This window comes from Dunckerocampus dactyliophorus, chromosome 7, assembly GCF_027744805.1.
Source record: "Dunckerocampus dactyliophorus isolate RoL2022-P2 chromosome 7, RoL_Ddac_1.1, whole genome shotgun sequence".
In the NCBI taxonomy this organism is placed as follows: domain Eukaryota; kingdom Metazoa; phylum Chordata; class Actinopteri; order Syngnathiformes; family Syngnathidae; genus Dunckerocampus; species Dunckerocampus dactyliophorus.
Window position 1 is genome coordinate 1,968,090 of NC_072825.1, and position 139,411 is coordinate 2,107,500.

Below are 139,411 nucleotides of genomic sequence, written 5' to 3' on the forward strand. Positions count from 1 at the left end.
TCTCACATTTGCTCCCAGATGCTGAGCCTCTGTGGGAAGGCATGAAGGTCAGACCTGATGACCTACTAGAGTGCTAATGTGTACATTTGTGGGACACAAGCTCTCTGGAAAACAAGTCCAGGCTTGTACTGGTGGATGTTGGTTGTATTCATGGTGTTGCTCCTGTCATAGTTTTACACGATACATCAGAAATAAGATCAATTAGAAGGCTATGATGTGTTTTATTGATATCGCTCCAGTCACGGTCACATCATTGACAGAAGACCCCACATAGCTGTCCTCGGCTATGCCTGCCGTTAACTGGAGGCTCGCACCCAAATTTTACCACGCAGTTCAAAGCAAACCCATCAGCCGACTCTCTAGAAATATAAGGACATCACCCCCAGCTAGCTTGTCACCAATAGCGGTCACAAAGACCACAAAGGGCAGTCGTGCAGGCTGACTGAAAATTGCTATCATTCTCCGGTGCGCAAGTTGTTACGTGTTACGTAGGAAGAGAGCGGGATGTGACCAACGTCAGCGCCCCCTAGCCAGCCGCCCAACCCCTGCTGTGGATGGACGGATGGTCGGATGTCGCAGTGCAATCGAACACCACTGCAAACTACGGGAGCAAAGATGACCACTTAAGGCTGCAAGTCAACCCCCCATCTTGAGCTGTCAGTCATGCAGAACTGATTGATAAAGCGATTGATAAACGGTGTCAGGCGAGTGACAGCACGTAAAAGGCTGCGTTCGCGACCTCCAGTAAAGGAGGAAACTTTCTTTATTCTTCCTTTTCTGCCCTCTTCTCCATTATCCCTGCGACCCGTCGCCTTTACACACTCGTGGGAGCCAAAGGTCCTGACTCGGCGCGCCGCCCCCACCATGCTCACCGACCCTCGCCGCTCATGCCAGCGGGGGCTCATACGCCCCGCCCCCTCCACCCCTGGCTGCAGGAGTCAAGTAGGAGGGGAGGAGAGACATTTTTGGATGGAGGAAAGACGCTCCTGCTGGATGCGCCAGCGAGAGGAATCTTCTGGTTCTGGATGAGCTGCCAACAAAACAACTGTATAAAAGCCCCCCCCATCACCCGTGGAGTCCTTTCTCCCACTGACCACTGCTCAAGAATTGCCCCTTCACCCCTGGTGACCCCCTCATTGGGCCCTTTCACTGGGCAACAATGGCCGCCGGGGGCCGTGTTATTTGAGGCACTAAAGAGCCGTAGCCGTGACAATGCCCTCCCCCACGAAGAGCTCTCTTCTCCTCACCTCGCTAATGACAGGTTTCATCCTCTTTGCAAAGATCCCCCTCGCCCCCCACTGCGGGAGGGGTCGCCACTCCCGGCCCGGCCCGCCTCCATGCTACCTGCTGACTCGCTACGCCAACAAGCCCGCCTCCCTCTCGCTAATGGACCCTTTCACTCGCTAGACACCAGCACCACCAGCACCACCACAGGGACTGCGGTGCCTTAATAACTTCATTCATGAAGCACACAGTAAATGAAAATGAACTTAACATGTTGCCACGTGCACGCGTTGTCTGTTTTCCTCCTCTCTCGCCTCCCAACAGGCAGGCGGCGGTTCTCTGACACCAACACCATTACAGTGTGCAGGCATCTCGTCTGTTACAGCCAGGGTGTCCGAAGGCCGGCCCAGTTGCCTTTTTATTGACCCGCTTCAACAACAAAAAAGTAGAAAAGCACTCAGAGAGCGCCGACCTCCGCCAAGCACCATAGGTCCCCCCATATTGTCTTTTACACCATAAAAATTAGTCCTACATTGATTTTATCTACATATTTAGATTGCTAACACATAGCATAACAGTGGTAAGTGTTTATTTAAGTGTCTAGCTATGAAAATGGATAAAAATGCTACTATGCTAATGTTAGCATGCTAGCAATGCTGACATTTTAATGTTAGCATCACACCTAGCATGATAGTGCTCAGTGATTATATATGTCTCCACCCATGAAAACAGCTGAAAATGTTCGTATGCTAATGTTAGCGTGCTAGCAATGCTAACACCTACCACCTCATCTGGCTCCTCTCAATGAGGAGGAGCAGTGGGTCTACTCGGAGTTTCTCCCGGATGACAGCGCTTCTCACCTTATCTCTCAGGGAGAGCCCAGCCACCCGACGGAGAAAACTCATTTTGGCTGCTTGTGTCCCCATCTTTGGCCCTCGGACGTGTTCAGGCGCCGTCTCGTGACGCCTCGCTTCAGCAGCACCTGAAATACTTGACTGGCAGGTGTCCATTAAAAGGGAGGCTCTTCTTTTTTCAAATGTAGTTCATGAACAAAGGAAAGAAAAAAAGAAAAAAACAACAACCCCGACTCCACCCCAGCCCTGCCCCACAACACCCGAAGACACAAAAATCCACACAAAACAATCGAAAAGAGAAGACAAACAAACAAACCACCAACAAAACCAATCATAACAATAATAACAGCAATGATGATGATGATGATGACAATAATAACAACAACAGCAATACTAATAAACAACCATAACAACAATGACAAGGATCACAACAGTAACTTTTTCCCCCTTGGAAGCAAACCAACAGTAACAGGCCCCAAAAAAATAAAAAATCCATAAAAATAAATGGCGGCAGCCCCATGATCCCTGTCATCATCGCTCCCGCCCACAAACGTTAGCACCAGCATCCCCTCCACAGTAGCAGTCCCTCGAGCGCCACACTGCAGCTACCACTCATGAATTTCTATTGGAAAAGGTCCCTGGGGGGTGATCATTGACAATGTAATTTCATAAATTGAACTTTAATCATTAAAAAATTGATAAATAAATAAATACACTCCTCTCTCCTTTATGGCAGACCCAACTGCAATGTGTGAATTTCTGTAAAAGTAGGATTCAGTATTAATAAATGGAACATTTTCATAGTTAGCGCAGAAAACCTGTTAATTACTTTCTAAAGTCAATTTGTTAAACATTTTTGGCGCCCTGTAGATATGAAACGCCACTTTTACACCATCTTAATCTTCAGGCTACGGGATCACTGCAGGGACATAAGAGACAGCCGCCGCTAGCATAGCAAGCTGCCGAGCTAACTAGTTAGCCTCTCCAATTAACTCATTCTAAACTTCGTGTTTTAAATGGAGTGGGGAAGAAGGACAAAGTAAGAGAAAGAAAAAGAAAAGAGAAAGAAAATTACGCATACCGTTCTACATTTATACATAGCGTATATTTTTACATTTTATGACCCAAAAAGGGTCGCATGGTGGTTTAGTGGTTAGCATGCTGGCCACACAGCCAAGGGTTCTGGGTTCCAGTCTCCGTCGGGGCATCTGTGTATGGCACGGGTGCACACGTTAGGTTCATTGTCCGTAGGCATGGCGACCAGTTCAAGGTTCCCCCGCGCTGGGATAGGCTCCAGCATACCCCCACGACCCTCGTGAGGACAAGCGGCATAGAAATGAATGAATGAGCGACCACAATAGGTTTTTTTGTATAAGCTGTTAATTGTATTGATGACAACATACGTCTCATTCAATGTTCAATCAGTCAAACTTTTTTTATTTTTAATTGTTTTTTTTGTTTCATTTGATTATATTTCCTATAAATTATACTTTGCCTATTAAACTGTATTTGAATATTATTAGTAGTAGTGGTAAAATATGTCGTTCTTATTATCGTTCATCCTAGTTTTACAAAACCAACTGACTGATGAAACTGTGAAAGTTTTATCACATCTTTTTTTTTTTTTTACATCAGGGTGCCAATTTATGTTCGCAACAAGGAGGCATGACACCGCTCAGCTTTTTTTTGCCAACTATGCTAACCTACGAGGGGTCACGATATGTCACCAACATACACACAGGCTGGCAAGGCTTTTTATTTATTGGCCTTTTTTTTTAAGTCCTTTGTTGCGCTATTATGTGTTCCTGTCAGAGCGTGAAAGGAAAACGCTGACTCATCACTTACTGGAAGCTGTCACTCACAGCAGTTTAGCACCTGGAAGCCAACTACTGGCGAAAAGCGAAGACTTATCCTGAGTGAATCAGTGACTAAGTTAGTTATCTCATGGCAGCGCCAACCAAGTCAACACAACTGTGGCTGTAGTCAACCCTCCTGATGTCTTTCTTTTCGTTCTTTCACCAGATGCCAGGAGCCCTTTTTGAAGCACGAGTGGTCAGCATTCAGCTGCTTCATCCACCTCTGCATGCGCTTTAAAGCTGTCGGTGTGAAAGTCCCGCGTCTGTTACACTCGTCGTACTTTTCTTCACAATCAACTACTAATGCTGACTCGGCCGTTTGCTCCTCGCCGCTGTGACAACATTCCATACGTTTATTACGCGCAGGTTACAGCGCTCACTGTGGTCTTTTGTGCTCGAGGCCAGGCGTGTCCTAAGTGTCGCCCGGGGGCCTATTGGTGGCTTGTGGCTGTTTTTTATTGGCCCGAGGCACCTTTTAAGAATATAATCCAACAAGAATAAATTAAAAAACAAAAAATGATAACTCTGTTTTGTTTTGTTTGTTTGTTGTTTGTAATATTACGACTTCAAACTTGAACATTTCAACTCTATGCTACTAGAGAGAAATTATTTTTCCATATAATTTTGTAAGTTCATTCTTGTAAAATGACGACTTTATTGCTCGTTAGACTACGACTTCAGTCTCAGAAAATGACAGCTGTTTTTGGAATATCTGCTGCTGCTGCTGTTGTTGTTGCTGTTGTTGGGGGCAGGTTGTTCATTTTCCGAGTATTTCAACATCCTTCTGGTAGATTTTCTTCTTGCAATCGTGGTTTTATTCTGCAATTTGGACTTTATTCTGCAACCTAATTTTCCCCAAATTCCAACTTTGTTAGTTGTTTAGTTTGTTTCTCATGATGCTACCACTTTATTCTTGAACATTTAACCTTATTTTACTAAACCTCATACTATTTCCACTTTTTCTCATTGGATTACAAGTTTTTCTCTTAATATTTTAAATTTATCTTGTAAAATTACTGCAGATTTTTCTATTTTTGCAGGTTTTTCTTTTAGTGCTCTTATTTTGTACTTAGAATGTGCCGCAGGCCAATAAAAAACACCCGCCAAGGTGATTAAAATCATTAATAACACAACATTGTAATATGATCTGGAAAAATAATGTCATTTTAGTAGAAATATTAAAGAAAAAACACAATATTTTTTTATGTCGTAACATTATGAGAAACAAAACAAAAAGTAGTAATTTTTTTGGAAAATTAGGTTTGGGAAAAAGTGGAATATTATGGGAATGAAGTCCTAATATTCCAAAATAAAATAAAGAAGTAGAAATAGCGAAGAAGCAGAAATGGAAAAAACAACTGCAATTTGGCAAAAGTAAAGTCATAATATTAAGAAATAAAAAGCTGCATTCTACCGAGCAAAAAGTTGCAATTTTACCAGAATAAACTTATGAGGACCAAAAATGACATTTTACTAGCATAGAGCTGAAAAATGAAAGAAACACAATTGGTTGGGAAAACGTTATAATATAATATGGGAATGGCCTCAAAACATGCTGGCAATGAAGTCATAATATTAGCAGAAGAAAAATGACGAAAGTTGTTTAAGAAGTAGGTTGAAATATTTGGAAGGTTCCAAAAAACAGCAGCAAAAAGGGGGAAAAGGAGCAAAGAGCAAAATTGATACTAGTAATCGGCTTTTCACTTATATCACAAGGATGACATGCAGTTTTTTCTTGAAATACATTTGGAAGCATTTTTGATGTTGATTGGAATAAAAGAAAACAAAATTAAAAGACAACAAAAATTGGGACTTTTCTGTGCCTTTAATGAAGACAAACATTGAAACTACGCTAAAAATACTTGAAGGTTCATCAAGAACGTGACTTAACGGCACAAAAGGGCCAACGCCTGCCCTCCATCGACACTTAATGAGAGGGTAGAGAAGCATGAGTGACAGTGGGAGTGTCGCCGCCGCCGCCGCCGCCATTGCCGGCCGCTGAGGTGTAGCGAGGGCGAGAAAGGCAGCTACCATGTAGTTGAAACATGAGGGCGATGGCCTGTGACAGGATGAGCCATCAGGCTGCGGGGGCATGCGAGGTTCCCTCTCGCTCACACACACGTGCTACTGTACCGTGTATGCATGGGGAATGGGCACTAATCTCCATAAGCAGAAGTAATACTTGGATATCCTCATATAGCAGCCAGAGGAGTTCATTTTCTCAACCGAAGAGAAGACCAGGCACCTATTTGGGGGAGTCCATTTGTCCAAAAGCATTTAGAACCTTGGCAGGCTGGACGAGACAGACCTGAAGTCCCCGCAAGACAAACACTGAAGACGCACAACACTGCAGAGCAAGCACAGAGGTGCCTGGAAGGCACATGTCCACAGTGCAAAAGGGAATCTTTCACACTGCCAAGGGAACTCTTTCACTTCAATTCGGCTGAGAGTCTGCTGACGAGCCTCGGCGGGTGCTGCTGTTTTGGTTAGCGACAAATTTAGCTGTGATGCACTTCCAAATGTTCTTATTGAGTTGTTTCCTTGTTTGCCTTGTTGTAACACTACTCTTACACATCCCTCCTTGCAATATTATGGGAATAATATGGGAACTTTTTAACATGATTAGAGCACTGGAGACAATAAGCAAGACCCTACAGTCACCTTCACACTCCTGTTACCAAACATAGTTGACACAATAAGACATAGAAAACCTGTTTACCACCTTCTAACCATGAAATAACACCCCTTTAGTGGCCTTTACACTCCTATTACCCAATATAGTAGACATAATAAGAGAAAATAAGACATAGAAAACCTGTTTATGACCTCCTAAATGTTCTGAACATCATTAGAGCCCTGTAGACATGAAATAACACCCCTATAGTCACCTTAACATTCCTATTACGCAATATAGCAGACATAATAAGAGAAAATAAGCCATTTAAGACATAAATAAGACTCATACTCATGTGTTGTAGGGATGTCCCGCCCCGATCTTTAGGATGGGGATCGGCGACCAATCCGCTGTATTTCATAGATCAGATCAAATCGGCTTCCGCAACGAGTTCGGGCCGATCTGGTTGGTTGCCGTATAACGTTTGTAACCTCGGGCCAAACTCCAATGCACCTCAAAGCTGGTTTCCACTTGACTCCCACCGCCCGCAAGGAGAGGAAAAGGCAACACCTCCATGCAGACATGTCCGCAGTGTACCGTGGTGAATTTATTTTCACGTTGGACGTCGGATATTGGGCTCCGTAGCTACAGCGGTAGTTCCCCTCACTGCGCCCAGACTGCTGTGTCATGGTGCGGGGAGCTCGCACGGGAAGTGCCGCTGTAACCGCTGGTTGTTTTTACTCGGGACCGTCAATAAATTACTATTGCGTCAAAGAGAGTTTGTTAAAAAAAAAAATTTAAAAAGTATTTTGCACGCCAATTTGATCTTTTATTGGATGAACTTTTATTGGATTTTTTATTGGGTTAGGGTCCTGACTCACAGAGGTTTGTGACAAAAGCCCAATAATATTGTTGGTCATGCCGTGGAATAAAAAAGCACATTCAGCAATGCTTTGAAGAGCTATTTTCATAACCATATTCACTTCCACAGAGACCCGTGCAGAATGCTACATATCATCACAACGTCTTTGAATGCATCTTCACAATGCCTTATATTTGTACTTTACTTCATTTAGCCATTTTCATGATTGAAAATTCTTCATTTAGGCCAAAAACACGTCACATTTGCTTCAATATGCATATTTTTTTGCCTGCCAATAGAACGTATTCAATCATAAAACAGTACGATGTATTGATTAACATATTGCAGAAAACCAGTGATAGAGTAAAGCCACCAAATTGGAAGCGAACTCGAAGTGGCGATGGACGACTGACGCTATGTGAAATAGGATGTGAGACTGTGGCTGAGCAATGATGCCATGGACTTTTCATCCAATCAGATTGTGCGGCCATAAGAATTGTTGAGGAGCTGGAATACCGCAAACGGAGCTCCTTAACGGCACGGATGTGTATTCATGCCTCGGTGGGTGCTGCTGTTTTGGTTAGCCACATGGATTTCCAATGGGATCGCTGGATGGAAAAAATGAATTTGGGAACGCACCCAGCAGGTGATTGAGACACGGCGTCTATGAGAGTGTTTTTTATGGAAATAGATATCCTTGTTTGGGGTTTGTTGACTTGTTGGTGCCCAAAAAAGCTACTGGATTTCTAGACTTGCACTCCACCTCGACACTCATCCATGCCTCAGTGCGTGTCCACATCCCTTGGGGGGGGGGCGTGAGGGAGGGTGTGACAGTGGCGGTGAGCAAGAAGGGGAAAGATTTCACGCTTGACCTTCCCCTTCGCTTGCTTTGTGCGCCCGTCACTCCCGCCTTGAGTCTCTTGACCTACTTGGTCATCTCGGAGCAAGCCACTTAGAATACCTACATGTCGGCCAGCAGCATCGCTCCCCCTCCCTCCCTCCCTCCATCCCTCCATCCACATCTGTCTGCCACATCTGTCTGTACCCCCGCTCCTCCGACACAGCGGCCTCCATCTGCAAAAAAACAGGGAGATAAGAGATTTAATCCCCCTGCGATGATTGTTGCTTTTTATTGAATTCTGGGACATCCACTGCCAGGGCTCTGCAATCCTTCTGTTTATTTTTGTTTTAATCCAAATCTCCCGAGATGGGCCGTGTGTTTTTGCATCTGCAGAGGACTGCAGCACACACACACACACACACACACACACACACACACACACACTTATATAACAAGCAGTTCCTTTGGAAAAACAAAGCAGGGCGGATGTCATTAGAGCAGGGGTGGCCAAACGTTTCCACCAAGTGGCCACATACAGTAAAAATGGAAGGACATGTTAGTATTCCTCACCTTTGGTCTACTAAAGGCACTAAAAGAGGGGTGTCCAAAGAGCGGCCCGGGGGCCATCTGTGGCTCGTGGCTGTTTTTTTATTCTAAAAATATAATTGAACTACAAAACTACATTTATTTCATTAGGTATGTTCCAATTTTTAGCGTAACTAACACATCACGTGAAGCCACCTTTCAAATGGTGATTAATCGTGATGAATTCATTTGAAAACTGTGATTAATTTGATTAAAATGTTTAATCTTTTGACAGCTCTTATAAGTGTACCATTGAAACATCATTCTAAAGTTTTAATTAGGGCTGTCAATCGATTAAAATAATAAATATCGCATTTTGTCCATAGCGTTATTAATCAATTAATCTTTAATTAATCGCAGATAGAAAGACGTTTTTATCGATAAAAAGTGTACCTTTTGAAAGATCATATTAAAGTTTTTAATACTCTATCCAACATGAGACTGGATAATATGTTTGCCTCATGCAAATTTATGTTTATTTGTTTTTTTTAACAGCTCAACACAAAATGGACCTCAATGTATAAAACCAAAGGTAAATGTACAAGTAGACACCGCTAAGGTAAGCTGCCCATCACGAAGTAGAACTGTGAAAACATTCCAAACTATGATGCCATGCCAGTGGACGCTGCGTGTCAATGCTGAAAAGCTGAAGCAAACTGAAATGCTTTGAAAAGGTACGAAAATCCAAATTTAGAATGAATAAAGCAGCCGTTGGGAAGCTGAAGATGAAATATAGAATGAAAGTAAGAAGAGCTCAACTATGGAATTGAACCCACGATCGCTGGGTCAGGAACCAAGTACCATGCACCTGAGCTATGCGACGTTCCCAAACCCACCATTAGCGGGGTAGTAGTAGGGTACACCAAATCATGCTAGTGCGATCTCCCATCATGCTTTGCGGCGCTGCTCTTGAAATAGTTATCATCGATAAGATACAGTAATATTATGTGTTTAATGTTATGTATTTAGCTTTTTGTCATTCCATGCAGATATTCATCGGACGCCATGACTTGCTCATGCCCGTTCATTTTCAGTGGGAAAATTTGTGTTTGCTTTCAGCATTCACACGATAAAGGTTTGCAAAAACACGCCACAACTAAGTGAAATGAAAACAGGGTGTTAGACAACTTACAAAAAATGGAGTGCTGAAGAAGAGTCAGTCGTGTACTGCGCCCACATACGGGACTGTACTGTAGAGCGGTCATGCTGTGGCTTAGGCTTCACTTCCAAACACTCTTTTACACACACGCACTTTAGCACACTGTTCTTCAACAGCGTGGAAGTATGACACCACATGCGCGCTTTATTCTGTGCTCTTTGACAAACACAACAGTTCAAGCACAAATACTAATAAATAATAACGCAAATAAATTCCCTCACCAGCCTCATTGACAGGTGTGTTCGTGTCGCTCACTTCCGCCCTCGTCCCCAAACACTAAGGTGACACAAGCCCTCCAAATAGCTGTCTTCGGCTATGCCTGCCGCTAACTGGCAGCTCGTAACCCAAGTTTTAGCTCGCAGCCGAGAGACGCAGTGAACTTCCGTTGGCTCGCTATTAACGCGTTAACATTGACAGCCCTGCTTTCTTACCTTTTACAGCTTTGAGCAGTTGACTTGTTCTCACACGTGTGTGACCGTTAGCAATGGTCACATGTGACTTCATCGTCGATCAATTTAATGCATTTTTTACAAACAGAAATTAAATACAAATTAAAAACCTGTCTTCAAACGTTGCCTGTGCAGCTAACAGAGGCTGCATTTATTTATTTATTATTTCAGTTATTGCTCGGAGTCTTTGGAGCACCTAGAAAAGCACTTCATAAACGTTACGTATTATTATTATTACTACTGCTGCCACGATTATTAGAGGTGGATTTTAGACATCCTATTACATACGCCGATGAGGGGCATTGTGAAGACGGTTTTGGATATGGCTATTATTATTATTATTATTATTATTAGAAAAATGACATGTATACAACTACTAGCCAGGCGTGCGTATTACAGTTGAAGGGTTTATGTGAGCGAGGGTTGTTCTGACGACATTGTCACCCCCAGATGGTTGTTTTGTATCCTAAATCATCAAGTGTTTCGCTTGTGATGAGGATTCCATTCCTCTTTGTCATCCTCCCCCAAGAAAAGGAGGATGACGGGGTGAAGGAGACACTTAAGGCCTCAGCGGCGGAGACATTTTCTACCCAGACGAGCGCAAACAATGATGTGCATGTGGGAGAGGAAGAGGAAGAGCTCGTTGGTGTGTTTGGTAAACAGCGTGGAAGGCGAAAGCGAGAAGGCAGGAGGAACTTGAGTAGTTCAGGAGGAGTTTGGAATACAGGAAGTAGCACAAAAGGGAGAGGACACCTCAGCTGCATCACTCTGAAGCAGGGGTGTCCAAAGTGCAGCACGGGGACTGGTCCGCAGTACATTCTTAGAATGTAATTTAACAAGAAAAATGTAAAATAAAAATAAAAAATAGCAAAAATGGAAAAAGTATTGCAGTATTTTTACAAGAATAAAAGCAAAATATTAAGAGGAAAACGTTGTATTCTAAGGAGAAAAAGTTGTAATGTTATGAGAATATGTTGAAATCTGAGGTGAGGTGATGAGGTGATGTTTTTTTAAGTTGTAGTCTTATGAGAAACAACAAATAAAGTTGTAATTTTTGGAAAATTAGGTTGCGGAAAAAGTTGAGAATTAAGTCAAAATATGATAGCAATAAAGTCATAATTACAAGAAGAAAGTTGAAATGGTTGCAAAATAATCATTTTAAACACCAGCTCAACGTTTATGACAATAAAGTCCAAATATTAAAAGACAAAAAGTCATATTCTAACTAGAGAAACGTCACAATTTAACGACAATAGCGTCGTAATATCAGGAACAATAACATCCTTTTTGTGGCATAAAGTTGAAATATTAAATATTATTAGTCCTAATATTACGAGAAGAAAATTTATAAAGATTATTTGAGAAGTAAGTTGAAATATTTGGGAAAAAAAAACTGCGAAAATTGGGGAAAAAAAGACAAGGCCGAAGCTGATAATAATAATAATACACTTTGTCACAAGGCCGAGATGCAGTATTTTCTTGAAATATACATGCAGTATATATGACTTTTTAGCATATCTACATGTTTAGAAAAGTGGAAAAAGACACCCCTTCTTCAGGAAGGATCCCCAACCAGTCGGCCACAAAACCGTTCACACATCAATTGATGAACCTTCTTCATTTAATTTGATTACTCTTGTAAAGAACTACCGTACGTCAAATTACATGTTGTTGTATATCCACTTTGGAAGTAAAATGCCTTCTTTTACTTCATAAAAATATTATACAATTCATTGATTTTGTTTTGCTGACGTCAGCACCTAACTACGTTACGGTCACGTGACCTCTTTCACCGGGGGCAATGACGACAATGGGGAGACGAGAAAGCAAAAGGCAACCCAAATTATGACAGCAGCTTCTTCAAAATGGCGTTGCTGCTTCCAGGCACGCTCATTGTGGATCAAAGTTAAAAGGAACTATCCAGAGACGCTGTTGTGCTGCTTGTGCTCGGGTGTACAGTCCTCAAACTGACGCCATTCCAACCGTGCTGGACTTGGCTGCATGTCGCCCTCCCTCACCTGGCCCCCCCCCACTCACACTGAGCGTGTGCTGTCCCTGACTTTGTAGGGATTTCCATAATTATTTGCAAGAGGAGCAATCCCGTTAATTAAATGTAGTCACTGGTGCCTGGGTTCTGACTTTTGGATGTGTTAGGAATGGAATATGTTCCACTCTGTTTTGGTTAGCACTGCAACATATTTGCGCTTGCTCACCGCAGACACATGAGACGCGATTACAAGGCCTTTCACTTGGAACAAGCACACCCTGTTCTTAGTTGTCTTGCTTGTACACACACAGCTCCATGATGAGTCACCTCCTGTTTCATGCGAGTCACTCGGCCACCTGGCCAACACCGGCTGAAGCCAGATCAGACCAATACACCAACAAACAGTTCACGGGAAGTTTCCCAACCTTTGCGACCACCTCGACAGAAGGCATATGAGGAAGAGCAATTCAGTTTCACTTCAGGCCGTCCACATGGAAACCTACAACCTCTGGAAGAAGAAAGAATGAATGCACCGTCTTCAGTCGGGTGCTTGGGCACGGATCAGTGTGTCACTTGCCCAACATGCCGTGCTTCAGGTACACTTTCATACGCAAAAGCAAAGCACTGTCAGTCAATATATGCTACATTATCTGAACAAAAATTGTTATTCATGTCAAATCTAATAATATATCATTAATAATGAAGTTGTTTAATTTCCAGAATATGCCAAGGGCTGATTAAAAAAAAGGAGCTATGGGTCGTAAGCGGCCCCCAGGCCACACGGTGCCCCCTAAATCCTGCTAAGCTCGTGTTGGAGTGTCACTTGATCTTGAGGTTCCAATGGTTCAAACCTAAAGATGACAAAAGTCTTCATTCCTCGTTGACCCAACTTTTCCCACCCCTGACCCCCATGTTTCATTTGAGGCCTAATAACGCTGCTAATTAAAGGCTCTCTGTTATTTTTTCCCCCTTGTAAAGAAAAAAAGGCTTCTCTGTGCTTGAGAGTGCTAATAAAACAAACTGGAAGGGGTCATTTCTTTATTTGGATGTGTGGGAGAAGCAGGAGGAGCTTTTAGGTTCAGAGAGCGGCTAAAAGAAACAGAGGTCAGCAGAGACAAAGGAGCCTGAGACCCCCGGGGTCAAGCTGCCTGGTGTCCGCAGTCAGAGGGGCCGCCAATGGCCCTTGCTTGTATAATCGCCTCGCTATGTTTTGTCCGCGAGTAAAACCTGGAATATATCACGGCTCCGCTGACACATGAACAATAGATCACGATTTGTGTGAGTGCGCGCCGACTCTTTGCAATCCCTTTTCAGGCAGCGGGTACATCTGGAAGAGGCCAGATTAACCCCGCGTTTACTGGCCCCGCCTTTACTGGCCCCGTGCACAGCCAACCCTTTTGACCCGAATTGAAGCCCGCACAAAATCGCATATGGGTTAATATCGGCCTGAAAGAGGGAGACTCGGAGAATTCATCCACTTACGAGGACAATGACACCACAGATACAAAGGTGGACGACTTGTTAGGGCCGAACAACAACGTGACCTTTTTTCATGTAACATGTAAGGTCATAAAAGTCATTTTTTAATAGTTGCACTTTGTGGCGGTACATCGTACTGACAGCTCATTGTCATACTTTTCCCCTTCGCGGTAGCTAAAAGGTTAACGTCGTTCAGTATCGCGCATTGCGGGTCTACGCGATGACAATCTCCAACCAATATTTGCTTCTCAACAAAGTCAAAAACCGTGAAAACTGAGGACCTTGATATCGTGTACGGCTTAAAATGTGGATGAGTTGTCCATGAGTTGCCAGGTGTAGCAGGCAGGCATGATTACAGTGGTGAGATTTGTCACTCTAAAGTACACAAAAAGGCCTGAGATGAGAAATGTAGTTTAACAGCTGGGGTGGCGTCACTGAGTTGATGGCATCTCATCATGACTCAACTGGCTGGCACAGACGATTGTCTTCTTTGCGTATGATAACGAACTGTGGTTGCGTGAAAAGCTAAAGTTTTGTGTAAGATGGCATTTGAGGACCTGCAATATGTCAGGCAAGTTTCCTCCTATTATAAACTCACTTGTGTTAGGAATGGAATATTTTGCCACTTGATTCTGGATGGGTACTGCTACATGTATGTGACTTTTCACTTGGAACAAAAGACACCCTGTTCTTTTTTATGAACCTCTCACACACCTCATCTCTGCTATTCGAAGATGATGTGGTCCTGACGGCCTCATCGCGCTGTCACCTTCACCGTTTACTGTGCTGGTTTACATCCTGGACGCCTCCCGGGTGAGGTGTTCCTGGCATGCCCAGTCGGGAGAAGGCCCCAGGGCTGACCTAGGACACACTGGAGGAATTATGTCTCACAGCTGACCTGGAAACGCCTTGTTGTCCTCCTGGTGGAACTGGAAGAGGTGGCCGGAGACCGGGAAGTCTGTTCTTCCCTGTCAAGCAGAAAAAAATGGATGGATGGCAAAACAAGAGTTTAGCGGGCTGTTGGTCCACTCTGTAGAGGTGCAGTGATGCGGAAAAGGCTTGGAGGTATGGCCGGACATCTTGCTTGATGGCCACCACTGACCACGAGACAAACTTTATCAACTGTGTGATCAACTCTCCTTTCAGTTTCCGAGTGCCGCCCGGTCTTCGCGGCCTGAGAGCAGCTGCACAGAACGTTCCACAGCCAGCCGTACGCTCGCTGTCACTCAGCTCCCTCCAAATATTCTAAATGCGGCTGCCGGAATAACTCACAACCTCATGACTATAAACATCAGGTAGGATGTAATACCCGGCGGGGGGGGGGAGAACATGATATGCTGATATGATAACAGCTTTGGGCTGTGCAGGAGATATAAACACCAGCATATAAGGTATCGACAGCTCCGGGGGGTTTAAGTGGATGTTATCTGCCTTGAGACTAAAGACAGCGTTTCAAAAAAAGTCATGAGTCAGCCGCTTAAGGATTATGTGCGGAGTTGTTAAAAATGTCAAATAAAGGCCCCTTTCCTGAGGCAAAGGGCCACAAGTGAGCAAAGTGGGTCATAGCCTGCACACAAAAATGATGAGAATGACAGCACGTTTCTTTTTGGGAAGGGGAGGGGGGTGTTAGGATAGGTTCACAGTAGTGTGCAGGATGGGGGGGGGGGTAAATAGGTTGGTCAAAAAGCAAACTGAGGGAGTTTGGAGTCTTATCTGCAACCCATCTGTCTTGACATGTAGGCTCCTCTGGTTAGTGTCCTCCAGGGGAAGCAGAGCGGGGGTAGGGGGCTGCACGGCTTTGTGGCTTCATGCGTGTCACGGCTTACGGCAAAAGTTCTTGGCCTGTGCACTCTGGCCCCAAGACCAGGATGAAACACAAAGATTGGAGAAGATACAACTCCCATGACTTGACCGTGGTGATCATGAGATGGGCCTGCAAAAACAGGCTTCAAGGAAAACGCCGTCACGCATAAGTGGACGTTACTCTCTTTGGAGCCCAAATGTCAGCTGACTTGTCACAAACCTGGTCAAGAGGTGACTCATTTAGGAAAAGCACATCCTAATCGGGGGTGTCCGATGACCCTGCTAATTCAGGAAGAAAAACACCAACACCAACATCAACAGAGCCTCTCTGAAGATAGATGGACGGACGGACAGACGGACGGATGGATGGATGGACGGATGGATGGATGGATGGATGGATGGATGGACGGACGGACGGGCGGACGGATGGGTTTCCAGCAAGGCCAAGAAACAAAGGAGTGGCTCAAGAATGAACACATTAAGATAGAGTGACAAAGGCCTAAAAAAAATGTGTGGAGGAAGCTGAAACTTTGCGTTGTCAATTGGTCCGTCAGGATTCTGAGAGTATCCGTAAGGAGGAGTGGACCGAAGTCCCTGTGCGCAACCCTGGTGACCAACTAGAAGAACAGGGTCTCTGGCAGCTTTCAACAGGTCAAATTTAAGACTTTTTGGGACCATAATGAAGACAATTTAAGACCCCTTTCATATCAGACGGCAGTGGCTCAGGAGGTAGAGCAGAAACCGGAAGGTTGGCGGTTCGATCCTCGCTCCCTCCACCCAGTCACTGCTGTTGTGTCCCTGGGCAAGACACTTCACCCCCCTGGCCTCCAGTGCTGCCCACACTGGTGTATGAATGTGGAGAGGTCGGAGAGGCCGTAAGCGTAGAATGGCTGCCATGTTTCCATCAGACTACCCCAGGTCAGCTGTAGATACGGATATATAGATACTGTATATATTGATATATAGATATATAAAACGTACCACCCCCAGTGTGTGACTGAGGAGTGAATGAATAATGGGTTCACTTCGCTATGAAGCGCTTTGGTTACCATGCAGTATATAAAATCTAATCCATTATATCCATCCCGGCAATAAAGTACAACAAAGGTTTTATTTCATCCAAATGAACTCAGGGGAAAGGTTGGAACCCCGTACAGTGGAACCTTGTTTTTCTGGGCCATGAATTCTTTCCACAGTGGTCCGACAAGAACAAAGCCAGCAGCCATCCCTCCATCTTCTTACGCTTATCCGAGGTCGGGTCGCAGGGCAGCAGCTCCTCCCGGCGGATCCTGAAGTGTTCCCAGGCCAGTTGAGAGACATAGTCTCTCCAACAAGTCCCGGGTCTTCCCCGAGGCCTGCAGGTTGGACGTGCCCTCAACACCTCCCCAGGGGGTCCAGCTCATATCTCTGCAAATGAAAGGAATTTGAAAGAGCAAACAATAACGCTCTTCTACGTAAATAATATGGCGAGGGGGTACACAGTAAGCTTATAGAAGATAAGATGATAAACCGAGCTAACATTTCTCAAAATTTTGCGAAAAATCTTGACAAAAACTGAATCATACAAAAACTTTGCCGCAGAAAAAACAAGGTTTGACTAATGAAAAGTCATCCTTGTGGTTGGTGGAAGTCAGAGTACTTTTTCCAAGTAATCCCCAAAATCTTAAATTACTTTTCCGACCCAACAGCTCCAAATTCTTCTAAGAAAAAAAATTGCCACACGATGATTTGTCTGCGTTTTACCAGATCTATTTCTATTCTATTCTATAGATCTATTCTATTTATAGTCAAATCGAAAAGCGGAAATTGAGAGCTTACGTGGATGCTAACCTGCTAACGTGCGTGGCTTTACAGGCGCGTAGGGCACACCTGGGAGCGTAATGAAGACCCGATGTGGTCCAGAGGTTACTTCTGCCTATAAAATCAAACTCTACCCCCTTTTCACCCTTCCTGGGGGCCCCGGCTGGTGCTCATCAAACGAGGTAACGTCCTGTCATGTGACACCCCCCCATCCCCAAATCTCTCAGCAACCCACCTGTGTGGACTTTTCTCTTAATCCCTCACGAGCAAAGCCCCCCCACCTCCTCCTCTCTTGTGTTGGTGCTTTGAATACTTAGACTAGTGAGTGTAACTAATTCTCCCACACAAGGATATTGTCTTTTCTCCATCTCTGCTTTTGTCCTTCGCTTTCAAGCCGCCTATTCACTCATTTCATTAGTCGGAGGCGTGGGCTTAGAGAGCTCGTATGGATGGGAGGTGGGGGGATCTTTTCCAATTAAAATGCCTTAATAGCCTATTAGCATCCATCTTTAACAGCTGAAAACGGCTCTGAAAGTGGTGTTAATATGTGGCATGGAAGCAAAGTGAAATGTGTTTAACAGGCTGCCCTGCACATGCTGCTCTGCACATGCTGCACGCATCTTGGAAGCCTGCTCCCCTGGGACAGCCGGACCATCCTTTCCCAGACACCCATTTGTCGTACACAGCCCAGCTCCCCCCGCCGATAAATGACCCCGCAACCAGCGAGGGGTCAGCTGTACTCGGAGCTAACCCCCCTACACACACACACACACACACACACACACACACACCATGGTCCTGCAGGTCCGCAGCATTGGCGTAAATCAGTGACTGCTCATTGCGGGAACCCTGACCCGCCTGAGGTCCCAGCCCAGCCTGGCACCATCTGGCCCGTAGCTCTGACGCAGAGCCAGCACTGGCAAGGTGGGTTCCCAGCGACCCGCTGCACCCGGCAGGACGAGCGGAGCCGACCCGAGCCCGCACATAGATCCATCAACACTAGGAGACGTGGCATGTGTGTTTACGAGTGTGAGACTTCTATGCTGTGTGTATTTAAACCAACTGGACGACATATACTCTTACTTCATTGAAATAGTACATAAATACAACATGTGAATTAATACGACTGACAAAAACGGATACATTTGGTTAAACTAAATATGCAATAAAAAAACTGGTGCAAAACGCAATATTAGTGATAATAATAATAATAATAATAATAATAATAACAACAATAGTGCTATAATAGACACACTTATCCAGTATTTGGCAATGTTTTTAAAATATTAAGTCCACAAAAGTGCTGTTGTCATGTAAACAAACTAGGGATATTCCGATCAGCCAGCCACCAATCAGTAAATATTAAAGAAAGACGTTTTCTTTTTAAAGTTGTAATATGAAAGACAATGAAAAACAAATTTGTAATTGTTCGAAAATTAGGTTGGGGAAAAAGTTTTGACAAAATATTATGGGAATTAAGTCAATTTTGACAACAAAATTAGTTGGAAAATTAAAAAAAAACAGCATAAATTAAAAAAAAACAGCTCTAGTTTTATGAGAATAAAGTCAAAATATCCAAAGTTGTATTCTTTGTAATTTTATGAGAATAAACTCGTATTATTATGAGGAAGAATGTCATTTCAGTAGCAAAGAGTTGAAATATTAACAAAAATATATATATTTTTAAGTCATAATATTATGGGAAACAAATCAAACTAAAAGTTGTCGGTTTGGGAAAATTAGGTTGGAGAAAAAGATAGAATATTATGGGAATAAATCAAAATATTAGGACAATAAAATCATTGTATTATGGGAAGAAAATGTACAAAAATTACATAAGAAGGAAGTTGAACTATTTAGAATAAAAATAAAACAGCAAAAATTGGGAGAAAAAAGCAAAGGTCAAAGTTCATTCTAATAGGCTTTTTCACCGAGAGTATATCACAAAGCTGAGATGTGTTTTTTTTCCTTGAATTCTATATAACTTCTGAGGGTTCCAAATATCAGTGTGGCCCTTCCTGCATCCTTCAGTTTTCCAGCATGTGGCCCTCACTGGAAAAGCTTTGGACACCCCAGCTAGAGAATATAAGAGGTTTAGCTTTTAAAGTGAAACTTTAAAGAAAGATGTTCTCATTGACTGAGATGCACCTTTATGTACATGTTGGGCTTTTTACGTCACTGTGGCATCAATGGAAATGTCCACTTTTGGAACATTAACAGCACCGCCTTTTCTACTAAACAGAAAGTAGTCTGTTCGCTAACAAACACACCAACAGTACAACTCTCCGCAATTTGGCCTTGGCAGAGGCCTATGCTCTACCACGGGGTTTTCCAACTTTTTCTACCAAGGGCCACATACTGAAAAATCAGGAGCAGCCCCCGGGCTTCACCTTGGACACCCCCGCTCTACGGCGTCACATTGCAGATATACGCGGTCTGTGTATGTAGCGTAGCTAGAATGGCAAATCCAATAGTAGCATCCTCCTCAACATATGCTACGTCCACACCGGTCAAGGGCCCCTTTTCCACCACAGGAACCTTTTCAGGAACTTTCCGTTTCATTTTAACCCAAAATGACCCGGGTAAAAAAAGTTCTCCAAGCAGTGGGAAAAGTTATAAAGGGACTTTTTAAATAGTTGCTGGAACTATTGGGGCAGAATGCTGACTGGTGGAACAAGCCCACTCATTTGCGCACTTTTACGAGCTTCATGTCAACATGCCAAGCTGCGGGGAGTGGACGGACTCCTTTTGAACGTATTTACAGAATATATGCAGCAGTCCTTTCAGGGGATCAGATCTGGTGGCTGCCAAGATTGGGTCTCTGCTTTTTGCAGATGATGCGGCCCTGCTGGCTTCATCGGGCCGTGATCTTCAACTCTCACTGGCCGAGTCAGCACATACAAGTCCGAGTCCATGGTTCTCGCCCGGAAAAGGGTGGCGTGCCTTCTCCGGGTCGGGGATGAGATCCTGCCCTGAGTGGAGGAGTTTAAGTACCTTGGGGTCTTGTTCACGAGTGAGGGAATGAGAGATCGACGAGGGATGCAGTGATGCTGATTCTGCATCGGTCCGTTGTGCTGAAGAGGGAGCTGAGCTGAAAGGCAAAGCTCTCAATTTAGTGGTCGAGCTCCGTTCCTATCCTCACCTGTGGTCACTTTGGGTAGTGACCAGAAGGACAAGATGGGGACCCAAGAAGCCAACACGAGTTTTCTCCGCAGGGTGGCTGGGCTCGCCGTTAGAGATAAGGTGAGAAGCACTGTCATCACTGAGAAACTCGCAGGAGAACCGCTGCTCCTCCACATTGAGAGGAGCAAGATGAGGTGGCTTTGGCATCTGGCCAGGATGCCTCCCGGACACCTCCCTGGGGAGGTGTTCAGGGCACGTCCGACCGGTAGGAGGCCTCAGGGAAGACCCGGTGCACTTTGAAGACACTATGTCTCTCAACTGGTCTGGGGGTGTCGGGATTCCCCGGGAGGAGCTGGGCGAGTCGCCGGGGAGAGGGAAGTCTGGGCTTCCCTGCTTAGGCTGGCTGCTGCCCCGCGGCCCGACCGTGTACAAGTGGAAGAAGATGGATGGATAGATGGACTTTGAGGCATCTGTGGGCGAACAGGCAACAAGATGGCGGCTCTAAATGTAGGATACACGCCAGAAACAACCGGTAATTGGTGAAGAGCTGAGGGGAAGCTTATAAGAAGATAAGATACAATCGCAGTCTGATTTGAATAAATGACCATAAACTTTGACCACATAGGAACCCTATTACTACCAGGAAGTAAATGTTTCCGGACTTTTGGTGGAAAAGGGGCTAAGAGTGTCGCCGACACTCACAAACATCTGGTCATCACCTGAAGGTTAGCAACCATCTTCTTTTTTCAGCAGCGCCTAATTGCATAACTGCAGGCTACTTCTGCATGACAACGCCAAAGACACTTAATTGTCCTTTTGGGCAGTCAAGGCTTTCAAATTACACGTCTTCGGAGACTGTCACTGCGGGGAGGTAAGAAAGTAAAAGTATGTGAAGAATCACGTGTCATTTGTTAAAATTCCAGCCCCAGATCACAGCGACCCGGCTGACCCAGGTATTTGGCCCAGAGTGATGTGCTCCTCCCGACATGTAAAACAGGACAAGTCCCTGCACTCCACCTCATCACCTCCATCTTAACAGCACCTGGACTTGTGATGCATAAATCTCCCACATGAGAAAGTCTCCTGCAGTCAGCTTACTGCCTCTCTGCTAGCGCTCCTCTCAGCCCTTTGGGCCTGCTTGGCGCTGACAGCCCAGTCGGCTTCAAAGCGGCCGTGTCGCTGCTTTTCCCCCTTAAACTCACCACACCAGTTGTCGACTACCTCAGTGGAGCCTTTTGTGACGCCTGACAGCGGGGATGATTGTCGAGGACGACACGGAAGCACCTCGTGGTGACCTTCCACGCCAGGCCTTCTTTTATGATGAGCATTTTTGGTTTGGAGGGAAGCTTCTGGACTGCTGCTGCAGCATTTCATCTGCACAAACATCCTTGGATATATTTGTGTAGATGATAAAACGTTTCATAAACACACTCCCACCCGCCACTCATGATGTGTTCTCACACTCGCGGTGACTTTTGGCCATCATTTGGGTTGAGGGAAGGACAAGAAGACCTTCAGAGTGACACACACAACCCTGGAGACTAAAATAGCCGCCCACCCATCAACCCACACACACAGCCCGCACAGAATCTAGTTCTGAGAAGAAGAGCAGCACATTTTGTCCTCCACAATCAACAGTACACGAAGACGACATAAAATATATCACTAATTCATCTATAATAAATAATAATATACATTATCACAACCGGCGACCCAGCCTTGGCCAAGCTGAAGATGGATTATCATAATGTATATTTCTAATAATATTTTCCCAAATAATCATATTTTGTATTTTTGTATTCCCCCCCCAAAATCTTAAATTTAAGACTTGACTTGCAATGCAAAAATGTACCTCATATTTTAAGGGCCGTACAAGTAAGCGTTTTTGCGCAATTAAGTAAAAGCTTAAAATAAAAAATACCAATATATGTCTTACATTTATTTATACAATACAAAATAATCTACCATTCATTAGTTTGATGACAAAACGCAATTGAAAAAAGGCTGGACAACTGTTTCAACCGTAATAATGAAGACGTCAACAATTTGACTGCTTCCCTATGACTTATGTGCTTACTGCCCCCATGTGGCCAGACAGTGGCACTACCACTAAGCACAGCCGGCACGTAGAATAGTGCACTTGGTCACTGCAATAAATGAATACATAAAACACAGTATTGTCGTCTTTGTAGAGGTAGAAATTGTGTTGTATATTTAAGACAAGTATGTAAAAACACACACACGCTGCTAATTGTGTGTTTATCATTTTATTAGAATGTCAAAATGCCACAAACAGGTTCCACTTGGCCTATCTTTAAGTTCAAAATATACATGAGAAAATGGGAGCGAGAAGTCCAAGAGCAAGCGCATGATGTCCAACAGGAAGCGTCCTCGTCAACGACCAGCCTTCAGTTTGTCCTCCATAGTGTGGTCTCCCCGGGACCCCCCTAAGCATGGAGGGCTCTTCGCCAGGGCCGGGTCGCTCCCCCACTGCTCCGGCGTCTTAGCCTGAATGGCCAACGCGTGAACGCAACCATTCAGCTCTGCCTTTAATGCCTCGTTGACCAGACGGTGGCGCTGTAGCAGAGCTACACCCTCAAACCGCGAGCTGACCACCAAGACGCGGAAATGGGATTCGGAGCCGGGGGGCACAGCATGCATGTGGCTTTCGTTGTGCACCTCCAGGTGGGCCGGCTGGAAGGCATCTGTCAGTTTGGCCCTGATGGCCCCCTCCACGGGACGCTGGGGGTCCATGCGGGCTGTGAGATGAGACAGAGGACGGGGGAAGGACAGAACGGAGGAGATGGGACGAGCGCAGCGGAGGATGGCGGGAAGCATCAGATGAAGTGGGGAGACCAATTGGAGGGGCCAAATGTGGGCAGATATCAAGGATTCGCTGCAAATTAAGATTCCTGTTTGGAAATATAATGCTATAAATTGTGTGTGTGTACAATACATACAATATACATATTCACACACACACACACACACACACACACACACACGGCTGGCATTATGTTACAAGAATAAAGTTGTATTATGAGGAAAAGGAACTTTAATATGTATCTATGCTACATATACTAATTGTAATATCACACAAGTAAAAAAGAAAAATAGTTATAATTTGCGTACTTTTAAGTCATAATATTACAGCAATAAATATGGCAATTTTGCTAGATTAAATGGTCCACTTTTGGAAGAACAATCTTCATGTGAAAATATTACAAATTCCACATCCAAGAAATTGCACCTTTTTCCTCGTAATTTTACTACTTTGTTTCTTTCCAGTGTCCCCATAATACTCTTTCATAATAAGGCAATACACTGTTACATCATTTATTGTCGACAACGTTTGCTGGCCGACGCAACGTCAATGATGAATAGCTCTAACTTTATTGCATAAATATCGTCTTGCAAATCTGACTAGGCGCATTTGAGACCAAAACAAATAAAAAGCTATCCAAACGCAACAAAAAAAAAACCCGAAAGAAACTATGCAAAAAGCATGGAGTCCCAAACTATTTATTATGCTAGCTAACCAGTCGCTTGTTTGGCCAGCAATAGATGCTAGCTTACGCGTAAACATTGGCTATTTTTGTTTAATGTTAACAAAAGACATGATATTGCGGCACTCCAGCGATCTGTTATGCATTAACGACACCATATTTGCATCGAAAGACTGCAATAAGAAGTATCATTAACGGCTAAATTACAGATACAAATAAAGCATCTCACCTTGCTGTTAGCGTTTGGCTCGGTCGCTTCCGTGACGTCAACCGCGCGCCGGAAGTGCTGCTTAACGCTGTGTCCGGAGTTTTGGGGGATATTGTTTTTAGTTTTTATTTGTTTTACTATTTATGTAATAGTTTCTTGTTGCGTGTACATGAACAACAATTTACACAAATAATATAATTTAGAAAGCAAGGAGAAGACAAAAAGATGCTCGTTTCATCGTAAGTTTTATTTTTTTGTGTTCTTTCATTGTGATCCTAAAGGGTTGATTGCGCCACAAGTGCAAATCCGGTTGAAAAGAGAAAGAAAGAAAATATCACACACCTTTTTGAACAGAAAGTCGCACTTTGGGCTAATTCAGCTGATTCTCCGCTATAATTTAACATTGATGTACAGTATTTACTTAATTTATTCCATCCTCTTTTTTTATATAAAATACACAAAATCAAAAGACAACATACAGAATTTACACATCTTGTTGTTTTTCTTGAATATTTAATGATTCCACACACAGTTTCTATGCTTACAATGGACTACACATTCTACAGCACGGTACACTGACAAAATGTGAGCAATTCTACATTGAATTAATGACAATGCAATTATTGACAGAAGCCTCAAGACTTTTTAGATGTTATCCGTTTAGAGGACAAGGCCATCTTATTGTATTTATCATATCCTTCAAAAAAAGCCTCAAAGGAAAACAAGAAAACACCCAACAACTTATTGCTTTGTTAGCGTTTTTGCTTTTGTGAATGACAGATGCCACGACAACCGGTGAATTGTACAAAACAAACCCTGTAACATAAGCTGGGATATGCTGCATCTACCAGAGAATCTGAGTCACTCAGACAAGTGTTTGCTTTTTTTTGTTTTGTTTTAACAGCATTTAGTATTACGACAGTTACCTTGTTGTAAGTGACGCAGGACAACAAACAGCCTTGCCTTCCATTGTACACTTTTAATGTGCTTTTTTTTTTAAAGAGAAAAAAACCTCTTGATGTCCACTTCCTGTTTGTCAGAGGCCACATGACTCTGAACCTAAAAAGTTGGACGACGGCACTAAAAAGGTCCAAAGAGATATATCTGGTTATTATTACTCTATTGTTACTATTATTTGTATTTACATATTTTCATATCTATAACAGATGCGATGGTGCGTCATGTGTAAACTCAGGCCGTAGAAAATATTTGGCAAGAATTAACGCGAGGAGTCATGGTACACGCATAGAAACATGGGTTTCAGGTGAGGGGGGTCCAAAATGTAACCGGCAAGTCATTATCCTGGAAGAGCTGTTTCACAAGACTGGAAAGGTCCAGTGTTTGAAAATGTTTTGGTAGAGTTTGTGGACTTTTTTTTTCCTTTAAATGCCAGGCAAGGCTGCATCCATCTAGGCATTCATCAGCTGTGCATGTACGCGTGTACATTTAGTGCAATGGGCTACCTCGCTAGTCAACTGTGGCTACTACCTATGGCTGCTATCCTATAAAATGGCAGTTTGGACTTAAAGACATTTTTTTTAATCTGACAACATAGTTTTTTTTTTGTCTGACATTGTGATGATTGTTTTTTCAGGTATGAACATTGAAAATGATGCTTGCCGGCTCATTCAGAGGGAATGCATTTGTTACTTTTTGTTTTTTCCATTTGACCTACCCTGTGCTGTTACTGTCAGCCCTTGGCAGTGAATCTCCTGTTGTGTCCAGCTACATGTACACATAACGATCCCTCGAAATTGTAGCCGCTGTTTGTCGTTAAAAACCCAAAGCAGAGTTTGGGTTTTAGATGAGGGACCAAAACAGACTGTAAAGACGAAAATGGCGAAAAGTGGATATTGCACAGGGGGTTCAATATTGCACTATAAGCACGCTGACATTTACATCAACATTCAGTTCACACAGGTCATTATTATTATTATTATTGTTGTATATATTAGTATCTCTGTCATCTCTTACATACTTTACAACAGCCTGCACAACAACCACCCAAACTATATACTTTTCCACTAAACGGCACCGTTCTACTTGCAGGTACACCCAGGTAGCTATATGGGCGACGTAAACCACCGCTGGATGCGCTCCAAACACAAAAATGATCAGGGCTGCCCCTGGCCAAATTGGGGCCCTAAGTAGATTTTTATTTGCACCCTCTGCCTTAAGAGGCAGCAGCTGTACCATTACACTACCAGATAGGATCCGATATCTAATTTTTCCGCCTGTATGGGTCCTTGTTTTGGATCATTTCTGTGTTTGGACGTTGCTGCAGTCATCGTACAATAGTTGAGCTGATGCAACATTGAAGGATACACGCCTACAAATGCCAACAATGCTAACAAAGCTAGCTTACCCTGTTGCTGTGCTATGACGCTCCAAAGTCTCTACTTTGCTTCAGTATCCTTATGAGAGGACACACCTCGTCCTCGTTGTTAGTGTGTCTCCGTCGGACTGACGCGTTCAAAGTTGTACGAGTAGAGCCGAGCCAGTACCGTGCAGTGGAAAAGGGGTGAAAGAATTGAGGCCTCGCATTAATTTGTACATCTTCTTGATTATCCTGCTCCAAACATTAACGTGTTCTGTTGGCAGAAGCACAGAATAAATGTGCTGTCTGCAATAAAACCAAGAAAAAGTAGTGGACAGGTTCCACGTAGCCGTACACTTACATACATACATAAACTTGCACATGCATAACTCTCCAAAACACAATTGTAGGGGGCAGGGGGTTAGGGGATCTACAATACCATGATTGTGCTTTAAATTGACAATACAAATGAACCATTTTTGAAATAATCAATGCTAAATGAATAAAGGTGAATGAAGGTGGAATTCAGGGGACTCTTAAGCTGTTGTTCCAAAACACTCGCCAGCCCCACCCCACCCCCGGTTCACCTCCCCCCTTCGAGTAGTAGCAGTATGCTAAGGTTATTGCAGCACCTGACCCCGCGTTTCCGGTAGTTTGAGAGCCAGGAAGCTGCCGGCCGCCAGCGCCCCTGAGGCGAACATTATGGGAACAGCCTTGGTGATGCCCACGAAGGAGGTGAAGATGCTGATGCCCAGCACGGCGGCTAGCTTGCACAGCGCATTGAGGAAGCCAAAGGCAGTGGTTCTGAAATGACGCAGAGAGAGCGATTGATTGTTTGGAGCAATTAAACACCCAAATAAGTTGTTTTTCACAGAAAGAAATACAATAGAATAGAACAGAACAAATACAACAACAAAAAATACAATAGCTATTCATGTGCATCTATTTACCTCAATTTAACCACAAGGGGAGCTGAAAAATTTTAAATCAAAGATTTTTCATTTCAGAATAACACAGTTTAACCGTTCCAACAAGTAGTGCGAATGTCTTTGAAATTAAAACTATTGACACATTCAGTTGCGTCATCCAGGCCAAGCACCCAATCAGAGTAGTTGAGCATACATGACATCATGTCACTGGTGTCAAGGAGCATCGTGTTTGTGCTACCTCTTGTCAGACGGGTAGAGCTCTACGGTCAGCACATCCAGGGCGTTCCAGGAGGCGATGCTGATGCCTCCGAACAGGCAGAGAAGCGCAATCATGGCCGACTCGCTGTTGCCAAAGGACAGGAAGAAACAGCTGACGCACGAAATCACGCTGGATCCCGCTGGAGATGAAAAACAGTCACAAATTGAGGACATTTCGACATGTGAGTTCTGGAAAACAACAACTTTTGATAATCTTACCCAGCATCCTGAGTCGTCCAATCTTGTCCATGAGCAGTGCAGAGACGATGTTGCCCGGCAACACAGCCAAGGTGCCCAGGAAGCTGACAAAGTACACCATGTAGGCGTTGTTCTCATCACTGATGTCGCTCAGCAGGCAGCCCTCTTTGTTGTGCAGGAAGGTGCTGTTGATCAGCTTGCAGTTGATCAGCCTGTACTTGAACAGATCTGAGCATGGGGGACATCAGAAAGATGGATATCAGTGATCAGGCTAGCAACACCAAGCGCACGCCGTGGAATCTCTTTGTAGATGTGCTGATTGATCGTCTATGGCAGGACCTCGCAGTGAACGATGCCCCTCACATCCAAGAATGCTATCAACATCAACAGTCCTGGAACTTTTCTGACACACCTTGTGCACACACAGTGTTTCTTTTCCGCGTCTTCAACACCGAGGTCATTACCATTGCAACCCACGCAGTGTGGAGGATGGGATCACTTGCAAATGAAAAGTAGTGCGGACAGCAGGGTTTCAATATCAGCTTTGATGAGCAAAGTCAGTGTGCTTGCTGTGTGAACATAACACCTTAGATGCTATAGACCAGTTCTGGTTGTGTCCAGACAGGACAAAGTATAAAAATAAAACTATGCCAAAGACTGTATAAATGAATGCAGACATCTTTTTATTTTCAACAACCAGTTACATGTTAAGAATATAATTTACTATGATGGTCTAAAAACATTTATACAATTGTCCTTTAGGCGCTTGAGTCCAATAGTGAAAAGAAGAGGCACACTATCCGAATAAATTTTGTTCAGCATCAGTTTGTCAATCATTGGAGTTGAATTCCTTAGTGGGTCCATAGACGGGAGTATCTGTCCCCCTTGTGGTCTGATGAAAAGTATAAATTCTACAATGGCACATCCAGGTCCAGTGATTCTATATCATCTGAAGATGTCTTCTCATCCAGACTCGATCAATGGATAATTTGACTTGTAGAGGAGACAAGACTGAACTCGGGCATCCAGGAGGAAGTCAAGAGTTGCTGCTCAAAAGGAACCACTTGTGGTCGCTCCTACAACTCCTGGTGATGGGTTGGGGTCTGTCCATCCCAGAGGATACCCTAGAGTATACCTAGGACACACTCCATCACAGCTGATATGGGAAAGCTTCACTATCCTCGCAGTGGAACAAGAAGAGGTGGGCGAGGGCAGGAAGTACTGCCCCATTGACATGGATACATTTAATGAATGGATAGATACAGACAAGACCCTCCTGTATTGGGGGCACAATACCTTGGTTTTAGATCAGTAGAATGATTGGTAGAGCCCTGAGAAAGTCTGCCTGGAACTATTCTCCACAGTCTATAGGATGGATTTTTTGCACCACGTTGTAGTGGGCCGCAGCTTTGGTGACCATGTGAGCACCTCAAATCCTGACTGATCAAATGAAACCAATAATCCCAGTAAGTGGTCTTCAAGTGGTGTGATGCTTTTAAGACTGTAGTTGACAGTGGTGAAGTCGTTGGATCAGTTGCAGTGTCCAAAAAAAGCCACATCTGCAGCATAAAGGAAGTATACGGGGTGAAAGGTGTCTGGATTTGAGTATCTCAAGGAAGCGAATAGAACAGAGGCAACATGACAGAAGAGGGGAAGAACAAAAAGACAATCACAAGCTTTTCATGCTTCAACAAAAAGATTCCCATTTCAGATTGGAGGAAAACTCGAGCCACTCTTTGCAGTTGTAAGGAAACAGTCACAGAATGACGGAAGATAATCTGGCATGGAGGCAGAGAGACTTTTTTCAGCCAGTTTGTGAAGTGCATGACTTTAGGTGTAGTCATCAGCCTGCCCCAATACGGACTTGCGGTCCTCCAACAGGTGTTGAAAAGTGTACAAAGAAACATTTCGCCCTTTTTGGACAACTTTTTGAAAATGGGCAGGGGCACAGGTGGCTGATGCGATTCCGTCTTGCCCCAAAACATCTCCTCATCTGAAGTGGGTTCCTGTGGAGCATCTGAGTAAGTGACACAGAGGAACTCCCCCAGGTTGGGGTCGGCTCGAGGGGTCACTGAAGAACAATATCGGTCGACCGATCGGCCTTGTGTGTTCTGATTCTGGAAATTTGCATTGGGAGGGCTCACATGGGTTTTCTCAGAAACTTGAGGGGTCACTGAACGCGGATGTGGATTGGCTGATTGACCTTCCCCTTCCCGATTCTGGAGAGTTGCATTGGGAGGGCTCACTAGGAGTTTCTCAAAATCTTGGGGGTTTACTGAAGAAGCATCTGGGTCGATGGATTGACATTCTGCTTCCCAATTCTGGAGATTTGCATCGGGAGAGCTCACAAAGAGTTTCTCAAAAACTGACACAAAGTGCCCAGATGTAGGAGAACCCCAGTACTGGCCAGCAGCCTTGGTCACCGCAGAACCAACAAGGGCACCCAAAATCAACACTGGCATTTTGGAGCAGCTTCTTGTACCAACAGTGCACTACTTCCACTCTACAACTGTTACAATCGACGATAATTCTAGCAACCATTAAACTCCTCTGGCATCTTTGACCGGTAGCAACATTAGAGCTCTTCGCTCATGTCAAGAGAGTGGGCGTCGTGATGTCATCAACATGATGTCATCACCATGACGTCAGCTGTGATGAGCGGAGGAGAAACAGCCAGATACCCTACCATGGTGGCTGGTGGCTTCTGAACAGAAGGGTACTCATGTAACAGATGGAAGCAAACTTAGCTTTGCCTTGTAAAATTAAGCCGATACAGATACCCCACCAATTTTAGTTGTCAGATCAAACACAATAATTACTTTGTTTATGTCTTTTACCTTTTTAAAAATCCTAGAATTAATCATTCTATTTAGTTACCTGCAGTTTACTATAGTCTACGGCAGGGGTCACCAACGTGGTGCCCACGGGCACCAGGTAGCCCCCCATGACCACATGAGGTGCCCGCAAGCCTGCTTTTCATTCAGGTTTTCAGTTAATGATGAAAGAAGAGTAGAAAGAAATGCATTCTGAAATACAACATGTGAGTTGTGGACACCAGCATTGTGTTCATGTTCTGGTAAAACAAGCTTATTCGCTTTGTTTGGGTTTAAAATAAGCTCTGAAAATAAATGTTACAAAAATGAGTAGCTCTTGGCCATTTTCATTTTGTAAAAGTAGCTCTCACAAGGAAAACGTTGGTGACCACTGGCCTACGGGGTGTTGTGTAAAAAAGCAAATAACCACTGGGATCTCAAATTTAAAACAAATGGAATTAACAGCTGTCGCTGTAGTCATCCACTTGATGTCATTATTTTTTAAATTAACCCTACAAGAGGGCAGTAGCTGCATTTGAAGTTTGATGATCAGCATCCAGCAGCTGCATCTACCTCTGCATGCATATTTAAAATGTAGGTTGCGCCACTCAGCTGGAGGTTTGTTTAGTTTTCAACATTTATTGAACTTGATTTCAAATGTACTATTTCCAAACATGGTCTCCTACCTGTGTTGTAAAAGAGGGTGGCGATGAAGGTGCAGTTTTTGAAGAAGGTGTTACTTGAGGTGATGTCCTCAAAGTAACACTCCTCAAACAAAGAGTCCTCAAACACCATGGATTTCATTTTCAGGTTCATGAACCTGCGAAACAAATAGAAAAAGAGAAAGGAGGAAAATGCAGGAATGCTGAAACTCTTTGGTATTGTGATTGTATTAATGACTCACTTGTCATTGAAGTACTCTCCCTGGCGGTGGACCTGGTTCTCCAGGGTGAAGTTGAAGGTGACATGTTCCACTTTCTCCTTGACGAAGACTTTGGTGCGTGATGAGTACTCCTGCTTCTGAAGATACTTGATCATGTCGGGGAACCACACGGTCAGACCGTAGTAGCTGCACAAGAAGTGCTTGGATGAGCTTTTCATACACGATAAATGATTTCCAGAAGGAAATTTCCAAATTCTACCCTCATGATTTTAGGGGTGGGCTTTCCAACAGTACCGACCACAACCTTCTATGACCCCGAGAAGTATCAGAGGCAAGATTTTGCTTGTTACTTACCTGAAGGACATAGAGAACCAGACGGCCATCATCATGTAAGTGGTGCGACGGTACTCAGGTGAGAAAACAGTCTGGAAATTGCTCCACACCTGAGGGATCATACGCAACAAAATGTCAACATTACACATGCACAACTCCAAAAACAAGAAACTTAAAGCACCTGATGAAAAAGCGAGGTGAGCTTTATCCTCCATTTCTCATGCCAGGCGGCGCCGTCACCCAGGTTGACCAGCTCGTCCATCTGCTTCACGGTTTTGATGGTGGTCACCTACGTGGAAAAATAAGCATTTACATGAAATCAATGAAAATATTATGAAACATACGATCTAATGGACAGCGTGGAGACAATCCACTTACAGAGAAAACCCTCTCTGGGTAACCTTTGGCCCTCATGTTAGTGTCATGGACCTGCTTCAGAATCATCCAGGCCTCGTCGTGCTTCCCATTCTGGAGAAAAACACCATAAGAGTTATCGTGAAAAAGTAGAATTAACACAATGCCCCACCAGATTGTTCTTTCTTTATGTCTAATGCTTCAGTTGAATGCTGGTCAATGTGGCCAGCTATGAGTGACCCCCTGTGAACTCTGCCTATCAACAAGGGGCCAGAAAGAAACCTTTGGACAAAAGAATTAAACTTTGCAAGGGCACAAACCGTACCCTTCCACAACCTCAGGAAGTATGAGAACCAGGATTTGGTGGGTTTCAGGCGTTCTCTCCAACTTCCTGTTCCTGCTGGTTATGCGTGAGCCATATGAACTCAGCCCAGCAACAAGGGGTCAGAAATAAACCTTTGGCCCGAAGGTCATACATGGAAGAATTTAACTTTGCCACAGTACAAGTTAACCTCAGGAATTATGAGAACCAAGATTTTGGGGTGCCCCTGTCCAACTCCCTATGAACTCTGGCAACAAGTGGTCCTAAATTCCATTTAACTTTGCAACGACACAAGCCATACACTTCTACGACCACAGGAAGTATCAGAACCAGGATTTAGGGTGTTGAGGGGGTCTTTCCAACTTCCTGTCGCTGCTGATTAGGCCGTTTGCAACGGTACAAATCAACCGCAAGAAGTATCAGAATCGGGATTTTGAGGCATTTGGGGGGTCGCCCCAGCTTCCAGTTCCTGCTGGTTATTGCAGCCTGGTTATGAACTCTGCCCAGCAAAATGGGCCATGCATTAATTTGTGACTCGTGTCCATCTACTGTACATTACTGAACTTGGCAACGGCACAAATTATACCCTTGTAGAACCTCAGGAGGTATAACCAAGTTTTGGGGGCGTTTGAGTGTGTCTCTACAACTTCCTGTTTCTGCTTGTCAGGCGTGAGCCCTATGAACTCTGCCTAGCAACAAGGAGTCTGAAATAAACTTTTGGACACAAGGACATACATGGAAGGGTTTAACTTTGCAATGGTATAAATCAACCTCAGGAAGTATCAGAACCAGGAGTTTGAGGCATTTGTGGGGGTCTCGCCTGCTTCCATCTACTGTACATTAATGTCTGTTCAAATTTAATTTCATTGCAGTTGGAGGAGAAAATTTAAACCAAAAAACATCAGAACTTGTGGAGTTTCTCGTGGAAGTCATTTTCAGACATAAAAACACCCTTGCTTGTAAGGACACAAATGTGGTGCACTTTCATCATTTTGCACCATTACTTTTCATTTGCAAGTGCAACCAAAATGTACATAATGTGCACAAGGCTGACCTCCAGGTAGAAGCGGGGGCTCTCAGGCATGGTGCTTAGGGCTGAGATGGCCGCCACCGAGGGGAAGGCGCACACCAACACGAAGACGCGCCAGCTGTGGAACTGGTAGGCGGAGCCCATCTGGAAACTCCAGCCTGCAGAAAGAAAAATCTAAACTAGCACATGAATCAAAAAAGGAAACAATATGACGGGTCCCTCACCGTAGTGAGGGATGATGGCCCAGGCCATGGCCGAGGCGTAGATGCCGCCAATCATCCAGAACATGCAGAGCCAGCTGAGATGTTCTCCTCGCTTCTCCTGAGCCAGGAACTCAGAATAGTAGGAGAAGACTATAGGGATGGAGCCCCCGATACTAGGGTGGAAAAGGACAACACAATCTCAACTTTGCACCTGCAGTCTTCCTCACAGCCAGCAGGAGGCATCAGTGACACTGAAGTTCTCACCCAACACCAGAGGCCAGGCGGCAGAAGAGGAAGGAGCTGTAACCCTGGACGAAGGACGAGAAGAAGGCGAAAACGCTGTTGATGGAGAGAGAGATGAGCAGCGTCTGCCGCCGGCCGATACGGTCTGCCAGGCCGCCCCACACGAAGGCCCCCACCATCATTCCCAGGTACACGATCAGACCTGAGGAGTGAAGACAAGGAAGCAAAATGTGGTTTAGAGGAGGACATATCCAAAGAAGTCATAGCGAGGCTAAATAGCAAAAATGGTAGAAAGGCAACAGCGCCATTGTGGCTCGGAAGATAAACTCTTGAAAAACTTTAACCAGTTTTACACCTCCAACAAGAAATAGTGCAATAAAAGAAATGATCAGCCATATTTTTGTTTCCATTTGAACAATAGGCTTGGAGGTCCGACCTGGTGAGTAGTCTGACTTTCTAGCTGTCTTAAATGCATCTTAAAAGGTCCCTTATGATTATACTGTATATACACTCTATGATACTATATAATATGAATGTAAAAGTGACTATATGGGTGTTAGTTCATGTCTAGAGGGCTCTAATAGTCCTCAACGTATTTAGAAGATCGTAAAGAGACTTTCTATGCCATAACTACGAAAATTTTTCTTTGAAAAAGGAGTCTTACTTTGTGGAAATACACTTGTCAAGGTCGGGTCTGGAACCAATTAACCACAATAAACGAGGGATTACCGTATATTTCAAAAGTGGATAAATTGCAGACACACCGTCGGAGACAAACAGGTCAGCCTCAAAGCTACAGACACAACGCTGTGTTCCTAGTAGGGCTTACTAAAAGCATTTTTAAACTGTCTCAATTCCAGCATCCATCCATCCATCCATCCATCCACCTCTTCCAGTTTCACCGGGGGGACACTGAGGCGTTCCCACTCTAGCTGTGAGACATAATCCCTCCAGCGTGTCCTAGGTCTGCCCCGGGGTCTTCTCCTGGCCGGGCATGCATGGAACACCTCACCAGGGAGGTGTCCGAGAAACATCCGGACTAGATGCCCGAGCCACCTCAACTGGCTCCTCTCCATGTGAAGGAGCAGTGGTTCTACTCTGAGCTCCTCCTGGATGACCGAACTTCATAGGGTGACTCCAGCCACCCTACAGTGGAAACATTTCAGCCGCTTGTATCCGCGATGCCGTCCTTTCGGTCACGACCCAAAGCTCAAGACCATCGGTGAGGGTGGTAACGTAGATCGACTGGTAAATTGACAGCTTTGCCTTCAGGCCCAGCTCTCTCTTCACCACGACGGTCTGGTACAGCGACCGCATTATTGCAGACGCTGCGCTGATCCGCCGGTCGACCTCACTCGTGAACAAGACCTCCAGATACTTGAACTCCTCCACCTGCGGGAAGATCTCATTACCAACCCCAATTCCAGCATCAAGGCTACATTTTGGACAATAGACTATTGTGGGACATCTGACTAATTTAAAATGGGTGAAAACAAGTTATGGGAGGCTAACAGCTGCCAACCCCAACACTGAAGTCAGGAGTCAAGAAGTGGGAGTGTCACACACTCATGTGCGCTGCTGACAAGTTGCTAATAGAAACAAACAGCTCTCTTTTGTCATTTAGCACCACTCACATCCTGCCTCCCTCATCCCGGCCGCCATCTATCATCTCGCCGTCTGTGGTGATGCGCTCTCGCTCTCTTACACACACACGCACGCACACACACACACACACAAATGCCGGCTGGCCTTATTGACATCCTGTCAACAACCTTCTTGCTAGCTGAGCAGCAGCCTGCGTCGCTGTGAGCTAATAAAGAGAAAAGAGCGTCCCGGTGTGACACTGGTGTTGAAATGCTTGTGCAACATCTCAACTCTCACCAAAGTGTGGCCACTGTGCTTTTGACTGTTGAAAAGATGAAAATCGGGGAGGTCTCCATGACAACAAAGACAACACAATGTTGTTGGGATTGCATCATGCTTCCTATTTAAATGAATGTGGAGCATCCTAAAGCATCAGTGCCAAGATGATGACTTTCACTCTCCTCATCGACGGATTGCAGGAAACGCTCTCTTGTGCATTTCAGCATATAACTTGTGTGTGTTGCTTCGGAGGTGTGTGTGCCATGCATGTGTTTCACTGACAGAGAGGGAGAGAGAGAGACGCAGTGAGACGACGCATTGCAGCAACGTGACGACAGACAGACGAGCAGAGTGACCAGCTGCATACTGGTGAGAGTGATGAAGGGTGATGGGTGGGGGTGGAGGACCCATCACCCTTTCAGCAACCCCCGCCCCCCAGTTATTGCCAGCTACGTTGATCTGGAGCAGCCTCTTGCTCACACAGATCCAGTAGAGCCAGCGTTTAACCACCTGACTTGTACACACAACGCAGCAAAACATATAAATATTGCCACAAAAGTGCGTGCTTTCCGATCGCCGAACAAAAAAGATATGCACTGGTACTGTTAGCTTAGCGGTCACACTGGTATTTTCATCATGCATAGAACGTCATGACTTTCATGACCTAACTCAAATAAAAAATACCAACTGGGTTGGACATGTAGCTTATTTTTATATTCTGCAACATTTACCAGCTAAGATTTCACCAAAAGCTTCTAAAAGATACTTTTCAGGATCGCCTCACACACAGAGGGAGAGAGCAAAGCAGAGAGACAGCACTTCCAGTACCTTTTCTCTTACGTATTTGTCACTTTTGCACGCTTTTCGCTATCGTTTCAACACTGGTCCATGTCTTTGGGCTGTGTGGCGTTCAGATTTGAGCTCAAGTCCGAACCGAAACACTTGCAAGTCTATTGGCTTTCTTGCCGATATCTGATACACTGATATTGTCCAGCACTTCATTACCAATACTGATATCAACAAACTAATGTTCAGTGACATGTGGCGTAATGAATGAACACATGATGCTTCTTGACTGTGATGCATTTCACAAATAAACAGTTTGTAGCAAATGAGAACTAAAACTGTAATAACTTGTCTGGTAGCGACAACGGAACATGTCTTGCTCACGATAAAAAAGTGATAAAAGTGTAGAAATACGCGATCATAGATCAAATGTACAGCATACATGTATCACCGTTTAAAACAAAAAGCCCACAATTTTTACATGTTTGTCTTCAGGCTTCACTTATCATGTTTCTTCTTCCTCAAGTGTTGGGATTTCACACTTTGCCCGGCGGGCCTTGAACGCACTGTAGTTGCTCATGGATGTCTTCCATTATCATTAATTAGTGGTGAGTAGCTAACATTGCACAGGGTTTCCCTTAGGGTTTTTTGAAGCTGTGGTGGTGGGCCCGCATGGGAGGCGGACTGCCGCCGCTGTGTCGTGCCGCTGCTGTGTCGCTGTGGCAGGATTTTTTTTTTAATATTTAAATTTACTGTCATAATGTCAACATTAGGGTCGTTTTCACGGGCTTGAAGAAGAAATAAATGAATGAACTTTAGATACCTTTCTCTCGGCCTTTTCTTCCTCTCCTTATCTGTCAAGTGCCAACAGGGCAGACAGGTGATTCTGTCACTGACCTATTTCTTGTAAATGATCACTTTTTTGAAATTAATATTTTTATTTTATTCTCATAAAATTACAGCTGTTTTTTTCATTTCTGCTTTTGATTTTTTTCCCCAACTATTTCAACTTTCTTCTTGTAATTTTTTTCTTATGATATGAATATGATCTATACTATTTCTCTATATTGTACCATAATATTACAAGTCAAAAAACATCACATCCTTTTTCTTTAATATTTCAACTTCATGCTGCTAAAATGACAATGATTTTCTCACAATATTACAACATCATGCTTGTAAAATTGTGACTTTTTCTTGTTAGAATACAAATTTTTCTTGTAATATTTGGACTTTATGCTTTTAAAATTAGAGCTGTTTTTTTCCATTTCAGCTTTTTTTTAATTTACTTTTTCATCTTTCTTCTTGTAAATTTTCTTTTCGTAATTTATTACGAGAAGAATTGAATTTATTGCTTGATTTATTTATTTTTTATTAATTTATTCCTCATAATATTTGGACTTTATTCTTGTAACATTAGAACTTTTTTATTTGTTGTTATTATAAGAATTTGTTGTTTTGTTTGTTTAAACTTAAAAAAACATCTTTTTTCTTTAACATTTCAACTATATGTTACTGAAATGAGCTTATTTTTTCTCATAATATTACAACCTTATTCTTGTAAAATTACAACTTTTTTGTGTAAAATTAGGATTTTTTTTGCTCGTATTACATCTTCAGAAAGGCTTCCAATGTATCCATTTTCGCTGCTGTTGGTATTTTGTTTTTTAAATTGGTTTTCTTGAGTTGTATCGTATGTACAGAATGTGCCGCGGGCCACACTTTGGACACCCCTGGATTATGCTGGATGTTCAACGGGTTCTTTTTTTATCTTCCAAACATTTCAATGATTTTGTTTCAAATACGTCTTTAACAACAAAGCAACACCTGCGCAAACACAACTTCCTGTCCCCCTCATTCATTTGAGGCAAAACAAATAGTCAAGAACAGAAAGCAGTGGTGACAGGAGCAGGATGACGAAGGCACGGAGGAGGAAGTGGGGGAGGGGAAGATGGAGAATGAAAAAGAGAGAGAGCGAATACGATAAAGGACGATGGCGAGTCTGTGACAACGCTCCCGAAAGGCTCCAGGGTGTGTGCGTGTGCACGTGTGTGGGTGTGTGTGCGTGTTTGTCGAAGATGCGTGTCTCACTGCAGGGTTGTGCGTGGTGCACACAAGGGGGGGAGGGAGTGAGGATGACTATAAATAGGAAAGAGTTTCCCCTCCTATTTGCAAGAGAGCACCCTCCCTGTGTGAGGATCTTTGATGCTGGAGGTCGGTCGGCCATCACGACCACGCTGAGCGTCCACAAGGACGACTCAAAGAACACTTCAAGCCTCGCGCGTGATGACACATCTTAAAGGTGGCAGGCCTCACACGGCGTTTCTTTACTTCCACAATCACCCCCGCCAGGCACAAAAGCGTGTTGGTTCGCAGGGTTGACACGGAACCCATTTCATTAAATTATTTAGAATTTTCCCCAATTTGAGTGACTATTGCATTCATGGAACACTGTTGTACCGTTTCTGATGGGTTCTGTTGTGTTGCCTCTGTTTTGTTTTATCCTGTGATGTCCTGAGAGGGCGGTGCCACGAGGCGCACCTGTAGCCACTTTGCCATTAGGGGTATTTAGCTACCTGGCTTCAGGAGGAGGACATGGGACTGTACTGCTTTGTCTGTACTGTTTGCTACCTGAGACACACCAGAGTTCTGTCTGCTTGCCTGCCTACCTACCTACCTACCTACCTACCTACCTACCTACCCACCTACCTACCCACCTACCTACCCACCTACCCACCTACCTACCTACCTACCTACCTACCTACCTACCCACCTACCTACCCACCTACCTACCCACCTACCCACCTACCTACCTACCTACCTACCTACCCACCTACCTACCCACCTACCCACCTACCTACCTACCTACCTACCTACCCACCTACCCACCTACCCACCTACCTACCTACCTACCTACCCACCTACCTACCCACCTACCCACCTACCCACCTACCTACCTACCCACCTACCTACCTACCTACCTACCTACCCACCTACAGTACCTACCTACCTACCTACCTACCTACCTACCTACTTACCTACCTACATACCTACCTACCTACCTACCCACCTACCTACCTACCTACCTACCTACCTACTTACCTACCTACCTACCTACCCACCTACAGTACCTACCTACCTACCTACCTACCTACCTACCTACCTACCTACCTACCCACCTACAGTACCTACCTACCTACCTACCTACCTACCTACCTACCCACCTACCCACCTACCCACCTACCTACCCACCTACCTACCTACCTACTGTACCTACCCACCTACCTACCTACCTACCTACCTACCTGCCTACCTACTTACCTACCTACCCACCTACCTACCTACCTACCGACCTACCCACAGGTATTAGTTGCTCTTGTGTCTACCCCTACCAGGTAATCTGTATGCTAGTCTTCTTAGTTGCCTTCGTCATTTTTTCCTGTTGCTGGTTTTTCTACAGTGCCTTTTTGTTTTTTGATACCCTGTTTTGCACCGTCTACCTCAGTCGGTTTATCCACACTATTTTTCTGCAAAGCCCTTGCTCTTTGTGCCCATTAAAAGACTCGTGCTGTGTGCAGTGGCGCAGCGTATGGGATCCTTACCTGTAAAAACCGTAACATCTAATAGCCGTTTAATTAAAAAAATAATAATTAGAAATTAAAAAGTCAATGACGCCAGCCTTGATGAATCAGGAAGTAGCCCGCTACTTAACAAAAACAACACAAATTAAAAAAAAATCTTCAAGATTCTTTAAGAAAAATATTTGAAAATGGTATTTTTGGGGAGTGGGGGGTAAAAACAAAACACTCGCAAAATTTGGAGCAACAATAAAGAAATTGACACATTTATTTCCCCTCCTTTCGTGAACTATTTGGCCTTGGAGGAGGCTTTTCACTGACAAATACATACAATTTAAATGATTTAAAAAATGTACTTAATTGAATACATTTATTTCCAATATATATATTGGAAATAAACAGTATGAGTTCTTTAAAATATTTTTTCATAAAGAACTGCTCTACATAAACCATAAAATACATTTCCTCATGCTAACAGTAGTACTGTTTTTTAAGTGGTTTATTGTTAGATTACATTATTTTGTCTGACTGTGTTCCTGCCGCCTCTCCCTGTCCTTTCTGCTGTGTGGGGCAGGAGTTTAGTGACTGTTTCATGTTTTTTATTTTTTGTTCTACTTACTGCGCTTTAAGGCAACAAGCGTGTGTCTGTAGAGGCTCCAGTTTGATTTAGTCTTAAAGGGACAGCGCGAGGGTGGAGGGAGAGGACCCTCACGAGTGAGGTGACGAGGCGACTAATGGAGGCTCGCGCTCGTGTATGAGTCAGCCATGTTGTGTAAGGACGTCACGAGGAGGCGGAGAACATGACGCAAAAAGGACCAGAGAGGAAGAAGAGGCTTGGATGGGATGTGACTGGATGCAGGTGTAACTGATATCGTGGTGGCGGAGGTAAAAGGTGTAAATCTTACCCAGCATGCCCTTGTTGGGCTCCGACAGACACATGTCCTTCTCGGCGCTGGGCAACACGAAGCCGACCACGAAGATCTCCACGCCGTCGGCCATGAGCGCCAGCCCCAAGACGAAGTAGAGCGTCCACTGGAACTTCCCGTGTCCGCACTCCTGCAGGATGGTCTCGTACTGCTGAGCCAGCTCCTCCTGATCTTTTCGCCGCTCGCCCTCGTACGCCGACAGGTCCCGGAACTGCTGCGCCTGCGCCGCCGTCACCCCGTCCAGGCCGCCGGCTTTTCCCGAGGAGTCCCCCCGCGGGATGCCCTGGTACTCGCCCTCGTAGATCTCGTCGTCCTCGTCGTGGCCCTCGGTGGAGTCGCTGTGGCCTTCGTCGTCGTTGGCGCGGCTGTCATTGCGGTAGTAGCCGCCGTCGTTGCCCGGCACGCCGGCGTAGTCGTCGTCGTCGTCCTCCTCCTCGAAGCGCTTGTAGGAACGGCGGGTGTACTCGTCGGCCATTTTGTCCACGCCGCGCCCCACCTTCTTGCCCACCTGCTTCTTGGCCACCTTGGCGATGTCCTTGGCGCCGCGGATGAAGTCTGAGCGGTTGTCCCGGTAGCGTCCGTCGTCGTCCATCTTGGATGCGGAGGAGGTGGCGGTCGGGTTTTGCTGTTCGGGGGTATCAGGAGCGGCCCGAGTGCATGAGTGTTTGACGCGGAGGCCTGGAGGATGCTGGAGTCAGCACCACGGAGAGCTCCCGACACGCTGCAACCTTAACGCTGATGCTCGACCAGCCCAACGCCAAAACCTGAACAAACACAAACGAGGCCGCATTGGCAGGTAATAAGTGCATTTTTAAACAAAAATACATTCTTTCATTGTCTATTCTGCCTAATCCGCACTCGGGTCGCGGGAGTACGGCCTGCTATGGACTGGTGGCCAGCCAATCGCAGGGCACATATCGACAAACAACAATAATGTCATATTTTGTGGGCGGCAGTGGCTCAGGAGGAAACCCCAAGGTTGGCGGTTCCGTCCTTGCTCCCTCCACCCAGTCACTGTCGTTGTGTCCTTGGGCAAGACACTTCACCCACCTCGCCTCCAATGCTGCGCCCACTGGTGTAAGAACGTGATGGAATGTTTGGCGGTGGTCAGAGAGGCCGTAGGCGCCAATTGGCAGCCACCTTTCCATCAGACGACCCCACGGCAGCTGTGGATACGGATGTAGTTTACCACCGTCAGCGTGTGACTGAGGAGTGAATAAATTATGCGTTCACTTTGGGTGCCTTGAAAAGCGCTATAAAGTTGCATCCATGATTATTATTAAAATAAAAAATATAAGTATATCATACATGTAATAATTAATATGTAATAATAATTATATTTTATATAACATTCATATCTTGTGAATTGAAATTATTAATAGAATTATTGAACACACCAGGATGTGACAATTCAAGCCACAAAGTCAGAGAAAGGTCATTTTTGGTACCTAATGAAGTGGCTGGTGAGCCCATGTGGATGCAGTAAGACCTTTTTGCTTTTTCTTTGGCTTTTTTTTTGGGGGGGGGACTCTTATTCCAAAAGATGTAACATAGGCAATGTTGTACTGTTAAGGCTGCTTCACTTCCTTTTACACTTTTATGCCATGTTAAAAAACATTGACTGCACACTTAATTAAGCGTTTATGGTGGCCACAGTTTGGCACCGAAACAGACTGTTTCTCTTTACGTGATTTCATAAGGGAAAAAAGTCTTGTGGACGCTTCCGCTGTAGCCGCTCTAAACACGTTACGCTAACGAGGTGTGAGCTGATAAAACATCCACAACAGTCCAGGAGGAGGATGCCTCGCCGCAGATGAAAGAACGTTTAATTATGTAATCCCGTCTTCTCCCCGTCGAGGAAAAGACGCCGGAGGGAGCACCTGTGTGGCAGACGGCGTGTCTTCTTGAAAAGCAAAAGAGGTTCTGATGCTGAAGCAATACAACATAGCATGGAGGCTAAATGGGCCTTAAAGATATCTGCGTGATTCTTTTCGGGATACGTTGCCGTGGCAACAGCTTGTCAATCACCAAAAAGCATAGCAGTTCAATACTTCATTGGGAAAACCAGCACAATATGATGGCATCCAATACACAGAATAGGACTCATTTAACAAGATGTTGGCTATTACCTCCGCCAAGGCCACAAGAGGGAGGCCAGCGTGGATGTTTTGTTTGAGGATTAGTTACTTGGGCCTGATCGATGCTTTTTAGAGCTTTAAATGTCATCAGCACCTCCGCTATTTTCTGATGGAGATGTCAAGTTGAGAACTTGCAGCACAGCTTCTCCTAACACACACGCACACATGCACACGCACACACACGCACACGCACACACACGCGCACACACACGCACACACACGCACACGCACACACGCACACGCACCAGCTTAACAGCCTCCAGTGCTTCACACTGACATTTCCTAGCAACATTAAGAACATCTGCTCCGAAACGGATCTTCGATTTGCGCTCGTGACATTTGCACTTGTTGGACATCCAAACGTTGCCGACTGCATCGATGCGACCGACACGCTCAGCCAGCGCTGTAAAAAGTAACAGTGTGCTGCATCAGTTATGAGTGACGGTCCCCGCTGTTACCACGGCGATGATGACGATGCTGCGTCATTGATCCAGCTCGCAGTTCGACGCCGGGTCTGACCTCATTAAGTCCGCTGCCGCTAATCAGCTCATGATGCTAACATACAAGCCTGAGGTCTGAGATAGCTAGCGTTGGAAGTGAACAGGGTTCTTGCGTGTGCGTCGTGCTGACGAAACCTCCTGAATCACGCAAACTCCTTCTTGCATGTGGAATAAACAAGATACGACATCATGATATCATGATATCATGATCCAGCATTTGATCACCCAAAACCAACAGAGTTCTTGATTTACCCAAAGCAGGGGGGGTCTTCCAGCGGGGGCTGCGTGGTGAAAAATGAAAGGATGCAACTTTGCCACTTTGATATTTTGTAATGCAACGCACGTAGAGACGCTAAGACGTTACAAATATTTCAAGAAAAAGCGCATCTCAGCTTTTCAGTATCAACTGAGCGTTTTGCTCCTTTTCCCATTTGTTGCTGTTGGTTATTCTTATTTGAATTTAGTTGAATGATTTAGTTTCATTTAGTTTGCACGTTTTCTTCTTCTCGTATCGGCTCGCTTGTGTTCGAAGCCCCTTGAAGGCTTCTGAAAGGATGGGGATGACATTCCAGGGATTGCTGGAAGCGGGAGATGGAAGAACGCTTACAATCTTGGGGGGGATCCGGATCACCGGCTGGATCCTCTAACATTGCCAGACACTGGAGGACCATTCTCGGCGTTGGTGCATGAAACCCCCCAAAAATAGTCAGAGCACTGGGACTTCATTCTCTGCAAATTATACCTTTTTTTCCCCATTTCTGCTGTTTTTGTTTATTTTTGGCTTTCCCCCCCCCCAACTATTTCAACTTTCTTCTCCCAATGATGACTTTATTCCCACAATATTCAAACTTTTTCCCCCAACGCAATTTTCCAAAAATGACAGCTTTAAAGTCTTTTTTTGTTTCTCGTATTCCAACTTTTTTTTATTCCGTTTTTTCTTTCATATTTCAAATCTGTGCCACTAAAATGACGTTCCTTTCACTTATGAAATTACGAGTTTATTCTCCTAAAATTGCACCTTTTTTCTTATTAGAATATAACTTTTTTTCATTTCTGCTGTTGTTGGGAGGTTTTTTAGGCTCCCCCCCCCTTGTAAATGTTCCTCTCCTCATTATGACTTGATTCCCATAATATGATAACTTTTTATGACAACTTTTATTTTGTTTGTTTCTCATGAATATACAACTTTACAAAACAACTTTAGAAAAAAAGCCTTTACTTTTTCATCTCGACGCTACACGAGTGACATTATTGTTCCTTAGAATATTACAAGTTTATTCTCATAAAATTGCAGCTGTTTTTTTTATTTATTTTCACTGTTATTTGTTTTTTTTCCTTCAACTATTTTGACTTTCTCCTTGTACATTTCCTTTTCGGAATTCTGACTTTATTCCCCTAATTTTTCGACTTTCTTCTCGCAGTGTTGTACTTCGTTTTTAAAAACCCTCATAATATCGCGACGTCATTCTTGTTCTTTTTCTCTTAATTTTGTGACTTTATTCTTGTTTGCTATTTTTGTTTACTTTTTTGGAGTTTTCTTGTTAAGTTATATATTTAGCATCATGCCACGCGGCCCCCAAGCAGCGCTATGGATCCCCCCGCCCTAAAGCGGTGCCCTGACTGTTTGGAGAAGATGGTTTGTCAGCTTCAAGCAGTCAAACACCAGCAGGATGGAGGCAATGATCCCAATTTGATCAGTCCGCGTCCTGCCTCCATAAATATCCTTGCGGTATCGATCCGTCTTCATTGGCGCGTCGTTCCCAACAAGTTTCTGCTGTTTCTTTTTCCTTTTGGTGGAAGGAAAGCGTCGACGTTGTTCTTCACACACGATTGACGAGCGTGTTAAACCGCCGAGGCGCACAAACGTCAATAAGCCAACATCGCTTCTCTAAAGACGAGCAGACGCTCTCACTTGCTCTGCTTTGGCCCCACACATACAAACGTTTGGTGCAGATCTGGATAAAGGTGCAGTCTGAGACGGATTGCATCGTGTTCCCCTTTTCGTCGTTACAGTCCACTTGCATTGGGGCCAAGTGGCGCTGTGACACATCCAGCAGTTGCAGAGCTGAGGTGTGTGTGCGTGACATTCGCGTTCTCGTGTCCATTACCGCCACCTGCAGGACTGGAGTGGAAAAGCACTCAAGTCCAGATGGACGTGTTCAGGCTTGTTGTGCTTGAGCAGACGTGGCACTGCGATGAGTGCCTTTCCATGATCACGTGCACGCAGGCAAGGGAAGAAAAGGTTACATTTTGGTGCAGATCCGGCTTTAGGTGCGGATCAAAGAATGTTAGCCTTAGCGGTCGTCTTGAGATTTTTCGGTCAAACGAGTCCAGATGGACATGTTTGCGCTCATTTGGCCTCGGCAGAGGTCGGCAGTCTTCTGAGTACCTTCTCGTTATTTCCACACAGGAAAAGGAAGAAACCGTTCAGTGTCGATGCAGACCTGGCAAACAGCACAGATAAAGAATGCGTGATCCAGCAGATGGCGCCGTGGTGGGACCGACTTTTTAACGTAAATTACCGCCACCTGCAGGAAGGTCTGGGCTTTGCAAATAAGGGAGGAACCTTAACATGTGATTTCAAGATGTGGAAACTCACACGCTTGCTCAGCGTTTGTGATGTTCATCCATCATTTTTCAATCGGCTACTCTGGTCTGATCCATCCGTGATTCATAGCTTGTTTTCTGGGAACCCTCCTCTGTGATTTATGGCAGCAATTTAGAAAGAGAACAAGACTCGTACAGGAAGTGTTTGCTCCAGGATGGACGGACGACCACCCAGGAGGAGCAGCCTGATTGGCTGACTGGGTCATGGCCCCTCCTTCTACATGTCAGCACAGACAAGCATCCTCCCTCACCACCATCGTCCACATCAGAGAAAGTGACGCCGACTCCCAGTGTCCATTTAGGCGAGGAGTGTACGGACTTTTAGCTGCCAGCTAGGAATATGTTAGCTCATCGATGCTAACCGCCATGACAGCGTACGTTCATCGCTTATCCTGCAACCGCATTAACCCCTGCAGACGGAATGAGAATGACAACACCGAGAACTGCCGTTAGCACGTGAAGACACCTGCGACGCGCATGCAGCTCGTGACTGCCAAACCTGCACGAGCCAATTATCTCTCAGCAGGACTCCCGCAATGTCACACGTCCTCGTAAGCGTAACCGATGCCACATATCACATACAGCATAGTAGCATGAGGGAGCGAGACAGGACACAAATGTTAGCAGCGCTAGCATAGCTATGTGAGCTAACGTGCTAACCTGGCATTTTAACGTCATGCTACGTTAGCATATTTGCTGAGGAAAAGCAAAATGACCAAACTTCCAGCTGCCACGTCTGTAGATGACCGACGGAGAGCGTGGCAGAGCTCCAGGATTGATTTGAAGATGTGTAGCGAAGCCTGACTCTTTTTTTTTTTCCCCCCAAAGCGGCGGGCTCATTTAGCTATGGGGCGGGTCAGAGTTGAGTATCATGTCCATGAGGACATGACGTCATGAAAACTTGAAAAGCGAGCGTTGGAGCGCCTCTTCTCTCAAAAGTAACGCAAACAAGCGAGGGAGGTGATCGTGTTTGGTGCCCACAAACACGTAAAACTGATGGAACGTCACTAAAAAGTCACTTTTGAGCTTGCAAGTAGACGATTAGACTGATGACATCAATATAACGAGATGGATGGGGAAGCTGGGGCGGGGTGCGAGGTTGCTAATCAGTTACTCTACTCATCACAATTTGGACCCTTTGGACCCTACCCTCCCCGAGGGTGGGGGGGGATGCTTCCATTGCAATTCAAATACAGAAATACATTATTTGTTAGCAAAATGAGAGGGTTCTCACCTGGCTAAGGTGTGCCAACCCTCCAAGTTTGACAGCTGTGTGATTTTTGCATGAAGCCGCTAACTGCTAACTAGCTAGCACAGCCGTGGAAGATGACGATGATGCTGCTGTGAAACAGAAGCTGCTTGGATGCAAATGAGCAACAATGATGGCGGCCTCAGGGGCAAAGTTGTCAAATGTCGACCCCCCCGGCCCCCCCTCCGACACCCACACACATGCTTGCACATATATAGAAATCCACCATACGTCACGTGTGATGAAATTATAATTAAAACAACCTCCAATGCAGCAAGTGAGAGCTTTTTCAACCACAAGGTCATTTTGGCGCACGACGCAGCGCGGGACACCCCCCTCCCCATCCTAGCCCCCACCTCCCCTCCTCCTCGATTGCGCGCGTCAAAACGTGCACAAACGCAAGAGATGATTTCTACTGGCGACTCCATAATTGATGTGGTGGAGGTGATGGGCAGGCGGACAATTGAGGGCATCCGAGGCGAAACGATGCCCAGCTGCGCGCGTCATGCGCCGGGTGGAAATGCGAGAGCACGACGGTAACCTTCATCCTTCTCTGAAAAACCAACGCAGCCAATTAATTCCTCCGTCGCCGCCATGCTTTAGGTCATGCAAGGTCACAACGTGCACGTTTCTTCAACCTTTTTCTTACCTTTCCAATTCCTGTTTGGACTGCAGTCGTCAATGTCAGCCTCTTCGCTCCGCTCTCACCCTCACAGGACTGGAAGCAGCAGCGACGTCCTGATGGCTGATGACGTAGCAAGGCTGCGCCCTGCCTCCTTCCTTCCTTCCTTCCTTCCTTCCTCCCTCCTACTACACAGCGTCCCCCCTCCCTGCTCCTCTAGTCTTCATCCAGAGGACAGGAAAAGGATGAGGAGGGTGTGAATCAGTCATAAATGCTATAAAGTCATACTGTCATGGCGCATGCGCAGACAGCAGCCTGGTGCAGTGGCGCGTGCCTCTCTCTCTTGTCTGTAATTGGTCACGTTGTTGGCAGCAACCCCCATATGATGCCCCCTAGCGGCGTGAAGGGGAAAAGCCCATACATTTATTGAAGGTGGAGTTGCACGGTTATGTAAACAGGTGAAGCACGACTATAAATCAGTAGAGTTCTTGCTCTGACTCGGAACACAACACACTCAAAGATAAGATACCCTGTTACACATTTGACTGGAGCCATTTTGCGGCTATTTTTGGATTACAGGAGATTCAAAATCGCGAGGGTTCTTGCTTAAGGCTAAAGCATTTTTAACTGCAGATTTATGGCAGAGAACAGCAATGATGTGACATCACTATGACGTGTATCTGTACAGTTAGAGGTTTGAATGAGGCACAATAATAACATCATAATCATGGTATTAACACGGGCTGCTGTTGTGGCCGTACTCCAGCTAAAACGCAACTCTGAATGCCTCAGTCACTTCCTGTCCACACGTCTGGAAGACTTTTACTGAAACACACACGAGCACGAGTCTGATTTATGTCTTAAATGGCTTATTTTCTCTGATAATATATACCATATTGGGTAATATGAGCATAAAGATGACTATAGGGTTGTTATTTCATGTCTGGAGGGCTCCAATAATGTTAGAAACTGCATGCAGAAGGTCGTAAACAGGTTTCCTCTGCTCTAACTATGAAAATATTCATCACGGTCGGGTCTGGAAGTGTTTAACTGCAATAAATGAGGGATTACTGGATTTTGAATGACAGCTGCTTCAAAATCGTTAGTGTTCTTTGCCGGACAAGCAAGATACACGTTTGAGCAAGATCTCTTTAAAAACATGGCTGGCAGAGAAGTGAAAATGATTATGTTGGAGTCATGTGACGTGTTTACTTGCGATATCACAAGTATTTGGGATTAGATGAGGTTCAAAATCAGTTTCCCTCTACCTATCTGTCAGTACCTAGCCATCTATTTGTCTTTCTGAGCATCTATCAGTCAATAGCTGTACCCAGCGAGATCTATCGTCTTCACAGTACAATATGAACGTTTGTGCTTGGTCTTTGTCGACATCTGGTGGTCACTACTGGTCACTGCACCAAGCTGGAGCGTTACTACGCGATGAGTACCATTTTTTTCGGTGTGTTAGTTGGAAACGTACGTCTAAAAAGTGAAACAGCGAGTGAATGCGCAACGAAGACAACATAGTAGAATCATTCATCCATAGTCACGCGTTTAAAAAGAGCATTACGGCATTCTTTCACACACTTCCGGTTGGTGCCCGCCCCTCTCCCCCCGCTTCCATCGACGCGCACACGCGCACGCACGTGCTCAAAGGCTGACGGCTGGGGGGGATCGCATCCTGCTGTCCGCACTGTTAGGACGGACTGAGTCTGCCGTGATTGTGGTTTTGGTCGTGGTCGTGGGTTCCAAAGAAGCCGTGTGATGAGGTTCCGCCCGGAGGAGGCGCATGCCATGCTGCTGGTACCATGACAGCACGGACATGGACCTTCTGTGGAGGATCCTGGCAGCTTTCAGCTTCGATTGTTGCAAGTCTTCATCCTCGACGAGGTGAGCCTTTATCCTCCTTATTAGAATATGATGGTGACATTATATAATATCATATAACTCCCTTTCATCTCATGCTTTTGCTACATCAGTATGTGCATTTTGATGCTAAACACTCAAATTGACTGGGGATTATGCTTGCATAACAACCAGTGTCCAGTGAGGACAACAATAAAACGTAAGAACGTCTTATTGGATCAATCGGGTTGTTATGACAACAGCTATTGTCTGCATCCAAATTCGGAAAGAATGTGGATAAAAATGTGCGTATGCAGTATAAACAAGGGGCAGACATGTTTAATTTCACGTTAAATGAGATTATAGGGCATATTTATCAGTGACGTCATTAATAACGACGATTGATTGCAGCTTGTTCTTATTTGGCCAACACTTTTTTTTAATGATCAGTGACTTTAATATTAGACACACCTGCTACACAACCTAATAAGATGCAGTGCAAGATCTACGTCACAGGTTTGGGCTTTTATAATGATAATGTCAATTTTCTTAATATGTTTCTTATTCTAGTGTGCAGTGAGAGCTGTGTCTAATATTTGGGTTACCATAGACGGGAGTGAATGATGTTGCTTTCATTGTCATTTGTGGCGCCCCCTATGGGTTGGGTTGAAAATGCTTTGGAATATATGCTAGCATACATGTAATACATACACAGTCGTCTCATGCTACATGGCGGTTTTTCAAAGATTTGTGGTTAACTATGGCCTATTAAGAAAAAATGAATATTTAAGTAATTGTTAGTAAGTATTGTTGGCCTTTTTACACATATTGTTGTAAATGAACAAAAATACAAATACAGTACAGTTTAAGGCAGTGGTCGCTAACCTTTTATTTTATCTCCAGTTAAAACGCAACCGTGAATCCCTGACGTCACTTCCGGTCCACGCGTCCGACATTTATTGAAACTCACACCAGCACCAGTCTGATTTGTCTCTTAAATGGGTTATTTTCTCAGAGTATGTCTATTATATTGGGTAATAAGAGTGTAAGGGTGACTACAGGGGTGTCCGTATTAAAAACCGTATGTATATGTCGCAATTACGACCTTATACATAGTTTCTACCTTCTACACCAGGGGTGTCAAACTGGTGCCATGGAGGGCCGAGACACTGCAGCTTTTCTTTCCAGCCAGTCACTAAAGCAGGTGATTTTAATGATCAACACCTTCAGTTTGAGGGAAGGAGCTCATCAATTAAATCACCTGCTGAAGAAACTGGTTGGAGAGAAAACCTGCAGCGTCTCGGCCCTCCAGGGCACGACTTTGACACGTGTTCTACACAAACAATATTTGTGTAGCTAAAGCCAGTGGCGGCGCTACGGGGCGGCCGTGGCCACCCTTGTCCACTCTCCGGCCAGACCCACGGCTGGGTGACAATTTTGACAAATGCAGCTTAATATTGTAATATTTTTGTAGTTGGCGCTTAGAAAACCTATTTACAACCTTCTACATTTGTTTTTGAAGATCTTTTTTTTAACATTTTTTAATAGAGCTGTCCAGACATACAATAACACCCCTATAGTCACCTTTTACACTGCTATTGCTCATAGTAGATATAATCAGAGAATGTAAGCCATGTAAGATATGACTTGCACTCATGTGGCAACGTCTTTCAATGTCTTTTTGTATTTTACTTCGTTATTTTGATGCTTGAATATTCTTTATTTAGGCCAAACATATACGTAAAATTTGCTTAAACGTGTATTTTTGACTAATAGGCTGTATTCAAGCACAAAACAGCATGATTATATATATTTTTGAAAACCGTGATACTGCGAAATTCGAACCACGATGGGCGACTGTAGTAACAGCGCCACCATGTGGTGTGTTTGTCAGAAAAATAATAGCACACACATGGCCAGGGGCATTTTCACCCTTTTGTGTGCAGCGGTGCAGGAGAAGAAGACTTGGCTTACGCTGGGGTTGAACCCAATGCAATTTCCTAGCACCCAAACGCTCAAATGTGACTGACCTCCTCCATGTCTCCTCGTCTCTCGCAGGTCTCCTGCCAAGCTGAGCTCCAGCCAGGCAGGCAGCCTGGACAGCAGCTCCCTGACGGGCTCCTTGTCCCTGGGTCCGGACCTGCCTCACTGCCAGTGCTGCATCTCCTACGAGGCCCGCCTCAAGCGCCTGTCGTGCGGCCACCTCTACTGCGACCCCTGCTGCGACCACATCGTCAACCTGGCCTTCGAGGACATCGAGGGCCTCTCAGACTACCCGTGCCCCATGTGTAAGTCCATGTGCCAGCTGGGAGGCTTGGGCCCGTCGTCGTCGTCCTCCGGATTCTTCTACGGGCCCTACAGCGTCCAGCATGGGGGCTGGTGGGAGTGACGGCTGGGGGACTTGCTGTCTGGAAGATGACAGCGCGTCTGCAAAGTGCCAAATGCTTGTCAACAAACGCTAAACACGCGGCAGCCAACATGGCGGTCATATCATCATCCGTTTCATCAACAGCCTTTCTACTCGTTTTGCTTTTAATGAACAAGAATGTCTTAAAGATGCACCCGTGTGGCGAGGTCTCACTTTGTTCCATTTTCTGTGGAAGCATTTTGCACGTTTCGGTCCCGATGTCCGGGATGGAAGAGTTTTTACATTTTAAAAACGCTGCTGTGTACAGTGCCATGCTACCTTTTTAGGTGTTCCAGATCATATTTATTTTGTTTAAAAAAAAATAAAGGTGTGTGCAACATGTTTGGGAGTGGGTGTTTTCTGTTATTTTTTTTGCTGGTTTTATTATCAGGACAAAGACATGGCAATACAAAAAAAAAAAACATTTCTAAAATTTGTACCAAGAAAATCAGGTGTCTTATTAATGCAAAAAAAATAAAAATCACGTGAGGTACCTCTCAGTTTGCAAAGATGTAGAAAAACATGCATTTACGCTTCCCTTTGTGCTTTTAACATACAATTCATATCCCACACATCACCAGCCACACACGCAATATGAACACCTTTTTCAAAATAACACATTTGGTCCCAGATCACTCAATGACATCCATCAATAGTTTAGGTAAAAGATGAGTTTAAAAAGGGCTGAAATGCTGAACGTGGGTAAGGACGCACGTATGCATGCATGCATGCATGCGTGTGGGAGGGTGGGCTCGTATGAGAGCAGAATACCAAAATAACTCTCATGCCCTAAATTCCACACGAAGGCCACCGGTCACGCCCCGCAGGCAAGAACCAGACGTCATACACGCCTCCCACTCTGCATAAAATGTCAAAGTGCTTTTTATTTGATTTTTTTAAAATACTGAAATAATGAGCAGCTACACTTCATTAGGTACACCTGCAAAGACCAATGACAGCTTGAGGAAAACGCCTACTGAGCTCCAGCCAGTAGAAAAAATTGTTGCCAAACCCTGAATCGCACAAAAAGTGGGACATATAAAAACCAAGGTTTGACTGTAGTCAACACTGAATCATACGGCCGAGGCAAAATTTTACAAACAAAGTTGTTACGTGCAGTATTGTACGAAAACGGAGATAGTGTACAAAAGCCCAGCAAAATTTTACGGGAATTTTTCATGAAAAGTGAATCATACGACCTAGGCAAAATTTTCAAGAAAAAAAAGAATGGAATGAAAAGCTGGACAAAATTTGTTATGTGCAATATTGTACGAAAATGGAGAGCCTGTACAAAAGCCTGGCAAAATTTTACAGGAATTTTTGATGAAAAGTGACTCTAACGGCCAAGGTCAAATCTGACAAAAATCTTCAATAAAAAAATGAATGAAATAAAAAGCAGGCCAAAATTTGTTACGTGCAATATAGTATGAAAACAGAGACAGTGTACAAAAGCCAGGCAAAATTTTACAGGAATTTTTGATGAAAAGAGAATCATACGGCCAAGGCAAAATTTTACAAACATTTTTAAGAAAAAAATGAATGAAATGAAAAACGGGACAAAATTTGTTACGTGCAATAGTGTACAAAAACAGGCAAACTTTAAGGAAGACTTTTGACAAAAATCGAATCACACAAAAAGTGGAGCGTACAAAAGCCAACGTTTGATGTCGTTTGTCTACAGCAGGCGTGGCCAAACCTTCCTACTGAGGGAAGAAGGTATAACGACGACATTCCACGCTAAAGGCAGTTCAACTTGGAAGAAACCATGCGACGTAGTTAAAAATATTTGAAGCTAAAGCAGCAGTTTTGTGTTATAAGGTGACAAAGCAAGTGAGGCCGTGCTTAATTTAGTGGTTCGAATACGTCACCCAGATGGGACTTTGGACAGACCTGGTCTACAGTGTCGGCATTGCGCAGGTGTTCCTAATGAGGTGTCCTACTTAAGTACCACTGAAGTGCGACACAGACAGCAGTCCTGACTAACACCCTGTCTTTTTTTCCATTGGAGTTAAAAATAGAAGCTTCCGTTCTTGTGAGAGGGACGTGACATTCCTTCAAGTGCATTGTGGGTCATCAGGACACATCTTCTTCTTCAGAAATGTGTCATGCAAATATATTTTTTTTAAAAAGTCTTTTTCCAGCCCACAGAGTTTTCCACTGAGGAGAATAAACACTTTGCATTTTGGACGCATTTAGTCGCAATGGATGAGCTCAGGAACTGATGGAGGCGCCGTTGCTTTTGGCCACTTTTGGGTTCCCGCGTCCCGGACGGGCCTCTGTGGCGGACGCGTGCCCAAAGAGGAAGGTGTGTTTGTTACCGTTGTCTCTGGAGGCGGTCCTGGAGGGCGGAGCAGCAGCAGCAGCAGCAGCAGCAGCGGGCGGGGTGTGAGGCGCCCTGGTGGTGTTGTGGTTGAGGGAGTCAGGCAGGGCTGCCGCTCTGGTGGCCACGCCCACTCCTTGGGGCCTGGACGCCGGGAAGAGGAAGGTGCCGTTGTTGGTGTTCTGGTTCAGGTTGGCAGCTCGTCGGGGCTCGTTCGTCGTCTTCCTGGCGGACGGGTCAGGATGCGTGTTGGACGTCGCCTCAGCCAGCTGGTCTTTGAGCTGCTGGACCTCCTGAGCCAGTCGCTCCACGGGGTGGGGGTGGTTGGCGCTGATGGGGTGTGAGAAGGCCTGATGGGACATCACCACGTTATTTTACCAGGAATGGTGACAAAGACTACACACCATCCGTAAATGTTGATCAAGAGCAACGTTGACCGTTTACGATGCAGTACATCTTCACAAGGGACAACATGACATAAAGTCACGCACTTTACAGCAGTCAGGATTTACCATCCACTGCAACACACGTCTGTTATTAAACATGCGTAAGTATCTGGAAACACGAGCCGGGATCAAGATCCTTGTGTCTTGCCAACAGGCAAGCACAGTGATTATAGCATGCACGAGTGCTGCCGGCACTAGGGGAGGGTAAAAATGAATTCCAACATGTTCTCTTGGGGCAGCACGGCTCGGGTGGTACAGTGGTCGTCTCCTAACCTAAAGGTTGCAGATTCGATCCTACATCCTCTCGTGATCGTGTCCAAGTGTCCTTGGGCTCCTGATGCGGCGTCATCAGTAGGTAAATGTGCCAGCTTTGGGAAGCACAACATGATCCCTGCCTCTTCTCGAGTTTAACGAGGCATAACCGCATGCAGCATATCATGCATTGTCTTCACATACTTTCTTCCTAGACTTACATGCTCAATAGTGAAAAGACCCAGGCCGCACGAGTGCTGCCGGCACTGCGGGAGCTGCGGTTCACTGAGGGAGGAAAGACGAATTCCACCATGTACTCTAGACAGTGTGAAGCACAACAAGATCCCCCTCCCTGCTTCTTCTAGAGTTTAAGGTGGCATAACCGCATGCAGCATATCATGCATTGTCGCCACACATTTTGTTCCTAGACTTAAATGCTCAATAGCGACAACACTAGAAACTTTCCTTGTCTTTTGGCAACATCATTCTGTCTTGTCTACAGTCAAGCACGGTCCTGGGCTGCACGAGTGCTGCCGGCACCGAAGGAGCTGCGGTTCACTGAGATGAAAGATGAATTCCAACATGTGCTGCGACACTGCGATGCGGATGTCAGTTTTCCAACATAAGGAGTCCAAGCGCACCTCCAAGATGACAAGCGTGTTGCTGCAGCGCTGCTCAGTCAAGAGGAGCTAGAGCTAGAGGTGCTAGATAAGATTGGTGTGCAACACTAAACATTCAAGCACCCTATCTGGACATGTTCACTGTGAGCTGTACTCACTTGTGTTGCCACAATAACGGCTGCGTGTTGAGCGGACCTAGAATGTTCCATGAGCAGCATATTTTGAGAAACGTCGGCGCCCACTCGCCGCTCGACTATTCCTAACGTCACCATGGAGACGGCGCTCGAGAGAGCGAGCAAGCATCAGTGAGGTGGGCTCCTCTCGTCCATATTGGGAAATGTGCTGCTGCTGTTGACAGGCGGCTGAAATGAATGGTGACTCACGCCGTAGGCATGTGGCGCCTTCATCGGCCCAGTTACAGTTTAGGAGCCCACCCTCGCTTTTACCAAATGTATCGAGGTAATCATGTTTTGAATCCTTTTTTTTTTTTTTTTTTACATACCTGGGCATGCAGCGCCCCCCGGTGGTAGCACTCCCTCCACAGCCCCATGCAGGGCCCCATAAGCAGGGGCAGCAAGGGCTCATAGGGGTCCAGTGGTCCATGAAGTCCTGAGTTGGAAGTGAGGACCGAGGGGGCCTCGGTGAGGGACCACGCTTTCAGCAGCCTCTCCAGCCCGGGAACGTTCTCTGAGGACAGCGCCCTGCGGTGGCTCTTCCTGTAAACACCCGAACTGCTGCCGCCGCCGCACCGCCAGGGAAGCAGGTTGGCAGGACAGGAGAAGACGCCTCGGGAGAGGAGGAAGACGGATCCGGGGATGGCGTCGGCCAGCTGTGGGAAAAGTAAATCCAAGTTGTTAGTCTGAGTTGCTTCCTGCAGCCACCAGAGGAAGCTCGAGTCCACTGGAAAGGAGACAACCTGTGCAACACGTTTCTCCTTCCTGGGGTCATCTGTTGGTAAACCGGCAGCTCCCCCCACTGCCACTAGAGGGTAGTGGTGTACAAATCTTACCCTGTGTGTGTCTGGGTGGGTGTTCAGGTTTCCGTTGAGCAGCGGCCGCAGAGGAAGCGTGGCCGGGACAGGCTGCGTGAAGCGAGCTTGTCTCTGCTTGCTGTACTGCAGGGACCAGTCCCACACTGGAGGAAGGGGCGGGTCAGGCGGCTCCGAAGTGCAATCCGAATGATGCGGGTCTCGCCAGCCGTTGACCGGCGTGTAGGACTGGCCTAGGTTCTGGCAGAAAGAGCAGGAAATAAGCTCGGGAGACATCCAGGACCAGCAAAGTGGAGATTTTCCATACCTGGGAGCGCCTGCATCGTTCCCGCTGGCAGTTGCCCAGGAAGCTGGAGAAGAGAGGCAGGTGCGTGCTGTCATGCAGGGCCAGCAAGAAGTCGTCGGTCAGCTGGAATCGAGAGGGATACTGCGACCACAGCTGCCACACGCAGTCCAGGAAGAGCAGGAAGACCGGAGCCTGCAGAGAGGGCGCGGTGAGCGGACAGACGGCGTACCGATCCAACACGGCGGCTGCGTCACCTCCTCTTTGTCGTTGTCACGGTGGTAGTTGATGCGACTGTAGAAGCGGTGGCCCGCCATCACCCACTCCTTCTGCACCAGGTTCTGGAAACCCCGCTGGGTTCTGCAGTGGGGGTCGCACATCACCTGCACCAGGCTGGACACCACGCAGCTCATGTCCCGGTCCTCCGCCTCTGAAACAGAACATCAACGTCCATTTAGGACAAAAGGTGTCCAAAGTGTGGCCCGGGGGCGATTGGTGGAACGCAGCACATTCTAAAATTAGAATTTAAAAAGAAAACAAAAAAAAAACAACAACAACAACAGCAAAAATGGGCAAATAAGCAGTAATTATAAAGAATGAAGTCAAAGAAAAAAGTTGTAATCTAATGACAAAAAACTCATAATTTTACTAGAATAACATCACAATATTATTAGGAAAATGTCAATTTAATAGCACCAAGTTACAATATTGAAGAAAACAGACCATTTTTTAAAAAGTTGTAATATTCTAAGAGACAAAACAACAAAGTTGTAATTTTTGGAAAATTAGCTTGGAGAAAAACTTGAGAAAAATGTTACCAGAGTAAAGTCAAAATATTATGGTCACAAAGTCACAATTATATTAAGAAATATTTGTGAGAAGAAAACAAAAAAGTTGAAAAAGTTTGAAAATTTAAAAAAACCCAGCAGAAATGGAAGAACTAGCTATAAACTTATGAAAATAAAGTCAAACTACTCAAACTACAAAAGTTGCCATTTTACAAGAATAAACTCATAATCAACGAAAGCGTTTAATAATGTATGGATTCAATAATACAAGCATGGGGGAGGGGGTCACGCGACTCACCTTGCAGCGCCACAGTCATGTGACCGCTGCGAAGAAGGCAGGCCACCTCGGACGCTTTCTTCAGACACGACCTAGAAAAGGAGAGCTGGCTTGGTTATGATCACACGCTGCAAGCAAAGTGCTGATTTTACACAGGGATGTTCGATAATATCGGTTCATATCAGTATGTTTTGGGGTTTTTTGCCAATAGTGATATCAGTGCGAGTGATGATGTGCACCACATAGCACATATCGGTATTTTAGATATTGGCATCTTTACACACCATCCTTTTATTCTGAAGGGAATACATGAAGACATTTAATTGGAGCATAGTGTCTATTAGAAAGGAGGCCATTTTTATTTTGATTCGTTAATGTTACCTGGTGTAGTCCAACCAGCGAGTTCCTTCCAGGGTGGACAGCCACTTGTCATCTGGCACAGTCACGGACGTGGAGATATCTGCACAGCAAAAACAAGGAAAATTCATCATCACAATTTTTATTGCTGATATGAACGACAATGAAATATCCCACAACAGAACAATCTCATGCTTGACAACTACCTGCTGCCTTCCGGCTTCGATACTCCAACCAGCCGACCATCTACTGCACAAACAGGACATCCACACACATGCAGTATTTGGCTCGGATACGTACAGTCTACATCTGTACTGTATATGCTGTTTTAAGCGCATTCAATGGCAGTAGTGCAATAGAAAAATATACTGTATCGGCAATATGGACAAAGTAGCCGCAGATAAATGTGCAATGAATGCGCTCATGGACGACTTTAATATAAAAGACAGTAATGGAACGCTAAAGAAATGTACACACACAAGGAACCTCGAATACGAGGATGTGGCAGCAATGATGTACGTTGCTACACTACAAATGTAGATACAGTAAGTGATCATTTCATATCACAAATAACGAGATAAACGTGACTCACGGAGATGTGATGCAGTCTGTCTCTCTTTTCTGTCCGACAAAGATTTAAAGTGCTTTCTTCAGCACACAATGTTTCACGTTACATTTCACGTTACAACATTACGTGCTGTGTTTCATTTTTGGTGTTACGACGTTTCACGTTACGTTTCACCTTACAACATTACGTGCTACGTTTCATTTTTGGTGTTACGACGTTTCACGTTACATTTCACGTTACATTACGTGCTATGTTTCATTTTTGGTGTTACAACGTTTCACGTTACGTTTCACGTTACAACATTACGTGCTACGTTTCATTTTTGGTGTTATGACGTTTCACGTTACAACATTACGTGCTATGTTTCATTTTTGGTGTTACGACGTTTCACGTTACATTTCACGTTACATTTCACGTTACAACATTACGTGCTACGTTTCATTTTTGGTGTTACGACGTTTCACGTTACGTTTCACCTTACAACATTACGTGCTACGTTTCATTTTTGGTGTTACGACGTTTCAAGTTACATTTCACGTTACATTTCACGTTACAACATTACGTGCTATGTTTCATTTTTGGTGTTACGACGTTTCACGTTACAACATTACGTGCTACGTTTCATTTTTGGTGTTACAACGTTTCACGTTACATTTCACGTTACAACATTACGTGCTGTGTTTCATTTTTGGTGTTACAATGTTTCATGTTGATGATGTTTCATGTTTACGCTTCATGTTTACATTTCATGTTACATTTTGTTGAAATTTCGTATTGCATTTCATGTTTACAACGTTTCGTGATGACGGCGTTGGGCTGTTGCTACACCGAGGAAGGACATCACTTTCACTTTCATCTTTCAAGTTCACTTTTTTCCCTTTATTACGTCTCCTGAGCGTGATGCAAAGTCTTCTGACAGCAATGTGTCAAAAAAAGGAAAGTGAAAAGTGAGGAAATGATTGAGACTTTCCCCACCTGAAAACCACAGGGATAAAAGTGAGGAGCTTTCTTACCAATAAATAATCATTCTTGGATTTAAGATTAGTATTCATGAATTTTATGTACATTGTGATTGACTTGGGTGTTAAATAAATTGCATGCCGTGCGTGTGTGCGCGTGAGTGTGCGTCTGTGTCCCCACCTCCCAGACAGAGAGCACGCAGGCGGCCGTGTGCCAGCTGTATGTCGGCTGGCGAGGGCAGCTCTTCCCCCAGCTCCACCACCACGCACAAGGAGGACTGGCACCCAAACAGGATGAGCTCCAGGTTCCTGCAGAACACACACCCCACGCCCCCCTGCTGTCAACACGCCGCTAATACTCCAGACTTGGCGCTGGGCGGACTCTCCCGAGAGAATCACATAATCTGCATGAATCCCCCAGGGAACACTACAAAGATACGTCTGCAGAATAAACAGCTCGGAGAGGAAGCTGTGAAACTGTCTTTCATTTATTTTGGCGTATTTAAAGTGCAATCAGAAAGCGGCAGACATCTTCTGAGGCGGATGGCAGACAAAGCTTGCACCTGATGTCGTCCTTCTCGTGGTAGATGTTGTTCTGGAAGCTGGACATTCGCAGGAGGTCGCTCCCTCTTGGGTGTCGCCAGCACCAACGCTGGTGGGAAAAAAAGGTGATCACTTTTAAGGATGTTTCATCAGCGGTTGCCAGGTAACCGCATGAAACCGCATGAGACCGATCGTACAGACGTGATGCAAATAGAGCGGAAAGCAAACACTTTGGTGTGAGTGAAGTTGCTGCTCGTCAAGTAACTTAGGTTGGAGTATGTGGTTGTCTTGCACACTGGGGGGCGTTGCAAAGGAGGGAGAGACAAGCTCATTAGAAGGAGGAAGTCTAAATGATGAGGCCACTCCACTACTTAGTTATCACTGTCCCTTTCATAGGAACAGATCCTTTCACATGTTGAAGGATGCCATCTTTAACTTTCACAATGGTCGCGACGCACCAAGCATGCAGCTAATTTCACTTCACTTTTCACTTTCTTAAACGTACTGCCCTCGGAAGAGTCTGCCTCACGCTTGGGGGACATAATGAAGGGAAAAAACAAAACAGACATTCTCCCTCCCCGGTGTAGTGATGCTCGACTATATATTCCTCCACAGCATGCACGTACTGTAACTAGTTCCTTTTCCTTTTGTACACTATTCATCATTTGTGGGAGTGCATCATATCAACAAAACTCCGTAGCGCAAGGACCACCTGTATGTTGGCACTTCTAAAGTTGAATGTCCAAGAAGTGGGAAAATTCAAAATGCGGCATCAAAGGTTTTATTCTTGGTCTTCTGCATTTTTCTTGCTTTCTGTAACAGCATTTTGGGTGTAACTTCTTTTTACACTTGTACGAGCATTTAGAATCGTCCATAAAATGTTGCCTGTAACAAAGGTTATCCTACTGTATGGTCTAGACGAGACGATGCGTGTATGTTTGGGCTAAATAACAGCAAGTGGATATTCCCATCACTCACTAGCGTAACTCTTACTGCGGACGTACAGTTTGCTGCATTTACGTATGCTCACAAATCCCAAAAATACAATCAACGCTCAAAACAGTGCACTTAAAAAAAAATGATGTGATGTCTTTGAACGCAACCCCTCGTGGCTCATAGGAACACGGTTGAAGTGTGATTCACATGTTGTGCTACTGTTGAAGAGGCTGGTGTTTTAGCTTTTCAGATGTGTGGTGTATCTTTTAGCACTTTCAGTTCATTTGGAGCTGTTAATACATACAAATATACAAAATTGTGTGCTTTCATTTATCTTTTTGTTCATAAAATACAGTAAAAAGGCATATTTCACACATAGTTGTGGATGGTGATTAATTATGATTAATTCATTCGAAAACTGATTAATTAGAATAATTTTTTTTAATCATTTGTGTTTATGACATGTATTTTCCCACAGGCAAATCCTAGTGTCTGTAAAATGTTTGCAGCCTTTCTTGAAATGCTGGCTTTTCAGCCGTATTAAAGAGCAGCATTTCTTTTGTGATGTGTTCAACTACACTCTCTGTGAACGCATGCCATTTTCATCTAGGTGCTGAAACCAAGGCACAGAGTGAACCCTCTTCCTGCCTGTTTGGAGGCAAAAGACAAGGAAAACAGACAAGCACGCGTTGCAGGCACCAGACCTGGAGGAATCCTGACCGGTAGCAGAGGTTACACAGGCTAGGGAGCACTGTGTAGTGTGTAGCCAAGAAAAGTGACTCTGGGACAACAGGGAGATCCAAAGTTAGCCTCTTCTCATGGCTGAGCGTGTATATTGATCAGCTAAAGCTAAAGCTAATGGCTCCCTACTAAATCACTCAGCACCATGACACACCCTCTAATGGCGTAAACACATCATTACACTGTAAATAGGAAATAGAGTACATAGAAAATGGTAAGTTACAATTACAGCATGTGGGGATGCCTGAATTTAGAATTCTACATGCAGCACTTCTAACCTCCTGCACATGCACATGGCAATATATGGAGGCCGGCAAAATTATCCAGTTCATTTTCATTCGTGATCGATTCATTCATTTATTATTGCAAGACAGGAAATCTCGTCACGTTTTGATCTCACAAGAGCGTGACACGAGAGCTCGTGACACCCCGAGTGTGGTCACCCTGGAAGAGATTATTTATATTGCTATTTTTTCCTATGCCAAGAACATTGTTTTAAAATCAGAGAGGTTCTCGCATTTTTAAAAAAATAATTGCATCACTTAGATACATAGGGATGAGGTGGAAATAAGACTCACAGGGATGCGTCCGTCGTTGAAGTGGGCAAAGCTTTTCTTCAGCTCAGTGTCTAGAACCTTCTGTGGAACCACGAGGAACCTCGGCAGACTGAATAAAAAGGTGAAAAGGTTATTTCAAAGTGGGGGTGTTGTTATCACAAACAAACCGTATCGTGGGACTTTACTGTACCTGGTGGACATCTCAAAGCGGTCGTTGACGGAGCTGACTCTCCAGCCGGTGGCGCCGCACCGCTCCACTTCCTGCTCCCAGTCCGAGGCCGACTCGTACCAGTTCATGTGGGCGTCCCGCCGGCGGTTGCTAAGAAACTGCTTCATTTCTGGAGGGGGGAGGAAATGCCTGCGATGGCTTAAAACGGCAACATTCTCTATGGACTATTGAATGGGAGAATTCTGTGTGGTTAGAACCATGGAGCAGAGACCCCACGGCGTGCACACTTGAACCCGTGGGCAGAGTTGAGCTGTGGGTCATCTAGTCGGTTATTTCAACATGGGAGGGTGGGGGGTGTTTGCATTATTTATGCGACAGCTGACAGTCAAAGCCTTCTTAGCTTTAGCATGGCTCATGTTTCCCCGTATGATCAAGCCTGAACAGCATAACAGGCCACTTTTGATTGATGCTGTTTATTATTGTGCTTATAGACGGCATACACACTTACCTACGCTACCAAGAGCAGCGTTCTGGAAAGACAAAACCGACCCTGGTTTGAGAGGCTGGTATGTTTTGGCGATGGTGTGCGTCATCTGAGGAGGGGAAAACCACAGTCAGCTTTGCCTTGACGACCTGTATCGCAATGAAGAAAGATGGCCACGCCTCTCACCTCTATGACCTGCACATCAGGGGTCAGGCGGTCAAACAGGAAGCAGATCACTCGCAGGTCGCGGCAGTAAAGAACCAGCTCCTCTGGGGTGAACTTCAGCGAGGAGTTGGGGGTCACCAGCTTGGTCCTGTTGGGGCCCACTACAACATAATGAACAGGGGACCGGAGGGGGCGCGGGGTGTTATCATAATACTAAAATATTTGAGATGTACAGAGTTCATAGATCTTTTAATTTTCAAGATTCATTTTTCAGCTTTCAAAAGCTAATCAATCAGTTGATTAGCCACTACTCAAAATAACTACTTTACTGTATCACATTCAAATATATGTTTTTTAATTATGATATAAATAAACAATATTTTGCTTTACAGTAGAGAAATAAAATAATACATCAAATAAAATAAATAAATTCTATGTACAGGAGTACGCACATACATTTAGTTTTTAATATATTTTTAAAACATACATTTACCATCTAACGACTGTATTCAGTGCGCCACACTTTGGACACCCCTGGCTTATACTGTATTTGTATTTTAGTTCATTTAGCCATTTTTATGCTTAATTTGGATAAAAAATACATAAAATTGGCTTAAATATGCATATTATTTGATTAATACTTGGCCGTAGTCCCGCACGGTTAGCCTGTTGGCCAAACAGTCAGGAGACCAGGAAGACGTCGGTTTGACTCTCCACTTGGGCATCTCCGTGTGGAGTTTGCATGTTCTCCCCGTGTGTGTGTGGGTTTTCTCCGGGTACTCCAGTTTCCTCCCACATTCCAAAAACATGCATGTTAGCTTCATTGGAGACTCTAAATTGTCCATAGGTATGAATGGGAGTGTTTGTCTATATGTGAGTGTATCTATATGTGAGTGTGAATGCTTGTTTGTCTCTATGTGCCCTGCCATTGGCTGGCCACCAGTCTAGGGCGTACCCCGCCTCTCGCCCATAAGTCAGCTGGGATAGGCCCCAGCATACCCCCGCGACCCTAGTAAGGACAAGCGGCATAGAAAATGGATGGATGGATGGATGGATGGACGGACGGACGGATGGACGGATGGACGGGCCGTAGTCAACCACGAAACAGCGATCATTTTTTAATTCATGAATATGTTCGAACTGCGATGTCACGAGAGACGACTGCAAACAGTTTCTGATCGTATGCTGTTTGGGACTGAAGCATCACCTTAGAAAACATAAACATAAAGCTTTACTCACCAACCACAACCTTCTCTATGGAGGCCAAAGCGACATCATGATCTCCTAACAGAACGGGGTCCGCATTGTCCTGCAACACACAACATACCATCACATGTCACATTTTTTATTATTAGTTTTTTTTACAGGAAGTTCAGGTGCACTTGTGCAGATGCGTCTTCTTGGACGTTGGCAACATTTATCTGCGATGGACTCACGTCCGGCTTGGGCGCGTCCTGAGGCACAAAGGCCACTCTGAAGTGCGTACAGAAGAGCGTCCCAGACAGCCATCCTCTTCCTTCCCTGGCTGTCAGCTTCTTCCTCACCATGACGGCTCTCTGCAGCACACACTCGCCTGTTTAGGACAAACAGGACATGAAGCTGAAAGGCTCGACGATAGAATTCACGGTACAGGAACATTTAAAATGCTGCAGCCACATCAACGCTGCAAGATCACAAACAAATGCAAAAGAATAATTATGCAAATTCCATAAACACACACAAACACACAGTTAAAAGGTTGCAAAGTTTTAAACTATCACAAGAACTAAATGAGATAAGTGACTGGAGGGCGGGCACAAAACAGGAAATGCAGAAGGGAGGGGTCACAAGTAACAACAAGGTGTGTCATCCTCTCCTGCTGCTGATTGTGTAGCTGAGCAAATATGAACACTTTGTCTGCAGATATGCATCACTGATACAAAAGCACGCGTCATTCCAGAGAGGCACTGCCAAGAATGCACGACAATGAGAAGAGTGCCTTGAGACACGTCTGGCAAAAAAAGGAGAAATTCCTTTCCAACACACGCATGTGTCAGTAATGATCCCTCTGTCCTCAACACTGCAGGACACGTCGGTGCGGAATGATCTTCTCGACCCAGCTCAGTGAAGATGTGAGGGAATTCCATACGCGCAAACAGGAAAACAGTCATTTCTGTTGCTCCTGGAATATTTGTTGTTATGGGACGAGGGGAGGGAGGACAAACAATGATGTTCTGATTGCACAAAAGGGCGTGGTCTTGTGTTTTTCTTCTGTCCTTTAGCCTATGAAGCACAGATAAAACATCTGAGCTGGACTTAAAAAAAAACAAAAACAAAGACCACTATGATTTGGTATGACACTTTTGTACTTTTTGCAACGACACCTATGTGGTATAATCCTGATCAAGATCTTAAGATCTGTTGGCAAATTGCAAGAAAGTACATTTTGCACTGTTGGATCTTAAGGAAGTTCCAAGTAGAGCTTCAAAATGCAAAAAGAAGAAATGGGAGTGAGACAAAAAAAGCTACTTATTGCAAACAAGCACTGAAGAGAAATAGGCTGTTCACCAGCTGATCAAACGTTTAACGCCATAGCTCAAAAAAAACTGAAACCCCACTAAAATAGAAATAAAAATGTGGAAAAAAGGAGTCAGTCATGAGAAGCTTCGCCATTCTTGTTAATCAGCTGAAAATGGCTTTGGGCATGCTTGATGCCAGTGTTTCCAGAAGGGTAGGGGGCATGTTGCTCCAGGTAGTGGAGATGGCTTCATGGAGGGTATCCTCTGTCTGGAACTCATGTTAATTTTTGTTAATCCACCCCCAAATGTTCTTGACAGGATTTAGATGAGGGGAACACGCAGGATGGTCCAAAAGAGTGAGCTTATTCCTCTGGAAGACGTCCTTTGTGAAGTGCAGTGTTGACAAAGCCAGTCATTACCACACAGACGAGGGCCTTTAGTCATGAGGGATGCCCCTTGCTACACCTCCACACAGCCGCCTGCCATTTGACGCCCCTGCACAAGCTAAAGCTCCATTGTTCCATGGAAGGATCATGATGGCCCCCCTTCCACTGCGCTGTGTGGAAAACATCTCAGGTGGGATCTCCTTGTCATGCCAGTAACGTTGGAAGCCATCAGGACCGTCAAGGGAGAATAAAACTTTCTTCCACCTTTCAATGTCCCATCTTTGGTGCTCTCTGTGGGCTTGAAGTTTCAATGAGCTGATGAAGAGCCTACTTTACTTTAGCAACCCACCAAAAAACGACTGTAAATAGCTATCGGTGCCGAAACGAACACAGACTCAGCCACCTGCAGCAAGCTCTTGAAGGTGCTGTGCGAGTAACGTCTGCTAGGTAATGTCGCGTCCTGACCAAAGCACGGAGTCTGACGCTTTCTTAAACTTTCTTTTCTAAACTTTATCACCAACCTTTACACGCAAACAGCAGCGCTCGATTCCAACGCAACACAACACTTCCTTCATTATCCACCAATCGTAGATAATGAATCGTGGAGGTGTATTCACGAACAAAGGAATTCCAAACATCAACATTACAACACAACATTCTCTATGTTGTGTATTGCTGCTGGTTTTTCTCGGCTAATTATGACAACTTGTTGTGGGTGGTCAATAACTGTGCTACAAATTGTCAATAATCAATGTTATCGACAACATTTTTGAGACCATTTTTTCCATTATTGTCATGAGGTGTAATTCACATGTTAACCACCAGATGGTACTCAAGTATAGTGTACCTGTGTCAGCCACATTAGCGTGACGCAGAAGATGCCAGTACGTACGTTGCTTAAAATGTATGCCATATAACCGTATTGAATGGTAGCATTTCTTTTGCAATGTAGCGAGCGACACAGTTTGTGAGCACACACCACTTTGCACTGTTTTGTATATTTACTTTGCCGACCGAACACCTCAGTAAACCAAATACTCTAAAAATAAAAAGGCATTGTTTTGACACAAAATTTGTCTGTTTTCCATATTTTTTTTTGTTTTAAGTACCGGTTCGAGCACTCACACAATACAACACAGAAGCAACAATGTTGTAATAGCAGTAACTTCTCGGTCAGCATTAATAGCACCGATGACATTTTCAAGCGCATGCAAAGGTAGATAAACCATCTTGTGGCGTTCATAATAAAAAACGCATCAGGGGGGTTGCCTACAGCCACAGCTGTTAATGTTAATGCTGTCTGACCAGGTGTTAACTTGAGACCGTGGACCCGAGACCACGGACCCAGCAACTATACGTCACTCGGCGGTCGTTTGGAGCATTTACGGTATAGGCTGTAGCTTGAGGAACAGAAATGGACTCATCCTGTGCTCCTGTTTCTGACAATGCAAGCGTGTGTGAACGATTAAACAGGCTTTCTAGTCCATATTGTGGTTCCTGCGGTGCTCCAAAGGGTACTTTGCTGAGCTGAACTTAGAAAGCGAGGCTTAAATGACTGCCACACATGACCCAGATTTACACCACAAATGAACCTTTGTTGCACTCTTAGCTTGAAACGTGTCCCCAGAGCCTGGTAGAGCACCGTGATCTATGACAAGAAAGTCTATTACACCGTCACGGTACTGTTGGTTAAGGTCTTTTTAAAGATCTCCGTTTCTGTTGATGTCGTGGTCACGGGCCAGCGTGATCTCAAGGCTGAGAAAACGCAGCTGAAAGACATCTGAACCGTCTTCTCCCAGCTGCTTTTGATTTATTTTTATCCACATATTTCCTCATTTTCAGCCGGGTTGCCTGCTGAGTGAAAGGTTCCCGCTGCCGTATTCCTACCGTGAGGGCCAGTAAACACCAGGACCAGACCATGCCGCGTACGCTGGACTACATTTAGAAGGTATACTCGTACATGGATGGATATTTTCTGTGTTAATTGCACTCAGAAAAGCTGTTTATATCAACAACGTATCGAAAGTAAGCCGCATTTTCACCAAGTTGTACACACCAGTTCAGTCTGGTGCGTATTATACACTGCTCAAAAAAAAGAAAAAGAAGACTAAAATAACACCCTAGATCTGAATGAATTAAATATTCTTATGAAATACTTTTAAATCATTGAATGTGCCGACAACAAAATCACGCAAAAAACATCATTGGAAATCAAATGTATTATTTTTACTATTATTATTATTATTATTATTATTATTATTAGTGGGGACAGTTTGATTTCACAGAAGTGTGATTGCCATTGTGATCAATTAAGTGTTCCCTTTATTTTTTTGAGCAGTATATTTTGTTTCCATTGTAACATATTCAAAAATATTGAACCCTACCCGTCCCATTTTCTGGTGAAAGTGGTTCGATCGGCTGTGCTTGTGGGCCAGGAGTGTCCAAACTTTTACCAGCGAGGGGCCACATAGTGGAAAATGAAAGGATGAACTTTGCCACTTTGACATTTTGTAAGATATGCTAGGACGTTATTTATATTTCAAGAAAAAAGGGCATCTCAGCGTTGTCATATACTGTAAGTGAAAAAGCATATTTTTGCTGTTGGGGTGTTTTTTCCAAAATATTTCAACTTTCTTCTTAAATAATCTTTATAAATTGTAATATTATGACTTTATTCCCATAATATGATCACTTTTTCCCAAACCTAATTTTCCAAAAGTGACAACCGCATTTTGTTTTGTTTGTTTCTCATGATATTAAGACTTAAAAAAACTTTAATATTTCAAGTGTATGCTACTAAAATGACATCTTTCTTCATAATATTACAAGTTCGTTCTCATAAAATTGTGACTTTTAACCTTTTTTTCTTAATATTGTGACTTTGTTCTCGTACAATAACTGATGTTTTTTGATTTCCATTTCTTTTTGAAAATGTTCTTGTAACATATGATTTTATTCCAATAATATTTTGACTTTATTCCCATAATATTATCACTTTTTCCCCTACCTAATTTTCCCAAAAAAGCTGTTTTTTATCCACCTATTTCAACTTTCTTCTCTTAATTATGACTTTATTCCCGCAATGTTTTGACGTTATTCAAGTAACATTCTAACATTTTCCGCAACCTAATTTTCCAAAATTACAAATCGTAATACAATTTCCAAAACATGATTTCAACATACTTTATTTGTTGTTTTGTTTGATTCTCATAATATTACAACTTTAAAAAAACAGCATCTTTGTTTAGTATTTCACCTTTATTTTACTAAAATTCCTCATAATATTACGACATTATTCTTGTAAAATTACAACTTTTTCTCATTAGATTACAACTTTTTTTCACCTAAATTTGGATTTTATTCTTGTAAAATTACTGCCAATTTGTCCCTGTTTGCGGTTGTTGTGGTTTTTGAAAGTTGTCCTGTTTCAAGTTGTATTTTTAGAATGTGCCATGGGCCACTAAAAAAAACAGCAGCCGTACCCCGGGCCGCACTTTGGACACCCCTGCTTTAAGCCTTCCTTACAGAACCCATCTACACTCTTCCACAGTGCAGCGGAGGCGTGCTTGACACCACACCATCCTCCACCGTCGATTCATCTAGTCAGAATACACGCAATGGACTTTGTCGGTATGTCAAATAAAAAACGGATGTTGGACTTTGGACTTTTGCAGGCTGGAAGAGCTCTTGTGCTTTGTTGGATGAGTTAGGATGCTCGGACATTGGGACTGTGGAAGAGAGAACCGTGTAACTGCATAGGACTTAACACATTATCGCTCTTATCTGGTGCAATGTATGGGAGGTTGTGTTTGTTGTAAGTCAGCAAGAGTGTTGGCGAATCACGCCTTAAGCAGCGTCAGTTCTTGGCGCTCTTTAAAGCAACGCGGTGCAGCGATACACCAACTCTTCCCTTTCCCATTGGATGGCCAGGAAAGCCACGGCATTTTCACATTTCAGCAACCTTTTTATGAGACAATACTATAAAAAGTCAAACGGGATATACTTTAGAGTCGTTTGCATACAACTTGCCAGACAATAACGGCTCATTTTCAGTGGCTAGCACATCAATACTGCAATACAAGCTGCACGCTGATTACTCTAAAGTACATCCAAGTTTACTGCTCGTATTGTGCCTTGACAAGACATGATAAAATGTTTGGTGAAATGTTGTCCAATAGCGGAACATAAAAGCTAGACTCCATCTATGGATGTCTGAGCTGTCTTGATCCGTTTGCCCTCCCGCAGGCCGGCTGGGTTTCGGGTCGGTGTCACATGAGCACCCAGCCCGTGTCTAGATAAGCGCAGCGAGATTGAGACGAGCTTTGTAATTGTCCCACTGACAAACGGGCGACGGCGTGAATTCGCACGCTGTCACTGATAAGGATGAGATAAGATAAGGTCGGGCAAGTCCCCCTGAAGGTCATGTGAACGTGGGGAAGTGAGAGTCAGCAGAGCAACATCAACTACTCATTCAACCTTACCTGGAAGACAGCGTAGTCCGAAGACATCTCGACTCCTCGCGTTCATCCCGCTCTGACTCAGCATCCTTTCCTGCAGGGACAAGCACGGATGACATCATCACGGTTGTTAACCCAATAAGCATCAATATGTCCCGTTTATGTTGGCCTTCCGGAGCTGACGTCTTTAAAAGAATCAGTAAACACCTTCGGCATTTTCCATAAAATAATGAAAAACGATGCTTGCGCAATGTAGCCCGCCTGGCATCCTTCAATTGCTTACGGCAGGGCTGCACACACACACACACACACACACACACACACACACAAACACACATTGCAATCTTAATTCACACTAACATGCAATTTAATTTGTAATTAAAATATTAATTACTATTATAATTAAATATTTCCCCCATGAAGAATGGCAGAAGCGCCACAGCGAGTATAAAAATAAATATAAATAAAAAAATTAATATCAAAAAATAAAATAACAAAATAAAGAATGATATATATACTGAATATAATCTAAATAAAAAATAAAAATTCCAAGCAAGAAAACTGCACAATTGTTGCAGATAACAACACCAACAACAACACAAACCATGTCAAATGAAACTGTATACTTTGTTTTCCATGCAATCTATGCAGAAAAAAATGTGGGCACAGTAGCATTTTTGATACGTGGTGAGACCTCAAGTACCAACACACTCAAGTCTCACGTACTTCCAAATGTATTTGTTCCCCCGCTCCATCGCGGTTCATCTTTCGCGGTTCATCTTTCGCAGATTTGCTGATTTTTTTTAGTGCTTCTTATTTTTTTTATTACAGCGTATGAACGCTGTTACAGGCCGAGCCTGGCCCTTTAAGAAGGATTGCATTGTGGGAAGTTGAGTGTCTATCTCTTCCCTCTCTCGTCTGTGTGCACCCCCCATTGTTTTCTGCGTCATGATTGGCTGAAGACCATTGTCAATCAATCTCCTTCCTGCCGTGTCTCCTGCGTCATCGCTAGCTTGCGTGCTTGCTAGCTTGTAGATAAATCTTGGGTTGGACTGCAGCAACATGTTTTAACAAGGATACAAACACGCTGCAGTACAGCGGAACGGCGCCAGCACGAAAAGGCACGGTCACAGGAGTGAAATATGTGTGAGTGACTTAATAATTTCTTGTTTTGATCATGAAAATTCAAACGAAGGTTTGAACTTTTTTGAGAGTGTTTAAACAAGAGAGAAATGTGAGAACATTTTACCATCTCTTGGCTTAACAAGCAGAACCCAATAACCACAAAGCCCTCCTCATGAGAACATATGGACCCCGTTAACTTTACTACCACGCCCCAGTGAGAAGCGCTTATGCATTTACGGCCCAGCAAGCCCGCCGTACCACGCAGCCTTGTAATGTGAGAGCGCCATCTGATTATTCAGGTGGGCTCCAAGCGTGACAGAACCTACTAGAAATCCACAAAAGACCAAGAAATGTTGAGCTTTGAGAGCCTGGAAAACAACACACTCGGCACTTCTGCTCCACAATGAAAAGATTTATAGAAGGCGCCAATCGCAAAGCACTCGGTGTCAGCAGGGAGGTGAGAGTGGGGAAAAAAAATAAAAACACACACACAAGAGTCCATTGAGTGGCTCATGTTCTGCTACGGTTTAGCAGAGGGAAGAACAGCGCTCCAGTTTGTGGCGCTCGTTAAAAATGCTTCACGACGACACTGCTTTTCTTTCCGTGACCATAAAACAGAAATCCGACAGTAGTGTGGAAAGTCTTACTGTTTGGTGTTGGATCGTGTGCTTGTTAAGATCCTTTCACACCTTGTTCCCGTGTCGCTTTTCTGTGTGAAAAGCACCGACACAGTAGTCTACCTAGGTCTGTCACGATAATCGATAAAACGATTAATCGAACGATAGAAAAAAACAAGGTCGATAATTTTGACCCCTGGATAAACAGACAAGTGCGACACGTACGTACGCCTGATCCATTTCCTGGTCTTGCTGCAGCACACAGGCTGGAGGACAAGAGGGCTCACTCTGCTTGTTTCTGAGCGCACTGGTTGTATAGTCACATTAAGAGGAAGAGTGAGCCTCCTGTCAGCTATTCAGCATCTTTGTCACAGTACGTGGCGGCGGGGGCTAGCTACGTGGTGATTGAATACACTGAGTACTGGCTAGCTGTTAGCAAGCTAATATGAATGAAAGCACAAAAGGCCGAATGCCACAGTTCCAGTGTGGATGTGCTATGGGGCATTCGTCCCGGCGGTTGGCGCTTGCTGGGGCGTTTGATCGGCGAAGTGAAGGTGGTATAGTTGTTTAGATATTTCAGCTGTCACAAAAGTAAAAAAATATTTGTGTCAAAGTGAAAGTTATGCTTGAAATGTATCTTTTCACAAACAAAGCTGGTTTTCTCCTGTTTTAGTGAGAAACTGATATTTTCCTGAAACTTAAGGAAACTAAACAATTTAGAGTAGTTACTGAGGAACTAATGAGGAACTAATGGTGAACTAATGACTAAGGCACACAAATTGAACCTAGTTACTGAGGAACTAATGAGTAGTGGTTCGGGTTAGGTAGGTTACCTTATTAGGTAGTGTACCTTATTGTAAAGTGTGAGGTAATATTCTGTTTGCCTTGAAAGATCAGTCAAAATCATCTGTCAACTGGCCGGTACTGAAGGGGTTGTCTTTGGAAAAACGGCTGGGATTGGATGAGTTCATTTGTTTGTTATTGTCCCGGCCTACTAACCACGGGACAATTTTTTTTTCTGAACGAGAAATCTTGTCACGTTTTAATCTCGCGAGATCTTGTGACACCCCCAACTACTCCTGAAGTTGTTTAGTGTTGGTTCATCTGTTTGCTAAGCTGGCTTTTTCCCAGGTGGCGCATCATGGGGGTCCAAGCCAACCAGGGAACTGCTAAGTAGAGGCGGAACGTACTGGGAAGTTTCACATTTGAGACTTCTCTGGAGGATGACGAAATGGAAACTGAATACCAAGCTGGTCCATGTTTCATGGAAAGTATTATTTGCGTGGTCCTGCAAAGCGTACATGTCCGACAACACGAGCAATGAAGCTGGAGACATCAAGGCTGTTGCTGATTATCATGCCAGAGTATTCTTCATTTTTTGGCTTTCTGTCACCTCTTCTCCTTAAAACTCCATCTTGTCATCTGTTCTTCTCCAGAATCTGAGCAGAAAGTGAGAGAAGCGTGAAGGAACGGTTCAAGGCACAAACTCCATACCAGGACGTGATAGCAGGATGAGGACGAAGCTGACTATTTGCTCACGGTGCAATGTGTGGCTTCAGCACCCACTTTGTGAGTCCTACTTTGCGACCCCACCCCTTCCCCACTCTTAGCACGCCACCTCCCTTCACGGTCCTTGGGGAGAGCAGCAAGGAATGATCGAGTTTTCATTGCTTATGGCGTCCCTCTCGCTAATGCGGCTAATGTTCTTCTCCATTTTCCAAAACAGCTCGTAAAAACAGAAGAAATTTTGGAAGCGTTTAATTTGCTTTTCATGTCATCATTTTTTCTCCCACAAGTAAAAAATGCTAATTAGAGTAACATTACTATTAAATGACAGTTAAATAATAGATATATCATACACACATAGGAACATTTTTTTTTATTTTTTCTTTAAAAAAAAAAAACCTCACAAAATCTGAGTTTTTGTGCTTCACATTGGACAGTGGCGATCTAATAATATGCATTATTTCAAACTGTGCACCCCCCATTACAGTTATCCCTTGCTTATCACAGTTAATTGGTTCCAGACCCGACCGTGATAAGAGAATTTCCTCAAAGTAAGATTCCTTATTATAGCACAGAAAACCTGTTTACAACTTTCTAAATGCGCTTTCAAACATTATTAGAGCCCTGTAGACATGAAATAACACCCCTATAGTCACCTTTACACTCCTATTACCCAATATAGTAGACATAATAACATACATAAGACTCGTGATCATTTGTGGTGCTGTAAATGTGTTCCAGTGGCAGAGACAGGAAGTAATGTCGGGGGTTGAGAGTTGAGTTTGAGCTTCGCGTGGGTTACGGCCGCAGCAGTAACCCGTGTTAGGGATTTTTGTGCCCGTTGTGAGATCATTCAACTGTTCCGGCAATCAAGTCTGGTGCTTGTGTGTCTCACTCAACATTACAGTAGCATTACTGACACCTGGTGACCAGTGTAGAATACTACATAGCATCACAACATCTTTGAATGCGTCTTCCTAATGCCTTACATTTGTATTTTACTAATGCTTGAAAATGCTTCATTTAGGCCAAGAATATGTAACATTTGCTTAAATATGCATATTTTATTTATCAATAATAGGCCGCATTCAACCATAAAACAACTTGATTTATTAATTAGTATATTAATAACTGTATTATTAACTGTATTATTAACTATATTATTAACTGTGATAGAGTGAAGCTGCTAAATTCAAAGTTTGTTATTATAGTATATCTCAACGAGCAGCAGGTCATCCTGTGGAACCCGTCTAAATACACTCGCCGGCAGCTCCACAGATAGATCGTAGTCCTGTTGGAAACATTGCATCATAATAAATATGCTAATCAACGTATGTTCAAAACAGCTCAGTTGCTAAGAAACTGTCTTTGGTATTTTGCCGGGTGTAATTTAGGAGGGTTTTCCAGAACCACAAAGTGGCGTCCATTCACTGTCCATTCTTATTTTCCAAGCGCTCCTTCTGAACTACGCCCCGCACGCACACGCTTAAAACACACATTAGCTGTGAGCGAAGGTCGCAGCCCGCACATTTCCTCACATGAATGACAGTCACATGACCCTGCCAGCTCGTTGGGAAGAATGAAGGAGGAAGTCGTTTTTATTTTAAGCCAGGCGCTATTTTTGGATGGTAAAAAATCAAATAAAATTGCAGCACGGGCAAGTTGTACATTTGTTCTTTGTTTTTACATAGAACGTTTGGTCTTTACTGTTGTAAAATTTGGAATTCTCACAATGTTTTTGGAAAAGAATATGCCTCTGGACACACCGTGGACACACACAAACAAAGCTCAGACCTCAGTGTCCTGATTCCATTCCTTCTAAGACCAAATGTGATCAGACAGCAGCTCCAGCTTAAAAAAAAGGATTTGGTAAAAATCTAATAGAGTGTATTTAGTGGCTTGCAACGGCCTCCCGTGTGAGACGTTATTGTGTCCAGCACTCCCAACCAACTATCTCTAGACTGTGGATCTATTCTCTGGTGAACGCTACCGCTGCTTAATTATCAGCCCTTGGCAGATCAATACAGCTTCTCCAAAAGCCACCATAAATCTGCTGCCACGTTAAGAGGAGCTCATTGTTGCCTTTCAAGACTCCAAGGCTTCTCCAGTGGGTGTGATGTGTGGGTCCTACGGGAGCAACCGCTTTATCAGGAAGAGCTCAGATTATGATCCTCCTCTGGCTACTGCAAGGTTGGCAAGTGTTGCTACTGCCTGGATAGCTTCAGCTTTCAACTAAAAAATTTAAATAAAAATACTCAACATTGAGACAGCAAACCTTGACTACTCAACAATGGCAAAGCATGTTGGAGAAGACCTTGAAAAATACTCAACCTCGAAAAATACTCCACATTGAGACGGCATGTTGGTGAAAACCCCCAAAAATACTCAAAAACACACTTGAAAAATCCTCAAAACTGGGACAGCATGTAGATGAACACCTCCAACAATACTCAACACTATGACGGCACGTCGGTAAACCTCGAAAAATACTCAACTATGAGACGGCATGTTGGTGAAGACCTCGAAAAATCCTCAACACTGAGACAACGCTGCTGATTCGACGAGCTGGCTGTCTAACACTCGTTTGCATCGACGTTTGCATTGCCAACAAATCGGAGGTTTCCAAATGGACTTTCTTTGATCTTTAAGACAGACTTTAGCCTTAAAAGGAGGAAAATATTAGTTTGTCAGCTCTCCTTCGTCACAAATGAACGTCTCAGGCTCAGTGCACTGATTGCACAAAGAGACTCAACACTGCACGTATACTGCAAAGCCATCTGGACAAAATTCTGTTTTCAACACAAGCATGTGTGTGTGTGTGCGTGCGTGTGCGTGCGTACATCTACACCGCCTACTAAATCATATGACCATCTCTCACTCACATTACCATACTGGAACACTTGGGATTCCACTGGCGCATCTCATTTGTAGGTAATCGAATTCGAAAAAATACATTCCTCAACTGCAGTCTCCATGGCGACTGCCAGATGTTGGCCACTCCACCCCCACCCCTCTATCTTCACCACACACGCACACACACGCACACATAGGCCCGAGGACAGAGTACAGAAGCATCTGTTAGCATTTCCCCTGCGGCTGCTGGAAATAACCAGAGAGATGAAGAAAAAAAAACAATTCAAAACGACTTTGAACGCTCTCTGAGTCATCCCACCTCTGCTCCCAAACACGCACAATATCTTTTTAAAATAGATCCTTGATACTTGGTGCGGTTCACTCAGCGTTCACGCTGGGATTTTTGTCATGTGACCCAAGGCTGTGCAGTAAAGAACATATGCATAAAGTAAGGTCTTCCGTGACACAACTCACGTATGCACATTTTAGGACAATTGAACACCAGAAGACGCTCAGGCCATCTATCATACGTTGTCCAACACCAGAGACGCATGACAATAACGTTGTGTTTTAATTGGATCTGCCGATATGTCCATGATTGTAGTCAGCCCATCATCATGAGATCTATTTGTAATTTGTGGATGCCTTGTTTAGCTAGTGGGGGCTGGGGGGGGGGTGGCATGCTGGAGCCTATCCCAGCTGACTTCGGGCGACAGGCGGGGTACACCCTGGACGGGTCGCCAGCCAATGACAGGGCACATATAGACAAACAACCATTCACACTCACATTCATACCTATGGACAATTTAGAGTCACCAATTCAAAACGTCCACATACGAAATAGGGAAGTGCGTACGCAACAAAAAAGCTGAACTAAATCAGTTGTGAAATAGCAGCATTGGACCTAAAACGTGCCCCTTTTTGGACTTTGCAGGCTAGTTAGCGTTATTTAGTGAGGTGACTAGCGTGATTAGCTTACCTTAATGTCTGGGAGCATTTGCCTCACTTTAAACGTGCTTTTAGATCCAGTCAGCATTGTGGAGCGACGACCAAAAAAACTCAACAAAAAAAGAAGGATTGAAAGAAAAAGCAGCTACCAGCTCGGTGAAGCTCCTAGTGTGAAGAAATGACATTTAAATAAGTCGTTTTTGAAGGAAAGTGTTGTCCTGCTTCCATGTTAAAATGGGACATCAAATATGTCGAATCTGCGGCAGCGGTTCTCAACCCGCGTCTCTCCTGGCTTCTCTTTTCATCGCCGGTGACACAACTCTCACTGGCCGAGTTTCCACCGTCATCCAGCGGCTGTTGATGTCAGTAGGAGCGGGGAGAGTTTACTCACTGTTGCCGCTGCTGGATCCAGCCGCACGGAATGTTTACGCCTTCGCCATAGTGGAACACTTGAAAGAGGGAGCTCCAGCTTCTTAAAGGGAAAGCACGCGCGGAAGTAGCGACGATGTGTACTCATCATTGTAGGTGACTGTGTCCTTAAATGTCCTGTACTATTTTTTTACATTTCGAGGTGTATTATCCAAAATCTCGCCTCGATGCTGGAATTTAGACAGTTTAAGAAAGCTTTTAGTAAGCCCTGCTGGGAACGCTTTGTTGTGTGTCTGTCGCTTTAATGCTAATGAGCTGTGTTTGTCCACGCCTGTCACCAAGCAACGTTATTGTGCACTGTACCCACATACTGTAAAGGTGGGGCAATACTATACATTTTGCTATCGATCAGATACCAAGAAAATATAGTGCCAGTATCGCTGATACCAATACTTTTTACTTTAATCATGGAATAATTTTGTAATGGATTTGTTGATCATGATTATAATCAAAATAAAACACAGGACAGATTTTAGGATGGTAGGCATACAAAAAAAGCACCAAGCGTCCAGCTTCCGTGCTTGCTCAGATAAGGGGTGTCCACGTGGAAAAATATACGTTAACAGGAAAAAAACATCAAAAGTGGAAAAATCAGCAGTAATCTTACAAGGATAAAGTCAAAATATTAAGAGAAAAAAGTTGTAAAAAAAAAAAAAAAAGTTGACTACAGGTCGTCATTTTACAAGCATAACGTAATATGAGGACAAAAATAACATCATTTTAGTGGCATAAAGTACAAAAATATTAAATAAAAATACTTGATTTTTTAAAAGTGATAGTGTGACAAACAAACAAAACAAAATAGTTGCAATTTTTGTAAAATTAGGCTGAGGAAAAATGTTTTTAATATTGTGGGAATAAAGTCAAAATATTTTTAATAAAGTCATAATATCACCAGAAGAAAATTTACAAGAAAAAAGTTGAAATAGTTTGAAAATTTAAAAAAATGCAAAAATAAAGTCAAAATATTTACAGAAACAGGTCGTATTCTAAAGAGGAAAATAGTCACAATTTTACAAAAGAAATTGGTAAGGCTGTGAGGGAAAAATAATATCGTTTTACTTGCGGAGGGTTGAAATATGAAAGAAAAAAATATTGTTAAAATGTTACTAGAATTTTACAATTTTACAAGAATAAACGCTTAGAATATTATATTGTAATATTATATATAATTGTCATTTTAGCAGCATAGTTGAAATATTAAATGAAAAAAAATGATATGTAAAATTTGTTATAAGCTGTAATATTGTTAGACACAAACAAAACAAAATCAAGTTGTCATTTTGGAAATATTAGCTTGGGGAAAAAGTTAAAACTTTACAAAATATTATAGGAATCAAATCAGAGTTTAGGAAGATTGTTTAAGAAGAAAATTTAAATATTTCGGAGAAAAAAACAGCAAAAAAGGGGGAAAAACGTTGGAACACCCCTGGCTTAGATGTTCTCATATCATGAGAGTTTCGTAGTGAAGCATAACCTGCCGCACCTTGCTGAGCGTCCATGAAGTTGTGTTTCAAATGCACAACAAAAGCAATCAAGGTAGTTTTTTCCAGTGCTGCACTTTGTATCAGGCGTGCCTTTGTACAAAACCCCCCCCGAAAAGTTTCATTTGAGTCTCTGTAGTACCTTTTTTGGAAGCTCCTCAGCAACTTTGGCTCCTCTTCTTTCATCCGAACGCGTGGCAAGAAACTACCACAAGGTTTCTTTTGGAGCAAAAAACTTCCTTCCTCCTGAGACAGGAAAGGAAAAGTGGCAGCGATCTCACGTCCGTTCAGGTGGGCAGACGGCACTTTTGTGCACAATAATAGCGAGGAGAGGGACGTCTGGATTTTACGGCACATGGGAAGCTGTTCAATATTACATAAGGTCTCCGATTTCTCCAACACACAAAACGCTGGGCGACACAGGACCTTCTTGCATCATCTGAGCTGCGTTTATTCAAGCCGCGCACAAAGCCGCCTGCGGGCCCCGTGACACGGCCGCAGTAAAAGTGGCGCACTATTTGGATTTTTTGAGGATGCTCGTATTTCTAATCATGTGGAAAAAAATACAAAATAAAATAGGGATTTCTGTCAATGGAGTGTTGAATTGATGAAGAACGTATTCATTATTTTTGTTGACTGTATGCCCTAGTGAACTGGAAGCAGACCATAATTAAGAGTCCTCATGATTTGGAGTGCATGAGAAAGTGGAATGGAAAATGTAGCTCTTCGACTGCAGGCATAGCTTTAAAGCGCATGCAGAGGTCGATAAACCTGCTGGGCACTGACCAGTCGTGATACTTCCAAAGCAGCTCCTGCCATCTTGTGGAGCTCAATTCAAAATGAATACACCAGGAGGTTGCCTACAGCCACAGCTGATAATGCCAACGTGTTTTGACATGGTGGTAATCGGAAGAGCTGAGACAAGGTAAAATTACCATAGCGCAAATTGCTTAAGAAGGCCTAACGGCTGATGGGATGCGGGTGTGCTAGCAGGACGAGCAGGAGGGAGGGTTCCGCTGCAGAGCTGCAGCGAGACAGCAGAGGGCAGCAGACCAAGCAGAGGATCGCGCTCTTCAAATACAATGAGAATTTATTCAAACGGTGCAAAAAAAAAGGAATAATTACAATAATAACAGCCTAATAACATTAACATGTGATCTTCTTTCTGTCCAGATTGCACGGTCACGCAGCCTCAGGGCTCTTCCTCTTTCAAGGAAACAATAAAAGGAGGAAATAACAGAAGAAACAAAAAAACAGGACAGTGGAGACAGTTTGGAAAATAATGCACCCGTCTGGTGAGACGGAAATGCCGTTTAGTGTTCATGCAACACTTCTCATCCCATGCAGAGTTTGCCACACGTTTTGTATAAAAATAGAACGTTAGCTTGGAGGAAACATTGCTTTAGCGTAGCACGCGGATTGGCTGGCTGTAAAAAAACAAAAAGGTCAAACAATAAAAGCAACAAAACCTTAAAGTCCACAAAGAAACCTATGAAATGAGATCTCTCTATAAATATACATATATATATATATATATATATATATATATATATACATACATATATATATATATATATATATATATATATATATATATATATGTATATGTATATGTATATGTATATGTATATATATATATGTATATGTATATATATATATATATTTTTATTTTTTCAATGCTATGCCATTAGCTGTGTATGATGAGCTCGTCCGCATGTTCTTTATCCCCAACAATAAACATTCTCTTTAACCCCCATTTACAAACTCTGGAAAACTTTGGGGCTTACAAAAATAACTGGGAAACATATTTTTTACATCCTTTCTTTTGCTAAAATACAAAAACCAAAAGGGAGCTTCATGAAATCTTTTGCGAGGCGTTGGCCTCCGCTCATTCTTACCTTAGAGTACGCAACGTAAAATACATAAAAAGCAACAACGCAGGCATGAAGTTCCCCTCAGCGACATGTCAGATTGAACGCTAGTGCAGCAACACAAAAAAACACAGCAAATGCTAATGCTTTTTTTTTTTCTTACAAAAAAAAAAAAACACAAAAATGGTTTTGCGAGGTGGAAAATGAGTTGGAGTCATTTTGGTTTGTGGTTTGCCAACAAATTCTTGTTACCAGCTGAGTTAGGAAGAGGGAAAACGACGACGCGGAAGTCAACAGCGCCCCCCGCTGGGCATGGCAGTGAACTGCGTACTAGCTTGTGCTTTTACTCCTGAAGCCAGGCCACCTAAAATGTCTAAATTCATCATCAAAATGATTAAATAGCATATAAAAAAACACTGAATTAGCATTAAAACACGGTAGACAGAACACATCACTGACGTATTTGAAAGGAAGTTTGGAGGCAGTGGTCGTCATAGCAACCGCGGGCGATGTGATGTTTGGGAGGAGCGACGGGCGGCAGAAGGTGACCAGAAAAACGGATGATGGCAGTGACCTACACGGACTGAGGACGCCGCCCTTGACCTTTTCTGACGGACGCGGGGAAAGTGCTTTGAATTGTGCAGAAACGGGAAACTCGTGGCGGAACCTTTGGGGGCAGTCCGGCTATGAAACAGAGAGGCTGGGTAGAGGTCCTAACTTGGGTACGGAGCGTAAACGGAGACAAACAAGACGAGCGGACACGCAAATCGGTGCTTTGGTGAGCCTCATTTCCACTGAGCGGCATTTGATCATGTTTCTGTCGTAAAAGGGTACCCAAATGTCCAACCTGACCCGGGTTGCTTTTTAGTTCCCTGTCGCTGGGGCGCCAGTCACAGTGGTACGCTTAGGTACGCCTGTGGAGGGCGGAGCTAGACGCTTTTGCTGTCCGACAACTGGTAGTAAATACGATGGAAACCTTGTACCGTTTGTTTTGTGTGTCTACTTCATTGGGGAACAAATAAACTAACCGTTGTGTTGGTGTTCTCATCAGCGGAACTGTACGCTTTGGTGGAAACATAGTTTTAGTACCCTTTGCCCGTCCCGTCTCATTGGTACACAAAAGAAAGACTCAAGTCGCAGAGTGAACCACAACAGGGTTAGGGTAGGGTGGGGGATTACATTTATGGTTAGGGGTCAGGGTTAGGGTAGGGTTTGTGATTAGTTTAGGGTTAGGGACCAGGGTCGGGGATTAAAGTTTAGGGTTAGGGGTCAGGGTTAGGGTAGGGTTTGTGATTAGTTTAGGGTTAGGCACCAGGGTTGGGGATTAAGTTTAGGGTTAGGGGTCAGGGACCAGGGTTGGGAATTAAGTTTTGGGTTAGGGTCCAGGGTTAGGGTAGGGTTTGTGATTAGTTTAGGGTTAGGGACCAGGGTTGGGGATTAAGTTTAGGGTTAGGGTCCAGGGTTAGGGTAGGGTTTGTGATTAGTTTAGGGTTAGGGACCAGGGTTGGGGATTAAGTTCAGGGTTAGGGTAGGGTTTGTGATTAGTTTAGGGTTAGGGACCAGGGTTGGGGATTAAGTTTAGAGTTAGGGTAGGGTTTGTGATTAGTTTAGGGTTAGGGACCAGGGTTGGGGATTAAGTTTAGAGTTAGGGATCAGGGTTAGGGTAGGGGGAGGGATGAAGTTTAGGGTTAGAGCTAACAACCCCACAACTCATTTGACTTTTACGATGCCGTGGGTTGGGCACACTGTGGTCAAGCGGGACCAGGTGGGGTTTACGTTTATAATGCAGGTGGGGGTGGGGTGGTCAAAGTGTCTGGAGCGTATTTTCTGGTACCTCCCCTCCCCACACTTTGCAACCCGCTGCTTCATTTTACGAGGAAACAACAACAACTAAAACGTACACTTTGGGTATTTCATTTGCCAGAAAAGATCATACCAGTCAGTGCGTTTGCATTTAGTGCTGGCGGGGCGCCTTGTCGAGAGATCTGCACGGTGCTTTCCAGTGCCCGCTGAGGGTTCGCGTGCCCCCGTGGACAAGCGTCAGGAGCGACAGTAGTCAAAGAAACCAAAAAGTCTGTGTGACATCCCTTCAAATTATAGCGCATAAATAAGGAAAGAAAGGAGCGGTGACCCTGTTTGACTGTACGTGCTGCGTATGAATGTACAGTATGTGTGGAGTATGGAAGTATGGGTGGGAATGAGTGCTGGCGCCTGTCATATACATTCTCTCCACTAGGAGGTGACAGTAGCCAGGCTAAGGAGGGAGTTTCTCTCCCACAAACACGCACACACGCACGCACATACACACCTGCATAAAAAAAAGTAACAGAAGTGCAGTTAGTTGATTCTCCCGTCAAAGGCAGTCAGAGACCACCTCATTCAGTTCTATGGGGGGGGGGGGTCTTCCTCCGGTCCATGTCTGCCCTAAACCGGCATCCTGCTCGAAAAAAAGGCCACTTGTCAACAAGTCCGGGTTCCATTCAGAACCTCTGGATAACGGGTTCTGTCTCCTTCTTCTCCCGGTAGCAGTAGGAGCAGTAGTTGCCCGTCTCGGGGTGTCCATAGTAGTTGCAGGTGGGGGTCCGACAGTGGGTGGACTGCGGGCCCGTCAAGCCACCGGCGCTGCCTAGTGAGTAGTGCCGGACCGTGGGTACGGTGCCGCCGGGCTCCAGGAAGCCGTTGGTGTAGTTCCCGCCGCTGGGCTCGCCACGGGCGTAGTCTGGCGGGTCAAACGGTGACACGGGGGTGGGGCCTTGCGAGTTATTGCACAGGGGATGGGAAGGGGGGCAGTGCCGCGGGAGGGTGACATATGAGGGCAGGCTGTTGTAAGAGGACGCGGGCAAGCCGCCTGCTAGCTGGCGCCGGGTATCGGGGTGGTGCGTGTGGAGGTGCTGGGTGACAGGGGCGGAACAAAGAGGCTGGTCTATGATGGAGGGTCGCGGGATGGGCATCACGCCCGAGTACGCAGCCGGGCTCAGGAAGGAGGTCTTGAGTTGGCTCAAAGATGGTGAAGAGTTCTCCGAGAGCTCCTCTTTGGCCTCATAAGGCCGGTAGCTCAGCTCACCGCTACTGACCAGCTCTTTCTTTGGGGGCAGCATGGCCACGCCCTTGCGCTCCGCCTCACGCCGCTGCTCCTGCTCAGCTCGGAAGCGCTCCTCCACCTCGGTGAGGTAGCGCTGGATCCTCTGCTCCCGGAGCGGATGCTGGTTGTCCGTGGTGAGCATGCCGGCGAAGACAAACTTCCTCTCGCCTTGCATGGCGGCGCGCAGGATGCCCAGGCTGACCTTGACGGCGGCGCTGTACTTGTAGGTCTCGCTCTCCGTGCTGCTGCCACCGCTGCTGCTCATGCTGCTGCCCGTCCCGTTGAGGCGCTCGCTGCCCGAAGACGGCGAGCCCTTCCCTGAATCCTCAGAGACGTGGGGGGAAGGAGAGTCATCTTTCATGTCCTTTGCCCCCCGAAACGAGCTCTTCTTCTTGATTCCGCCCTCCTTCTTGGCAAGTCCGCCGCCGGCATTCTTCCCCGTCATGAGCCCGCCAACGTTCCGCCTCAGCTTGCTGCCCAGGTTTTTGCCAAAGCTGCCCAGTTTGTTGGCAACAGACTCTGCCCTCTTCTTCTCCTTGTCCTTTTTGCTTTTGTCCTTATGTCCCGTCGGCGTTGCGCCGGCAGAGGGCGACGCCGAGGTGTCGTTCTTGGCCAAGGGCCCACCACCGTTGATCGCTGATGCCGCGGCACAGTCTCCGTTGCCGTTGGAGCTGCTGCTGACCGACTCTTTGTCCGACTCGCCAGACTCCGGAGGCGTGCGGGTGTCCTCTCCTGCAGATGCGGTGGGGGACTCGGGCTGGGCCAACGGGGCCTGCTGAAAGGAGCACAAGCACGAGTCAGAGTCAGTGGAATGGAATCGTCATCGGTGACGAGGACACAAAAACAAGGGTGATTCACTGGCTCCTTTCACACAGAAAAGCCAATGAGTCAACGTCCTTCAAGTCTACATGCTGGATTTGGATTATTTGAAGATTTCATGTCCTCCCAAAATGCTCCACACAAACAATACTGCTGGTATTTGTATTGGTGGCTAACTGAATGGAGTCATCAAGTGGAGCTAGAGGTGCAGCAATTGAAACCAATAGATTAACAGCTACTGCAGCTTTCGATTCATGCTTTTTGATTAAAAAAATGTAAGTATCCTCTGACTTCAGCCTCTCAAATGCCACAGCAGACCCATTATCTTTGTGTTTTCACTGATTTGCTCTGTCTAGAGCAAGCGTGTCCAAAGTGCGGCCCTCGGGCCATTTACAACTTTTAAAAAAAAACAAAAACAAAAAACTGCAAAAATGGAAAATTCAGCAGTTGTTTTACAATAATTAAGACAAAATATTAAGAGAAAAAGTTGTAATTCAAGAAAAGGTCGGAATTCTACGAGAATAACATAATATTAGGAGGAAAAATGGTCATTTTTGTAGCATAGAGTTAAACTATTAAAGACAAAATATTTTTTTAAGATTTTAAGATTACTTTTTAAGCCATAATTTTATGAGAATTTTTGGAAAATTAGGTTGGGGGAAAAGTTACCACATTACGGGAATAAAGTCCACATATTATGGGAATAAAGTCCAAATATTAAGAGAAAAAAAGTCATATTCCAGGGGTGTCAAACTCTATTGCACAGGGGGCCAAAACTCAAAGCCTACTTTAGGTTGTGGGCCAAACTGGACATTACCACCACACCCTACCCGGCCCCCAACTTTGTATCTTTCTTATTATTTCTCCTGAAATTTTCAACACTTGTATATTTCTGCATGTTGAAAGTATTAAAAAGCTTAAAGACCTTCTTGTCCTTTTAACCAACACGACTGGTGAATGAAGCACACTCGTACACATCACCAGTGCGCGCACACACACACACACACACACACACACACACACACGTCTGTTCGACGTTGCCAAAATAGCTGGAAAAATAATAGTTAGTATGGTCAGATTTTGAGAAAATGTCTCACTAGCACTGAGGGATTGCTTCATTCCGCAGATCACTGACACTTGGTTTGATAAGGTCCGTGAGGCGGGCCAACTCGATGCTTTGTAACAGTTCCACGGGCTGGATGAAATTGAAGCGCGGGCCGGATTTGGCCCTCAGGCCTGAGTTTGACCGATGTCGTATTCTAAAAAAGTCCCAATTTTACGTGAAAAAAACTCGGAAAAGTTTGAGGAAAAATAACGTCATTTCAGTAGCATCGAGTTGAAATACAGAAATAAGAAAAAATATGTTCTTTTTTAAAAGTCGTAAAATTATCAAAAACAAACCAAACAAAATAAAGATGTAATTTTTTGGAAAATCAGGTTGCGGAAAAAATTATAATATTACGAGAATAAAGTCCAAATATTATGAGAAAAAAAAGTCATAATATTACAAGTAGAAAATTTACAAAGATTATTTAAAAAATACATTTGAAATATTTGGAGAATAAAAAAAAAACAAAAGAGTAAAATGGTAAAAAAAAAAAAAAAAAAAAAAAAGAGCAAAGAGCAAAGTTAGTTAAAAAGTTATAACGTTACGGAAATAAAATAAAAATATTACAGGAATAAAGTCATAATATTGTGAAAGGATGAAGATGATGTAAGAAGTTGAAATATTTGAAAAATAAATAATCCAACAAAAATGGGAAGCAAAGACCGCAGTTCATACTAATAAAATGCTTTTCCACCTTTGTCACAAAGCTGAGGTGCACTTTTTCTTCAAATATATAGAACTTGCTAGCATATCTACATGTGTTGCTTTGTGCATGTATTTGCATCCTTTTGTTTTTCACTATGCGCCCTCGCTGGGAAAAGTGATCTCGGGCCTAACGATTACTCCATTAAAGGAAACAACAAGCTTCAGATTGAATAATCATTACTTGCCGCCCTAGTGGGACCATTTCCAATATGAACAACAAATGAACAATTGAAAAACAAAAGCCCGTGGCCTCCTCTGGCCGTGGAAGCGGCGTCCTTACCTCACAGGGCAGCGGCAGCCAGTTGACGGTCATGTAGCTGTGCAACATCTGGAGCTTTGCCTCCAAAGAGAGAGCCACGCTACGGAAAACGACACGAGTCACTTTTCAAATCCAAATGAAATCATTTGCATGCAAAAAGACGACGTGTCTGGGCGCACAACATCACGCTCCACTACGCGCCATCGCGATGGACAACGGCGCTAATGTGAGCGTGATCAATCACCAGTCATCCTCCGTGGGGGGGGGGGATAACTGGAAGGTTATTTCGGGAGCGGCTCTTTTGGCGCTCGAAGCTCTCTGCTCCATTCCTGGAAGCTTCTTACAGCTCATCTTGTTGTCAATGACAGCGAGCGTCTAATCTCAAGATCTACACACAAACATGCTACGCCCTGAAGGTACGGCCGGGTCGACCCCCTCCTACCTCGCTAGCATCACGTTGTTTGTGTCATCCTTGCCCCACTCCCAGTCCTTTCCGGGATCCACGGCAAAGTGCAGAGGCAGCATTTTGTGCTCCGAGTCGGTGAGCGGGATCACCACTGAAACAAAACGCACGACACAAACACCTGTCAGGACATCGGCATCACCGAGACGCCGTTCAAAGCGACAGACGCTAAAGCGGCGACAGCATTGCAAAAAAAAAAAAAACACACTACAGAGGGACAAACAGACCTTGACTTTGATCAAAACTTGGTTTGGGGGAGTCACCTTGCTCTTTGGAGCTGTCCTTCTGCTCCATGGGGACCAGGGCGGAGAAGTGCGCCTGGTCGTAGGCCAGGACCAACGGCGAGCGGTGGCACTTGGCAGTTGCCACTTCCAGAGGGAGGTAGATGCCTCCGAATGGGATGGGAGCAAAGGCTGGAGAGGGAGGGGGGGGTTACATTAATGGTGGTTAACTTGGTTTTACACTTGCACGGCAGTTGCTCATGTTAATGTTGCCTGCACACTTAAAGGAGGGCGTGTCTCTATGCAGCACTGTGGCCACAGCGGCGGCGAGGGCGGGGGAACTGGAGCCGTCCCTCGACCCCTGGCCGATCGCAACAGAGTAGGCGTGGCTGGGGAGGAGGCTGTGATTTATGGAATATTTTATGAAAAGACTCTCACGCTAGCGCCCCCACTGGCATCCAATAGCATTTTAAAATGAGCCCTAAGGTTTGATTATAGACACAGCTTGACACTGGAACAGCTTATTTCCCATGGGAAAAATGCTTTGGTGGGGTGGCGTTGCTGAATAAGGCAACCCAAACATTCCAAACATCTCTTGATCGTGTCGCTGGTCTCACCCTCTCCTCCGGAGTCCCTCAGCATGGTGTCGGCCACCACCACGATGGGCCTTTTGAGGACATGCGCCAGGACAAACACGTGGAACTCTTCTAAACTCTCGTAGACGGGCTCGTCTGAGGACTCCCCCCTGAAGACAGGGGCATTGAAAAGCATCACATTTAGCGTTTGATGGGACATGCATCAAATACCTTACATACAGCATATGAATTGTCTGGGAAGAAAAAAACCAAAAACAAAGCTTTAATAATACAGGTTTGTCTTCAAAATGGTGACGGGGCACACCCCAAATGCCCTCAGTGTATAAAAGTCCTAGTAGTATAGTGGAACCTTGGTTAGCGTCCGCCCCGGTGAGCGTGTTTTTTTGGTTAACGCCGAAGATTTATGCCAAGATTATGCCTCGGTTTGCGTGCATTCTCCATCTTGTCATGTTGATAACACACTGCATGAGTGCATCTGTGTTCTTCGTGTATTTTCATCACAAAACCCTCAAAACCCAGCATCCTCTTCGTATCCTTTTGAGAAAGCTAAAAGAAATACAACAAGAGCACAAATGGAGAAATATTATAGGAATAATGTCATAATATTACAAGTAGAAAATTTACAGACTATTTAAAAAGGAAGTTTAAATATATATATATATATATATATATATATATAAAAGCAAAGAGCGAAGTTGATGCGAATAATAAGCTTTTTCACCTTCTTTATCAAAATGCTGCTACCTGCAACTTTCTTTGGCTTCATTTTGGCTTACTTTGCAGCCTTGAACAAAAGAAAAGGAGAAGCCTTGAGGTGAGAAAGACTTCTGAAGTCAAAAAAAAAAAAAAAAAAAGGAGGAGGAAGGCGGTGTCCGCGTTGATCTCATTGCCATATCGTCTTTGGCAACAATCACGTCTTCAGTGAAAGTAAAAGCAACCTTAAATATTCATTTATCCCTTTCATTCGTCATTTCTGTGCATTTTCAAGTGTTTTCTGCATGTCCAACTATAATTGTATACTATACTACATTGAATACTACACTATAAAAACGTGTTTCGGACCAATTGGATTTATACGGTTTCTTGTGGGGAAGAATGGATTCGGTTGGTGAATGAATGACGCTAAGCGAGGCTCCACTGTGTTGTCTCGGTCCTGGTCACCTGCTGTTGACGTTGTTGCTGTAGTTGACTCTGGGCTCGCTGGAGGCCAGTTTCAGAAGCTCATTCCACTCTTTCTGCCACTCCTCCTCACTGTAGACCAGGCCGGACTGCAGAGGAAGCACACACACATTAAGAGTGTAAGACACTTGTGAAAAGGAGGGAGGAAGTACAGTAAATTGGACGGGGGCTTTGGAGAACTGCCATATGGTAGAACTTGCATTAGTGGCTCATCTGTGCTGTGACGACACGGTGTTGATGATGTGCTATGAAAAAAAAATGTTGTCTGTGGCTATTTTTGAGCAAGGTAGTCAAATGGCGATATCAAGAGCAGACCATCATTGCTGATCAAGTAGCCGACGATCAGATTAACTCATTCAATCCCAGCCATTTTTCAAACGACAAACATTCTAGACGAGTGTGACTGATATTTCAAGGCACACAAAATATTGCGTTCTACGGCTCTATAAACGTAGAACCTACCAAAACAAAGATTAGACTCTCGTATTTCATCAGAATAAAAAAGTTTGTTTCCCCCTTTTTCTGTTCTTTAGTAATCAGCAGTAGAACATACTGTAGGTCAATTTCAGGAAAATATCAGTTCCCAACAAAAAAAGGGGTGAAAAGATACATTTCAAGCAAAACTTTCACTTTGACACAATTTTGTTGCTTTTGCGACAGCTGAAATGTCGAAACAACTTTACAAACATAACACCATGAACTATTTGCAATTTTCACATTTGGAACTAAACTGTGTGTGTGCACGCGTGTGCATGCGTTAAAATTTTCCTTTGATGCGTAAACCTTTGCGTACTACCCTCCTCCACGCTCTCTCACTTCCTCCTCCCCGTCATCTATGGATAAACCCTCTCATACACAAAGCGGATTTGTTTTCGTGTTATCAGGAAAATGAGCAGCCGGTCCAATTAAGAAAAATAAATAAAATTGAAAGTAAAACCCCGACGGCAAAGGTCTGTCACAATGACTTAAGACCTGCTAAACCTGCTTTGCAAACTTTGTGACATTGTTGTGGTTGCACTCATTATGAGCCTCTTAAAATGAAAATAAGAACAAGTCGCTTGTTGAAATGTTTCACAGCACAACACGTGACAACAAAAGCGCTTTTCCTCCACCATGTCACTAAAGCAGGGGTGTCCAAACTTTTTCCAGTGAGGCCCACATGGTGAAAAATGAACGCATCCAACTTTGCCACTTTGATATTTTGTTGCTAAGAAGTTATATGAACTTCAAGGTAAAACTGCATCTCGGCTTTATCATACAGGTGAAAAAACCTGTTACTAGTATCAACTTCACTCTTTGCTCCTTTTTCCCATTTGCGCTATTTATTATAATTAAAATTATCTCAATATTTTAATGTTCTTCTTGAGGTATCTCTGTGAATTTTCTTTCTGTAATATTGACTTTATTCCCATAATGTTTTGATTTCATTCTCATAATATTCTAACTTTTTTCCCCAAACTAATTACAACTTTTTTTCCCTTTATAGAAGACTTCATTAAAAAAACTATCGCGACCCAAATTATGTTATTTTTCCTCATAACATTATATGTTTATTCTTGTAAATTTGCGTCTTTTTTCTTGTTACAATATGACTTTTTCTCTCAATACTTTGACTTTATTCTCGTAAAATTAGAGCGTTTTGCCCATTTCTACTGTAATTTTCCAACTATTTCAACATTCTTCTTTTAAAATTTCCTTTGATTGTGACTTTGTGACTTTGATTGCCGTAATATTTGGACTTTATTCTCCTAATATAACTTTCTCTGCAACCTAATTTTAAAAAGACGACACCTTTATTCATTATTTTGTTTTTCATAAAATTAAGACTTGAAAAAAAGGTATTTTTTCTTTCATATTTCAACATTATGCTGCTAAAATGTATTTTTTTCCTCATAATATTACCTTATCCTCGTAAAATTCTGACTTTTTGTTGTTAGATTACAAATGTCTTCTCTTTGACTTGTCAAATGACAGTTTGTTTTTTTTTGCAATGAAAAAACACTTTGGTCTCCCCTGCTCTAAAGCAATTATTACTTCAACCCTTGTCAAGAATAACATATCAGTATTTATTACAGGGGTTCCCATGCATTCCTTGATTAGTGGCGGCCCGCCGCTAATTAATTTTGGTGGAAATGCTCCATGTTTAAGCTCGTTTACCCGGAGACGCTTATTCTGAAACCCCTCGGTCGCGTTCTGTGATCTAACGGTGCAGGAGTCATTGCCGATGTGAGTTTTCTCACGCTTTAAGAGATCTATTTGAAGCATCAATGGCTTCTTCTATGCGTCTTATTGAGGTTCTGATATCATTACAGTATATTTAGAGGATTTTTTTCAATTTTGTCATAAGGCTAAAAACGTTACATACCATATATATATTTAAAGACAAAGCCTTGTGCTACAATTCGTTATTAGGCTCAATTTTTCACCCTTTTCTCTTTACATTGCACATTTTTTGCTGTATTTTTCCCCGTTTTTTTGGTTTGCTTTTATTTCTAAATAACCTGAGAGTAAAGCGACACTCCTCGTGTCTTTTCCGCATTCAGGTTATACTGGAAGTGCTGTTGTGGGACCGACCTCTTTGTTCTGCTGGGTGAGCTGCCACCTCCAGCGGCGCTTCAGGGCCTCCTGCTCCACGCCGTGCGACATCTGCTCCAGCAGCGCCTTGCGCAGTGACAGGTCCCGGTCGTGACAGCCCCACATACCTGGATGATGGCGGCGCCCAAAAAGTTAGTTACAGTTAGTTACACAGACCAATGTTGCATGTAGGTACACATTGTCCCCCCCCCTCTATTTTTCAACACTGCAGCCTGCCTGGTTTGGGGTCACGTGACCGTAGTACACAGCACAGGGGGCGGTGGCGAAAAAGTGACCACTAATGCGCAATACTGCCACCTATAGGACTGGACTACAGCAATATCGCTGCTGAGTGTCTTTCACTTGAGATAAATCAACTATTTTGTTATTTGTCCTGCTTTTTCTGTCACTATGGCATGAATTGTACCGTCCAGTCCAACTCTGAACCAAGTTGGCACCTTTCATCCACTGGTATTTCATGTTCAAACAATCATACCTACAGGGGATGGTTTTATTATTAGCCTGTTAAAAAAATATCACATGCAATAATATCAAAAATATCCCTAAATGTAAAAATGGCCCCCGACTTCTTTCATTTTTCAGGAAACGGCCCTGGGTGGAAAAGGTTTGCTCTAAGTGTGCTCACCGAGAGAGGCGGCGTGTAAGAGGCAGTTCCCGTCTCCGGTGGTCGTCAGGGGTAGCAGACTCTGACAGTTTGGAACCACCTTGGTCCACCAGTTGAGCCGCCCTGCAGGCAAACGGCCACACGGTCAGTGTGCGTGTTTGGGAGGTGTGTGTGTGTGTGTGTGTGTGTGTGTGTGTGTGTGTGTGTGTGTGTGTGTGTGTGCGCGCGCGTGTGTGTGTGTGTGTCCATCCCGGGACAAACTTATGTGTGATTTCGCTCACCTGCGTGCTCCAGGGCCACCATCATGGACTTCTCAATCAGGTCTCTCTCGGTGACCCGGAAGTCGTCCTGGTACATGCTGAGGTCCGGCAGCTGGAAGGTGAACTCGGGCGTGTTTAGCAGCTGCTCGGCGTTGCCGGCCGTGTGAGTGCGGGCCAAGGAGGTGGCCGGCGAGCTGGCGTGGGAGGCGGCCCTCAGCTGACACTTTTCCGCAGCTGCGAAAGGAAGGCGTTGATGAGCTGATGTGTGTAACGCCACTGGTCCGTCTGCGGCTCGAACCAGGGTACACTGGATGAGAGTCAACGCACTCACTTTGCGCCACATCATCTTGGCGCTGGAGTTCGGGCCGCCCTAGTCTGGCCTTCTCCTTCTCAGGAGACGGGTACGTCCTGTCCTCAGGGAAGGGGTACATCAAGCCCTCGGCCTGCACCTGCCGCAGCTGCTCAAAGTCACTGAGCGCCGCCTTCAAGTCCCAATTCTTGCCTGCGCAGAGAAAAGATTTGCAACATTAGGTACACCTGCACAAATGAGTCCTACCCCTTAAAAGGATGCTTTCCCAGCGCTACCTGCCAGCAGGTCTCTCGCCAGTCCTGGTTCTGCTCCCGTGGACTGGACAAAGCGGGTCAGGACCGTGTCCATGTCCACAGTCATGTGATCATGAATTCAGACGTGTGTGGTGGGCGTCCGGCGAGAGAAATATAAAAAAGGAGGAGGAAAATCAGGAGGAGAAGTCCAGCGGGAGGTGGCGGGTGACCCGGGGAGCAAAGGAAGGTCGCTTACAGCTGCACCTGGAATAACGACACACAAATGAAAAAATAGGACATTTGTAAGCAAATCTAGTTAGTGCTCAGGGCAGCAACTGGGAATGGAAATAAAAGTCAAAGAAAAAGAACAGCATGCAGTTCATTCTTGCGTGGTACACAGACGTCAGTCATGACGCTGGTTCTTGCAACTCCAGTCGCATAACACACGACAAATGCTTTTTCTCAGAAACAGAGGACAAATACCACCTCAGGGGGGAAGCAATACATTTAAAACATCTGTAAGCCGACACAGCAATACTAACGTTTAGTACATCATTATGTGGAGTAAACCAATGGAGCACAAGTCCTAATATGAGTCACTTTAAGCAGCAGTCCAAGTGTGAGGGTTTTACAAGGTGCACGGATTGAAGTGAAGTTAGCGGTGAGATATAAAACCATTAAAAGACCCCCGGTGGAAATCAATGAACCAATTTCCATTCGGAAAAAACCCCAAAAAACTCAGCAGAAGCACCGGAAGATCAATGCAGACACATTATGGAGAATGAAAGCGAGAATCCATGCATCCATGCACAGCTAGAAAAAAGGAAGCGTTACTGGAGGCGTGGGCTGCAACATTCTGAAAAAAAAATGGGGAAAATACTATTTTTTTTTGCTTAGAATTGAGATTGTGACGCTCTGGGACAATGTTTTCCACACGCACACACATTATTCGACTCCTCAGCTGCACGGTGACCTAGTGGTGAGCATGTGGCCCCACTGTAAGGAGATCAAGGGTTCATATCACTTCTGCGTGGAGTTTGCATGTTTTCCCCTTGTGTGCGTGGGTTCTCCTCCCACATTCCAAAAATACTTATGCTGGGTCAATTGGCTGGCGACCAGTCCAGGGTGTACCCCGCCTCTCGCCCAAAGACAGCTGGGACAGGCTCCAGCATCCCTGCAACCCTAGCGAGGACAAGCAGTATACAAGATGGAAGGAGGAGGAAGTGTAAAGTCCTTGAGTAAAATGCCAGCTTGTTGAGTGACTCAAGGTCACAGTTTTTTGTGCCAGTAAATGCCTAATAGCTCTCTGACTATGAGGATTCTTGAGTTGGAAACATTGTGCGACCTACAGCTTTTTTTTGACTGTACCTCAGCCTACAGTCATCTATTCCCATCCGTCCCATGGCTCATCTGGCGTTCCCACCTCGTCTCTGACTCAGTGACCCTGCTTCCACTGCGCCCTGGTGAGTCACCAGTTTACTCCTGTTACATCCCTCCATCACACCGCCTCCCCTCACAGGCACGCAGGGGGTGTTGGGGTTGGGAGGATGGACAGACCAAAGGGCCTTTTGGCGGGCCAGGACAAACGTTCTAGAGCAGGGGTGTCCAAACTGTGGCCCAGGCCATCTGTGGCCCGCAGCTTTTTTTTAATTGGCCCGCCTCCTCCAAAAAACCCAGCAAAAATTGATTTTACAAGAACTAAATGAAAATGATTTGTACTCTAACTAGAATCTAAAAAGTTGCAATTTTAAGAGAATAACGTTGTGATATTATGAGAAAAAATAACGCTGTTTTAGTAGCATAAAATTAAAATATTAAAGAAGAAATACATTATATAAGTTGTAATATTATGAGAAATGGAAAAAAAACAGCTGTAATGTTACAAGAATAAAGTCAAAAAATTAAGAGAAAAAAGTTGTATTGTAACGAGAAAAGAGAGAATAAACTCATAAGCTTATGAGGAAAAATAATTTTGTAGCATGGAGTTGAAATATTAAAGAAAAGATTTAAATTCTTCTTCTATTATTTTTTTTATAAATTATGAGAAAAATCTAAAAGTAATTTTTGTAAAATTAGGCTGGGGAAAAGTTATAATATTATGGGAATAAAGTCAAAATATTATGGGAATAAAATCATGATATTACAAAAAGAAAATTACAGTTGAAATATTTGGAAAACCAGAGACGCACTCGGAGAGCGCAGACCTCTGCCAAGTGCCAAAGTTCTCCCCCATATTGTGATTCACACCAAAATAATGATCCTACATTTTTTGGATCAGTCTTTGCTGTTTTCTAAAATCTGTTGGAAACTTGTCCTGTATTTTTTTCCAAGTGCTCTGAGCATTTTTTGTGGAGTTATATGCACAAATGGCATATATCTCGCAGTGTTAAAGAATCCTTTATAAAAACTCCCGCATCAACGCGTTGTGTTCTGCGTCCTGATTGGCTAAGGGACTGTAGACCATTGTACCATTGTCAATCAATCAGTCTCCTCTGTGCCTTCCTGTGCAGTACAGAATGCGCTCGGCTTGTCAAATTGACATAGATGTCCGATCGCTAGCAGTGTGACTCTGAAGTGCTGTATGCAAGTTTTATCCCCGACAATATCCACAACGCCAACAAAATGTTCTGCACCGTCAAAGGCACCAGCGGTCTCACCCAAAAGGCAAAGGAGGATGCTAACCATCGCTAAAAAGTTGGACTTCTGGACATGCTGAAGGATGGAGGCGCCAGGATGAAGAGGAGTGGTCAGAGGAGTGAAATACGCATGAGTCACTTAATCATTTCTTGTGTCCAACCTTGTCGGTCGAACGTTAAAATTCAAACAAAGGTTTGAATTTGAGAGTGTTTAAACAAGAGATAAATATGAGAAAATGATAATGCCTGTCTGAGAAAAGTGTATCAAGTGTATGGTGAGGGCTTTTACAGCCTTAAAACATATATAATCATTGGAAACACATAAAGTCGGCTACTTGGTGGATTTCACTTATTGCGGGCTATTTTGGGAACCTATCCCCCGCGATAAAACAAGGGAAGACTGTGTTTAAAAATATCAAAGTGACCCTTGCATCCTTTCATTTTTCACGAGGTTGCCCTCGTCGGAAACGGTGCTCTAGAAGCTTCTCTTCGCTCTCGTCACGTGCCCGGTGGTTGTTCGTGCAACGTTCTTCACGTCCGTGCTGACTGACAACACCGTGATGCCCTCAAAGTCCCTCTGAGAGAATGTAATTTGAGACCACAGAATCCAGGGAGTGGACTTTGATGGATCACACTGAAATGAAACAAGAGCCTGTGACTGCAAAGATCCTCTCACACATCACATGACCATCGTGCACAATGGCTAGGGTCACATAGACGTTACTGCACATCTTCATCTTCAACAGTACCTCCCGTCAACCAAGCGATCAACTTCAATGTGTGCAACAAAGGGAGAGTGAACGCTTCAGAAGCTGAGCTGAAATGTGCAATTATGGGAAGTGCAGGGATTTTTGGAATGTGGAAAACCGAAATAGGCACATTCGGAAGGAGCTGAGTATTTGGGCATCGCAGTTTTCATTCGATTGAGAAATGTAGAAGTAGGAATTGTCAAGCTCAAAAAGGATTTGTGTCAGGGAAAAAAAATCCATTTGTGATGTTTCTTCAATTCAATTTACAATATTCTTCAACTCAAGCGTCAGTGGAATATTCACAATGTACAGTGACATTTACAAACATGACAGAAAATGACGTTGTTCCTGAAATGCAGGGATGACAATTAAAGGTAAGAATCGTAAGGTAAGAATATGAACAGACCTCTTTAATAAATGTCACAATGTTCTGGAAGAAGCCACTTTTATGCGTGACATGACGCCTGGACGCATCCCGGTGTGTAGAAACGCATCCAACAGTCATATTTTAACTCCAAAACTTCATTTTTGTATTCACAAGTGAATGAAAATAGATTCAAAAAGCGTGTATTTAGTTAGTCAGTGGCTGATTCAGCAGCTTTAATCTCCAATCCAGACATAATTAGTGTCCCTTGCTGTTTAAAGTACCACATTTTTCAATCCATACAATTATAGTTGCACATTACTTACACCAGGGGGTGTCCAAAGTGCAGCCCGGGGGCCTTTTATGTAGAATATATTATATTCTACAAATATAATTTAACAAGAAAACTAAAAAAAAAAACAGCAAACATGGAAAAAACAGCAGTAATTTTACAAGAATAAAGTGAAAATATTAAGAACAAAAAGTTTTGACCTAGAGAGAAAAGGTCATAATTTTACGAGAATAACTTTGTTGTGAGGAAAAATAATGTCATTTCAGTAGCATAAAGTTGTTAAAAATGTTAAATGTTAAAAAAGTCATAATATTTCAAAAAGAAAATGTACAAGAATAAAGTTGAAATAGTTGGAAAAGTTTTAAATATAAACCCAGCAGAAAAGGAAAAAAACAGCTGAGAACAGCAAAGAACGAAGTGAGATGCAGTTTTTTTTCTTAAAATATATACACCTTCTTAGCAAAGTGGCCCTTGCATCCTTTCATTTTTCACTATGTGGCCCTGAATGGAAAAGGTTTAGACATCCCTGACTTACAGACACATAGTTTCCAAGGCAAAAGGGCATTACAAAGTATTACGAAAGAAAAAGCGTCCAGGATGCGCTGTACCAATCAGTTGATCTCAATGTGTGTGCTTAACTGCATCACAAATTCAACTCAAGGAATTATTGGGGCCACTAGGTGTCGCCAAAAAAACAACCTCACTTTCAACTTGAAGGGATAGTTGGGATTTTTAGACATGAAGCTGTGTGCCATCCCCACCAGCAGTGTAGTCCATCAACAGCGACGTACCCACCACTTGGTCCCTGAAGTCCAGGGATACGGCGGGAGACAAATACCATGCCAAGCAATTTGTGAGGTCTGATTTTTTTTGAGGAGGCATTTTTGTGATGCAAATGTATTACTCTTGATAAGCAAAATCCAACCACAACTGTACTTAGGGGACCCAGTGGGGGGTAAGTCGCTGTTGATGGACTACACTGCTGATGGCGATGTCATACAAATTTATGGCAAAAAATCCCAACTATCCCTTGGCAACTTGTTAAATTATATACTACATATGCAATATTTTGATGTATAAGTGGCACCTGACTACAGTATAAGTCACATGACCAGCCAAACTAGGAAAAAAGTGCAACTTGTACTTCGGAAAATACAGTAAAATAGTTGACAACAGATCCTGGGTCAGACGGGAGCGCTGCAAAACAACAACAACACAGCTTTGGCGATTACACAAGCATGTTTCCCCATCAGAAAACGATAACATCGTTCAGCCCTAATTTGCGCTCTGGAAATCGTGTAATTACGGAAAAAGTGGGAATTTTTAAATATCCATACGAGAGGCCAAAAGACAGTACAGACAGAAGCTGGAGGGCTACTATTCCACCTCAGACCCTCGGCGCATGTGGGCGGGGCTCCAGCACATCACAGACTATCGACAGCAGAGTAGCGTAGCCACGTCCAGCCAAACCACACTTCCTGATGAGTTGAATGAGTTCTATGCCCGCTTTGATACCCAAACTCCTGATGAGCAGAGAGGGTGGCTGAACCTGGGGAGCACACAGGACGCACCTCTCATGGTGACATCAGCTGATGTGCGCAGGGTTCTAAACAAAACAAACCCACGAAAAGCAGCAGGCCCAGACAACATCTCAGGACGTGCACTTCGGGTTTGCTCATCAGAGCTAGCTGATGTGCTTGCTGACATATTTAACCTGTCGCTTGCACAAGCATCTGTACCGACCTGCTTTAAGTCCACCACCATAGTGCCCGTACCCAAGAAGAGCAACGTGACCTGCTTGAATGACTATCGCCCTATAGCACTCACTCCTATTGTTATGAAGTGCTTTGAAAGAATAGTCATGACCCACATCAAAAAGAGCATCCCGGCGGCAACTGTGGACCCTCTACAGTTTGCATATCGCCAGAACCGGTCCACGGATGATGCAGTCAACACTGCCATCCACACAGCCCTTTCTCACCTACAGGGCCAGGACACATACGTCAGAATGCTATTTATAGACTATAGCTCTGCTTTTAATACAGTCTGCCCCCACAAACTCACAAATAAGCTCCTCACACTTGGCCTGTCTCCCTCCCTCTGTAACTGGGTGTTTAACTTTCTCACAGGCAGACCCCAGTCAGTCAGAGTCCACAACCGCACATCCAGCTCAAGAATTGTGAGCACTGGGACCCCACAGGGGTGTGTGCTGAGTCCACTCCTCTACACGCTCTTCACCTACGATTGCGTGGCCTCCCAGAACAACACCAGCATCATTAAATTTGCGGATGACACTACAGTCATCGGACTGATCACTGGTGGTGTTGAAACATCATACAGAAGAGAGGTGGCGGACCTCATAGCTTGGTGTCGTGATAACAATCTCCTTCTCAATACAGATAAGACTAAAGAGATGATCATCGACCCAAGAACAAGGGAAAAGGAGCCACATAGACCCCTGTTTATTGGTGAGACTGAGGTGGAGAGGGTGAAAACCTTCAAGTTCCTTGGCACACACATCAGCGAGGAGCTCACCTGGTCTCACAACACCCAACAAATTCTGAAGAAGTCCCAAAGGAGACTGTACTTCCTGAGAAGACTGAGGAAATTTGGCATGTCCACCACAATCCTGAGTTGCTTCTACAGATGCACCATCGAAAGTGTCCTTACCGCCTCCATCACTGTTTGGTACGGTAACTGTACAACACGTGATAGGAAGGCACTCCAGCGGGTGATCAAGACCTCACAGAACATTGTTGGGGCAGCCCTCCCCTCACTGCAAGACATTTATACATCTAGAGTCCTACGCAGAACACACAACCTCATCAAGGACAGCACACATCCACAACACTCATTATTCACACTCCTACCGTCAGGCAGACGCTACAGGAGTTTGAAGTCCAGGACCACAAGGCTGGCAAACAGCTTTTACCCACAGGCCATCAGGCTTCTCAATGAAGCACTCAGACACGCCACACGCAACACACACTCATAGCACTTTATTTACTTATTTATTTATTTGTATTATTTACTTGCATTAATGTCTCTTCTGTTGTTGCTTAATTTCTCGGTATTTATGTATATGTGTTTATGTTTCTTATGTTCTTATTCTTTCTTGTGTTTTTCTTTCTTTTCCTTGGGAGAATGAACAGAATAAGATTTTCATTGCATGGTATAACTGCTGTTTTACCATGCACATGACAATAAAACTCTCTTGAATCTCTTGAATCTCTTGAAGTGGACAAAGCGTGGCGCAATAATAATCGTTATTATTAATACAAAATGCTAAAGAATAATGTGCGTATCTGACAGGTTTCGTGCAGTTCCACATGTGAAACGAAGGACAGCGTGAGCAACCGGGCCGCCGCCAAGCGTCTATGCCCACGCCACCGTGATTGAGGTTTTCTGTCTGGCAGGAGGCGTTTATGTAACAGGAGCTGCTGACGACACGTGGGAGAAAGGCCAGGATCAAGCGAGGGACAAGAGGTCACCTCTGCCCGCTGCGTCAGCCCTTGCCGGGGCCGCCAGGGGTCACCTGACTGCTGAGGCTGGCTTTCGGATGAAGGCAAGGAAAACACTCACGGAATTCATCTTTGCATTAGTGGCCTATCTCAGCTCAACAGAGCAGAGAGGCTCTTTGACTAGCGTTTACGCCGCAGATGCTTCAAAATGGAAGAGCACTGCTGTCATATAGAGGATCTTTGACTAACATTTTTGCAGCTGATTATTAAAAATATAAAGATTCTTCGGCTAGTGATTTTGCAGTAGATTTCAAACAACAGCAGAGCGTCATGTTGAGGATCGTTGACTAGTGTTTTGCAGTAGGTCCTCAAAAATAGAAGAAAACTCCTGTCATATAAAGGATCTTAGTCCAGTGATTTACCAGTAGGTCCCTAAAAACAGCAGCTTGCTCTTGCCATTTTGAGGATCTTTGTTTTTGTTTTTTTTGTACAGTAGGTACTTATACAAATCTGAATGCTGCTGTCACAAAGAGGATCTTTGACAATGCGAAAGATCTTTGACTAAGCTGTTTGCAGTAGGTCATTAATAAACAGCAGAGCGCTCCTTTTGCAGCAGATTCCAAAAAACAGCAGAGCACTCCCGTTATGTAAAGGATCTTTGAGTAGCATTTTTGCAGTAGGTCCTTAAAAAACAGCAGAGTGCTCCTGTCATATAGAGGATCTTTGAGTAGCATTTTTGCAGTAGGTCCTTAAAAAACAGCAAAGGGCTCCTGTCATGTGGAAAATGGTGAATTTGCAGTACAACCGAAATCTGAATGCTCCTGTCATATAGACGATCTTTGACTAACACTGTTGCAAGTAGGCCCTTAAAAAACAGCAGAGCGCTCCCATCATGTATAGGATCTTTGCACTAATTCCTAATGGGAAAAAAGCTGCATTAAAACATGCGGGAAAGCGTTTGCTCATTAGCAAACTTTTTCTGTACATTCCCTGCTGGGAAAAGCCTACACGGAAGAAGGGAAAATAAAAACAAAGGTGTGTTGAAACGGTGTCCTTGGGCGAGTCAATCTGCGGAGCTATCTGTAATCTGGTTAGCGCCTGAGCCCCCGTCTGCCTACAGCGAGCCGTTACGTAAGAGGGAACGCTACAGCGCTGTGAGGAGGATGAACACCACCAGCTGAGGAATGCCGGAGGAGAATGAAGAAGTGCTTTGCAGTCACCGCCGGAGGGCCTTGCTGCATCTTTGATTTACGAGGAGAGGCTTGCATCCTGCCCGACACGACCAGATCAGGACTGAAAAAGTCCTGTCCTGTCCTACTCGTCTTTAACAGCGTCTGTGTTGTTGTATACGATCACAGTACAACACGCTGCCGCTCTCCAAAGGCCTTACATAATCCTACAGCATTGCATCTTAAATAGTGCCTCAGGCTTCAACTCGGAAGGCCCATGCACAGACGCTGGTGCTGCAAAGGCACTCAATGAGCTTTCTCTCCTCTCTTACTCTCAAAATAAAGCATTTGCCAAGTCTGTTTTACTCATTTACTCAGCATTTGGGGGGGTTAAGGACAGCCCAGACAGGGCGACTACACTTTTCTATAAGGTTGGCAGGTCTGTCGGTGTTTTATTCGGAAAGATAATATCTAGAGGGGTGTGAATACTTGCTAAATATAACAACAAAGTCGCTAAGGTGGCAAAACCAATCCCTCCTGCATTGTCTTCTTATTCTCTGTCAGAGCAGGTGCGTATGAGGCGTGTTAAGAAACGGAGTATACGATGCCATCTACTGTACGGAGTTGGAACGACAAGCTACATTCACAGACAGTCCCGTTATAATGTGTTTATGAGTGAGGGCCAACAGGTAGCGTTAAATCTATTTGTGGAGACCCGCTGCTGTTGTTGCACAATAGATGTCAAACACGCAGCATGGAATCATGTCAAACCAGAGGTGTCCAAAGTGCGCTCAGGGGGCCTTTGGGCTGTTTTTTCTTGGCCCGTGAAACTAAAACGAAAAAAAAAGGAAAAATCTGGAGCAATTTTACAAGAAAAAAAAAAGTTTAAAAGAAAAAAAAAATATTAAAAGAAAAAGTTGTAATGCAATGAGAAAAAGTCTTAATTTTAATAACATAACCTTATGAGGAAAAAGAATGTCATTTTAGTAGCACAAAGTTGAAATATCAAAGAAAAAAGTTGTTTTTTTTTAAAGTCAGAGTATTATGAAAAACAAACAAAACAACATAAGTTGCGGAAAAAGTATATAAAATATTATAGGAATAAAAGGTAAAACCTTAACAAAAAAAAGTCGCAATATGACAAGAATAAACATATATGAGGAAAAACAATGTCCTTTTAGTAACATAGAGATGACATTTTAAAGAAAAAATATAAATATTAGGAGAAACAAACAAAACAAAATAAGGTAATTTTTGGGGAAATTGAGTTGTGGAAAAAGCATACAAAATATTATAGGAATAAAAACAGCAAAAATGGGAAAAAACAGTTGTAATTTTCTAAGACAAAAAAATAAAGTTGTAATTTTTGGAAAATTAGGTTGCGGAAAAGTTATAATACTATGGGAATATAGTCGAATTACAAAAAAAAAATTACATTTGGAAAATTAAAAAAAAACAGCAAAAATGGTAAAAGCAAAGTGTAGCTGATGCTAATAATAGGCTTTTTCACATAAATCACAAAGCTGAGATGCAGTTTTTTTCTTGAAATATATCTTAACGTCATAGCATATCTAATACAAAACTTCAAAGTGGCCCTTGCATCCTTTAATTTTTCTGGGAAAAGTTTGGACACCCCGTGTTAAACAGCCAAAAGCGATACAAGGTTTTCATTGGACAATCACATCTGCAATCAAGGAGGCCATTGCAAGAGTGTCAACCTCAGCCCGCCGGAGAGGACGTGGACTGTGTCAATCTTTTCACTGGGACAGAAGGAAGCTCTGGACCAAAGAGCCCACATGTGGACCACTTAAGTCCACCCCCATGTCTTTCTTTTTAAAAACATCTCAGTGTAGTCCCTCTCCACGTATCAAGATGAATAACTCCCCTCTCTGCAGTGTGCACATTCCACGCCTGACCAAGCATGAACACACACTCGGCTGATGTCAGAGATTCGGCACCCTGGCCACCCCTGTGCCCCCCCCACCCCACCCGGCCGCAAGCCACCGGGGCCGGTCAGGTCCCAATGCAGTTGGGTCACAACACAAAAATCTGCCAAGTCCAACTTCCCTTTCATGGCGTCCTTATCCGCACTGCTGGCTGGGAAACATCCACACGTACTCAGCGGCCTTGGTCTTTGTGTCTAGCAGAGCTGGGGGAAGACCAGCCGCAAACAGCACATAATGAACTTAACCTCTTGTTTTATTGAGCTGCTTTGCCCACGCGTGAGTCAACACCAGATTAGCGCAGCTTTTAACTTTACGGCTGAGCCACTGACACTAAAATAAACATTAACTATTGCAAAAAGAAAGTGAGCAAACAGTTGAGTGTGAGGCTGGAGTGTGTTGTTCATATTGTTCTGACTATCAACGCCGGCAGAAAATAACCCCACAATCTCACTAATTATTCCATTCACCTGTTTGAGGCACTCTAAAAATATGCAGGGGTGGGGGAGTCATACCCGCGCGTAGGGACAAAAAGTGCTGGTGAACGCCTAATTCATCACTCGGAGCATATTAGCAATAGCATTGTCTCGAAGAACCTGACGAGCAACTCCACACCTCAGACCTCAGACCAGACATGAAGAATTTGTTCATTAGACCCACCACGCGAGGTTTACTGTAGACAAGACACTCTTTCCATTCGTCTGTGAAGATAACACAAGCCATGACGGACTACGTCTTTCCCGTTTTAAATGAGCAGTTTAGCATGCCTGTCATACAAGTGTAAAAATAAGCAAACCACCGCAGGGCTGTCTTCCACTAAGAATTTTCATAGTTGAATCTGATTTGTTAGATTTTGTCTATAGTCGACTAATAGTCCATTTTTTCCAATTTTATTAATTTTATTACAAAAACAAAGACATTCTTTGTGAAAATGTACGCCCCTGTCGTCAGAATGGTAGAATCTTGGTCATGAAATTTTCATATGATTTGCCGACGAGATTGATAGTCGAATCAAGATTCCTACGCATCGAATCGTTGAATAGTCAACAACTCTAAAACACCCCTAAGCCACTTTTAATATGAAGATGTAAAGGCAGACAGTACAACACTGGCAAAGGGTGTAGTGCAGGGGCGTCAAACTCGTTTTCAACATGTGCCACATCGCCTGCAACTTGGGGTGTTGCAAGACACTCAGTTCACCAGACAGGACGATATTCCAGATTGGGTCTACAAGAATGAGACAAGACGAGACATTACTTACTTACTAAGAAAAGTAGAATGAAAAAATAGGCAAATACATGAAAATATGTTGCAATCTACTCATTTAATTTCTACTGCGTTACAATCTCCTGCACTCTGTGTGTATGCCACCGGCCCCGCCTCCTCCCATCGAGACAGAGAGAGGGCTCACTCCATTCATGCCATTGTTCTATGGAACAAACATGCCAATGCGCTGAAACCAATGCACAGAATGAACCTCCTCTTGCCTGTTTGGAGGCGGGGGAGACGAGGAAAACAGACACGGATGCAGATGGCAATATATTGAAAAATCAAGTTCATTTTCATTTATTGTGTGATTAATTCATTTATTATCGTCCCTGCCTTAGTGCCAACAAGACAGTTTTTTGCAGAACTAGAAATCTTGTCATGTTTTAATCTCGTGTGATCATGTGACACCACTAATTATTACACATTTGATTATTGTATTATCATTTTCATTTAGTTATGTTTTGCTAACAAACATACATTGAAATCAGAAGTCAAGGTGCGACAGAAATTTGAGTACATAAATATTATTAAGTAGTATTAAGTAGTATTATTAATTTTTAAATGGGTTTTGACAACAAAAAACTCCAATTGCAGAACAAATACATTGAAGAAAAAAATTAAACGTATTTTTAATTTTTTTTAAATGATTTTATTGTTGTTGTTTTTTTAAATATGATATCATAGATAAAACATTTCAACAAAATAAAAATGGAAAAATTCACAAAATGAAATGAATTTTGTAAAAAGTGTGTTTTTGACGTGCATTATTTCCAGGCTTTCGCGGGCCAAACACGGCGGGCCAAATCTGCCTCGAGCTTGACACCCGTGTGCAAAAGTGATTTGCGTCACGACTGCACACAAGCTTAAAAAAGGATGCAACCAACCGTTAACAGTCTCGCTTAACTTTCATAACAAGTGACGACAGGGCCGTCCGCCGCACACTTTCCATGCTGCTCTGTTAGGCACGCCAGATCAAATGCAACCTTGGCCATGAAAACGGCCACAAGGTGCACGAGTGCATTTGACAAGAGCTTGGCATGGATCATCTGCATGTATTTATACGCTCGACAGCAAGGAGGAAGTGGAAGAGCATGGAAGAGTGCAGCGTGCAGAAGGTTACGCATTGTAGGGAAATTTTAACGCATGCATACGCACACACACGCGTGTGCACGTGTGCACACACACATCTTAGCTCCAAATGTGAACATTGTAAATACTTCACGGTGTTATATTTGTATATTAAATGAAATTATATTCATCATATTATATTATATTTGTAAATAAATTGTTATTTTGATTTAGTCACCCCTTTTTTTGTTGGGAACTGATATCTTCCTGAAACTTTTCTGCCGCTGATTACTACAGAATAGAAAAAGGTAGAAACTAACTTTTTTTCTGAGGAAAGATCAGAGTGTAATCTGTCTTGTGGTGGGTTCCATGTTTATATATAGCCATAGAACACAATATTCTGTGTCCCTTGAAAGGTCCGTCAAAACCGTAACAAAATTCCCGGTAGTGAAGGTACTGAAGTGTTTAGAAAAATGGCTGGGATTGTAAGAGTTAAAATTGCTGGGTGGTCATACAAAGTGGCGATCGGAGCCTGCAGGGCACAACACGCGGACTGGAACGCCTCCCGCCAGGCCAACTGAGCGCCGTCGCCACTGTTTATTCACCACGTCTGGGGCACTGGGGTCACCGTGCTGCAGCGAGAATTAAAAGGGACGCTTGTTTACATTAGTAACTAATAAAACTAATGAGAAAAAAAAACAACCATAAACTTGAAATTAGCTGACGGAAATCACGTATTTAATTTGGCTGTTGGTTTTCTCACAACGCAAATAACAGCAGAAAAAGGAATTAGTATTGAATGGTATTGAGTGTTAAGCAGGCAATGCAGGAAGACACTGACACGGAAACCCACCCCCCGCCTGCCTTCTCACCCCACTATTTGAGAAGCACTGGCCTAGACAAGACGTACAAACATCCACACACCGAGCACTTCGCACAGGATGAACATCATTTAGCTTTTATGATATCCTGTCTGATGCTGCCGTCTTAATGCGCTGCCTTTACATAAATCATACAGAGCATGTCAATATTTTACACTCCAACACATTTCTTATGCCAGGGGTGTCCAAACTTTTTTCAGCGAGGGCCACACATAGTGAAAACTGAAAAGGATGCAAATTTGCCACTTGAATATGTATATTTTTTTGATATTTTGTAAAGCAAAACAAGTAGATATGCTCAAAAGTTCCATATGTTTCAAGAAAAGAACAATTTTTAGCATCAACTTCACTCTTTTCTCTTCATTCTTGCTGTTGTTTTTATTTATTTTCCAAATATCTCACCATTCTTCTTATATAATATTACTACTATTAGGATTTTTTTTTCCATGATATTTTTACTTTATTCCAATATACTAACTTTTTCTCAAAAAATTAGAAATTGATTTTGTTTTGTTTATTTCTCATAAATTCTCCTAAAATTACAGCTGTTTTTTTTTAACTATTTCTATTTTCTACTTCTAAATTATCTTCTCATAATATTAAGACTTTATTCCGATAAAATGTCACCTTTATTTCCATAATATTATAATTTTTTCCCCCCAACCTAATTTTCCAAAAAGTCCAACTTTATTTTGTTTGTTGACTGTTTGTTGTTTGTTGAAAATAACATCTTTTTATTCATTTTTTCAACCTGCTACTAAAACAACATTATTTTTCCTCATATTACGTTATTCTCGTCAAATTAAGCATTTTCTCATTAGACATTAGACAACTTTTTTCTCTTAATATTTAGATTTTATTCTTGTACAATGACTGCATATGTTTCCATTATGCTGTTTCGCTCTCTCTCTCTCTCTTTTTTTAAAGTTTTATTGTTAAATTATATTTTTACACTGTGCCGTGGGCAAAAAAAAAAAAAACAGCCTTGGGCCGAAAATGGCCATCGTGCCACACTTTGGACACCCTCGTCTTCTGCACTGACGTGATAAAAAACTCGCAGAACAGCAGCAAAAATGTATCTGAGTGGTCCAGAAACAAAACAAGAGATTGGCCGCGCCGAGGCTTACTAGACGAACGCTAAAGCTGCTCATGTGAATCCCCACGTGCCGCTAGGTCGGTCCTGGGATGTTGCGTCATTCCTTGTGTGATGGCACGCTGGGTGGCGCTGGGCTTCTCGTCAAGGCCGGGATTAGGACTGATGTCTCGGATCACGCGGGGCTTCTTGTCTGGACGGGAAGCTACGGCTACAAGCCTGAGAGCAGTACAGTTTGGAGTACGTTGCGTACTTTCCCCTAGTGTTCCGAGCAATAATCATCGCATGTATTGCATAGCACACACACACACACACACACACACACACACACACACGTTAGACAGGTTGTTTTAGGTGCAATTATTATTAATCCACACCCCGGTACCACAGCATGCAGCCCGACATAGTTTCATATCTGACGGAGCAGCAATGTGTCGTCACATTTCTGAGTCCCTACATCCTGCCAAATAATGAGAATAAAAATGTAAAAAGCCCCGGGGCAACCGGAGAGGTGAGGCTGCTGTGTCACAAGGCTGGCAAGGTAAGCAGCCAGAGGGCTGAGGTTGGAGGAGGGTCAGAAGTCAGAAGCTTTTTACAAGCCGGCCATTGATCTGACCTTCATGTGGGCCGAGGAAGCTTGTTTTTCCATCTCCTCCAGTGAGCAAGAAGATAAAAAGACTTACGGGAGATAAGGAAAAAAAATGAACAAAACACGTCACAAACAGCCCACACGATCTCATGCTTTCAACTACAAATGCATGGATGGAAGACGACCAACATGTACCCACATGGACACCCTCCAATGTTTTCCTGACAGTGAAACTGTTGCATTGGAGGGGTAAAAACGCAACGCCTACGTGACAAAATGCGCTGCTGACACTGCCAAGAAAGCACGCCGCTTAGGGAAACAGCGGGAAATTGAACTGCAAAATCCACATCAAGTTAAATGGAGGGCCGGGGGAAGCACTTCAAAGTAGGGTTGGGCGAGATGGACCTTAGCATGTATCACAATATTTTTGGGATGTATCACGATAAGACGATATAATGAAATTCAGCGGAGTCTTGTGTAAAAGCTACAAACTTTAACCCATATGATTAAATACACTTCAAATTGTAAAGCACATTTATTGATTTGTTGGTAACAAACTGCGCAATGCAGCAAGTGCATTTAGTGTCTACCAAACTAGATCAGTGCAAAGTAATCAGAATTCAAGTGTCCAGTTTAGTAGCAACTGCGGACTGCAAAAAAAAAGTAATACGGCAATTCAGCTAAATATTGCCCTTTTCAACTGATTATAAAGGCACCGTGTCTTTGGCTAAATAATACGACAACGTCACGCCACCATTTACTTTTCTTGTCGTCAGGAAGGCGAGACATGCTCGCTGACTGTCTCACGCTTCATGACACACTCTTCCTACCCAACTCTGTGTTTGCGCTTGAGATGGTAGAACGAACTAGTCGTGTTCCTACCTTTTGCCATCGCTTTGCAAACTTTGGATATTGTGATCTCTTGCTGCACATCTGCTCCATCGAAACCAAACCGCGTCCATATTAGAGGTACCTCCCCGTTTAGTATTTATTGATTAGTCAAATGAATCAATGATAAACTGCTCAAATTGTGCATTTCAGCTACTATTTGTAGATTTATCCTCAATGTTTATGATTTCCTATTGAACGTCTCCGTTTATATTCTATAACGCTTGTCCTCCTTAGGGTCACAGGGATGCTGGAGCATGAGATCTGCTTCTTCCTAATTCTTTTCAGACATGTTCAATTAGGCCTGCCACCATCATCAATAAATCAATTAACCGCACGATAAATAAAAACCAACTCGATAATTTTGCCCGCCTCGATATATTGACATGTGCATGCCGTGGTTCCGAAAGTCCTAACACCTCATTGTGCACGCATTTCGCTGCATCCGAAACATGTACTTTGACCAAACTGCGACAGGACGTTACACCTCATTTAAGGTAAACAGCATATTCCACACACAGTGTCGCTAAAAGTCAATCAAGGAAGTGTATATGCAATTAAGCTGACGTCTGCATTGAGACACAATGTGAACTTCAGGAGTATTTCTGGGTTATTTCTCCGTTTTTTTTGGTCAATATTCACAAAATAAGAAAAGTGATACTGATTCAAAATCAGAAATATGGGGTAGTGTCCGTGGTACGCATTGTGTTTCAATTTTCTACTGAACTATTTTAGCTAATCGGAACTATTGCTTTCCATCATGTCTCTGCACTCAAATAATTGATTTTATTTAACTGCTCTTGATTACAACGTTATATAATTTTGAGAAATTAAAGTTTATTGCTTTTGATACAATATTATGCCATCCATTATCATTACATTAATGAAAAAATTGTCTCAAAATTATGTTGACAATAATATCGTTTATCTGCAATAATTTTTAGGCCAATTATCATCCAGCAAAAGTTATCGTGACAGGCCTATGTTTAACTACGCCAAAGCAAGCGCTGTTATGTTAGAACCTTTTTGTTCACGTTGTTGCTGCAATCAGGCCGAAGAAAAAGCAAAACGGACAGGCACAAGTTGCCCGTTTGATGCTCAAGTAAGATCACGCACGACTACACTTAATAATAATATACATATTAATTGTTAAATGAGACTAAAATGAGCACTATTATCTTAGGGAAAACATTTTTTTTCTACTGGACACCATGAGGTGTGTGGGGGTCTACCTAATAAAGTGTCTGAGAACTCCAGTGGGCAAAACATTGACTTGCTAAAGCATCTGGAGTGTTGTCTATCACACTTTTAATACAAATAAAAAGACTAACTCATGACTTGCTAGCTATCAACAGAAGTCAAAGCTATTTGTGTGCTGGACTGTCTTGCATCAACACATTCACATTAACTTGGTGTGCAAAAATCACTTTTTTAACATTTAGACACTGCGGGGGCGGACTTGGCGCTGCTTTGTGTGAACACCTGACACACACGTACGCACACACATGCACACACAGTCTGTCCCACTAACCTGAGCAAGTGGAAGATAGCTGCTTACTTATTAATCTGACCGTGTTTGCGAGCTCTCTCTCGTGGGAATGCTGTCAAAAGGGACTCTGAAAGTGACACTGGATTCCTCGCTCACACACACACACACACACACACACACACACACACACACACGCGCACGCACAAACACACACACACACACACACACACACGATCTTAAATGAGCAGCTGTTTGAGGGGAGTGTCCAACCAGAGAATCAAATTTAAAATTTCATAGCCTGGGCTTTGCTGAAGCAGCAGGCTTCCCCTGTGAAACACACACACACAAACGCGCGCACACACACAAACACAGAGCGCGTATAATCCCCGTTTCTGATCTTATGATGTGAAACATAGTTATTATGGTAAAGGAAGAAGCCATTTGCCGGACTAAGCATGGTTGGAGCGTCCATGACTGCCCTGAACTTACTTGTCTGCTTTGTTTGGCCTCGGCTTCAGCAAGTACGTTTCCTATCTAGTCATGTGATCACACTGTTGCACGACTGCGCTATGGACGGCAGGACAAAGTACAACAAGAACGTAGCTTTTCACACGAGTCGCGTTGACGCGCGTGCGTGAGCTTGACAGCTTACAGAAGGTTGATGTGAAGTGTCTGCCTCACAAAGTCCTGCAGAAACGTCAACCAACGCTCCTGAGGTCATACAAATCCCAATGAGCCTCATAAATCTACTCTTAAAGTCACACAAAACTTTTGACAGAATGCTCCTGTCATTTAGAAGATCTTTGGCTGAGGAGTGCTGCTGTCATATTGCGGATCTTTCACTAGCATTTTTGCAGTGGCTCCTCAAAAACAGCAGTGTCATTTGATAATCTTTGACTGGCGTTTTTGAGGGAGATCCTAAAAACAGCAGAGCGCTCCTGCCATATAGAAGATCTTTGACTAGCCTTTTTGCAGTACATCCTCAAAAACAGCAGAGCGTTCCTGTCATATAGAAGATCTTTGACTAGCGTTTTTGCAGTACATCCCCAAAAACAGCAGTGTGTTATATATTGAAGATCTTTGACTAGCATTTTTGCAGTAGGTCCTTAAAAACAGCAGAGCACTCCTGTCATATAGAGGATCTTTGATTCGCCTTTTTGCAGTAGGTCCTTAAATATAGCAGAGCACTCCTGTCATATAGAGGATCTTTGAGTAGTGTTTTTTTCAGTCACTTCTTAAAAAGAAGCACAGCACTCCTGTCTTAGAGGATCTTTTAGTGTTTTTTTTCAGCCGATCCTTAAAAACAGCAGAGCACTCCTGTCATACAGAAGATCGTTGTCTAGTGTTTTTGCAGTAGATGCTTAAAACAGCAGAGCACTCATGTCGTATAGAGGATCGTTGAGTAATGTTTTTTTTCATACAGAGTATATAGGATCCTTAAAGCTCCAAAGGAAGCAGCAGCAGCATCATCAACATGGCGTGTTAAGAATAACATGCATTGTTGTTAAAGACTATTTAACTGTTTCCTATTCAGACAGCTTAACTTGTTTTTACACTTGAATTTGCCTGTGAGGTCAACAAACGCTTACTTCCATGATGTCTTATGGAGGCGGCGTAGCACGGCTTCTACCCTGGAGGTTCTATTGCTGCTGTCGTCACAAGTGAACATGCGGGCTGGCAAAAAGACGGCATCGTTCCTCACGTGCGCCAAACTGTTTTCACGGCAACGCAATAATATACAGGAAGTACTGAATAATATACAGGACGTATTGAATAATATACAGTACCTATTGGGTAATATGCATAGGAAATACTGAGTAATATACAGTACCTATTGGGTACTATGCATAGGAAATACTGAGTAATATACAGTACCTATTGGGTACTATGCATAGGAAATACTGAGTAATATACCGTAACTACTGAGTAATACCGTACCTACTGAGTAATGTACAGTACCTAATGAGTCTTAATACCTGCTGAGTAATGTACAGGAAGTGCTGAGTAATATGGAGGAAGTAGATTTCTCATACAGGAAATAATGTTATTACAATTAATCTGTTCCAGGGTCAAAGTGTCCCTGCCGTAAGTCATACCGCTACTGGTCTGACTGCTTTGAAACCTGCTGACATTTTTAGCTTCCTGTTTATATCCTTGCTGCCGTTCTATTCACGTAAGTCTCGCACTAAAAGGGCAAAGAAAATGCAAAATACAGCTAAACTCCTGTCATACGGAAGATCTTTTCAACACAACACAGAGGAGACGAACGAAGAACTGTTAGGGCCAAATTTGTGCGTGTCGTGCGACGCGTGTCTTGCGATGCTAGAAAGTTGAAAAATGTTCAACTTCTCATCGCCGTCAACAGGATGAGGACCAATGAGCGGATAGGATGCTAGTCAGTATGCTATACTTGCCATGTCAGAGTTCCCGGAGCTATTTGACATTTCTAAAAAAAAGAATATACTGTAGAGATATAAAGACAAAAGCAGCGGCTTGGGAACTCGTTGGCGCCAGAGTAAACATATCGTGTAAGTTTACATCAATTTACACTGACATTTATGCAAATTTATCTTCAACACAAGCACGAGCCGATACTAGCAAGAGTCCTCGATTAACACCGGCCGCTTTTCCTCCTCTAGACTACCTAGACACCCCGAAATTCCCTCCACATCTGACAGCCAATCAAACCGTGGGAGATTCGTACAATTCGCTCTGGATGTGAATACGTCGCTCACCGCTGCAGCTGGTCACAATCGCTTGTCTCCTCCCGTGTGCATGGTGTCATCTGCGGTGGCGATAAATTTTGGCAATCGCGGTCGTTTGCCACCTCCGGTGTGTGGCGCCCGCAAGTCACCAGGATATTGATTGTGACACATGGAGCACATGGCGCATGATATCACAACACAGTCCAACTAGCCGTGTATAATCAAAACATAGAATGTGAGCTAATACTTTACCGATAAATTGGTGGTCTGTTGTCTGCTTTTGGAGGGTGTGTCCCGTTAGGTGCATCGTTGGCTGACACATGCTACCTGTTTTTCTCTCTTTAGAACGCGCAGAAAAGGGAAAGACATGCGTGGTCGTGTTTCACATAAGGATTGTGGATGGTGGGCAAAATTCCGAAAAAAAAGCGCAGTTTTCCTTTGAAAACAGCCAAGCACTCCTGTCACGCAAAAGATCTTTGACTGGCATTTTGACGGTAGATCCTTAAAAACTGCAGTGTCATATGCAAGATCTTAGACTAGTGATTTGCGGTACATTCCTATTAACAGCACAGCACTCCTGTCATGTAGGGGACCTTTGACCAGTCCTTAAAAACAGCAGAGCGCTCCTGTCATATTGAGGATCTTTGACTCGTGTTACCGTAATGCTTTTCTTCATCTTTATTTCTGACTTTTAGTGGCGACGACCATAAATTGATGAAGTAGAGGTTTTCGGATGTGACGGAGCCTTGCAATGACATTATATACAAAATAAAAATAACAGCAAAGAAAAACGTCCTTAACTTTGTAAAAATGTGGCCAGCAGGACAAGTTAAACACCCGTCCAGTACACTGGTGGGCGTTGTACCTTCAACAAGCACAGTAAACTAGTGGGTATTGTACTATCTTGCCAATGTTGACTTTCTCGGCTAGAGTACTGCGAGAGATGACTTTAAGGCTAATCTGATCCTAGCCGATCTTATCCTATTTGGTCTTCTCCTAGCTGCGGTCCAGCACTCTGCAGACATGTCATGGTGGGCCCTGTCCGTACAGCCATCTGTCCTACTTTTGCTGTTTGTGACAGTTTGCCCTGCCTGTTGTGTCCTGGCAAACAAAAGGGTGCAAGTTGTGAATAATTCAACGTGTAACACGGCCCCCTCCTGCTAAGGTTGCGACGTGCCTGCATTTTCACAAGTCATCCCGAACCCTCAGCACTGTGTGTCTGTGTGGGCCCAATTTGACAAGAGGATGCACTTTTTATTGCTTCTTCATCTGACAGCAGCTCTGTCTAAACAGTCTGACGGGCCAAGCGCGTCTATTCATGACTTTAAGTCAGTTACGTCATGCACATAAGCATTGTCACACTTGCTGCATCGTGACAGCTGCTGAAACAACAGTTTTTACTTCTTCGAACGTAACAATAAAGTGACGTTTAATGCGCGAATGCGCGGCCAAAGGGGACGTTGTGTGGAAGCTAACTTGGCGATACTGCTATCTGTCAGCGATACAACCAACGGCTTTGCCCTATATAGTCTGTGTGTGTTTAAAGTTAGACATTGTGAACGTTGTTGTAAAAAGATGAAAGAAAAATGCTTATATAAACGCATGGGGGGTCGATGGGGGGTTTACATGTGGCCGTTCCTACGAGTCTAGCAACTTTACGAACACGCAGTAAGATGTAAGTCCATCTAAAAAGATAAATGTAATCGGGCATTCTGTTAAGGTTGATCGTCGTCGTTCGGTGAGCAAGTGGCTACTTCAAGCTAATCAGCGGCTAGTGTTAGCCGTTAGCTAAACGTTGGATAATGCCCCAAACTGTCTTCTTACCTTCAGCGACGTTTTCATCCTCCCCCGATCTAGTTCCACTACTCGAGTTCACACTCGTCGGTGACACGTGTGCTTCCAAAAGTAAACAATTATCAACTTTAGGGCATCTTCTTGGGTGGAAGTGAGCGTACAATCCCAAACCGGACCACCAGCGACAAAGTAATTTCCACTCCACTTACAACAACAACGTCAACATAGACCTTTGCGCCCACCCACCGAGAGTCAGCCAATCAGAAAAGGGAGCTTTTTCCGGTGACACAAACATCGACCAGTAGGAAATGGCTGTAAATTTGATTGATCGCACACTCAGCCAATGAGAAGGACAGTGAGTTAACAGCTGGCTACCGATTGGTTACCAGCAAAAAGGGGCCAAGAGGGTGTTTTTTGCCTTTAGCCTATGACCGCATTAGTGCTCCAGAGTGACAGGTGCTGCACTTGACAAAAGCTCTTCATTGCCAGGGTGAGGTCATCCAGAATGATGCAAAACATGCATAATCATTGCACACATACCAGCACACCTTGTCCATTTAAAAAAAATTTAATGTTGCCAAAGTCATATAAAACAAAAACAGTCTGGCACAATAAAACGCATACACAGAGATTAACAGGAAATGAAGAGTCACAACATGTATGGCCAATGTTTAACCGGTATGGTTGACTGGAGATCCTTCTGGCGCTTTCTACAGCAGCTTTAGCAAAATACAAAAATTGCTGTTACTGACTTTTTAAGCCAACCTCCACCTTGAAGTTATCCTCTAATCTAATCAATTGAGACCATGAGAAATGCTTTAAAAAAAAAAGGGGGGGGGAGGGAAACACAAAATATTCTTTATGAGAAGACGGCCATGTGTCAAGGACATGTCCTTTAACGCCGCCGCCTGTCGGGGCTTCTGCTGCGTCGACGTCCACCGGTCCTACAAAAAAAAAACAAAAAAAAAAACAATGTAGTCAGCTCTATTAGGCATCCATTCAGTTTCTGTACCGCCTGTCCTCATTAGGGTCACGGGTGAGCTAGAGACTATCCACAGATGACTTTTGGGGTGAGAGGTAGGGTACACCTGCAACCGGTCACCAGCCAATCACAGGACCCATATAGACACACTGGTGGACAATTCAGGGTCTCCAGTTATCCCAACATGCATGTTTTTGGGACATGGGAAAGGAGCTCAAGTACCCGAAGGAAAGCAGACGGTGTGAGTTTGTACAGCATCACAAACACAGCATCCTTACCTCCGCTTGTTCTTAGGTGGCCCTCGGACAAAGCCCCAATCCACGCTGATAGGCTGGCCCATCATGTCCTGGCCGTTGAGGCCTTCCATGGCAGCCTGGGCCTCTTTGTACGTCTCGTACTCGACCAGAGCGTAACCCTGGGGGGCAGTAAACACTGATAAATGGTAGCATTTGCAGCTTGAAACAGGTAATCAATATGGTCAATAGTAGTCGTGCAGCGTTGAAAGCGGTGCAGTTACAATAGGAGCCATCGCGCACACACACACACACAGTTTAACATTACTACATTTTAAAACACTGAATAATTAAAAAGTTTTACTACTCACTGAAATACTTTTGATTGTATAATTTTTTGTATTGGCTTCATTCAGTGTAATTCTGCCACCTTGTGGCCTGTATGAAGAGGACATGCGTTTGTGAAGGGAAAAGAAAGGAAACGCACTGAGTAGAGGGGCCAAACTTATAGGTTTCACTAGAATAAACTTGTACATAAAAGCAGAATAGTGCATGTTAAGTTCCCTTCAAGTAATGACAAGGTTTTAAATGCAGTCAAACTTCCAGTTTAGAACGCACCAGTTTTTGTAGCCTGTCTTAGTTATCCTACAATACCGCACATAAACTAGTTTGGTTGCCCTGTACTGTATCGTTCCACCTCGTCAAGTGGTGACTCACTGTCCTTGCAGCTGCTAAATAAGCTGCCATGGGGCCAAAGAAAATATCAAATGCCAGCAAAACAAAAGGCAAGAAACACTACTGAATTCTTAAAACAACTCATGGCAAAGTACAACGATGCCGCAGAGTGAACCCTCTTTGTCATCCAGCCTGTGTGGCAGAGAGAGACCAGCAGAAGAAACACACATGTACATGTCAATTTACCTAGAGTATCGTAATTATCAACCTGTTTTTTTTCCTTTCGTTCGATTAATCGATTATCGTGACAGGCCTAAGTACAAATGCAAATTTGTCTCACCTTGAGGTAGCCTGTTCTGCGATCCAGGTTGAGGTGCAGGTTCTTGATCTCTCCAAACTCAGAGAACTTGTCGTGGATGTCTTCTTCCGTGGCCTCTTCATGCACGCCAGTCACAAACAGGATCCAGCCCTCCACAGCTACAAAAAGAAAATCAAGGATAAAGCAAAGCTTCCTTCCAAAATATTGCAACAATACCAGCAGACTGATGACTGATGTTCATGTACACAGTGGCATTTACATCTCTGAGGGCCTGGCTCATCCCCATCTTGCTCCACAGTGTCATAGTCCTCTTTCATTCGGGATCTGGCACCTTCATCTACAAAACACAAGCAAAATATAAGTAAAGGCGCTCCACGGTTTATGTTTTGTGGTAACAACACACTCCCGTAAATTAATCATCCTGTACAAAAGAAAAAGAACTAGTTATATGCATGCGGTGAAAAAAATACAGAGTCGTGCATCGCTACGCCAAGGAAGGACATCGTCACTTTCTCTTTCGTTAACCCTTTGTTATTTCTCTTCTGATCGCAGTGCCTCAAAGAAAAGTAAAGCCAGCAACATAGAAGTGAATTTTCCTCAGAAAGGGGACAAATGCCGATCAATATTGGCAGTATGCTTGGTCTAAACTGACTGCTGCAACCATCACCAGGGATAAAGATGGTATCTTGGAACAGCTCATATGAAATGGGCAGTGATAACTAAGCAGTGTAGTTAGGGATCTCACTATTGAGACGTCCTCCTCCCAATAAGCCTGTCTCTCCCTCCCTTGCAACGCCCTTTACCGTGTGCAAGACAACCACAAGGGTAAAACTATGGCGTGGAGCGCTCTTTATGTCACATCCATCCATCCATCTTCTTCCGCTTATCCAAGGTCGAGTCGCGGGGGCAGCAGCCTAAGCAGGGCAACCCGGACTTCCCTCTCCCCGGCTACTTCGTCCAACTCCTCTCGGTATATCCCGAGGCGTTCCGTTCCCAGAACAGCTGGGAGATGCAGTCTCTCCAGCGTGTCCCGGGTCTTCCTCGAGGCCTCCTACTGGTCCAAAGTGCCCTGAACGCCTCCCCTGTACTGTATTTTAATATGTCATTCAGGTGGCCTCTGTACACTGTCAGTGGCTTAGATGCAGACTTACAAAATGGAATGGCAATTATTTGCAGGAACAAAACGCACCTCCTGTATGTATACACAGGTGCATAACCTAAAAGTATAACTGAGACAATCGTGAATGATTATCATTGTTCACTCACCAGAACCAAAGCCTCGTCCTTTCCTTTTTTTGGCTTTCTCCTTCAACTTGTGGATGCTTTCTGTTGGTAAAACAAATAAGTTACACATGATATTATACAAGTTGTTTTGCTCAAATGTATGCAGTGTTGTTTTGGATGAGTTTAATGCACCAGCTTAGCGGCATTATATTAGCACAAACATTGGCGAACACTGTTAAGTTTATTGCATTATATTCAATGTTATTCGTAAAAATGTAAACAGTTTAAGATGTAACGTAAAACCAATAAGTTGAAATAAAAAGCTAAATGCACCACTTTTGAATTACAGGCGCGTTGTTAGCCTATTAGCTTGTTTGCATCGCTAAGGCCTGCTAGCACGCACGAGCCGGCGATTGTTCGGCCGATTTGCTTTAAAACATCTCAGTATTCCCCCACAGTTTAGTAGCCACACTAAACTACACTCTAGCCGCAGTGAGCATACGTATTAAGGTTACCATCACCATCCTCATCCATAGGAAAGTCCTCGCCTCCCGCTTCGTGGAGCTCCAGTACGTCCGCCATGTTCTGTGTGTGTGCGCGCGACAGTGAGAGCTACGCTTGTAACCACATGACGTTCTCACGCAGGAAAGCAACCAGGAAGTAGCGTGTGTTGCCAGGTAGGTAGCGGAAAAGTACGTCTAGCACGACGTAGTCGTGCAGACTTTTATTTTCGAACAAACTTCAACGCAATGCTCATATTAAGTACCCACATATGTTTGACACCATTACATTTGATTTACGCAGACGATCTTGTATGTGTAACACAAGTTATATAGCCTGTTTAAGAGCAAAACTTTACATGGAATACCAAATAGAAGCTCACACGAACAAACACTTCAACACACATTCATCATAACTTGGAAGTCGTTTTGGAATACAAAAAGAACAGAATTCCAATTATACATGTAATATGGACTACCTCCAGCAGAGAGCACTCAAACATCATTGAAGGCTTTCAACCTTTCTCGGTCGCCCCCTGGTGGTGGTCTGGATCATATGCCCGTTTACGCTGACAGGATGAAAGAAAAGTTGTTATTCTTTTCTCAAGCTCTTATTTGCCAAGGTTAGGGCATATATATATTCTTCTGGATTTTTTATGTTTTGTTTGTTTGTTATGTTTTATGTTTGTTTTATGTTATTTTCTGTTTTGGAAGTCTGACTTTCAAATCTATCTATATGGTATAGACGGTTGAAGAACAATGCTGCTTACTAGTGGCTTATACAGGAACTGTAGCTCTGTATGCAACGATTCGACCTCGAGCCACAAATTAACTAAAAATATATATCATACATCAAGTCATATATCAAGTCCCTTACAGAAACCAAGCTATATCTAAACTCAAGTCACAAAACACTGATCCCTGGAGTGAGTGAAAAAAGCAAGTTGAGTAAAGACAAGAGATGTGCTGAACTTTAACCTGTGCTGAACCTGTGCTTTAATCTGATGGATGTTGGACCAACATGCAACGTCATAAATATGTAAACGCGTCAGCATGTACAGTATAATATAGAGAATGACACAGCAAGTGGCATCGCCATCTACTGGTGCGGCATGCACATGACAGCATTTTCAGTCATTTTTTGTGGGACCTGGAATCATTTCTTTGTTGCCTAAGAATAAAACCTATTCAAAGGTGTGCAGTAGTGGATAGATGGGGGAGTATCGGGAACTCTGTCGTCGCTGATGATGAGTTTATCTGGCGTCGTGGTGCTGCTGCTGAAAGCAAGTTCACTGAATCAACTCTGTCAACTTGTCAAACAATGGCGGACAACTGCAGGCCACGGCACATTAATAAAGAGCTCGTACGATGATGCAAAGACGCCGATCGTTCGTGGCACATATGGGCACGCGGCGGTCCATGTTTGTTTGGTTAATTGATTAATTGGTTGTTGATTCCTAATTGGAGTTTGGCCTGGGCACGAGCAGAGTGTTTAGGGCGTTAGACAAATACAAATTATGCAGATTACTTTTGCACATTTAATGTGCTTGTTTAAATTTAAAGCGTGTTAAAATAGTGGTATTTATTTAATAGAATAGACACAATTTGATGAAACAAGCATAATACAAATGTTAAAAAATTAAAAAGTAGTTTAATAAATAGCAGTAAAAGTGGTAAAAAATAATTTAATTAAAATTGTTGCCATAGAAAATTAATTGGGTCATATATTGCAACACAATATAACATTGATTTTTTTAAAATTATGTGTTTATCCTTTTTGAAGGTTTTCAGCTGTGCTGTGCAGTGGAAAAAAACAACTTTGATGTGCATGAAAACAACTAATGACTTGAACAACGTTAAATAAAGTTAAGGAAAGCAAAGCATCGAGTGGATCCAGTTTCTTCGGTGTAGCAAATCAGACCCTTTTGTCAAGTTGGAGGGATGCACTAAGTTGACAAGAGCTTGACAGTGTGTGACTCTAAGAGACGGGGCGTGAAGTGATGTGTGTGTGATGTGTGCACCACTGATGCTGTCGCTAAATATCGGGTGCATCAATTTGACATTAAAGTACAAATTATGCTCATTTTAATGTAAAAACATGGCAGTTTTTTTACTGTATCATATCTCATATCGTTTGCAGAAATGTGGCGTTAGTAACTGTCACGATCCATCGTTTGCGGTGGTGCTTATTAACAGACGTAGGTCTTGTAATTGCACCTTTATCCACATCCTCACCAAAATTCTTCCTCGGCCTGTGCACAGTCTCCTCGACACAGTTTTGCGGAAATCTCTTGCGTATGTTTTGGTGTGATCCTGCGATCATATCGACTTGGTCGTTGGTGTATGTGGTGTTTTATAGCTGCGAGCAATGCCGTGCATTAATAATACAAATGAATGAAGTCACTATAGTCTCAATCTACACACACGCACACACGCATAATGGACTTTGTGTCTCTTCTGTGGCAGCGAGCAAGCGTCAAGGTTCAGCAGCCCCCCCGAGAGGGATCCCCTCACTTTGAGAGTGATTAGCCGTGATTCACCCATTCTGGGGCGGCTATAAAGGGCCTCGGCCCCTGCAACAGAAGACAGCGTTAGGTCCATGCACCCCCAAAGGAGCTCAGGTGCGTTGTCACTGAAGCTGCAGTGCTGTGCTTTTCAACGTTATCAGACACTAAGAACTGTTCTGAAATGCTCCATGAAAGTCTCGGTTTGTCGCCGGCCTCGTTGTTTTCCTGGTTCTGGCCCACGGTAAACACGTTTAGAAAACCACCTCTTTCTTGCAAAACATCTTCAATGTTCCCAATGTGACTCATTTTAACCTATTTTAAACAGCTCTCAGAGGTGTGTTGCCCAAAATCTAGCCTTACTGCTGGAATTCAGACGGTAGACGTCCAGTGGTGTGACTTAAATGCTTCAGATCATCTAACAAATGTAAATATTAGTCCAAGACAACACAACTGAACACTTGATGCAGTTTTTAAATGAAACTTTTTGTTATTAAAGGAGAAAAAAAATCCAAACCTACTTGGCCTTGTGCGAAAAAGTGATGCCCCCCCGTTAAAACTTAACTGAGAGTAATTGAGCTCTATCATTCTGGAAAAGGTTCTAAAGCATTTCTAAAGCTTTGGGATTCCAGCCAACCACAGTGAAAGCCATTATACACAAATGGCCAAATCATGGAACAGTGGTGAACCTTCCCAGGAGTGGCCGGCCAACCAAAATGACGCCAAGAGTGCATCCGAGAGGTCACAAAAGACCCCACAACAACATCCACAGAACTGTAGGCCTCACTTGCCTCAGTTAAGGTCAGTGTTCATGACTCCACCATAAGAAAGACGCTGGGCAAAAACGGCCTGCATAGCAGAGTTCCAAGACCAAAACCACTGCTGAACAAAAACAACATTAAGGCTCGTCTCCATTTTGCCAGAAAACATCTTGATGATTCCCAAGACCTTTGGGAAAATACTCAAAAATTTAACTTTTTGGAAGGCATGTGTCCCATTACATCTGGCATAAAAGAAAAAGAACATCATAGCAACAGTAAAATGTGGTGGTGGTAGTGTGATGGTCTGGGGCTGTTTTTCTGCTTCAGGACCTGGAAGACTTGCTGTGATTAATGGAAGCATGAATTCTGCTGAAGGAGAACATCTGTTGGTGACCTCAAGCTGAAAGCAACTTGGGTTCTGCAGCAGGACAATGATCCAAAACACACCAGCAAGTCCACCTCTGAATGGCTGAAGACTTTGGAGTGGCCTAGTCCAAGTCCTGACCTGAATCCTATTGAGATGCTGTGGCATGACCTTAAAAAGGAGCTTCATGCTGGAAAAGCCTCCAATGTGGCTGAATGACAACAATTGTGCAAAATTCCTCCCCAGCGCTGTAAGAGACTCATTGCAAGTTATCACAAACGCTTGATTGCAGTTGTTGCTGCTAAGGGGGGCCCAACCATTAAATTAGCTAACATTATTTGATATTTTTCACAATTATTTGTCCATTAAGTCTTGAAGAGAGAGCTCCTATTTTCTGTTTTCTAATCCAGAAGAGACAGTATTCCCATGATTATTTAATTCCAAAGATTGAAGTTATTTTCGCACCATTGAAATTTATGAAAGAGATTATTTTAGGCGTAATAAAACACGTCGCATAACCTCTGAGGAGCTTATGTAAATTTGTGTTTTTGGTTGTAGTATTTGTATTTTACTACCACAATATTTTATTATTTTAATATTTATGAGCTCATTCAATACCAAAGACGCATTTATACGTTTTTATAAACCCGAACACCCGATCCCAACAACGTATTTAGAGTTTTTTTTTTTTTTTGAGGTGATGACGCAGCTCCCCACTAACGGCTTACACTTCGGAGCAATTTTGCACCATAAAAACAGCCACAGGGTGGCAGATAAGAGCTCGGCAGGGATCATGTGGAAAAACGACACACATGACAGGAAGCAGGAAGTGAGAGAGCGTGGAGGAGTGTAGCCTGCAGCAGGGAATGTTTAACGCATGCACGTGCATCCAAATGTGAAAACTGCAAATAGCTCATGGTGTTATATTAGTAAATAAATTGTTATTTTGATGTAAAACATCCCCTTTGTGTGTTGTTTATGTTGTGGTATACTGTAGTTGTTTCGATATTTGAGCTGTCACAAAAGCAATGCATTTGTGTCAAAGTGAAAGTGATGCTTGAAAACCATCTTTTCACAAAAAGATGGTTTTCTCCCTTTTTTAGTCGGGAGCTGATATTTTCCTGAAACTTACCGACGTTCTACTGCTGACTACTAAAGAATGGAAAAAGGTAGAACCAAACTTTTCTCTCTGATGAAGGACGGGAGTCTAATGTTTCCTATGGTAGGTTCCGTGTTGTGTAGCCGTACAACACAATGTTCTGTGTGCCTTGAAAGATCAGTCAGATTTGTCTAAAATGGCCGCTACTGAAGGGGTTGTCTTTTGAAAACTGTCTGGGATTGAATGGCTTCAGTCAATTTATACTTGATAGAAAACTCTAAAATAATATTTGTTATTTTATTTATTTTCTATCCATACAGAGGAGGCATACTCTAAGCAAAAATTGAAAAATTAGCAGTAATTTTACAAGGATAACGAGAAAAAGGTTGTAATTTAAAAAGAAAAACTCGAGAATAAAGTTGTAATACTATGAGGACACATAAAGTCATTGTAGCAGCGTAAAGTTGAAATATTAATATTAGGAAAAACAAAAGTTGTCATTTTTGGAAAATTAGATTGCGGAAAAAGTTCTGTTAAGAGAATGAAGTCCAAATATGATGGAATAAAGTCAGAATTACCAGAAGAAAATGTACAAGAAGAAAGTTGAAATAGTTTGGGAAAACCCCCCAGCAGAACTGGAATAAACAGCTGTAATTTTGCCAGAATAAAGTCAAAATATTAAGACAAAAAAAGTCATATTCCAACAAGACAAAAAATCACAATGCTCAGAGAATAAACTTGTAATAATGTAGTTATGTAATGAAGAAAAACAAGTTGAGCTGAAATATTAAAGAAAAATGTCTTTAAAAGCCGAAAGATGATGCGAAATACAGTAAACAAAATAAGGGTGTCACTTTTGGAAAATTAGGTTAGAAAAAAAGTGACAATATTGTGGGGAAAACCTCCCAAATATTATGGGAATAAAGTCATGACATCAAAGAAGAAAACTTAAGAAGAAAGTTGAACTACAGTCAAACCTGTCTTAGCGGCCACCTTTATAGAACGGCCACCTGCCTATAGCAGCACTGAAAAATCCCCCGCAGCAAATGTACATGTTATAGACCCTGTGTATAGCAGTCACCTGTCTAAAGCGGCCAGCGGCCACCCATTTTGTCTCCCTTGGTCAATATCTGACCGCATATAGCGGCCAAAATGCCGACTCAAGCAGAAGCTTCATGCACGAAAAAGTTTTGTTTTTTAAGCAATGAAGCCGTCGTGTAGACTTTAATTACTGAGTCCTAGTTCGACATAAAAAAGCCGTCTTCTTACTTTATATCCTTGGGCTTGTTCACTAAAATTTTTATTTCTTGCTTGTAAAAATTGTGTTTAAAAAAAATAAAAAATGGAAATTTGTGACGTTCTGCAGGACAGGAGCGAGCGTCCTCTGTCCTGCGCTCTTATTTGGCGGGCTGTGCCTTCTCCGGGGAGGAAGAGGCAGCCACTTCATGCCTGGTGGCCGCGCAGCTGCGGTCAATTAACATTTAAAATAAAAGGCCAGGGCCGTCGAATGTGTGGTGCTGGTTCATTGTTGTTATCGATATTACTAGTTTCCTCCCCGGAACTGTTACCTAGATTTACCTACCTGTTTATGTGTCAACAGAGCCTTTTCCCCCACGTCTCTTGGTTTTGCTCCAGTCTTTTTGTGAATACATGTTAATATGTGTGTGCACAAATTCAAAATGGCTGCCAACCTGTTTATAGCGGCCACCTGTCTATAGCGGCCACTGAAGGGAAACGGCAAAAGTGGCCGCTATAGACAGGTTGGCGGCCATTTTATGAACACGTGACTTTTAGAAACCTTTTACAAAACAAGTGCCGCAAGGCATGCTGAGAAGCCGGAGGCACTAACAACAACACTGAGGAACAGGAAGCACTGCCAGGACTCTGGATCAGTTGTGCTCCTTTGGAATACTTGGAATCACTTTTTTGTGGAATACTTGGTTCGACCTCCAGCCTTGACTTTTTATCTCACAAATATAACTCAATATTGGGATCAATCAATAGTGGGCTTCCGTAACTTTCACTCTTCCATGCCGTGCTGCTCTTATGCCTGTCTTGCATACTGCATGCATGCTGCGCTGGAAGCATCCTTGCCCTTTCACACAGGTATTTTGCACCCTATGCAACTGCCGGGTTGCCCCATTTAAACACAACAGCAAAAAAGGGATGCTTTTTTTTATCAATTAAGTGAAGTGGTTTTAAGTGTCAGCTTGCTGATGTCATCCTTAGGCCTCTAGGGGGCATTATTGCATCCTATCTAGGGGTTGCTATGATATGCTGTGATGTATTACCTGGTTATTGTCCTCAGTTGATGTTTCTTCCGTATTTTGCATCTCTCAGCTTCTAGTTTCAAACAATAAATGCGTTTAGTTGATTTATCTTAACTGAATCAAGTCAGCGGCAGGATGCTTGCACCCTCTGACGGTTTTGACCACGCACACCTGTTCTACCTCCACGCAGAGCTTACGTGGATGACAGCCGTGCCAAGATCCTGCCTCTGATCCAGAAGGTCAAGGCTGAGGCGGCCAAGCTGCAGGACCAGGTCAAGCCCTTCATCGCCAACATCGAGGAGCAGATCAAGCCCCTCGCCGACAACTTTCACGCCCAGGTCAAGCCCTGACCGACCTGATGAAGACCTTCTTCCAGCAGGTGATGGACCAGACCGAGACCCTGCTGCCCCCTCAGTAGAAGTAGCTCTCGGTTCAGATGTCAGGTTAGAATGTGAGTCACCATCACGGTCGGTCCCGCACGTTTTATTTGCATCCTGCGCCAGCGTCGTTTCACAGAAGCAAAGCCAAAGCTCCGCTTAAGAAGCTGCAAATGAAATATTTTATATGAGAGGGAGGGGAAGGGGATGGATTACCCGGAACCCACATTGGGCGACTGGGGGTCGCCATCACTCATCCGTCAGCAACGTGGTTTCCGTGCCATAATGGTGGAGGTTCATGTGCAGGGTGCATCTGATTTAGATAAGCCGTGCTTACTTGATGGGATTCATACATTTATTGACCTCACGCCAACAATGGATCGAACACACAACGCACAACATTACAGTAGGTACACCTGCACATTCCATTTTACACTTCACTAGGACAAGCCGCACTTTAGAATGAGCGCTGTGCAACCACAATAACATGAGCACATTCATACATTCATACTGGGCAAGCGTACCTAATGAAGTGTCCATTGACACGTTTTCCATCAATATTCCACACGTAACACATTCCAAAACTAAAATTCAAATGACTTCATCCTAAATTCTGCCACAAAGAAAAATTCATGTGGACCACAAAAGTTAGGACAAAAAATATGAGTTCTTTCATAATAAGAAAAAAAATACAGTAAGAATTAAACTCAAGAACAATGTTGAACAACATTTTTTAAATTATAAACCGTATCCCAAATTCTGCCATTAAATTATGTGCAAAGTAAAAAAACAACATACATATATATATATATATATAAAATAACAAATTAATCACATTATATAATATATAAGAATAACAAACAATGGATTAATTTTTTTGTTTTTAATTTTTTAATTATAAATTAATACAATTATATACTAAATAAGGATAAGAAAAAATTATATTCATAATAAAACTTCGGAAATAGTAAAAATAATAAAATAAAATCACATCGTAAACGTAGGGAAACGAATAAAAATACATAGAAATGAACAACAAAGAACAATGTTGCTTCATTTGATTGGTTTGTCAAATTCTAAATCCTAAATTGAATGACGTGCAAAGTAAAACGTGAATAAATAAAATGATATAAGAATAACAAAGAGTAACAAAAATGGCATTTGCATAATAGTATCAAAATGATATACTAAATAAGAATAAAACATTTATGTTGATCACGAAAACTTAGGAAAAAGTACAAAAAAAAGAAAATTACATAATTTTTTTCCCTGATGTGCGTAATAAAAAGTTAGGAAAAGTACAAATATATCATAAAAAATAATTTTAAAAATTTGATGTGCATAAGAAAAGACCCGTATATAAACGAATACTCCTGCAAATGCATAATAAATGCCAATAAAAATGAAGAAAAAGTAGGATATTGCTTCATTTGATGGACTTGTACTTTTACCACAACCACATCATCTTGCCCGAGCAGCGAGGAGCTCGAGAAAAACATCATTTAACCTGCAGAGTCGGTGTGCAGATGTCATTATTGGAAGGAAAAAAAGAATAACTGAAAGTCACTCTGCAAACAACAACAGCAATTAGAAGAATAGCTCGTTACGGGCGCTCAATAACGGGGCTGCTGTTCTATTGATCGGAAGGAAAGGAAAAATATGAAGAAGTCATGCAGTCGTGTATCTCAGAGCGGTGAGGGAGACAATGACTTGCTGTCTGTTGAGAGACAAAACAACAAAATCACTAGTCTTCCACGCCGCCGCTGGACGCCGCCTCCTCCTCCTCCTCCTCCTCCGGCTTGTGTTGCTAGGCCTCCTCCAGCCCACGCCCTTCCCTCCCGTGGAGAGAGGAGGCGAGCTGAAGGATGTTGCGACAAAAAGAAAAAGCGCCGCCACCGCCTGTGCTTCATTGATATTTACGCGCGTGCGCTTCTGCTTTATGTGAGCTTCTTCAATGCGCGCCAACCTTGGCTGAAGGCCGGCGCTGGCGAGCCCGCGTGGCCTTCCCCTTCTCCTGTTTGCAGAGACCATGAATAGATGGCGCCTCAATCAGCGTTTGTTGGCTTCCACCGTGCATACGTACATTTTACCGCGTTATCGCTCCACGTGGGCATCCTGTCGTTATTATACATCGATATCACTAATGTGGATGTTTTCTCACGCGCACACTTTAGGATGAGTTTGACCCCATACCTGAACCTCATTATTCCGTGCTTTTTAGCAAATTGCTAAATAATAATCTAATAAAGGACAAAAGGAGCACAGTGGGCGCAAGCAACCAAAAAGCAAATGGATAAATATGGTGATTTTAAGACATCCACGCCAACAGGCTTGCTTTGACGACATTATTGGTTTGCGAAAGCGTGTGCGATACGCGCAGATGTTGGCAGGTCTGCATGTGTTGGAAAACATCACAAAAAATACAATTTGGATTGGGGGAAGAAGTTATAATACTCCGGGAATAAAATCACAATGTTCCAAACATTTTTTTTACTAAGATTATTTAAGAAGAAAGTTAAAACATTTGAAATTTCAAGAAAAAAAACAAACTGCAAAAGTGGGGAAAAAATAGCAAAGAGCAAAGTTGATACTAATAACAGCATGTGTTGTGAAAAATGTCATTTTAGCAGCATAGTGTTGAAATATTAAAGAAAAAATATGTTTTTTTTGTCGTAATATTATGAGAAACAAATTAATGAATAAAATTGTAATTTGGGGAAAATTTGGTTTGGGAACAAGTCCTAATATTACGGGAATATAGTCAAAGTATTATGGAAGAAAGTCAGAATTATCTGAAGAAATGAATTCATTGGTTCCAGACCTGACTGCGATAAATGAATTTCCACAATATAGGATTCAATGTCAATAAATGGATTATTTTCGTAGTTAGAGCATAGAAAACCTGTTTATGTCTTTCCAAATACGGTTTTTAACATTATTAGAGCCCTCTAAGCATGAAATAACGCCCCTTGAGTCACCTTTACACTCCTATTATTCATTGTTTACACCACACTGGGCAACCCTTATGCTGCAGACACTCCAGACGGTCGCTAGCTTGCAAGCTAGCCAGCTAGCCAGCTAACAAGTCAGCCTTGAATTGATTTCTTCTAAACGTAAAAGTGATAGTTTGGATTTTTTGACATGAAGTTTGTGTAGGTGATGAAGACGCTGTGGAACACACACGTAAACAAGATGGGTGAGGCACGGGAGATGCGGGCGTCTTCGTCACATACACGGGAATGGACAGGCGACAGTGCGCGGATATACGGCGGGAGACAAATATAACGCCCAGGGATTTGTGAGGCCTGATTTTTTTGAGGAGGCATTTTTATGATGCAAATGTTTTACTCTCAGCTCTTTACTTGAGTGGCCCCAGCAAATAAGTGGAAGTACGTTCCTCATCACAGAAATCCGACCAGAACTGGACTCAGGAAGCCAAAAACTTACCACTTCCACACGAAATGAGGAGATTTTTTTCCACTTTATTATGCTGGACATGCCATGGCTGACTTCATGCAGTGTTAAGGTAATGTCATGTAAGGTAATATGTCAATGCTTTGTGTCTTGACTGCCACCTAGTGACCAAAATGCTACATATCACTTGTAGATCGATATGTTTTGACTAGTGGTGCTCCGATCGATCGGCCATCGTTCATTACCGGCCGATTTCCGTGAAAAAGCACAGACGGATATGCCGATACTTGCTTTTTAACGCGATCACATTTGTCGATCAGCTCCGCCCCCATTGCAGCATCCAGCCTATAGCGACCGTCTCCCGCCCACTCTCCCTTCACAAAGCCCAAACAAGCATGTCTGCCGTGTCGGACTTCCTGTCGTTGTGAAAGTGTCACATGTCACGAAAAATATCTCGCCGGGGTGGCGCCTTAAAAAGCTTTAGTTTGGCACGCGGCATTTGGGGGAGCGGGCACGCGGCGGGGCGTGGTGAGTTTTCGCAGCTCACGATGTGATCATCGGTTGGGTGGCGGCTAATTAGCCAAAACGCGGGACACGAGCTCGTGTTTGCGTGGCAGTCAGAGGTCAGAGGTCAGAGGTCTACGGCGGATAGCTCGAAAAGTGGTTGGATTGGTCGGACCGGACGGCAGCGGTGGAGGACACCGGGTGTCGCCGACTGCCTGGGGGTCCTGCTGGAGCGCCATCAAGCTGCCCTCCCATCCGAAATCTCCTGAAAGAAGGCGCCTGATCCTCTAAGGTGCTTTTGAAAAGTAAGTCAAATATGTTATGCTTCTTAATGTTACGGTTCTCCTTCCATAAAGATGTATTTAGAGAGGAGATGTTCTGTAAGAACGTCAAAGGAGCTGCTGGCACGGAGCCCCAAGAGTCACGTTGAGAGTCGCGACCGCGTGTCAAACCGTGCGCACTCCAGCGACAAGCTGCCACTCGGACCTCGGCGGCATGTTGTTTGTAGCGATGTCGGCGCCGGCGTCACCTTGGTTCCGCTGTCAGCCTGCAGAGATGATGAGATCATTGAGGCTGGATTGTTGGAAAAAAACCAAAACAAAAGTCACTTGCAGCGCATTGATGACTCTCCTCAATGACTCCTTTCAACACCGCTGATCGTCACCGTTTGCTGTTGAAGAGTTTTTGTTAAACAACAGATCCTCCAAAAAGACACAACCTGTTGCCTTCACTGACACAAAAGTCAGTAAACAAGTCAGGTGGTCAATGGTGATCAATAATTGAAGTGTTCATAGTAACAGCAGCGTTGTGAAGCCCCTGCTTTAGCAAAAGGCAGCCTGCCAGCCAGTCTCCTCTCCCTGGCTCTCTGCCATGGTGTTAATAGCAACAACGGGCATTACCGCGACGGCTCACAGGCCTGTTGATCACGTACACCTGCACAGTAGGAGTACGTCCAGCACTAGAGCGAGCGCCGTTGTTGTACATGAATACACTTCCTGTCATTCAATACCGGGCATCATTATCTACGTATTGTATGTCTTATGTAATGTCATGAGATTAGACAGGTGCAGGTGTACCGGGGGAAGCGGCCAGTTACTGGAAGCACAGGAGGCACCTTAGAACTAATAAATACGTCACTTTTTCCACTCAAACGAGGCTTCGTTTAGAGCGAGGGCCACATGGTGAAAAATGAAAGGATGCAACTTTGCCACTTTGATATTGTGTACACATATGCTAGGACGCTTTATGTATTCAGCATTTCAAGAAAAAAGTGCATCTCAGTTTTGTCATGCAGGTGAAAACTTTAGCTCTTTTTTCCATTTTTGTTCTTTCTTTTTTAAATTTTCCAAATATTTCAACTTTTTCTTCAATCATTTTAGTAAATGTCCTTCTTGGAATATCACGACTTGATGCCAATAAGACAACCTTTTCCCCAACCTAACATTTCCAAAAATGACAACTTTATTTTTTGTTGTTTTGTTTGTTTCTCATAATATTACAACTTTAATAAAAAAAAAAAAACTATAATATTTCAACTTTAACCTATTAAAATGACGTTATTTTTCCTTCTAATATAACAATTTTATTCTCTAAAAATTACAATAATATTTTGACTTTATTCTTGTAAAACTACTGCTGATTTTTCCATTTTTTCTGTTGCTGTTTTTTTCCCTAAGTTTTCTTGTTGAATGATATTTTTAGATTGTGCCGTGCGCCACAAAAGGCTCCCAGGCCGCAGTTTGGACACCCCTGCCCATGGCGATATCAGATCATTTTTGCAGTGAATCCTACTGAGCGTACACTCGCTGGCACGCCTACACAATCAAACTGAATGAGAATTTGCCACCAAATCCTGCCTTTACAAAGACAACAGTGCTAATATTCAGACGTTAACACACCTCTGCCGTGCAATACTGAGCATGAATGTATTTGGAAATGCAGATCGGGTGGTACATGCCATGACAGTCAATGTGCGGGCGTACCTAATGATCTGGCCAGTGAGCGCATAGCATAGGACGCATGTTATAACAGATAAACGTGTCGATTTTCCACTCAAACGAAGCTTCACTTACGGACGAATTACACTCACGGCAATGTGGGAACATTTTCACTGAGCGTAAACCTTGAACGCAGCGCGGCTGGTGGTAGTAGTACACCTGCACAATCCAATATAATGACATTTGCCATCACATCCTTTCTTGACAAAGACAAAAGTGATAATATTCTGACATGAACACACCTCTGCCATGCAATACTGAGCATTATTATATTTGTAAAGGCAGACTTTGTGCAAAATGTTATTATAAGATGATGTATGACCTGGCCAGTGAGTGTATAGGATAGGACGCACGTTACAACACATCAACATGTCATTCTTTCCCACTCAAACCAAGCGTCGCTTATGGATGAATCACACTCATGCCATTTTCACCGAGCGTGAACTCTGACCTTGAACGCAGCGCGACTGCTGGGAGTAGGCACACCTGCACAATTGAATGCAATGACTTAGCTTTGCCAGGATAATAATAACGCTGACTTTTGATTGCGTTGCTGCCGTGCACCGCATTGCACTGGAAGCCGAGCTTATTTATCAGCTAGGAGTAATTAGCTGTGTACAGGTGTACCTAAGGTACGTGTTTTATCATGGTGGTTGACAGGCACATGTGTGGACCTCACGCCAGAGCGGGAATGGATGGGTCACACGTAGAACTCAATGAGAGGGTAGTGGGACTGTGTCAAACAGTGGGTAAATAATACGGAACTTGACAATAAAAGGGTAAACAGACGTACGGAGAGGCATGATGTTGATGATGTCAAAGAAATGACGGACACTTACCCTCAGCAATTGGTCGCACCTGGGGTCATCCCTGCCGCACGCACAAAAACGGCAATTTTCAGGGCACAAGGAACAAACGCAGCCTGCTAAAAACAACGAAAAGCCAGTCAAATCTATCAAGTTGCACTGATGTTTTGGGGGTGGGGAGGAGGCCCAATCTGTTGAGGAGCCGCCTCGGCCCCGGCGGAGAGCACCGACAGATATGTTTTAGTTGGCATGTTTTATCACGACTGACACGCGGACAGACAGCCCCCATCCATGCACACAGGTGCTATTCAAGCAAGAAAAAAAATAAGTGTGTAAAAGTGACGTCAGCCCCTCATAATAAACCATTTCTCTGCTCAAGCCCCGCCCACCACATGTTGCTCTCTTCTTATTTTTCAATTTTCTTCCTTTTTTTCCCTCCCTTCGCTCTCGTCCACTTTGCTCTCCTGCTTCAAGTCTTTGTGTTTGTGTCAGCTTGATCTGATCCTTTCATTGTGGAAAGCACATTTCAACAGAGGCCATGCACTAAAACACACGCACTCAAAAAAGAAACCTAAAAACTAACAGGCGTCTTTCAGCACTCACCAGCCACTTCATTAGGTACACTTGCACGACCTAATGACAGCCAACACGAGAGCTCTATCCTTCCTTCCACAATAAAATAGTCATGATAATAATGCTCAGTGTTTATTTTAGGACATTTTAAATTGAACATCCAGCAGAATCACGTTAAATGAATGCGTGTAAAATCAATTTGTTTTAATTGCACATTATATTATATTATTCACTGTCATGTAAAACATTGTATTGTTTAAGTTACTTTACTCTTCATACAAATGTAATTTATTATTATTGTAAAATCATTTAACATCTGAAAAATGACAATTATAATTTTTATATACATTAAAATGAATTTGTATTTTGAAATTAACGTCACAATAATGTAGCGATGATTGTTTTTTTGCTTTGATTTTGCATTTTTGTGGAGTGAATTAAAAATGAATGCTAAATTTTGCGTTGCTGAATGTTTTGTTTTCATTTAGCACTTAAAAAAGGTAAGAATTTAAAATGAATGTTAATATATTTTGTTGACATTTTTTTAAACTAGCATTAACATGTGTAACATCTAATCATGTGAAATGAATGATAAAAGTATTCATTCACTGTTACTAATATTTTATACATGATTTTAATCTTAATATGATTTTTACCGCAAAGTCATTTAAAATATTACACACTGAAAATTCAAATGTAATGTAAATTCATCCATTTTACTACAGTCGTTTATTTTGCTGATTTGTTAACATTTTATTTAGCATTTAGCATATTTAGTGTTGTGCTTTTTTATGCGTGTTTTTGTGTCGGATCTCGTTAGACTGTGCAGGTGTACCTAATGCAGTGGTCAGTGCGTGTAAATCACGCAAGCAACATGTCTACTCTGTCTGTCTGCAAACAAATAAGAAATAAGTCCACAGTATACAATATGTTCATGATTGTAGTTTGTGGTGGTGGACAACTACAGTATCCTGCATCACACTGGGAGCTGTTTGTCATATTTGCCCCCCCTCATGTCGCTACATAAGCTAACCAAAGCATGAGAAGCAGCTCCGGGCACGATACGCTACAACCACAATAAGCAACAACACTTTCTGACAGAACGCAGCATTATTATGTTTGTACAGGCAGATTTTTTTTATGCAACCCTTGCGTTAGGTTGGCACCAGACGAGCAGGTGTACCTAATGAAGAGGCCTGTCTCAGCTGGACACACACACACACACACATACACACACACACACCCACACACACACACACATACACACATACAGAGTACAGTATAGATTGGAAACGCCGTAGAAGTTGAATGTTTGTTTTCATTCAGTCATCATCAGCTGAACGCACAAAGCTCTTGGCAAATGCGTGCAGGCACCAAATGAAGCCCCCCCACCCCCATCCATACCCCAATTTTCATCCCTCTCTCTCTCTCCCTCCCTCCAGCTCTCTCGCTCTAATGCCGAAACGCCACTTTGTGAAATTACAGCACAATTTTGAAAAGTAGAAACAGGCAGCAGGCAATTCAGGTGCTCAGCCTCCGCAACAATGGAGTGCTGGCCTTGGTGACGGTTGCTACGCGACGGAGGAAACACAATGGCCTCCTCTGAAACCAAAGGCCCTTAAGTGGCCTGACAGGAGCGAAAGACACACACACACACACACACACACACACACACACACACAACGCAGAGTGCAAGTGAAGCTGTACACAGCAAGCGCCATCCAAACATCGCAGGTGCCGTTTGGCACAGGAGGGCGTGAAAAGGTGGCAGTGCATTTTCTTACATTCTTGCCTCCACTCCTTTAGAAGTGCATGATAAGTATTGACTGTTGCTAATAAATTCCCCCCCCCATGTTGTTTCTGTAGCCAGCACGGGCCAACCTGATAGCAGCAGATAATGTTGCAACACGTGGCGAGCTATTGACCCGTCACATGGTCAATACTGTCACAATCTCTGTCGGACTTTCCATCTGCCTTCATGTTCTTCAGCGGCCGCGACGTGACGCATGGACGTCGTCTATCTGCTCATCATCTATGCTGGGGTGTCCAAGCCTTTTTCCAGCGAGGATCCAAATAGCGAAAAATGAAAGGAAGCAAGGGCCATTTTGATATTTTGTAGATATGCTAAGAAGTGATATACAGTATATTTCAAGAAAAAAAACTGCATATCAGCTTTGTCATATCGGTGAAAAAAAATATATTGCTAACGTAATTTCCAGCTGGCTCCTTATTTGACAGGAGCCAATGATGAACTGTGAGAAAACTCACAACGAGCTCGTCAGCCCATCAGAAGTCGCCGGAGGTCATTGCTCAGTATAACAGTCTGACTCACGGCGTCATCTTACAAAGAACGCTACACTCATCACACAGCGACTTGACACCCGAAAGCTCGGTAAGAAATATACAATACAAGTACCAAAGCCAGTTTAGAAGAAAATACAAAAAATATTTGACTCCCTCTGGTGGGCACAGGCAGCTAGAATGAATCATCGCAGCGCCCAGGCAGCCATGGCCAATGAACTGCTTCGCTGGGAAGCAATGCATGATGGGAAGAAGTTCAAATAGTTGTCATTTATTATTTTAAACTGGCTTTGGTACTGGTATTGTATATGTCTTACCTAGCTTTTGGCTGTTAAGTCGCTGTGTGATGAGTGAAGTGTTCTTTGTAAGATGACGCTGTGAGTCAGACTGTTAAACTGAGCAATGACCTCCTGTGATTTCTGGACTTGCCTGCTGAGACTGCTGCCCCCGCGACCCGGATCCGGAGAAGCGGAGGAAAATGGATGGATATCCAAGTTTAAAGCGCAGATGCTTGCCGAAACGTGCGGCCCGTGCTGACTTTGGTAGATCTTGGCAACATGGAGGTGCCGCTTTGATACTGGAGGCCAACCACACCACCTTTGCTCAAGAGCACGTCAGCCGTTCTGTCGCAACCACTTCAAGGCCCATTCATGCCTTTTCCTTGGTTTGACATTGACAAGATGTGCATGTGTAAAAATAACCTAATTAAAAGTCCATTTATGGTTTAAACCCCCCTCCCCAAATAACTAGCTACAAAAGGGTGCATTCAATAACCCGCAGAGCCTGGTGGTAATGCTTTTATTGATACGACAATATAGTTGTGCCAGGTTGAGGCCTGAAGGCTATACTATCAAGCACCCCGCCGCCACCACACAGTGCTGGAGAGACAGTGAAGCACCACTTGAGGCATGTGTGCTATTATGACGATGCTGCGTTCAGGGCCCGGGCCCCTGAAGTAGTGCACTCAGTTAGGAGCTGTAATGTAGATTCCATTTCAGACGCTATTAGGCTCAAGCAGGTCTTCTTTGGATGTTCCTACACACACACAAGCACGGCACTTCCCTCATCCTCTCCTGTCCTCTTTCTCACCCATCTGTCCCTCCAGCCTCATCTTGCCCCCCCAACCCACCCTAACTCACGCCCCCCCCAGGGGAGCCGTGCAAACTGCTTATTCAACAGCCGGCCGCCATGAAGACATGTAATGACATTTCGGAAGGCAAAGAGGCCTGTGTGGTTTTTAATTCATATTTAATGGCAGTCAGGCTAAATAGGCCCCTATCCTAAATGGGGGGGAGACTGCTGC

General features: G+C 43.7%; 5 protein-coding genes across 11 annotated transcripts; all 5 read right to left on the reverse strand.

Moving 5' to 3' along the window:
* Window positions 1-22,897: 22,897 nt before the first annotated feature.
* bola1 (bolA family member 1) lies at window positions 22,898-24,460 on the reverse strand. The gene is made up of 2 exons (XM_054781037.1): window positions 24,372-24,460; window positions 22,898-23,548 (listed from the first exon to the last, which is right to left on the reverse strand). The coding sequence occupies exon 2, from the start codon at window positions 23,472-23,474 to the stop codon at window positions 23,031-23,033; it is 444 nt and encodes a 147-aa protein (XP_054637012.1). The 5' UTR covers window positions 23,475-23,548; window positions 24,372-24,460; the 3' UTR covers window positions 22,898-23,030.
* Window positions 24,461-25,211: 751 nt separating this feature from the next.
* On the reverse strand, window positions 25,212-48,804 carry sv2a (synaptic vesicle glycoprotein 2A). Its single transcript, XM_054781036.1, has 13 exons — window positions 48,530-48,804; window positions 41,366-42,150; window positions 34,255-34,435; window positions 34,012-34,163; window positions 33,812-33,945; window positions 32,460-32,549; window positions 32,263-32,370; window positions 32,103-32,191; window positions 31,770-31,934; window positions 31,552-31,685; window positions 28,074-28,280; window positions 27,835-27,994; window positions 25,212-27,471 (listed from the first exon to the last, which is right to left on the reverse strand). The coding sequence occupies exons 2-13, from the start codon at window positions 41,976-41,978 to the stop codon at window positions 27,288-27,290; spliced, it is 2,217 nt and encodes a 738-aa protein (XP_054637011.1). The 5' UTR covers window positions 41,979-42,150; window positions 48,530-48,804; the 3' UTR covers window positions 25,212-27,287.
* Window positions 48,805-51,666: 2,862 nt separating this feature from the next.
* Window positions 51,667-79,098, reverse strand: mtmr11 (myotubularin related protein 11). 5 transcript variants are annotated; one of them, XM_054781030.1, is made up of 18 exons: window positions 78,989-79,098; window positions 78,629-78,762; window positions 71,573-71,642; window positions 65,644-65,780; window positions 65,447-65,516; window positions 64,229-64,368; window positions 64,067-64,151; window positions 63,580-63,727; window positions 63,411-63,498; window positions 61,176-61,264; window positions 60,794-60,921; window positions 59,110-59,188; window positions 58,750-58,820; window positions 57,921-58,093; window positions 57,688-57,858; window positions 57,402-57,620; window positions 56,895-57,221; window positions 52,378-55,424 (listed from the first exon to the last, which is right to left on the reverse strand). In XM_054781030.1, exons 2-18 carry the CDS (start codon window positions 78,683-78,685, stop codon window positions 54,966-54,968), a joined length of 2,511 nt encoding a protein of 836 aa, XP_054637005.1. In that variant the 5' UTR covers window positions 78,686-78,762; window positions 78,989-79,098; the 3' UTR covers window positions 52,378-54,965. The 5 variants fall into 5 exon arrangements, with proteins under 5 accessions (XP_054637006.1, XP_054637005.1, XP_054637009.1 ...); XM_054781031.1 differs by having other exon boundaries at window positions 51,667-55,424; window positions 78,629-79,057; XM_054781034.1 differs by having other exon boundaries at window positions 52,378-52,774; window positions 78,629-79,057.
* A 2,484-nt stretch (window positions 79,099-81,582) lies between these two features.
* Window positions 81,583-117,423, reverse strand: otud7b (OTU deubiquitinase 7B). Of its 2 annotated transcripts, none has more exons than XM_054781541.1 (12): window positions 117,236-117,423; window positions 94,858-95,079; window positions 94,604-94,774; window positions 94,294-94,506; window positions 94,034-94,135; window positions 93,388-93,515; window positions 90,796-90,902; window positions 89,656-89,783; window positions 89,081-89,230; window positions 88,797-88,911; window positions 88,376-88,454; window positions 81,583-86,235 (listed from the first exon to the last, which is right to left on the reverse strand). In XM_054781541.1, the coding sequence occupies exons 2-12, from the start codon at window positions 94,940-94,942 to the stop codon at window positions 84,862-84,864; spliced, it is 2,652 nt and encodes an 883-aa protein (XP_054637516.1). In that variant the 5' UTR covers window positions 94,943-95,079; window positions 117,236-117,423; the 3' UTR covers window positions 81,583-84,861. The 2 variants fall into 2 exon arrangements, with proteins under 2 accessions (XP_054637516.1, XP_054637515.1); XM_054781540.1 differs by having other exon boundaries at window positions 81,583-86,238.
* Window positions 117,424-117,761: 338 nt separating this feature from the next.
* Window positions 117,762-121,268, reverse strand: rbm8a (RNA binding motif protein 8A). 2 transcript variants are annotated; one of them, XM_054781773.1, is made up of 6 exons: window positions 121,160-121,268; window positions 120,681-120,740; window positions 119,674-119,751; window positions 119,436-119,572; window positions 118,466-118,602; window positions 117,762-118,149 (listed from the first exon to the last, which is right to left on the reverse strand). In XM_054781773.1, exons 1-6 carry the CDS (start codon window positions 121,218-121,220, stop codon window positions 118,101-118,103), a joined length of 522 nt encoding a protein of 173 aa, XP_054637748.1. In that variant the 5' UTR covers window positions 121,221-121,268; the 3' UTR covers window positions 117,762-118,100. The 2 variants fall into 2 exon arrangements, with proteins under 2 accessions (XP_054637748.1, XP_054637747.1); XM_054781772.1 differs by having other exon boundaries at window positions 121,154-121,259.
* Window positions 121,269-139,411: the final 18,143 nt, after the last annotated feature.

Coding starts and splice junctions, on each gene's coding strand:
- bola1 (XM_054781037.1), bottom strand. CDS start 23,474: ATGCTTCCCGCCATCCTCCGCTGCGCTCGTCCCATCTCCTCCGTTCTG.
- sv2a (XM_054781036.1), bottom strand. CDS start 41,978: ATGGACGACGACGGACGCTACCGGGACAACCGCTCAGACTTCATCCGC. Junction 32,550..33,811: donor GCCCCCGCTTCTACCTGGAG/GTCAGCCTTGTG, acceptor GTTTTTCTCCAG/AATGGGAAGCACGACGAGGC. Junction 32,192..32,262: donor TCACCTCGCTTTTTCATCAG/GTGCTTTAAGTT, acceptor ATGATCCCTCAG/GTGTGGAGCAATTTCCAGAC.
- mtmr11 (XM_054781031.1), bottom strand. CDS start 78,685: ATGCTGACTGGATCTAAAAGCACGTTTAAAGTGAGGCAAATGCTCCCA. Junction 64,152..64,228: donor CTGATGTGCAGGTCATAGAG/GTGAGAGGCGTG, acceptor TCCCCTCCTCAG/ATGACGCACACCATCGCCAA. Junction 63,499..63,579: donor CGCTTTGAGATGTCCACCAG/GTACAGTAAAGT, acceptor CTTTTTATTCAG/TCTGCCGAGGTTCCTCGTGG.
- otud7b (XM_054781540.1), bottom strand. CDS start 94,942: ATGACTGTGGACATGGACACGGTCCTGACCCGCTTTGTCCAGTCCACG. Junction 90,903..93,387: donor TCACCCAGCAGAACAAAGAG/GTCGGTCCCACA, acceptor CTTCCTCTGCAG/TCCGGCCTGGTCTACAGTGA. Junction 89,784..90,795: donor AGCAACAACGTCAACAGCAG/GTGACCAGGACC, acceptor CCCTGTCTTCAG/GGGGGAGTCCTCAGACGAGC.
- rbm8a (XM_054781772.1), bottom strand. CDS start 121,220: ATGGCGGACGTACTGGAGCTCCACGAAGCGGGAGGCGAGGACTTTCCT. Junction 119,752..120,680: donor AGGACGAGGCTTTGGTTCTG/GTGAGTGAACAA, acceptor TGTGTTTTGTAG/ATGAAGGTGCCAGATCCCGA. Junction 119,573..119,673: donor TGAGCCAGGCCCTCAGAGAT/GTAAATGCCACT, acceptor TTCTTTTTGTAG/CTGTGGAGGGCTGGATCCTG.